At 44.7% G+C, this 130,330-nt stretch overlaps 1 protein-coding gene across 3 annotated transcripts; it reads right to left on the bottom strand.

Annotated features, from left to right (window-relative positions):
* Nucleotides 1-8,681: 8,681 nt before the first annotated feature.
* On the bottom strand, nucleotides 8,682-83,795 carry ZHX2 (zinc fingers and homeoboxes 2). Of its 3 annotated transcripts, none has more exons than XM_061995979.1 (4): nucleotides 83,735-83,795; nucleotides 52,416-52,487; nucleotides 15,140-17,831; nucleotides 8,682-9,942 (listed from the first exon to the last, which is right to left on the bottom strand). In XM_061995979.1, the coding sequence occupies exon 3, from the start codon at nucleotides 17,640-17,642 to the stop codon at nucleotides 15,144-15,146; it is 2,499 nt and encodes an 832-aa protein (XP_061851963.1). In that variant the 5' UTR covers nucleotides 17,643-17,831; nucleotides 52,416-52,487; nucleotides 83,735-83,795; the 3' UTR covers nucleotides 8,682-9,942; nucleotides 15,140-15,143. The 3 variants fall into 3 exon arrangements, with proteins under 3 accessions (XP_061851963.1, XP_061851964.1, XP_061851965.1); XM_061995980.1 differs by lacking the exon at nucleotides 83,735-83,795 and adding an exon at nucleotides 83,535-83,564; XM_061995981.1 differs by lacking the exon at nucleotides 83,735-83,795 and adding an exon at nucleotides 56,367-56,412.
* Nucleotides 83,796-130,330: the final 46,535 nt, after the last annotated feature.

Genomic DNA, 130,330 nt, shown 5'->3' with positions numbered 1-130,330 from the left:
AATGCTGGTGTTAGAAAGGGGGAAAAAAAGGAAAAATGATGCCTTTCAGATGTAGGGATAAGGCTTGGCTTGTGCTCCTGGCTCAAGGCTCCTCACCTGGGCTCTGTTGGCATCGTAGACGGTGGGTCCAACCTAGGTGCTCTCTGCCTGCTGTATGCCCAGCTGTCGTTGAAAGGTTTGGAGCTATGGGAAGTGCTTTGACTCTGTAAAATGGGGCTACCAATACTGAAACTCCTGACATCCTGTTTCTGTCACAGCTGCTCTACGTGTGTGCCTGTCGTAGTTTGTTGTGGGTTCCTCCCCACAGTTACAGCCTCTGTGAATATTGGGTCCCTCCCATGGGTCATGACCTCCTCTGGCCATAGTCACTGCCCCTGGCTTGGGGTCTTCAGCAAAATGAGTTTCTGGCCTTGATGCAGGGTCTTCAGCAAAATGAGTCTCCGCCCCGATATGAGGTCTTTAATAAATTGCAAACCAATCTCAGCTTCACCAGTCCTCTCTATAGAATGCAGGGGAGCCTCTGCTCCAGCACACCTCCTCCTCTCTTTCCTCACTGACCTTGGAGTCTGCATGGTTGCTCCTCTCTCTTTGCGCTCCTTGCACCACCACCAGCTGTAAAAGAAGAAAGGACAGAAGAAGAAAGAAACAGGAAGAAGCCTCCTCTTGCAGCTTCTTAAAAAGTGATTGTGGAGGCACCTGACTGGCTCAGCCCCAGCGGTGGGTCTGTCTCAGAGCTGGGGAGAGTTGTGAGCAACTTCTTACAGGAGCCATCTTTACAGCTGCTTCCCCCTTACCAGAAATAGCTTCATGTCAAACCATGACAGTGCCTCGCTCTGAGCATGTGCAGTGCCTCTACTTCCAAATGTGTCACAGGCAATAATAACAACTTCAGTCAATCCAATTTAGTGCTGATTTAAATCCATGGTTGCACAAAGCCTCCTTGCCTTTGCAGGGCTAGCTCCCCTGCTCAGCATCCTTCCCTCACCTGGAGGTAGCTTTGGGAGATAGCGTGGGTGGAATGTGGTCCTTCAGGGGAAGCAGCAGCTGATGGGGCTTGACAATTGAAACTATGGCCAACCCAGGGGAAGGTAAACCCATGGATCAAAAGTGCCTTGTGAGAACCTGGAGCAGAGTTGTAGGCAATAGACCATCAAAGAGCAGCTAAATAAGCTTGAATTTGTGTGAAACCCTGGTGTTGTGCTTTAACCCCAGCAGGCAACTAAGCATCACACAGTTGGGGTCAGCTGTCTTGGCTGTGTACCCTCCTGACTTCTTGTGGGGTGATGTGAGCAGAAAAGGCCTTGACACTGTGCAAGCCCTGCTCAGCAATAACCAAAACATCCCCGTGTTATCAACACTGTTCTTAGCACAAACCCAAAGCACAGCCATGGTACCAGTTACTGTGAAGAAAATGAAATGTAACCCAGACAAGCCAGCACCTTCACCTCTTATTCCATACCATTTATGTCATGCTCAGGTCCTCCACTATCCAATATATCCTCCTTACCCACTCCTCCCCCTTCCCATCCTTTGATAGACTATGGATCACCCCTGTGTAATGTCTGTAAAATGCCCATAACTATCCACAACAAGTCCTTCGAGTTCATGTAGTTCATGGCTTTGGGCTCCATCTGCCATGGCTCAGGACAGGAGAGGTGATGTGCTGTGGAGTTACTGGGTACCAAAGCCAGCTCAGTTTGGGTTACTGCTGCACTTGCACTGCTTCTTGTAAGGCTTGTCCCTCCATGGTTTTGGGTGGTTCCTGCTGTAGTAATTCCCATAACATGCAACTCAGATCATGAGTTACAACAATTTAAAGGTATTTCCACTACAATCTCCACCTCTGGTCCCTTTGGACCAGATGATTGGGTTTAACATTGCAATGACCTCCTCTCCTTGTCTCTGCTCTGGCTTGGAGACCTACAGACTGCAATCATTTAGGGGTGTATATGTTCCAAGTGGAGCCTTATCTATAAGCCACAGTCTCTTTGAGGGGGATAAACCTGCTGCAGCTGCTTTGAGGTGCACCTGCTCCAGCATGGCCTTACCCACAGCCCCTTTAAGTTAGAGTGAACCTTCTCCAACAAAGTCCTACCCATGGCTGCAGTCCCTCCAGGGTTGTACCTGCTCTGTCATGGCCACATGCTTTGAGGTACTCCAGCATGATCTCACTCACACACAGTGATGCTTCAAGGTGTACTTGCCGCAGCAGAGAGCTATACTTGCTGTGGCACAGGCATAATCATGGCCATAGATGCTTCAAGGCATACCTGCTGTGGTGTGGACATATCCATGGCCACAGATTTTTGGGGTGTCCTGCTCCTGGGTGGACACAGGTCCCAATCCCTTTGACTCAGGTTACTGCTGGTGTTCCAGCCTGTCCATACAGCAGCACAGAGCAGCAGTGATGCCCCAGCTGCCTGCCAGCCCAGGCACATCACTGTGGCTGTTATCAGAACATTTCCTGGTGTCAGATGAGCAGCGGTGCAGCACTACAGCAAGCTGCAAAAGCAACAGGCAGCCACTAATGAGCACTAGACTTGCTAAGGAGTAAGGCAAGTAAACCTCACGGCAAACACAGCAGCCTACCAATTATCAGTTAAACAGCAATAACAGCTATACATTTGCTCTGGCATGTTCTTGTCCAACCTGTGTCATTCCCTGGAACGCTTGGAGTGCCATGCTGGGGAGTGGGTGAGGGGCTGTGTGGTGCTCAGTTGCCAGGTTTCACCCAGCACCCTTGGAACAGGCGCTGGGGAAGATCCCTTTGTGTAGAGGTTTAAAGGTTGACTGATAAGATACAAGGCTGGTGTTCAATGCCTTGGAAGTACATCAATGTCTTGGGAGTACATCAAGGAAGGAGGCAAAGTCAAGCATTTCCACCTCATTCGAGAATTGCATCATCCTTCAGCAGTGTCAGCTGATGGCCCCAGTGCTGAGATGAGAGAGGCTGCTGGGGCTGTGGGATGACAAAAAAGCAAAACCTGTCAGATTCCAACATTCAGGTACAGATGTATGTTAAATACCACCTTGTGGCAAAATGCCTTTTGGTATTAGTGATTTCTTGTGAGCAGTTCTGAGGCCAAAGAGGATGAATGGCTGCCTTGCTCTCAAGCTGAGGAGATAAGGGTGCACTTAATACCAAAGAAGGATTTAATCACACACACATGCTAATGTGTTATAAAGCACCCTGGGGCATATCACGAGCTCCTGCTGTGAAGAGAGGAGAAATTTCCCCTCCATGGGAATGGAAGAGCAGCTGCTGCCGTGGCCAGAGAAAGCAGCTGGGGTGGGAGGGCACCCAGCATCTTTCATGGGGCGCCCAGGACATGGTTGCTGGAAGTGGGGGAAGGGAAAGGTGTTTAGAGAGAGACTAAAAGGTGGAGGAAGTTAAGGAAGGAAGGTGAAAACTTCGCCTAGAGAGCTGCACTGAGGTATGTTCTAGGGGGATGTGGCTCAGTCATTTCTGCCCATGTGTTTTTGCCTCTTAGAAATGGATAGGCTTTGGGTGAAAGAGTAAGAAACACAGATTGAACAGGAATGATTTGATACAAACATAAAATGAAGCTTTCTTGCTGGAAGTAAAGACAAGGCCAATCTGAACGCCAGCTCTTGCCTTTAGCACATTTTTCTGCAGTTTTGTGAATAACTACATAAGACTCATTTTCTCTGTCTATAAACTTGGGTTGATGGTGTTATTCCTGTAACTATCTCACAGATGTGGTGCAAAAACAGGGATTTTTTTTTTAATAGGTTAAGACTGCTGCATGCTAAATGTTACATGATATATTGCACTGGGATGATCTAGAGTTTTAAGAAAGAAAAAAAGAAAGGGAGTAAGGAGAGAATGAGTTTGTGTACTAAAGAAGCTTCATAGATGTCCCACTTACTGTGCCTGAGTCACAGCTTTACTTGCTGGCTGTGTGGTTCATAGAATCATAGAGTGGTAGGGGTTGGAAGGGACCTGTAAAGATCACCTAGTCCAACCCCCCTGCAGAAGCAGGTCGTCCTAGATCAGCTCACTCTCACAGTACACCGTAACATTATTAGAACTAGCAGTTTAGAGTGTTAGGTGTGAGGGTAATAAGGAATCAATGAAAACCCCCTGCTTTTACTTACTGCACCCTAGACGTGTGCTGAGTGATTAGCTCTGACAATTACCTGGTCACTCAGGTAGTGAGTGACCTAGAGCATGCAATAATCTGATTGGGGTGTGGTTCAACTGTGTGACACCCGAGAAACTCTGCCTTGGGTTTGCATGATGCTTTTTCCCTCTCCCCTTCTGTATCTCACACTCTCTTGCTCTCGATACATTCAGTTTTCCTGCTGTACTATGAATATGCTCAGAATTACACTCGAGTCATAACTGCTTTCTATTAGTTACTGATCAAATGAGTACAGAAGACCTCGGTTTCACTGATCCAAATAGTCTCTGGTCTCTCTTTTGCTCAGGGGATGATTTAAAAAAAAGCTCCTTTCCATCACTGTTCTGATCTTTCCTTGCTATCAGGATGCCAAATGGACTTCCTACAATGTTGTCTTATGTGCCTTCGTAATTAAATCTTTTACCCCTTCTGCAAGCTAATAAGATCTCAGGATGTGTCTTTTCACTGCCTAACAATATCTGAGGGCTACAACAAGATGAGGAAAGTTTCAATGATTAGATTTCTGCTAATGGCAAATATAATGCATAAGCATTACTTTGCTTGGTTGCCATTTTACCTGTGTAAATTTTATCATTGCCACATAATTACCACTGTGCTCATAATCACAAATATTTCTTGCATAACCCTGTGCCTCCCCCCGCAGCCTGTGATGGTCCATGTCGTGCTGGGACACCCCTTCTTCTGAGAGTGATCCCTGCAACTGCTGGGCTTCCCCTGCAGACACAACCCCCCTGCACTACTCACTCTCTGACCTTTGAACTGATGCATTCAATGAAATTCCCAAGGTTAACATAGGAGGTTTGATGTTAAAAATGGTGTCATTACGGTGATGTGGATGAAAAGTGAGGAGCTGCTTTTTTCTTTAAAAGTGAAAGCATAATTGTTTAGACTGCAAGGAGATTCATAAATGCTGAAGTTTGTGCTCCAAAACGCCCCAAGGTTAGTTTGGATGGGGCTTTGAGCAACCAGATCTAGTGAAAAATATCCCTGCCCATATCAGAGGGGTTGGATGAAATGATCTCTGAAGGTTCTTTCTGACCCAAACCATTATGTGATGCTGTTATTCTCTGCTGTCCGAGTGGTCCCTCACCATGATCACATTTAATAAGGCTTCTGTCTGACCTGACCTCAATTGCACCAGTATTACTACATGCTTGGAGTCCCAAGATCTCTGATAGCAGTGAGGAGCTAATGATAGCTCATGTCCCAGCTTCTTAGGGACCAGGCAGGAGAAGTAACGTGTATATAATGAAAACCCATCCTCTGGTCAGCATATGAGCAGACAAAATTAAGTAAGTAGAAGGCATCTAATTCAAGTTATTCCTGGTAATCTAGACAGGCTGGATGCCTGGGCCAAGGCCAATGCCATGAGTTTCAATAAGGCCAAGTGCTGGATCCTGCACTTGGGCCACAACAACCCCCAGCAGCACTGCAGGCTTGGGGAGGAGTGGCTGGAAAGCTGCCAGGCACAGAGGGACCTGGGAGTGTTGGCTGACAGCAGCTGAACATGAGCCAGCAGTGTGCCCAGGTGGCCAAGAAGGCCAATGGCATCCTGGCCTGTATCAGGAACAGTGTTGTCAGCAGGAGCAGGGAGGTGATCATTGCCCTGGACTCGGCTTTGGTGAGGCTGCGCCTTGAATACTGTGTCCAGTTTTGGGCCCCTCTCTACAAGAAGGACATTGAGGTGCTGGATATTCCTTATCTCATAAGGAATGGCTGAGGGATCTGGGGCTGTTTAGCTTGGAGAAAAGAAGGCTCAGGAGAGACCTCATCACTGTCTACAACTACCTGAAAGAAAGTTGTAACGAGGTGGGGGTCAGTCTGTTCTCCATAGTGACAAGCAATAGAACAAGAGGAAACGGCCTCAAGTTGCACCAGGGGAGGTTCAGGCTGGATATTCAGAGGAATTTCTTTACTGAAAGGGTTATCAGGCATTGGAAAGGGCTGCCCAGGGATGTGCTGGAGTCACGGTCCCTAGAGGTATTTGAGAGATGAGTGGATGTTGCACTTAGGGAAATGGTCTAGTGGTTGACGGGGCTGGGACAAAAGCTGGATTCGATCTTAAAGGTCTCTTTCAGATGAAATGGTTCTATAATGCATTTTTCAAGAAGCCACAAATGCAAAAAACCCAGATTTATTTTTTTTGGTGTTAACTAGATTCCTTCTGATTAGAACATTTCAATATGACAATGTGTTGTGAGAGCTGTTAATCAAAAAGGGGGCAGCCGGGACTGCTGGTTGCGGGGTTAATGGTACACGGAAGGCTGTGTGGAGCTGTCCCCTCACGTGGGGCTTCACAGGGTGCAGGCCCCACTCGCAGCCACGCTGTGCTCCGTGGGGCCCACACCGGGCTCCTGTGCCAGGGGCACAGTCGAGCAGGGAGAGATTTGGGGCCAGCAGCCTGTTTTCATCGGTGTGCAACCCAACCCCACGGCCAAGGCCATCCCTAATGGCTGCCGCCTACGAACAATGTCCTGATTGTGCCTCGCTGCTTGGGCTCTCCTAGAAACCCAGTCACTGCGTCGGTATTAATTAGAAACAAAGCCTGCTTGCAGTGCCTGGCTTGTGAACTTGTTCTGGCAGCCACATTGAGGCAATCTTTGTGGGGACCTGGGCTGCTTTAAGCTAAAGGGAAGGGACCACCAGATTGGCTTTCCCCAATAAAATGTGGTGTCTGAAGGTTTGGCACCACCCCACAACCTGCCTGCACCAACAAACCTGTGCTGCCAGGGGCCGTGCCAGCCTTTGGCAAGCCCCTTTGTTTGCTGCGGGAGAGCTTCAGCTTTATTATCTGTGTGATGACAGACTCCAGGGCTGCTGCTATTGTTTTCTTTGAATGGCAGAGATCTTAGAGCACCCCAGTCCTGGCCCCTAACCCCACCGTGTCTGAGGCTGTACAAACACAGGAAACCCAGGTTGGGTCTTGTTCTTCCTAAAGTCCCTGCTGAGCTCCCCAGGAGTGCTGCTGGTTAAGCAAAAGTAGGTCAGTGCTCCAGACACAGACGTATGCACAAATCAGACAGTGGAGATGCAAACTGGAATATTAAGTCACCAAGCAGCTGTTAAAAACTGTGCACAAGGACAATTAAAATATTAGCATCCTTTCATGTGAGCAAAGCAGACAGGAGTGGCAATTAGTTTCCGTTACAACTTAGGAGTCCTGAAGGAATCATTGAACAGTTTAAGGTGGAAGGGACCTTAAAGATGATCTAGTTCCACCTCCTTTCCACTAGTCCAGGTTGCTCAAAGTGCCATCCAGACTGGCCTTGAAGTCTTCCAGGGATGAGGCATCCATAGCCTCTCCAGGCAACCTCTTCCAGTGTCTCAGCACGCTCACACGGAGGTCTAACCTAAATATCCCCTCTTTCAGTTTGAAGCCATTATCCCTTATATCCTATCACTACAGGCCCTGGTAAAAACTTCCTCTTCATCTTTCCTGTAGGCCCCCTTTAGGGATGGGAAGGTGCTATAATGTCTTCCAGGAGTGTCCTCAGGGGCATTTTCTTTTTTGGCCACCTGATGCTCGCAACCATTGATGTGAGAACCTGCGCGGGGGTTACAGACCTGACTGTGTTATCCCCCTCCACACACAGGAGCATGATATGCAGTGTTGCCTGTGATAGGACACATGCGTACTCAACTGCTCGGCTGCCTGTGGCTGGGGAGGAGCCCAGCTTGCTTCCCCACCTCTTGCCCTTGGCCTGTGACATGCAAACACCAAAAGTGCTGTCCCTTCCAGTTGTTACTATTTGGCAGCAAACTGGACAACTTTAATGCAAGAAAAATCACTGAGTACTTGCTGCCACCCACTGCGAATCTCCCTCAACACTTCAATGTTGTGCTGATGATTAATAAAAGTAACCCTGTGTGAGTGAGTCACTGGGACTCATCCTTTTGTTCATTCACAGAATCACAGTGCTAGGGGTTGGAAGGGACCTATGAAGATCATCTAGTCCAATCCTTTGCTAAAGTAGGTTCAACTTGACCAGGTCACACAGGAACCTGTCCAAGTGGGTTTGAATATCTCCAGAGAACAACCTCCCTTGGCAGCCTGTGGCAGGGCTCTCTCACCGTCACACCAAAGCAGCTTTTCCTCATGTTCAAGTGGAACTTCCTGTGTACCAGCTTGTGTCCACTACCTCTTGTCCTGGCACTGGACACTACAGTAAAAAGACTGGCCTCAACCTCTCAATACATACCTTTTAAGGATTTATAAACACCACACTGTGATTACAACCAAAATAGATGCTCCCAAATCCCCGTCTCCCCCTGCTGCTCTCCACCTCCCCCATGTGAGAAGAAGCATTTAACACTGAGAAAATCAACAGTGCTAGTTCACTGAATTCACTTTAATCTGGTTAGTGTCTGCCAAGCTGGTAACTGCACAACCAGTCAAAGCTCTCAAGGTAGCTCTACAGACATGGACTTCTTGTACTCCAAGGAAAGCTGGGTTTTGAACTAAAGAACATTGAAAGAAAAAAAGAGATGAGAAAAAGGTTACCAAAATGTTTAGCCTTTGTTTTATTGAGTTACAACAAATGAGCAACAAGTTAGAAAAGTTGGATTGATTCAAACTCTCCAGCATTGTATTTGTGCAGCGTACTGAAAGGTGGGTGAGTGCTCTGAACTCAGCTCGTCAGAGAATGCACTGGACAACCCTGGCACCCGCTCGCCTCCGCACACATGCTCCCGCTCTGCCTCCTCACACGTGCACAGACCAACACCCCCACACAAATCCAAAATAGCAGTATTTGAAGGAAAAAAAAAGAGTAAACTCAGGAACCTAGGATTGATCTAAAAATTTAGTGGCAAAGGGTTAATCAGAGATTTCTGTTGTGCGCTACAACTCTAAAGCTGGAGGGCAGACTGTTGGTTACAGTGTCCATCGTTGTACCAGCCGAAGAAACACAAACAAGTTTGGATTATGAAGCATCTTAATTTCCTCACTCCAACCCATCTGAGGGTTGTACTGCGTGTTTAAACAAAAAGTGCTAAAAAAAAACCCAAAACAAAAAAGGCATTCTAGCCAAATCTTCAGAGACCCACAGCCGGGTCAGCTTGTGAAAAATGGAGTACAGGAGCTTTGTAGGAGCATGGAAAAGCAGAGATTTAAATACTTCAACCAGAAGCAGGTGGCCATAAAACAAAACAAAGAAGTCCAAATGACAAGAAAACAATCAAACCTCAACCATTCCAGAATGATTCTCCCCAACCCTCTAACGCGTTTAAGTTGGCTGAAATGTAAACCGGGGTGGGGATCTGGGCTCAGATGTTGATCTGCAGCAACAAGACTCCAAAGAATTGCAAATCTGTCTTAGAACATTTCAGAAAATAAAAAAACCAGTCTCCTCCATCTCCCCCTCAAAAGACACTTCCCTCCCCCAAACCACCTCCCAGTTTTGCAATGGCATTATATGCAAGAGCAACTCGCGCCTATTAAAAAGTTAACAAAATGTCCGTGTTGTACAAATCTGTTCCAGTAGGGCAAGAGGCTGGGCAGGAAAGTGGGTGGGAGAGAAGCTAAGGAGAAATCTATGTACAAGGACCCTTTTCTCTTTCTTTCTTTTCTTTTGTAATGCAGTAGCAGGACTTTGGCACTACAGATGATCCCACGATGATGCTCCATAAGAGTATTTCTCACTGTGCCTCTGCAAGCGCGGTTTGAGACTTGGAGCCGCAACATGCCTGCTCACCCCCAGCAGGAAAATAGAGTTTTCTTCTATTTCCAGACAGCATTTCCCCTTCAATGTCAGGACAGCGCAGCTGAGGTGTACCCCTGCAAAAATTGTAAGAGCAGGGTGTTATTTTTGAAGGCACTGGGAACAACTTCTTGAACTGCTGAATAACGAGGCATCCAGCTGCCATCCCTGCACACACGGTAGCTCTGCGTTAAACTGTGCCCTGAAGCCAATCCCTATCCCACGCTGGGGGAGGGGGCTGGAGTTTTGCTATGTGTAACACCCAGCTAATAACCCCCTACAGGTTTCTAACAGGGACATACAGCCCATCCTTGATGCTGCTGATTCCTCATGATGGGCACATGGGTTGGGGGCAGCTACTTTGCGACCACAGGATGGATGGTGCTAAAGGCAAGAAGACTTCAGGGCTTTCTTCTCTCGTAAAACCTCCCACTAAATACATTTTTTTGGCATGATTTTAGAAAATAATGATACAAAGTTCAAGACAATGGAAAGAATTGCAGGTGCCAGAGGAGACTCCACACCCTCTCTCGGCAGCCTCTGCCAGGGCTCCCTCACCCTGACAGGAAAGAAGTTTCTCCTCATGTTTAAATGGAACTTCCTGTGTTCCAGCTTGTGCCCATTACCCCTTGCCCTGTCACTGGACACTAAAGAAAAGAGACTGGCTCTCGACACTCACCCTTTAGGTATTTATAAGCATTGATAAGGTCCCTCTCAGTCTTCTCCTGGCTGAACAGCCCCAGGTCTTGCAGCCTTTCCTCCTAAGAGGATCTTGGTAGCCATCCACTGGACTCCCTCTCTAAGTTCTCTATCACTCTTAAACCAAGGATCCCAAAACTCCAACAGCCCCTTGTTCCTCCTAACTCACTCGAAAATTTTAATTGCTGCACTGGGCTTCACATCCCCCTCTGAAGCTCCTCATTGCGTTACACAGCTTGGGTCTCTGACACACCTCACCTGTTTCAGAGAAAATGGCAACTCCTCTGTATCCCAAGTTCTGCAAAACCCAACAGTCAGTCCCACATTGACTGCAGGATGGCACCTTGGAGCCCAGCAACAGGAGGTTGGGACATCCCTTTTTCTATAGTAGCTAGCAACAGGACAAGGGGTAATGGGATGAAACTGGAACACAAAAAAGTTCCACTTAAACATAAGAAAAAACTATTTCACTGTGAGGGTGATGGAGCCCTGGCACAGGCTGCCCAGAGGGGCTGTGGAGGCTCCTTCCTTGGAGGTCTTCAAGACCCACCTGGACATATTCCTATGTGACCTGATCTAGGTGAACCTGCTTCTACAGGGGGGTTGGACTAGATCATCTCTAAAGGTCCCTTCCAACCCCTACCATTCTATGATTCTATGAACACCACTAACAGACACTGCAGCTAGCTTTATGGGCAAAACCCGAAATCAACAGAGAACTTGGACAGAAAGGGAGGGAACCTCCCATGCTGTTCACTTTTACCAGTTTCAGATACTGAGGAATGCACTGGGCCACCAGAAACTGAGTGACCTCAGCTTCCACAGCAGTGCTGAAGGGGCTGGAGACATGAGGAGGACCCAGACCACTCTAACACTCAGGATGAAGCACACAGCACAAGCAAGCAGTGACTTCCTTTGGGCTCTTTTTTTGTCTCCTGGCATGCAGCTCTCAGATACAGTTTGTCTTTGGCACACCTCCACAGAGCAGTGGTCACAGCCATCGAGAGCCAAGGCATGCACCTCTGACATGTCCACCTACATCTTGCTCCCACTGTGAGCTCAGTGGGGAAAAAACCCTTTGCTGCTGAGAAAAAAAACCCAAGCTGTGGGCTGAGGAAATAGTGATCTTGGGAAAACCCCATAGGGAGATAAGGCTGTGAGGAAAACCAGGGGTGACTGCCAACCACTCTGGCACGCTCCAACCCCGTTCTCGTGTCTGAACTGCAATTTGCTGTATTTAATTTAAGACCAGTTTCTATGTGTCAGGCTGGTGCATATGGGGAAAACAACAGACCTACCTCTGACCTGTGCTGTTGCGTAGCAGGGACATCTCTGCTGATGGGAAGGGAGCTAAGGAACTCTCTTGACAGAGTAGTTGAGCCTCATTATAAGAGGGATGTGAGGCTTTGGTATGCAGCCTCGGGAGCATTTTCAGTGATGGCTTTAGTGCACTCTACAGCAACCGCTCAACAGCTGGAAGGCCCTGGTATCTGACAGAGACAGGCCTCCCAGCCTCCCATCCCTGACTACTCTGTGGAAGAAAACCAGCTTTACCAAGAGCTTCAGACTTGGTAAAAAGAGTCTTTCTTTAGTGCACGGATGGTATTTCAGAGCCTGGAGCGACCTCTCTGTTCTTGCCAAGGCCAGGCACCTGTGAAACTCCCACTAGCTGCAGCAGCAGAATCTGCCAAACAGGAATCAGCTTTGAAAACTTCAATTTTCTAGGGCATACAGTCTGGCCAGGCTGTAACACAAATACTCCCTAACAGTTTCAGAAAATCCTAAAGCTACACACTGGAGAAGAGAGTGACTAAGACAGCTTGAATGTGTGTGGCTGCACACATTCAGCCAACAAGAGGAGTATGGAGATGGATCACCAAAAATGGTTCACTTTAAATTACATGCATCAAACTGAGATAACAGCAATATCATGATTCCTGACACAGAGTTCAGCAGTGAAAGTTTCACATTACTATGGCTCTATGAGAGCTGAGAGAAGTCCCTTGTCAGCTTTTCAGTTCACCTCTTGCATGCAGCCAAGATCGGCACCGAGGAGTATGATGTTAGGAAAAAGTCAGACTTTTACATGACAGCAGGAAGAAACAACCTCTCTGTTAGGTCTTAGGCAGTCTTTGCTTTTGAGTCATACCCTGGATGTCACCTAAGACGAAGCCTTGTTAATTGAACACAAAGTTTTAGTTAAAAATTAAGATAGGCTTCACAAAAGGTAAGAGTGAAAGCTTATCCTGGAGGAAGCAGGAACCAGTAGCTGGGATTTTCCTACGGGTCCCATCAGCTTCCAGAATTTATGTCATAACACCTGTGATGATGTCTTCACGAGGGCACCTGAGAGCAGGCACTTGTGGTTTTGAGCTGAGACTTAAACAGAAAATAAAGGGAAGTGAAAAAGACTTCAGGCTTTTATCAAGTCCCCAGGCCAGTATACTGAGAAACAGGCATGGAGCAGAGGACAAAATGGCCCTCTGACCTTACTGCATGGTCTTTGCAGTGAAAGCCCTGCTCCAGTGTCTCTCTTCTCAGTAGCCAGCCCACTGGAAAGCTCCTCAACAAAAGGATGACTCAGCAAAAGTTTAACTACAGTCAAAGTTCTTATTGAAATTCCCCTCTGATAACACTCCAGCTTTATGGTCAGCACCTGTGCCAGGCACAAAGGCAGCAGGTTCACTCCAACATACCCCACACTGCTGGCAAGAACAAAGCGGCAGGCACCAAGCTATGCTGCAACAAGAGGGCTGCTGCAGAGCTTGGTTTCACGGTACAAAAGGTTTGTAAGAAATAGTGGTTGCCTCCCTCTCCTGTCCTCCTCCCCATTCCCTCTCCTAGCCCCTGGACTGCTCCCTTTCCTCAGTATGAACATTTATAACTGGAAGGGGGAAGTGATCTGCAATAACAACCCTGGAAAAGAAATAATAATCCCACAATGCATCATGTGTTTCATTTAAAAAGGCAGATCATATGCTGGCTCTCCTTTCTTACATGGCTGCATAACACTGGCACCCCAGAGAACCTCTGGATGATGTTCCCATGTCCCTCCTCTTTTAATCTCTATCTTTGCCACACCAGTAACACAACAGGCTCCTCACATCCCTCATGACCAACTTCTGCAAGCCTAACCCAGGACAGTGTCTGGCATTGCAGTCTGGAGCTTTAAGATACTTTGTGATACAGATGCTGCGATAACATTTATCAAAATTAGCCAACACAATTGATAGTTCAAAATAAAACCACTGCAGGGCTTCTCTCTTCAACTCAGAGAAAATCTCTCAGGAGACTTCTGGACAAGTACTGCACAAGGGGAAAGCAGGGAGGCTCTAGGCTGGCTAAAGCCAACTGCACCTCTGCTACAGAGAGCAGTTCAGGTTGAGTCCCACCATCTGCAATAGTAAAGTCTTCAGTGCAAGGGAAGTGCAGGGATTTCTCTCAGCCCTGGCTTTTTTGCTTTGTTTTTTTTTTTTCATCATTTTTTAACTTTTGTAAGAAATGCTTAAGTATATCATACTTACTAGACCAGAACTACTCTTTCTAAAGTTGGTGTTCTCATCATTGTGGTTGCTAATGCAGAGCACTGAGCCACCTTTGGGATGTTTCAGCTTAAGGAGTCTCCAGTTTGAGAGATAGACTTAGTTACACAGAGCATGAAACATTACAGGCTCCAGTGAACTCAATTCAACACACAAGTCAAGAAATGCTGACGGTGCTTGCTCCAGATTTATACCTGTGCAACTGTGATCAGAAACAGGCTTCAGGTCTCCAAGTAACACGTCCTTTCACATTGTGGAAGATCGTATAAACCCCCCCTAAAGAAAGGCCCTGCAGCTCGCTTTTAAATTCAAGATCGATCCTGTGAAGAAGAGCTGCTAAAACACCCACACAGCTTAGTCTGGGGCATTTCCTAAGCCTCTAGAGCTAGCAAGCAGAACAAAGCCAGACTGGAGACAGTTCTCACCTGCAAGAGGAAGAGAGCACATTTGCATGAACCACTTCAGTCCCTACAACATCTTTTTTTCTGCCTGCTGTTGCATAAAGAAGTATCTCTGTGCTAGGCCCTCCCCCCAGTGACCCTTTATTCTGAGGGAGGCAGGATGCTGAAAGGGAACGACCAGGGGTAACACAGGCACAGCCTCTCTTCACAGGATATCAACGATCTGTTAGCAAAAAGGATATTTGCAACTAGTTTAATTTACTGTTTCTTTGCATGGCTCAGCTGCTATTTTTACATCACACACTGCAGAGGTTACACAGGGTGTTTAAAGGCAGAAAGTTTAAGGTTTAATCACTTATTGCCAAAAAAGAGAGAAAAGAATAAAAATCTCTTACCCAGGACTTGACCCACAAGGAGACAACACACAAGGCAAATGGCACTAACCCCTCCCCTGACACAAAGTTGGTTTAATTTGCAAACACGATGGGTCTCGCCTTTGTTCGGGCATCCAGCAGGCACAAGGATCCCACAGGGACAGGCTCCAGGGATTTACAGTGAAGACAGGCTACAAGATGCTGGAAGCACACCCAGACAGAGGCAGGCTCAGAGAAACAGGGCACCATCAGCATTACCTGTCTATACGTGGGAATTGTCTCCAGCTATACTTTCAGAGTCAATGTCAGCCAGCTCTGCCTGGCCCTCGGGTGCCGTTTGGCTCCAGCTGTCTGTACAGTCCGATGCAGCGTCATCCTCGCCCACCGTCACCTCCACCCAGTTGACCTCGGCTGGCTCCTCGTTCTCCTCATTGCCACGGCCCTCGTGGCTGTTGCACTCCAACCTGTCTGGACCCTCCACTTGATTCCCCAACAAAGAGTCTTTCAGTGGTTCGCAGTCTCTTTTTGCTCTCACCACTGGTTTCCCCCCATTCTCTTCATTCAGTTTTTTGTGCTCCTGGTAATGCTGTCGAGACACCTCATTACCATTCTTTGGACTCTCGATGTGTTTTGATCCCTTTTTCTGGCTTTGCTCATTAGCATCAACAACATGCTGCTGCTGGTACTGGTCAATCCATTTCAGTGATCCTGTTCTTAGGGAAGACCGGTTTTCCTTGAACCAGCGAACTATTTCAGTTCTTGTGAGCCCGGTCTGAGATGCTAACTGGTCATACTCCTGAGGTGATGGCCACTGGGTCCTTGCAAATGTGCTTTTCAGTAAGTGAATCTGCTCTTGGGTTTTCTTAAATGTGGTGGAGGACCCAGATAAAGCACCAGGGAGCTGAGAGCTACTCAGCAGTTCTGCCTGGCTTATTGCACCGTTGGGAGTTCCTTGTTCTTTCATTTTTCTGTATGATCCCATCGAGTCCAAGACAGCTTGCTCCATGCTGTCCCTTATCTTTCTCCGCTCAGAGAACCACGAATCTATCTCCCTCCTACTCAGCTTAGTCTCCACTCGAAGCCTGTCCAGTTCTCCTTGGGTGGGAAAAGAGCACCTTAGGAAACTCTCCTCAAGGGCCCTAAGCTGCTCTTGGGTTTTCTCTTTGAACCTCTGGGGACCAAAATCTGTGTATGGGTGAAAAGAATGGCCGTGGCGACCAGCTGAAGGTGCTAGTTGTTCTTTGCCTAAAGTGTCACCAGGGATGTGCACAATGCCCCTCTGACTCCTGTACCTGTGGTCACTGAACCACTTCTTGATCTCGCTCCTGGAGAGACCCGTGGCCTCTATCAGCCGGTAGACCTCCGTGTCGTCGGGAAACTGGCTGGCCATGAAGCTGGCCTTCAGCTCTGCTATCTGCTCCTTCGTCTTCTTGCGCTCGCTGGCCACTGGCGCCAGTGGCACAGCACTCAGCTTGGTGGGAAGCTCGGGGACCTGAACCACGTGAGGACGCTTGGCCTCTGGGGCACTCGATAGGGTCTGTATCGTCCTCTTTTGCCCCTGGTTTGGGGCAACAGCGAGCGTAATTGGTGAGCAGGAAACAGTCGAACCATTTGACACTGGAGTTAAAACCAGACCGGTCTGGCCCAGTATCTGACAAGGCAAAGCTGTCTGGATGATGGGCTGGGGCATTTTTGTAGTTGTCAAAGGAGCTGGCAGGACGGTGATGGTTTGGGGAACTGCCTGGATAGTACCGTTGAACATCTTCTTTCTTGCCTCCTCGACTTCTTCAGGAGACCAACTTATCCCGTGCTTCAAGCGCTGCGTGGCAAACCAGATTCGGATTTGTTCTTCTGGATGTTTTGATGCTGCTGTCAACCAGGACAACTCTGCTTGTGTGGGGTAAGGAAATTTGTTAAAGGAGTTGATCATGGTTGCATTAGTGTCCAGTGCAGAGTTGTATTTGGTACTGTTCAGAGGGACCGGGACCTTGGGGACAAGGTTAATATTTGGTGGCAGCTGTACAGAGGGCATGACGTGGGCTAACACGTCGTGGAGAAGGTCTCCATTTATACAAGCAATAGCTTCGGTGGCTTCGGTTATGATGCGGGGGAGTGCGCTATCCACATGGTTTTCTGGAACTCCTTCTTCTGGCTTTTTGGGACCCTTTTTGGTTTCCCCTTTGGGCTTTCCCAGTTTCATCATTGGTGTTTTGCTTGCACTAATTCCCCCATGAAGCGAATCGTCACACTCGGCATTTTCCAGCCCGCCGCTTGCGACAGCGACATCGTTAGCAGCGGTCTCAATGGACTGCTCCAAAACAGTCTGATTATTGCGTTTGATTAATTTCAGTTTGAAGTTAGTCTCTCCTGGGTGGTATTTCGTGTTGTGGTCAGACAGAGAATCGTATTTTTTGGTTGTGAAGTTGCACTCGGCACAGACATACAGGGGGTTGAGAATGACATTTGGATGCTGAGTGTCAACGTGCTCTGTAAATTCATTTAAGTTTTGTGTTGAGTAAGGGCAGTACTTGCACTCATAACCACCCTGGGGTTTCTTAGATGAATTTTCAGCTGAGGGTTTTGCCTCAACCACTTCGCAGTCTTTGACTGAGCTGTCTGAAGGCCAATTCTTTTTAGAGTCCTGCTGTGGTGTGCCAGCCCTCTTCTCTTTAGGGGCCTCTACGCTCTCAGCGCCTTCCTGCTCCATGACTTCAGAAGTTCGCACCATACAGGGAGTCGTTGACTTTCTTTTGCTAGCCATGGCAACTGCTGGCAGTGGGCTGGTGTCCCAAATGGTGGCTTTTTTTTGACAGGGTGAGCAACCAACTCAATAGATCTCGCAAACAGCTCCAACCTTCCTTGATTATTTCGCTCTGTTTCATTTAATGAAGAATTTCCACCCCGTCTGTGACCATCAGCTTCACCAGTAGACCTGTCAGCTGCATGACATCTGTGAAACAAAGCACACATCTTCAGGCATTGACCTATAAACCACAGATTTAGCAGAAAGCTACAGTATATGCATTTACAAGGCCATTTTAGACAATGCTGAACACTCTTTCTCCCCCTTCCGTCAACTTAAAGAGTCAAAACCCCTCCCTCAGAGAATACATGCAGTGAGTAACTTGCAATGAAGTGTGATACAGGAAGAAAATGGCTTTGAAACAAGTAAGATAGACAAGGGATTTCAGTCTCCACCAGACTCAATGTGTTTAGCTGGAAAAGAAAGGAGACATTGCTATAAATACTGCACCTTTTTATAGAAGCTGCATTTTCTATTAATTATTATTTTGAAGCCTGCAGATTTGAAACTGAGTGCAATTTATATTAAACTTAATTACTTCCCACTGTCACTTACCTTGTAAAAATGTCTAGTAAATGATTGTGGTTACTAATGATGGGTGATTTCTAAATAAAGCTATAGAACCTGACTTGGTTGTAAAGGTAAAGGCAGGAAGAAGAGTTAATGCAAATCATCACTTTCAAAAGTCTGTGGCTTGATCAGAGGTCAGTTCAAAGAAACTGCAGATCTATGGAGGCCTATCAAGACTTTTCATAGAATCATAGAATGGTAGGGGTTGGAAGGGACTTTTAGAGATCACCTGGTCCAACCGCCCTGCAGAAGCAGGTTCACCTAGATCAGGTCGCATAGGAACGTGTCCAGGAGGGTCTTGAAGACCTCCAAGGAACAAAAGTTTCCTTAAAATGCCACTTTTCACTGAATATTGACAGAAGTAGCTAGCAAAGGTTACAGAAGCCCTTAGATACCTTTTAAACAGGGGCCCTACCTGTGACCCTGCCAATATTCTTATCAAGCACTTCACTTCCTATAGAAGTATTTAAAAAAAACCCATTTTAAAATATGATTCATATGTTGAAGCTGTTTTGGAAGTTCCCAAACTCAAGAATGCTGTAAAACATATTTTTATAAGGATCTGAGGTCAAATATCAGTCAACCACAAAGAAGATCTACACCAGCTGTTTTGGGATTTACTGTTGGAGGAGGGAAGGAGGGGAATTTAGTTGTTAAAACAGTTTCATTAATTGAAAATCCATCCTTGACTCTGACTCCACTCTTTCTGATCAGATGGGGTCTGGATTCATAGCATTTCCAGTCCTGACAGAAAACTCAACTTTTACAATCAAGGAGTCCTTGGGATGGGGTGGGGGAGGAACTGGGGTTCACCAACTGCAGGAGGATGGAAAGTGACTTGCAGAGTGGGTAAGACCTGCATTAATTTTTGTAGAAGTATATTAAATGGAGAACTTAAACTACAGAACTAATCAACGATGTGCCAGTCCATGGTAGGAGAGACTAGAAGATCTGTAAAGGTCTCTTCCAACTCAAATAATTCTGTGATTTTATGATCTCACGTCTAACCAAATGCAGGTTTTCTCATTGTGAAACCTGTAAATGATGACTTGCATCCAGCAGACCTGAAGATCAAACAAGATAAAATCCCACTACATTTACATTTGGACACATCCAACATCAGCAGACAGTTAATAACCACCTCAGTGCTGTCCCTGAACCCCTTCCTCTCGCTTGTGCACTGGCATAAGAGCCAGAAATAGTAAAAGCAGCCACTGACTTCTCAATTCTGTTTGCAGCTGATTAATACTTTGCACATCTCTAGAGCTTATTTCTGCTACTCTGCACTTCCCAGATCATAGCATCCCTGTATATAGAGAAACTCAAAATGGTATAGTACCAGAGGAAACAGCTCCAGCTGGGGAGAAGTACACAGATGGCAGCTCCATGTACTCAAAACCCAGCTTGAAGCAATTCTCCATGCATGAAGCCACCACTGTGCTACACCTCCCAGGGATGCTCCTGCACACTCACTGCCCTCCAGTGAGGCACTGGAGCATCTGCTTGGCTTTCAAGGGTGCATTTAGGCTCCAAGTGCTTCCCTGGGAAAAGAAGCATCTTTGTTCAGCTCCCTGAAACAGGACTGAGGCTGCCTGTGGGCTTACGGCTTTGCCTCAGTCAGGATGACAGAGCGCCATCTCCCTCTAACCTGGGATCACCAACACTGCCATTCTCATTCCACAAAGCATGAGCCCTCTGAGCTAACATCTCTTCTGTTTCCTTTTCTCCTTCTCCCTTTAAATAATAAGCAAGCAGATAAACAGTGGAAGAAACAATGTCTGGTTTTCTACAAATGTGCGCTGCCTGACCTTTAAACCGTACTACACTGAAGATTCTCTATTATTTCCACATATGCCTTCAAAATTCCCTTCTACTCTCCCTCACAACCATCCTCCCACAGAGTATTTTGGCTGTGATCTGTGTCTTGCTGTATCCCACAGCAGGCAGGATCAGAAACCAGAGACAACCACACCAGCAACTGTCCAAACCCTCACCTTCATGGCCACTCATTTTCAACAACGCTTGCAGAAGATTAATTACCTTTGAAGCTTCTTCCCTTGTACCCAATTTGAAACAGGCCAAAAGGTGAGAGGAGGGGCAGAATGGGCTCTGTAAGCCTGGCTGATGCTGGAAACAGGGTGAAGGTGATAAGGTCACCTCACTTTACCCTGCAGATCCCATCACACTTGTGACATTGACTTTCACAGATGAAGGAAGGGAGGTGCAAGGCAGTGCCCTGGGATAGAGCGGTGGAGATGAGGATGGAGCTACAGCTCCTGGGATGGTCCCCAGCAGCTCACTCCCCCCTCCTAGGCCACATAGCTGCACCTAATGGGCTGCTCCTTCTCTGATGTACGACCCTCTGCAAAATTCACATGGCAGTGTCAGCAAAAGGAAGAAAATTCAAAAAGACATCAAAGACAGAGCAAGGCTTATTTATATTTCACTGACTACTCCCCCCCCGCCCAAAGGAAGAAAGAGCAAGAGAACAAAAGGAATGAGATGGCAAAGAGTGAGCAGAGAATGAGAAGCATCTAGGTTACAACTCTGAATCAGTTAAAGGTTTCTTAAAAGTCAGACTAAATGTTTTGAATTCCCCAGTCTTTGGAAGCTCAATAAACTCTGCTGCATTGAGTTGCTGCGCTGAGCTCCCATCTCTCACGAGGACACAAGGATCAGCCCCAAGAAAGGACACTCTAATATGGAGGAAGGGCCAAGGTCCCTCCAAAACATATATAAATGGCTGGATAGAAGAAAAATTCTGCCTGCTACAGTTTTACTAGAAAATTGTATGGATTGTTGCTTCTCTTCCATCTCTTCCACAGAGTGGCTTTCTGCATGTTGGTTTACTAACTCTACGCTTCAAGCAGTTTTTCTGCCACATCAGAATCAACCACTGTTAGAAATCAATCCCAAGTCAAATGCTTATTTTTGGAGGGCAGGAACCTAACCAGGAACAAAACCTAAAGAGCTTCAGCCCAAGATGTGCAGGTTAGGGGGCTTCCAACCAACCAGAGACCATCTTTGTCCCTTCAACCTGCATCCTGGAAGAGGGGGAAGAAATGAGTCCCAGCATCTGCATGAGTGAGGAGAGTTTACAGGGACCAGAGTTACTAAGGAGGACAAACACCTCACAGCACATCTCCAGGAGCTGCAACACCTATGTTTGCAGGGACTGCCACATCTCATCTGAGGACGTTGGAGAGAGCACGATGAGCACCTCACAGCTTTCAAACACAAACTGCCTACCAGAACATCAAAGCCCCAGTACACAGCTTTAAACACCCATTGTTGCTCATGACAGAGCTGCTACAGCTCCTCTGATTAAGGAGTGAGACAGCTCTCACAAGCTGCTCCTGTGTGGAACTCAGGGGACAGGGAAAAACACAAATCTGATCCCACAAACCTCTGGGTTTCAGCTGCAGATGGCTAATGAATACCAAAAGTTGTGGAGGGAAGAGAAGATATCCCTCAGCAACGGCCCAGGCTTAGCAACCAGCACACTTTGATGGGAATGCAAGGTACACTTCATCACCTGACCCTTGTCCACAGCTAATGCATCCTTTCAAGGGACAAATTCACGTGTTGCTTGATGAAGGGGCCTGCACCAGTCAATCTCTACCCCTAAAGAGTGAGCCAGGCCAGCTTTGTGTTTCATTATGGATCAGACCCTGGATTTGGGCCGCTGCCATCGTGGGATGCCACAGTGCACGGGTGCTGCAGTCAGTCTCCCTGGACACAGGGTGTGAAGGCAGCCCTCAACCCTCCAGCTCACCTGCCACATCTGCTTGTCTTGCTGTACCACAGAGGGTTGAAAAAAACAAAACCATCTTTAAAAAAGGATTTCCTTGGTAAGTTAACAAATGCAAAATGCAGCAAAAGGCAACCAGGTGAAAAGCAAAAGTGCTCAGCTCTGAGCAGACAGCTGCTGTCATGAAGAAGGTCCAAAGCAAACCACAGAGAGCCCACGTGCAAGAACAAGAGCATTTCATGTACAAAGCCATCCGGGATGGGAGCGTATAGGTCAGAAGCAATGTGTTCTTTTCAACCTATCTCCCCAAAAGTGTGTCACAACTTAGTCTGGTTTTGTTTAATTTCTGAAATTGGTTTAATTTATTTAATTAAATAACCCAGTTACAGTCCTCTGATATTTCAAAGCCCTGTTAAAATCGCTCTGAATCATCTGACGTGAGAACTAATTTGGTGACTCTGTGCACAACTGAGGAAATGCCAGATTTCCTACCTGGTCACCTGGCCTCAGGCTGGGGAAACTGTGGGGAACCACACAGGAAAAATAAACCATGCTTTATAGGCCTGGCTGGCACCGGGAAATATTTTCCTGTGTAGCAATGCCATCTTTCAGCAGTAAAAGATAACTGTACAGTTCAAGCAAAGAGAAGGAATGAATCTTTAAAAAACCCTTCCTCTTGCTGAGCACTGAAGTCTTTTCACTCTCTCCCTTGCACACACAGCTGGTTTTATACACGCCAAACTCCCTGCCCACCCCCACCCTCCTGAAGGAAGCACAAATAACTGGGTCTAGGTTGAACTCCTTTTTTTACAGTGCTGTTCTCACATGGGCTCTTCTGAGGTGGTGGCAGAGTGGGAATTTTCCATGGCAGCTGGGCCACAGTCTGGTCACACACAGCATCGGCCAAAACCCTGCAGGCCGCAGCTGGGGCAGTGGTAGGGCAGTGGAGAGACAGGGTGAGATGATGTCTGTGTTCTCTCATACCCCAAAACATGAGTGATCTCAAAAAGGCTGTCCAAAGACAACCAAATTTGACATAAAATTAAAAAGCAGGGAAAACATTAACTTTGGCAGAAAGGGAAAAGTGTACCAGCAGTATCACCACTTCATGCTGCTGAGGGCTGGAAGAGAGGCTGAAAGTGGCTGAACTCCCCACTCAGTACAAATCAATCTTTGCTTTTCACAGATATGCCTTGTTTTGTTTTTTTTTTAACAAACAAAATCAGAAAGAAAAACACTTCAGTGACACTTGTGTGATTTGCCAGTAAAACCTTTCTTGTTTTCCATCTCACTGCATTGTTTGCTGTGCCCTGTGCCAGCTGAGTTCCCAGCACCTGGCCTCATCCAAAAATGAAAGGCAGAAATACCACCACCACGAGGATGTCATGAGTGTCAGGAGGTTGGGGCATCCCTTTTTTCTATTGTATCTAGCAACAGGACAAGGGGTAATGGGATGAAGCTGGAAAACCAACAGTTCCATTTAAACATAAGAAAAAACTGTTTTACTGTTGAGGTGAGGGAGCCCTGGCACAGGCTGCCCAGGGAGGGTGTGGAGTCTCCTTCCTTGGACATTTAAAAAAACCTGCTTGGACACGTTCCCGTGTGCCCTGATCTAGGTGACCCTGCTTCTGCAGGGGGCTGGACTAGATGATCTCTAAAGGTCCCTTCCAACCCCTACCATTCTATGATTCTATGATACCTGCAAGTGCAGAAATACAAGGGGTTTCATCTGCAAAGGCCAGTTGATGTTTAAGGAGAGTGGAAGCATTTTATGACTTCAGTGCTTAGGAGCACAGTCTCCACAAATAGCATCCTTTCTGCTACACAGGATAAGTAACAAAATTATGCCCATATAATTTAACTTGCCTCCCCCCTAAGAAACCCACCATCCCCCATGCCTGAACATGCCATTTAACATCAAAGGAATATAAGCTCCTCCTTACAGCAAGTCTGGGGATGCAGCAGGAGTGAAAGACTCACTAGTCTTTCAGTCCTCAGGGATTTTTTCAGGATACTATCCCACTTCATCACATAGTAAGTGGATCTCAGCAGATCTTGGTACAGATGCCACGAGGTGCCCTCAGATGCCAGCCAGGCCCTGCTGCTCACCACCCTGCAAACACCTCAGGTTGCTTTTAAAGCAGAGACACCACCTGCACCACTATTTTCCCTGAGCTGAAGAATTTGGCACACTGATGGACCCCAGTGGGTCTGTCCATTGCTGGTTAGCTTCAAGGGTGGTCCTCTCCCTCTCATAGCCTTCCAAGCTTGTAGGTCCTGAGTTCCCGCAGGACTCAAAAGCACATGTCCCTGTGAGCACCTCTGTGTTTAACACTTGACTCCAACCTGCATTGGCTGCCCCGAAGTCATGTCCGTAGAGTTTAGAGGAGAGCAGAAATTAATTGATATTACTTGACAGCATCATAACCCCTCCCCCTCAACCATCTACTCTTCATCCATGAAGGCTGCTGCAACACAAGCACGTGCAGCACAGAGCAGAGCTATCATCCTGCTCCATGTCAGAGACACTGAACTCACATTCATTAATGCTGCAGTAATATTATTCTCCTACAAACCCAAGAATGAGAGGCAAGACACACATTTCACAGTGCAAAAAGGTGATGCCTAGGGTGATGTTTTTCCTTTCTTACAACTGTTTTTAGCATGCAGCTGCTACAGTAATATCAAAAAGCATATCAGCTAGCACAGCAAAAAAAAAAAAGCCATTGCTCTCTGCTGTGATAAAATACTTAAAAACATCTCTTAATTATATGCAGGAGAATAAGCAGAATTAAACCATGGCAAATAATTCCCATGTGATGGATCAGGACTGTGATGACTTACAAAAGAAAATCACAGAAAGAGGCAGGTTTCACAAACTAGAACAGAGCTTTTAAAACACCATTTAAGTCAAGGCAGCCTAGAGCTCTGACACTCCTGCAGTTCTTTGGAAGTGGAATACAACACGATTAATGGGGAGCTATACAGATTGTTACAGCAGTAAGTTTTGCAGATGTGAAAAAATAAATTTGAAAGTGCCACACATTTTCAATTCACACATGTCAGTGTAGACATTTCTAATTTGAAAAAACAACCCCACGTAGATGGTTGTAGCACAGCGCTGACACTATGAACTTTTGTCTAAAGAGAAGTAGTGTTTCATAACTTACTTTCTTTTAAGGACCAAAAGCTTGCACCTTTCAAAGGCCATCAGCAAACCAAACTGCCTCCAGGACTCCTAACTTCCCCAGCAATGTGTCCTGTGAAATGGGATGTCAACACATCTGTGAATGGAGGCAGAGACAAAGGCAAAGCACACCCTGCCTCTGCCTTGCACCCCTGCTGCATGGTCACCCAGAGGCTCCAAAAAATAATAGAATCATAGAATGGTAGGGGTTGGAAGGGACCTTTAGAGATCATCTGGTCCAACTCCCCTGTAGAAGCAGGGCCACCTAGATCAGGTCACGTAGGAATGTGTCCAGGTGGGTCTTGATCCACACATAAAACAAAAATGAGGGTTTTTTGGTGGAGAGGGGCTGAGGGCAGGATGAAACAAGGTTTCAAAAGGCACCAGCAGTTGTAGAAAACCCCGGAGAATTGTGTGCCTGAGTCAGTCCACGTGAAAGCTGCCTCTGTGTTAACAGCTCAGCTGTGACATGACCACTACCTAGAGATAAAGAAACTTATTCTGGAAAAGAAACTCCAACAACAAACCACCTCTGTAGGCTTTACCAGAACAGGTTGTGTCAGGCAGTACCATGCCACAGGCATATTTCAGAGTACACCGCTCACAATCTATTCTTTTGAGCTAAAATGTTCTCATTCATGCTGCTGCAAAACCAAAGACATGGGAAAAATGGTGGGTTTGCTGTGCTGCATGTTATACGAACGCAGGAGGCCAACCCCTTCCCAGAAAAGGGGAAGCTGAACATTGTGTGCTGTCAGTTTTCTATTATAAGTACTCATCTGCAATTGCTGGCTTGTATGTTGGTTGTTTTTTCCCTCCCTTTTTAAATGCAGGCTTAAGTTCAGTTGCTAAAAAATTGATTTGGCCCGATTTAATATTTCTTGCCTTCTGGAAAAATGAGAGAATAATTTAGTCAGGATAAAAGTCAGCACCTTACAGACCAGTTCACACCTTGAAACAATCTTTATGCTGTATCAATGGTCACTTGTCCCACCCAAGAAAAAGCCATCATAATATCAGGGCAGGCAGGAGGTGGTCTCACTCCAGGAGGGCACACATTGGAACAAGCGAGGCACGCAACAGGCAGGAGGGAAAGCACCAGAGTGCCAAGGTGGGGACAAATCCAGGTTTCCTTGCTTCCTGGCCACTGCTTTTTCCTTCAAAAAAAACCCCCAATGGCTGGCAACCCACAGCTTGCCCATGACATGGGGCATATGGGCAACTGCAATTGGCACAGGAGGGCTGCAGCTCCCACTGGTTTCTGAAGTTGGCATGCTCTGGGAAAAGCTTTTTTCCTTGCGGTGTGGGTTTCTGCCAGAAGCACCTGCTTCAGTGTCATGCTGAATACGTGGCTTAGTGGTGCCCTCCACCGGAGTTGCAGATGTTCATGGACAGAAAGGGACCCAAAATCCCAGTGCTACTCAAGACCCAAAAAGCATTAGCGAGTGAACTCCTGGGACCTCACTCTCTCCTTTGGGAAAGAAAATTATGAACTGACCTCTTCCAAGCAAGAGATGTATGAACCACCCGTGCAAGATACAGCCTGGTGCTCCCAGCACCCGCAGTAGGGCTGAACCCTGTCCAACGCCCTCCATCAGTGGCTTCCAGGGGCAGCAAGCTCCAAATATTAGCCACGTTCCTTGGCAAAAATTACCTCCTTTCATCGGTGGTGTGTTTACTCCTAAGGTGGGTACTTGCACGTTCATAAGAGAGAAATAAAGAGCAACAGATTTCTTAAGAGAGAAATAGAAACACTATAAAAACATTCATTCTAATTAGTTTAATTACTTGTCTGTGCAGCTCACTGAATCCTCATCATCGGACTGGATTAAAGTCACAGGATTTCAGTAATTCCTCATATTGAGTTTTTAGCTGGCACCATGTGGTGGGAGGACAAGAAGCTCACAGACATAAAACAAAAATTATCTGTAGACACTATTTCAGCTACGTGGTGAAATCTGCATGTATTAATCTTTGAGCTTATGTAGGGGAAAAAAAAGTAGTTTCTTCTGTTTAGATGTTCAGCTTCATTTCTTTTCAGGTATGCTTTTAAAGAGTGCCTTTTTTTTTTTTTTGCCTGGGGAAGGATAAGGGTGTTTAAAAAAGTATTCTTTGCCTAAGTAATTTTTAGTAGTCATTTCCCACCTGCTACATTCAAGCATTTTAACAGCAACATCATCCATCATTCCATGGCAGTGCCACCTAGACAGGATACAGCTGTATACATTTCCTATATAACTATGTATTGTATATATTATTACATATTCTCTCTCTTCAGATTTATTATTATCATAGGGACACCATCAGTTAAATGCCTCTGAAGCAGAAAGAGATGGGCTATGACAGAATCAAGGCATTTGAATTTTTAACTCCATATGCTTACAAAACTGTACTGTGCAACAGTACAGAAGTTTATCTGCTTTAATACTCCTCACATCACTTGTCTCCCTTGGCAAACTTTTCTGCTCTGGGAACCACAGCACCCTCCCTTTGGTCAGCTGAGTGCCAATTTTTTTCAAGTAAAATTATCAAGGCACTCACAAATGCTTTGGCAGGTGAACTACAAAGGGGGAAATAAAAATCACATGCACATTCTGGGAGTCCCTCTTGCATGGCTGCAGGGTAGAAATAAGCTCTAAATATCTCAACAAAAACCTTACACTTCTCAAGAAGCATCCCCTAAAGCCTTGCATCTCTTGGCTCAGACAACACCCGGCACACAACACAGCAGGAAAGAGACAGACAAGTGCCCAGAGGGTATGGCGAGGGGAAGGAGCAAGGGCTGACACCAATTGGTGATAGCTTCTTAGAAGGGTTTAGATTTGAACCTAGATGAATTTTTAAGTCACCAGGGTGTCATGTCTGAGAGGCTATACATGCAGACTTACAGGATGCCTGGCTAACTTTATTTGTCCAAGATATGGGATGAGGCTGATGCAAAGGCTGTTCAACACAATAGCAGCACTGAAGGACTCTACAGAGCTTCCAAAAGAAGAAGGAGCTCAAGAACTAACACAAAACATTAGTAACCTGTGTGTCTCTGTAGCTGCACACCTCCCCCTTTGACTCATTCACAGTGTGTTAGAAAAATGCAGATGGTTTGTGATTTATAAAGCTGATGAGTCACTGTACCTCTTTCCTTTCCCCCTCCCAAGGGCTTCTCTGTGTATCATCATGTTCCCTGATAAGGAGTACAGATGAGAGGATAAAGCACCACAAGCAGACTAGAGTAACGTTTTAATTGTGCCCTCCAAACACTGCTGCTCTTGTCTCCTGCCCCAAGTTTCTTCTCCACTCATCTACACTCTGGTGAACTCAACAGCTATTACTACACATCATCCAGATTGACACTGCTTACACAGTGTGAACCTTTGCACCACCAGGAAAAGCTTCAGTACACAATAATTTCCCCTTTGAAAATATTAGGTCTGGCTTATAATTGTAACAACTAAAAATATTCACTTCCTGAATGGAAACTCTTGAGCTACAGTGTCAGGAGCTACCAAAGGAAGCCCAAAAGCTGGGTGTGGGGTACACAGCAGCATCTCAGAGCCCACCACACTGAAAAGCTGCACAGTAATGCAACGGAAACATTCACCTTGACATTTCCAGAAACAGGAATTTTAACACATCTCCTTCAAAACCAAACCACTTCTGGAAACTGCCAGAGGGATTTTCACAGGATCTGAACACCTAGTGTCCTCCAAACTCAGCCAGAGGATACCAAGCAAATCTGATGTCTGACGCACTTCAGGGCAGCTCCAATTTTAAGCCCATGAACAGTCAGCCATTGGCCTGACTCACACAGTTCAATACCCTGATGAACTGAGGAGGCAAATCTCAGGTGTGTCACGTCAAAATGCCAAGCTTCTGTCTGTGGGTGCAAACAGACCCCTATGCATACACTGCTGTCAGCTTGGCAGAGTCCTGCAGACACCCATGCAGCCTGTGCCCACAGCCAGATAGGGGTCTCCTGTTCGTCAGCTGCTCAGATGAACAACCTTAAAGTATAAGGAGATGATGCATGTATGTTTCCCAACCTGGATCTCCGTGCAGGAGACTGTGACACACATGAACTACTGTATTGCTGGGGGGATACATCTCCTTCCTTACGCAACACAGTTTCTTCCCAACCAAAGCTGGTGCCTGCTCTCCCAACCAAGACAGAGAAGGTGTAAAAGGTCAGCAGGCCACATCTCTACTGTCCCAGCATGCAAGAAAGGCATCTACTGTGGGTTAAGAGGAATGAAGTGCTCAGAAGAGTACTTGACTATGTGGGTTCTTTCCATTGGTGGGACCTCCTTGGCTACCTCTGGCCCTGATGATGAGTAGATTTAGTTCTGCTGAGGGGCTGTGCAAGCATCTTGGTGTAAACAACATTCACTCTCATCTTGTTGCATTTTACATTCAATTTTGTTGTGCTCTACTTGCTTAAAGGAAAGACTGTTTGAAAAGTGGCCTCGTATCAGACCATGAAAGATACTGTTCCACATTCAGAAGCTTTTTGTCTCTAAAAGCAATAGCATGACTTCCACCAACTGTGTAGAACAGGTATCTTTCCTTGATCCATTCCCCTCATGTAAGAGTCTGCCTTAGATAGTTAATGACCTGTGGTTATCAGAGGATCCCAGTGGCCCACTATTTGGAGGCTTTACAGCTGTTAAGACACCTATCCTTACTGCAGGTCTGTGAATTAAGGTACTACTATTATCCCCGCTGCTCAAATGGGCAATTAAAGACACGAACAGTGTGTCCAAGACTTCATTAAATGGCCAAGTCAATTTACAGCTTGCTGCCACCAAAAGGGATGGGGATAGTGACAGTGAAAAAATCATGTCTTACCCAAGGTCTTTGGCAGGGCTGGAAAGCACATCCAGGTTTTCCATGCTACAGGCTACTCCTCTATCCTCCAGTCAAATGTGGATTATACTCCTGGCTCCTGAGTCAAAAATATTTAACAGTCCCTACAAAGGGAGCCGGTACTCTTAGATTAGGTCCTAGCAAACAAGCACCAAAGACACAAAACCAACACAGCTCTCACCAGCAGGCTCATGGGAGGAAGTAAGAGTCTGAAGATCAAAGGTCTGAACTATCTGCCTTCCCTCAGAAATCACTCATCAAGCCAGGTGCATGTACACAATAGAGAAGCTATACAAGCTAGAAGTTATCTTTCTCTGCAGCAAAAAGCATCACTAGGAAAGTTGCATCAAATCTTCCCGGTCTTCCTCTGCTCGAACACCACAAGCTCCATAACTCCTTTTCTTTTTTTTCCTAAATTATGGAAAAAGCTTTTAGGGAGGGTTCCCATGTGAGGAAGATTTTCTCATGACAACTCCATTTTTTCCAAAGTCTGTGGGCACCATCAACATACTTGTCCTCTTCTCTCTCTCTGGCACTGGAGGCTCTGCCCTGCTAGAGTTCACTCACATCCCTTTCAGTAAAGGGGGTTATTTTTTCCTTCTGTTGGTAATATAAACTGAGCTTGCCTAGCATGCATCACATTATCTCCTCATCAGTTCTTCGTTCAGCTCTGAGATCAAATACTCAAGAAGTGACCCTCTAAAAGATGCTTAGCTGCTCTGTTTTCCATCATCCTAATCTACTGAGGCTGTTTTATTACACCTACTGTACTTCATCTCCTCCAATTCCCACTTAGATCACCTCTGTACATAATTTTACCCTCATTGGCTTCAAATTTGATCTCAGCACTTTGTTTTCAAAGCAGATTTAATTATCTCTCTTCTCTTAAGTAAGCACCCAGAGCTCATACCCATACAAAACACTTTGCTTTAGTATAATCCTGTAAACTGTGTGACAGAGGACCTACCACACATTCATAAGAAGAGGCAAAGAGGCAACAAATGGCAAGTCCAGAGAGATCCTTTGAAACATCTGCACGCTTTTCCTTCACTGCAGGTCACAAACCACTTTTCTCAGCTTACTGGGCATTTAAGGCATTTAATACAAGACCAAAAATCACTAACTATTGTATGTCATTGGAAACTAGAAGCCAACTGAAGCGTCACTGATGTTCCAGATTTCTACACCATCTGAAGCTTCAAATTAATAGTTGTTTAGAGATGAAGTTATTCACGAAGTTAACACTGTTCTAATTTCTTCTGTTGTCCAACAAATCCGTTTCCAATCAAATATTTATCTTCCTTAAGAAGAATCACAGATCATTTTGTTATTTTTTAAAGAGAAACACAGTTAGACAGCCTTTCAAAATTGTGCTTGCTTAGGGGGAAAAAAGGCTTGTCTTGCCACACAGTATGCTGACATTTCAGGTGGGTGCATACAGTTTATTAAGGGACCTTAAAGGCACCTAATTAGGCCAAAAAACAAATGCATTTTGCCCCTGGGGATCACGGGACCAAAAGAGCTTCCTCTTCCTTCCTGCAGAACCCACTGCTGCTGCTGTGATTTGTCACAGGGCAGAGCTGCTGCCCTCTGTGCACACTAACAGTCCTGCTGTTGGGAGAATTTGGCACGGCCACAAAGGACCTTTGTTCGTGCCAGAACTTGGACACACAATGCAATCCTTCCCCCTTGTCACATAGAGCTGGGTTAGAAACACTCCCTGATGACTACAACCCACAAACCCAAACACTGTCAACCCCTCCCCAACATGAGAATCTTCCTCCTGTGTCAAGTACTGCAGAACAAAGGAAATAGAGGAGCAGTCACCACTTTGAGAATTTAATTCCTGAAAACTAACCAGACTTGCAGCAAAGATGGGTCCTGGGCACTGCTGGAGATCTGCCTTCAGTCTCTTTGCAGGACTTTTGCCACCTGGATACTACAAAACCACCTGAATCTAACGCTCTTCAATTTCCAGGTACACTCTTGCCCTCAAGAGGGCAAAAACTTGGCAGACTAATCTGACCTAATAACATGTGATTCCTTTATGCCACATTTCCCTCTTTGTGTTTCATCGGCCAGCCTTTATGTGTGTGTATGTTTATATATGTATATATATTTTTATTTCAGTGCAGCAGCTCTGGGGAACTGCTCTGAATTCAACCAGTTACACCTTTCCCACAACTGGCTCTTGCAACAAGGATCCCAGGGTCAGGTATGAGCTGCCAATATCCAGGAGCTCCAGGAAAGGAGGTCAATGTGGGGGGGCAGGGGACAGAACAGATTTTCATTTCACCCAGGAAATATATAGAGGAGATGATTACTGGGTATTCACAAATTATTTAATATCCCAGCTCAAAGGAAGCAGTGCTTCTTTTGGAAATATGCATGGAAGAGAGTAGTAAATGAAGCTTGAAGTAAATGAAGTTCCATAAGTCCTGATTAAATAGTAATACTATTACTAATAATGACACACTCGTAAATACAACCAGACTAGCCCAGCCCATGCCTTTGCAGACTTTTGCTATGGAGTATGCCACAAAGAAGGATACATTCTGTTTTTTTCTGATTTAAAACACCAAGAGATGCAGAATAAACCAGTTCCTCTTCCTAAACTGAGTTTTATGTGGACCATCCAGAGCTTGGATGCTTTGGCATCTTCCTGGAACGCCCCATATGCTCCCAAACCCCAAAGGGACCATGTTTCACTCAGATTATTATTATGTTGAAGAATAAACTGACAAAGAAAAAAAAAACCCAAAACATGGGCAAAACCTCCCAATTAATTCATTTATTTCTTACCAGCAGAAGCATTTGCCACCAGAACACCTTAAAGCTGACAAAGTGCACTTGGCAATCTCCTCCTCCTGTCTCCTCCCACAAGTTCTAATCCGGGTGTACTCACTATTCCCTTGCACTGGAGTCATCGAAGGCATCAGCCTCTGTCTCCCTGGTGCCTGGATTTCCCCAGGGGTTACTTCGTAGCCTGTCCAGATGAACAAACTATAACAATGATGCTTGAGCAATACTTAAGAAATGCAGAAAAGGAGGAGAACTGCTCCTTAAAAGTTTCTCACTGAAGGGTATTTGTCTAATTTTTTTTTTCTTCTTAAAGAGCCTGCATTTCCCCTCCTGTTTCTGGGAGGTCAGCACCAGGTCTACAGCAGTGTGCCCAGGGCTTACGCTCGCTCCCACTTGCTCCAGCAAAGCTTCCTCCTTCCTACTCTCTCCTCTGCCCTGCAAAACAGGCTCCAACCAAGCAGTTATCAAAATCCAGCGTGACACTAATATTCAGCATTTGTTTGCCAAAACACGTGTTCTCCTTCCAAGGGAATGAAAAAAACAAAGATCCTTAATGATATAATTTCAAGACCCACTGATTTTGTGACCAGCTTGTGTTAATTTAGTTTGTGTCCTGGATTTATCATGATTGTGAAAATTTCTCTCTTGGAAAAGAAACAACCACCAAACACCCCACTATGAACTTGGTGTGATGTTGCAACTCTTCCCACAGCAGCCCACTAGCACTGAGCTTGCTCTGATGCACAGCCTGTGCTGCACAGGGAAGGAAGGCAGGGAAAGCGCCTGCTGAAAGGCTCCAGCTGTCCACTCCAGCCTGGCAACCCTGCCAGCCTGGGAAAACCAATATGCTGGGGAAGGCAGCACTTCTACAGCCTCACTGCTGAAACACCTTGTAGCTCCAACTGTTTGTTAACCAGCTGCTTGATCATTTGCAGGTTGGTTGGTTTGCTTGCTTTGTAAAGCACAGTCAACATATTTTGTTTCCTAAACAGCATGGAAAATTACCTCTGTAGTCCCAAAATTGTTCTCTGTGCCAAAAGCGGGTGGAATTAAGGCAGCTAGCCTATGATCTCAGACAGCCTCCACATGCAGCAATTGGACTTGATGATTTTAAAGGTCTTTTCCAACCTGAATGATTCCACAATTCAGTGCCACAGCAGGATGCTGGCTGGGGGATCCTTCCCTTTGGAGGACAGGCAGAGGCAGCTTGTGCAGCCCTCAGTGTTGTTCAGAGCAGCAAGCTGGGCTCAGCCCTGCTGCAGGATGCCCGGCTGGTGCAGAGGGGAGGGCAGGCTGCTCGCCATCTCTCCCGCTGCCTCCCACAGCTCTCCCTGGATGCCGCACCTGGTGTTCTGCTGGGATCAGCCTGCTGTTGCTGTGGCACCAGCTAAACATAGGCTGGGCTCTCCAGCTTGCCTCTGTAACCACAAGTTTTCCTCCAGAATACCACGCCTCCCAGGCTCTTTGATGAATACTTTAGAAATTCAGCACCCCGAGACATGTGGGAGCCAAGACCTCCAGGCACATCTCGTCTTTGGCTATTCTTCAACCTAGCCATGTAGCCAAACTGTTTGTATAACTACTCAGGATCCAAAACTGACATACAAGCCAGCTCCCAAGAATTTACTCTCCACACCCCCTCAGCAGCATTCACTCCTTGTCTTATTATCTGCAACACTCTACCTTAAGCATGATTACCCAGACTGGAGCAGTGAGGGGTTATCTCTCCTGAGGCTTTATGTGAAAGTTTAGTTGCACAAGAGTTTCTGAGGTTCAGGAAAAGACACTTTCTGTAGTAAGAGCTAATGTTACTATCCAAAGTTACCTGACTCCAAAATCCAAATAAGAAGTGGGGAAGGGGAGAGACAACAGTGCCATCGATAAGGTTGGAGATGGCAAACAAGTGAAACCACATCTCAGGGGAGCATTCATCAGCCATTACCTCTCTCAAACCCAGGCTGGGCTTCAGGCCTCTTTCCTGACAAAAGCACTGGCAGAACACGCATTCATGTGAACAGCTTCAGTTCCAGCAGATCAGCTGCCTTCTGACGGGGAAACATTTTCTAAAGTAATCCCTGTTTCAATACTTTATTGATGTTCAGGGAACTAGCATTGAAACAGGCTGCCCAGATGGGTTGTGGAGTCTCTCTCCTCTGGAGACATTCAAAACCCACCTGGATGAATTCCTGTGTGACCTACTCTAGTTGGTCCTGCTCTGGCAAGGGGGTTGGACTAGATGACTTTTTGAGGTCCCTTCCAACCCTTAAGATCCTGTGAAAGAGGAACCTTGAAAGAGGTTGAACACTTGAAAGAGGAACCCAAGAAAAAAACCCTGCATTATTGAATTACTTTTTCTCCCCAAAGTTCCTCTTCTCTTCAGGATTTATTTGTCTTGTGGAGGTGATTTGCTGCTTCTCCAACACCTTTTGCCTCTCCACCCCCACCAAAGAGTTCAGAGGGCAAAGGAAGCTCAGGTGGAAGAAAACAGACAAACTGCTGTGTGGCCTCTAGAAATGCTCATGAGAGGCAGTCCCTGTGGAGGAAGGCTGGGGGATGAATGAGACCCAATATGACCCAATGCACTCAATTTCCCTAATATCTCCTGTGGCCTCACAACAGTAAATTAAAAAGTAAAAACCAGAGGGGACAGAGGACAAATACAGAACTCTTAAAATCCTGTCCCACTCATGCAGGCCACAGGCCTCTGCTTTCCTTTTGAAAAAATTTCCAAAGCAAAGTTATCCTGTACATGGTGCTGCAAGAGGAGGAAAGACAGCCAGGGAGCGTGAAAAGGCTGCAGAGCCTGTAATGGAAAATCCTCACTCAGTCACTGTGCAGTCCTCTCGTAACACTTATTAAAATAAAGCAAATGTGATGAAACACAGCCCAATTGCACACAACACTGCTGAGAAATTGATTCCGGCTGCTGAAATCGACTCCCAACCCCCTCCTCTCCAAATCCTGGCAGTTCACATCAGTTAACTGCATCCAAACCACCCCACGGCAAGAAGGGACAGGAAAGACAAGACAGGACAGGTCAGTCCGCATTTGATTCATCTTCAAAGCAGGGCCAGTGTCTAAGACTTCACCAGTCTCTTGTCACTTGCCAAGGTTCAAATGTGGCATCTCTGGCTGTTCCCTAATGATGAAAGGTATCACTAAATGAAAGAGTTCAAGGTCGGTGTCTATGGGACGCAGTCTGAGCTGCATGAGCGAGGGAGAAAAGGAGCCTTCATATTAGGTCTAGGAAAGCAAGTTAAAAAGAGATCTCTCTGTTTTTTCCCTTCATAATTTGCTTTTAATTCTAGATCTTATTCTTTCAAAACCTAATTCAAACAAGGACAGATTTAACTCCTTTTGTGGAATAAATCAGCCTAACTGCTGAAGTCAGTGTTTTCAGACCAACACATAAAAGTGGAAGATCCAGCTGAGGAAATTCAGCACTGGCCGAGTCATCCTTTAAAAGGATGAAGAACAGCCATCCTGGCATGTTGAGTTTGCTCCTCTGAAGGGAAAACAATTTAGTGTTGGTATCATATGGCAGGAACTGAATAAGACCAAACCAACACAACCCTTTCCAGACTGACCTGAGGTATGTTTTCAGGGCTTCAAATACTGAACAACAGGACAGCCCCCATGTTTCATCAAGCTTGCAGTGAACTGATGTGAGAGACATCTTTCCCTGTTTGCCTCTTTTGACATGGTGGCTCAGCACTATGGTGGCTCACTCTATGTCTCCTATCTCGGAGACTGCAGCAGCAAACGAGGAAAACTGTAAGTTATCTAACTCAGTGAATGGGGGCTTTGCATGGGATCCACATCTCACGTTTCAGAAGAGCCAAAGCTCTGCTAGAGGCTTGCAAAAGCAGAAACACCATCACCACCCCCAAAACCCCACAGCAAAAGCCCATCAAAACCCTTCTGTGAGAGAAAGAGTGGGGAAAAAAGTGCAATAGTATTTCATTCAGATCTGAAGTAAGAAATCAAGGGGGTTAGTTAAAAATAAAAAGTCTTTCCTTCCTGGACAACCTCATTTCAAGATGTAGCTGCATTAACACCCACTGTATAGCAAGCTATACAGAACAGCCATTGCTGTTTCCTTAGGGTGTAAATAGCATCAGGAAAGAAATTTCTTTCTGTCTGGGCCTCTATTTGCTTCCAGTCCCCAGTGGCTCAAAAGAAGGGTTGTCTGAAGATGCTCAGTAGCAGGTCAATCTTGCCCAGCAGGTAGGAGAGCTGCAAATCAATTGCTTTAAAATAAAATAAAAAAAAAACAACAAAAAACCCTGAGGCTTGCTGGGAAGAAGTAAAATTGGGGAAGAGGGGGGAAAAACACACGTAAAGATGAAAAGCACCTGTAATCTCTTTAATGCAGCACTGAAATTCTTCTGAAGAGAAAGCATAGAAATGACAAGAAGAGAAAAAAAGGGAAAGAAGAAACAAACCCATTGACATGAGCTATACACATATATTTTTTTTAACAGGCATTAGGTCAGCTGGGTATTTCCCCTCTGCCCTGCTGAAGCCAGAGCTTTGACGATGTTACATGTATGATTTTAATACAGCAATTGTCCTGGTGGGACTGTAAGTTTATTTTTGTGTGAATGTGCACGCCTGTATAGATGATAGCACAGGCTTTTCCTGTAGGCAGGTCATGCAAAGAGCAGCTGTTGGGTTGCACCTCAAATGGCTTTCGGGTTGCTGACAAAGTGAAGAGGAAGAGAAAGGAGTAGGCAGCAGCAAAAGGCTACAAATCCTCAGAAAGATGGGAAGAGAAGAATAAATAAGAAACAGTTTTGGCCTCAGCCTCCTGAATTCAGCTCAAATGGCAGAAAGGCCAGACTTGCTCCCTCGGAATCCCACCTGGCAGAAGCATCTTCCTTCTACCAGCAGAGCCCTGGGCAGGGCCTCCAGGCTTTCCTCTCCTGTGCCAAATGCACAAGAGCTGCTACATCCCCTCACTCCTGCCCAATTTTCAGACCAACCTACAAGCATGTCCATCTCAGCACATTGGCCAAGACAACAACAATAAAACAAGTTTTTGCTATATTTTTGCTAGTGATTTGTACCTACACATAGTTGAAGACACTCCAGGCTTCCTCCTTCAAAACTACTACAAAAAAGGAAAGATCATGAATCCACATTCTGCTTTTCTTTCAAATTCCACAGGGCTTTTCCAACCTAATTCAATAACGACTGTGTAAACAGAATGGGGCCTGTAAGTGTTCCCAGTGAATTAGCAGCTCAACTAACACAGTGCAAGTTCAAGAAGCTGAAGTCAACATTTAAAACACAGATTAGGGACAGACTGATCAGGTTTGGAAGGTAGCTTTCAGAAAACCCTACCCTACAATCTTTGCAGTCTCTTAACTACTGGAGTTTTAGGATAGGTTACCATAATTAGACTAGATTAGACTTTCTCTTAAGGTGTAACAGATCCCTGGAGAAAAACACTTTTTGTGCCACATCTACATGTAATACACCTAACTACACATAATGCTTTTTGGTTGAATATATCCTAGAAACACAAAACAAGCCCAGAAAATCTTTTTCTACCCATTACACTACATGCAACAGTAGCATTACCCAAAATTGTCAGCATTGAAGGAAACCTGAAGACTAGAAGAACAGTTGGCAGACATCAAGAATGAAGCAGAAGACATCCATATCTCCATGGGGAGCGCCCACCACAGGCAGAACAGGTGTAGCAATGCTATGGATGGACAGTGCATGGATTCACTTTGCTCTTGGGCAGGTGAAGATGGGGTAAGGAAAAGGCATTTGAGCCCCAACATGAAGCTTAACATTCACAAGTTGCTGTAAGAACAACCAAGGGGTTAACAATTTCCAGTGGTTTTACAAGGGGCAAGATAGAAATGGGGATACATTTTCAAATGTAATTTTGCATTCCCTGAGGATTATATTCCAGGAAATTACTGTTATGTGAATATTGTTACTGCATGACATTTTGGTCCCATTATCTCAGACTCTTTTTGGCATGTGTGTCAGATGTGATTCACCATATGTTTAATGACATGCAACACACTGGTTCAAATATATCCTACTAGTGCAACAAGCCAAGAGAACCTTTATTTTCTTACGCTTCAAGTTACAGCTTAACTCAGTCACACAGTCCTCATCCAATTTTCAGATCTCCCATGTAGATGTATGGAACTTTATACAACAAAAGAAAACCTCCCAAGACAGATAAAAGTGCTTTTCATAAATTTGAAAGAGACAGGACGCAGTTTAACTGTTACTGCTAGAAACGTCCCAATCCCAATACCTTCTCCAGCACTTTTGAGCTACGCATGTCAAGTGGTTTCTCTGTATTATTATTAGGCAGGATTTTTATTGCATGAAGGTTTTCCCACATCAACAGTTTTTCCCCAATCGTGACTTCAGTGCTACAAAACCAAATGAGCCCCAATCCCTGACCCAAAGAGTTTACCCACTACTTCCCTGCTCAAATGGGAGTTAGGAGGATTATAAGCTGTAAATAGCTTTGAAGGTTAAAAAAAATAAAAGCAGCCCTAAATATTGCTGTCTCCATGACACAGACTCTTCAGAACTCTCCACTAACCATTTATACTATGATAAAAATAGTGATTTTGAGCAATAAACTAGTTGCTGTACAATCAATCATTCAGAAACAACAAGCAACACCAAGCATTGCTGTCTCTGACAATAGCCCCTTGCAGGCAAATCTGTTTTGAGGTTAAACCAAACAAATTTCAACTCATGCAGTCAGGCAAATTTTGTTTAATCCCTTCAGGCTGAGCTGAGCTTTGCTTCTACCCTTCACAGGGCAAAGAGTAAGTGGTGTCCAGTAGAACGATGTCAACCTTTGTGAAGGGAGGACCACTGTCCTGGACTTTGTGTAACACACGGTTCACCTCAGGTTAACTGTCGCTGTGCTGATGGTGCACAGAGCAAAGAGGCAGCCAGATCCTGCTGAACAGGGAGCAGCAGAAGAACACCACCCACCTCCAGTAACCCACCTGGGAAAGGACACAGAGGCTGGCGGTACGCATGGATCTAGCCGTGCTGCCAGTCATCCTTTTGACCAAGTAAGAAACAAACCCACCAAATTCACTCACAGGAATGTGAAGGCACCCTCCCACACACAGCCCCCAAGCTTCCAATTGCCTGGAATAAAATCCAGCCTTTGTAAAGCAGCCACAGACTAATTTTCAGATGTGCCCACTACCTAAATCTCAAAATGACTTTGTGGCACTCCCAGAGTTCAGTGTCCTGGAAAAGTATGTAAGTCTGATACAGTTCACACAGGTGTCTGACACACCACTGGCACTTGAACCCCAGCAAATACACCAGCTATGATGTTACCTGGGTCTGTGCTGCCATCCCAGCCAAGGCTCTGACCAGAGGAAAGGGCCAGGGAAAGCATCAGAACAAAGACTAAGGTCCTTGCATAATGCCCCAGCTAGTCTTGCTGAAGCGAACAAGACAGGACAGATGGCTCCTTTGCTCAGATAGATTAGGTAGTATCTAAAAAGGAAAGCATGACTAATTACATGAACTCTGAACACCACCGTTTCCCAAGAGCTGACACCAGAGACTGCCCCTCCATTCAGAGATCTCAAGGCTGAGTGCCGAGGAAGAAGAGAGGTACAGAGTGGTATTGGACAGTGAGAGCAAGATTAATCCTGCTAGACTCCTGAAAAGCAAAGTCAGTTGATTGATAGCAACTGATGAGGCTGTGCAAAAGAGGGTGGTTTCTCTCCTAAAACAGACCTGGTGGTGACACAAAATGTGACCACTCTGGAACACTCAACGTGCCCCAGGAGCATCTACCTGGGCAGATACTACGTTGGGACCAGGTGAGGCCACAGGCAGGTATCACAGAGGGCAGGAACTGAAGTGTTTTGAAATCATTATTTACTGACAAATTCTGGTGTTTGAAAGCAGCACGTTTTAAAAGAGGCTTTCAATAGCCAGCAGGCTGTTGGTATGGCATCGCACAGGCAGCTGTGGAAGAGGACATGACATTGAGCCCAGTACTCAGTTAGTCCTGCTAACTTACCCCAAAGCAGAGTAACTGACTGAGGTTTTTAGGAAGAGAAGCAACAGTTTCCATCCAGATCTATGATCAGCCAGAGACCTGACAGGCATGGCTGTGTACTTGCTGGGAGATAAGAAACATATTGCAGGAACTAGATGTTACAAGCAGGGACTGTGATTTGCAGTGGTAATTCACCAGCTAAAACCTCTAGCTGCTGTTCTGTTTTTTTTTGTGTTTGCCAAGTAGGCAGGCCCAGCCACTGCTGGGGGCACAGCAAGACCCCTCCTGCAGACCCAGTGCCTCTGGGAGAGGAGAGCTCAGATAGAGTACAGACGTACAGAGCTGAGCCTCCATGAGCCTGAAGCACACCAACATATTGGATTGCTCCCATGGTTCCATTGCCCGTGATCATTGCTGTGCTACACAGTACTCCTATTCCAGGGATGCTGCTTGGAGCTGCAGCCTAGAAAATACCTTTAAAAATGAGATATTTTTAAAATGCTTATTCATCTTGCAACTTGTGAATCCCTCAAAATACCTTTCTATTTGTTTTGCTATTCAAATGGTCTTTTGGAGTCACCTACTCTTATATCAAAACCATGAGCACTGTTTCCTTCTCTGCTCCCTCTACGGCAACTATTTGGAGGTCACCATCTCATAAAATCATAGAATGGTAGGGTTGGAAGGGACTTTTAGAGATCATCTAGTCCAATCCCCCTGCAGAAGCAGGTCAACCTAGATCAGGTCATAATCTCCCTCCTCTCCATTTATCACGTTCCTGGGCACACAACTGTGCATGGACTGGATACACAAGAAGTGTAGAGCAGTGCTGGGGCCATCTTGGGGGCTGAGCACAGAAAGTTTTTTTCACCTGGTTGGCCTCAGGCTTGAGGACACGTTGGTGCTGTTCTCTGCTGGGAAAAAGAAAAATGTGCACCACCATCCTGTCATGCCCCATGCCATCACTGTGGGCACACACCACATGCCAGGAGATAAGAACCTCACCCCCAGCCCTCTGATTCCTATGCTCCCTGGATATTCCTAGGATCCCTGAAGGTGATGTACTTTATGGGTAGGCTCCTGAAACTTTACACCGCTTTTAATACACAGGGTGTAACCCTGATTTCACCAACACCTCTCGCGGTCAGGCTAGTGCAAGCCTAATGTACGCAGTTAGGAGTTCATCCAAGTGACACAATTACTCAGCCAGACCTGACTGAAAGAGATGCTGAGATTCTCATGACATGCATGAAATGCACCCTTTGGGTTCTCACTGACAGCTAAGGAAGGTGCTTTTAGATCTTCTCTTATGAAAAGTAACAGACTAAAACCTATTGCTACAACAGGCTGTGCTACATGCTCCACTACCACTGCACAAGTTTGTTTCCTTTTGATAACATACACCAAAAGGAACATGCTCATAGTAAAGCAACATCTATTAAGGGTGTGCTCCCTTTCCCCTGCAGGCACAGAACTGCTGCTTCTCACCTACTCACAAGTGCTTCCAAGTGCCCTGGGAGTATTTTTAGAAGGGTTGACCCTGGCTCACTGAAGTCCTCTGAAATTTTGCTACGGAATCCAGCAGAAGGAAGATCAAAGAAAGCTGTTCCTTCTCTGCACTCCTCCAGTATCAGAGGGATGGCCTTCCCACGGCCACTGAAGTGGGCTCTTTTACTCAAAGAGAAAACCATTGGAGAGCAAGGTCACACCAAGATGGGGATCCACTGAATGCTTTACCACAAAACCAAAAAAAACCCCGAAGTAGAGCCTCTTAGCATTTATATAGTATATAATAATTAACTTATAGCTAGATATGGTTATATAAATACAAGTTATATATAAAGTATTTCCTACAGCGTTATAATAAGCACAAGACCATTCCCCATCCTACTGGGCCTCAAGTCTCCTGCTGTAGTGGATCCTGAGCATTGCACCTGCTCCTCACCCCTCCTACACAGACTCAGGGCAGCATTCTGAGAGCCAGGCACCTCAAGCACTGTGGGGTTTGAGTAATCCATAGCAAGCCTGACTGCATTTCAGAGCATAAGCAAACGCAGTTACAGTCTGGTTTGAGGTGTGCAAGCAGGAGACCGTGCCTGGAGAAGTGCAGACAGGAAACATGCCAGATTGTTTATACCTGAGTCATGACTAATGTTGACAGCGAAAACCGAGACAACTCAGAGACCACTACTGTGCTCAGAACCTACGTGATGCTCTAAACTAACAGCACCAACAGCAAGACTGGGACTAAGCACACATTATCCATGCAAATATCATGGCTGCAGCGTGTGAAATTATTTGTGACGCAAGACACATGATGCTCATCCCCCACTGACATTTGCTGGGTTGGGAGATAGCAGCATGTTCTCCAATACAACAGCACGCTCAGAGGTTCAAGTGCTCCTGCTTTCACGATACCAGCCTCCTGATTCCCAACAGATACCCTAGTGAGCAAGCACCCACTAAGAAGACAACACTATCAAAAACTACCAATGGCAGCAGAAGATAAAGGGACAACTGGAGATGAGAAGCTCCAGGAAATCTCATTGCATTTTTTGTCACTTCCAATCTATCTCCTTTCAGTTCACCTGACACTGTTTCATTCCTTGATGTTCTTGCTTACCAGGCAGGCATGGAAGCAACAGCATGTGTTTTAAATCAACTGGGACCAGTGAAGAAGCAAGCTAACAAAGCCTGGCTTAGCTTTAAGTGTAGGGAGTGAATGTTTGAGTGAGGGAAAGAGACCTCATGGTTGGTTATGTGAGGATTTGAGACAGATCACTGACTTGCAATACAAGGCATGTTCATGGATCCCGAACTACCACCTAAAACAAGAAAGGCCCTTGGGCTTCATTTTGGGGTGCCTGTGTTACTCCAATATCTTTGAGCTCTCTTTGCTCCCACACAGGGCTTTTTGCCAGCTTGGATCTACCCTTATTGAGAGGCTGAGCTGAGAACCTGGCAGGTAAACGCCTTTACACCAGTCTGCATTTGCAGTGGTGTAAATAAAATTTTATTTCCCCTTGTAAATCACATTTCTGGTTTTCCAGTATGACTCCAGTGAATGTCTACCCAAACAAAAATACAGTCTGTCATCTTCTACTTCCCCTCCCACCCCCTGCCCCACTACACTGTTTTCCCCTCTTCAGAAACTGTTTTCCAGAGCAAATCTGACCATCCAGACCTGCCACCCAACACAGCACTCAGGAGCAATACACATCAGGGATTCCCCGAATTGCTCACTGCCAGGTCTGCTCCACCACACAGAGTCCTGGCACAGCCATCCCTCCCCAACAGCCCACTGCTTGCCTCCGCACCCCCACCGCTCAGGCTGCCAGTGCTCCTGCCCTCCCTGTTCTCCCATCTGCTCTACTGTCCATGTTTTGGCTATCAGCCACATCTCTCTCGTAACCTGTGGGCATTTCTCTTATATCTCAGCACGCAGCCCAAGCAGAATTGCTATCCTTCAGCATTTTGTCCATATTCTTTCCAAAATTCAGGCTGCATGATGAAAATCACAACTCCTATTTCAGCTACTTAATCCCCCACCCTGTGGTATTCAAAAGCATCACTACTCAGACCCCTAACTCATGCTAGTCACCATTACCAAACTCTCCACACCTCCTCCAAGGGACCAGCTCCGCAGGCTCCCCTTGGTCAGGGTGCTCAGCTAAGCCTCTCAGCCACTCTGGTTTCCTGATCACGTTCCTTAACATCACAGCGCTCGCCTCCCCCGCTCCACCAGCAATGCCACCAGCCTCATCCATCTGCTTGTCAGCTTCCCCCACACCAGTCACTGCCTGGCCCTCCACGCTGCCCCTCAGCACGGCAGGACCTCCCGCCTCCGTCTGCAAAGCCTGTCCTGGTTGCTGTCTTGCAAGCCTCATGGAGCCCCATGTTTGGTACGAAACCTGTTAAGTTTGATTTCTGCACTACATTTCAGCTCCTTGTTGGGAGGAAAGGGAAAAGACCCCTTCCCAGACCTCTTGGAAACTGGAAGCTGACACAGATAGCTGGAAGCATGTGCTGCTCTGTGGTTGTCGCTATCCACTCTGAGACTCTACTCCCGTCACAGCTTCTACCATAGCCTAGGATTGCCTTTGGACTCCTCGAGGTTGCCATCAGCAAGCAGAGGGGTTTAAACAGGAGATCAAAAAGCTTAGCATACCAAGAAGTGTGGGATGCAATTCAGAAGGATGCTTTAAAGAACTGCCTAACACACCTATGCTCTTTGCAATATTACTGTAGCAATAATATTATCACTATCATTTTGAGTGTAACAGCACATTTTCAGCATAAATAGGAAGGGAAGCCTTAGCTGTCTTCCTGGCTTGCTAAGTGAGTTTAGACAAATATTTTGCACCTTGGTTTACATGCCTGGAGACTGGGTTTGCGTCTCTCTGTGTGCTGTTTAACCCTGGATGCCCACCTGTGAGCAACTCGAGGCAGAGACTAGCTATGCTGCTTTGGAAAGAGAACCTCATGTTGCATGACCATAGCACTGTAGCAAGTAAGAACATCCCCCAGTCTGGGACACTGTTGCAGCCCACCTACAGAAACAGGTATAAAAGATCTTTGGTGCAGGCTGGGACTTCTCTCACCTATTTTTCCAATCTCATTTACGTTTCAGGGTGACTGGGGAAAGATAGACAACTCTGAGGGTTACATGTGAGACCTGATTCAAACACCTGTCCTAAAGCAAGGTGAAACACCTCTGCAAACAGTGCAGTCTCTCAACTAATGCCAGAAGTGGTTAGACAGCTACAGTAACTGCTTAACGTACAGACAGCTGGGGTAAAACACATCCTGGTCTGTCTCTCCAGGTCTACCTTCTCCCATTTAGGGGTCAAACTGCTGAAGAGCAGCTCTGCAGAGAGAGACCTGGGAGTCCTGATTGATAATAAACTAACCATGAGCCAGCAATGTGGCCTCGTGGCCAAGAAGGCCAACAGTGTCCTGGGATGCATGAAGAAGAGTGTGGCCAGCAGGTCAAGGGAGGTTCTTCTCCCTCTCTACTCTGCCCTGGTGAGGCCTCATCTGGAGTCCTGTGTCCAGTTCTGGGCTCCTCAGCTCAAGAGGGACAGGGAAGTGCTGGAGAGAGTCCAGTGCAGGGCCAAGATGATCAGGGGACTGGAACATCTTTCATATGAGGAAAGGCTGCAGGAACTGGGGCTGTTTAGTCTGGAGAAGAGGAGATTGAGGGGGGATTTTACTAACATTTACAAATATCTAAAGGGTCGGTGTCAGGAGATTGGGACATCCCTTTTTTCTACAGTAGCTAGCAACAGGACAAGGGGTAATGGGATGAAGCTGGAACACAAAAAGTTCCACTTAAACATAAGAAAAAACTATTTCACCGTGAGAGTGAGGAAGCCCTGGCACAGGCTGCCCAGAGGGGTTGTGGAGTCTCCTTCCTTGGAGGTCTTGAAGGCCCACCTGGACATATTCCTCTGTGACCTGATCTAGGTGAACCTGCTTGAGCAGGGGGTGTTGGACTAGATTATCTCTAAAGGTCCCTTCCACCCCCTACCATTCTATGATTTATAAGCTGAGATAACAGCATCATCCAGCCTCTGGGAGGGCAAGAAGCTGAGTGCATCAAACCCAAGGACCTGGAAAGATACCATGGTGATATGTGATGGAGGTACACATAGTCTCAGACTCCTCTGCATAAATCAAAACACTCAACAGCCTTCCTGTCCCCTCAGGAAATAAAGGTGTTACCTTCCAAATAAGGTTTCAGTACAAGATTATGGAATGCAGTGTGAACAGAGACAATGTGTACAATACTTAAGTTAATCACAGAAAACAGGGGATGGGAGGGAATCCCATGAGAGCAACATATTTATTTCATTATTATATCACAGATGACATTAAGTATCCACCGAGCCCCTTAAGGCAGAATTTCTGCATAAAAAGCATCCCCATTTACCAAGCACGATAGAACCTGCAACTGTTCTATAAATAAAGGGTATTTACAAAGAGAGCTGTTAAATATTTATCTTTCTCTGGAGACTGAGTTCTCTCTTCATTTGTCTCTCTTACAGAATCATTCAGTATCAAGGAGCAGGGGAGCTCAACCTAAAAAAAGACTAGGAACCAGTCCAGAGCCTGATCTGGACACATCACCAGCCTCCTCTACAAGCTGGCACAGGAAAAGCATCCAACCTGACACACAGGGAACACGAAGCAAACAAATGGGAATGATCTCATCCGTCAGGCAAAGGTAGAAGAAGGAACACCAGTGACAAAGCAGCGATTAATAAATGCTACCATACCACTCTGTCCTTACAGAGCTGGCTTGGCACCGTACATTAAAGAAGGGACAACCTTCAGTTGTGAAGAATAACTGCAGATTTGTATTACATTTGTTTTGTGTCTTGGGAACAAGCACACGTTTCTCACAACTAATGAATTAGTGATGGGTCTTTTTTACCTTTCTTTTTTTTTTTTGGAAGCTGACAGTTCAGGGGAGGGTGGGAGGAGAAAAAAAACAACCAAGAAAACGTGTGTCTGAAATACACTTCACTGCTAACCCTTTGTAGCAGTAATTGTAATAGTTCTTACTCCAGCTTGCCAAAAGCCGAGTTTTAATTAAATATTAAAAAGCTATTTGTTAAAACAATGTTGCCATAGCAACGGGAGAAAGCTAAAATACCCTAGTGTTTCTGACTCACAGCATATTAATCAACCACCAGCCATTATATAATGAGCACCCCCCTGCAAGTGCCCGTGGGAGCCGTGGCACCAAACGTCTGAACCCACAGCCCCCAGATCGGGCAGCGCTTGCTGTCTGCCCCAGCTCTGGCAGGGCTGGGTAGTTATCCAGGCCCAGCCAAGGAATCACATGCCTTAATATTTTGGGGAAGCCATGCTGGAGTACTCAGAGCTGGTACATCCCTGTGGGAGCAGGAAGGGGGATGGCATGGGGCAAGGGGGATGTTCTGGTGAGGGGTTTGAGGATGGTGGCTCCCCACAAGCCTGCAGCAGCCAGGGTCTTGGTGACTCCTGCCCAGCAAGCCCTAATCACCCACCTCCAGCACTTGCCTTGCAAATGTGGTAGTCACACCAGATCTAATTCTGCAAATCATTGAAAAAAAACCCAAACCCAAATTACTGGAATTATTTCTTGCAGGAGATGCCTTCCTACCATCACGCTAACTGTGCAAGACTCTGAAGGAGTGGAGAGTAAACCTTGTAAGGGCAAACCAGCTCTACCATTCATCCAGAACAGCTTATTATACAGATCTGAAAAACAGGACAAAATAAACCTCCCAACAACCTACTCATCCATCACATCACATCCCTGGCCAAGCTCAAATTACCTTTTTACACTCTCTGTCCATGCACTATGAAGATGGCAAGCCCAGGCAGCCAGCAGCCAGCTGACCCACAGCTGCTGCCTGCACTTGCTGCCTGTCCCTTGGAGGCTTTTCCCTGGGGACACGGCTTGTGTTAGTGGCAGTGGGACTTCTCCCATTGCTCTCATCCATGCTGTGGCATCACCACATGGTCTTCAACAATGGGAATGGCTGCAGGAGGTAGTCAAGTGGTTGAGTTCCAGAGCAATGTTTGCTTAGGGGAAGAGGATGGGGAGGAAGAAGTGCAGCTGCATTGCTCACATGCAGTTGAGGACAATTTCTCCCCCTAATGACTCGATTTTGTGCTTTTTAACCCCCTTCCTCTCTTTTCCAATGGAAAATAAATACTTAACCACATAGTTATTAACTGAAAGGAATGTGTATGCCAGCTTTGGTTTCCTGCTGCTTTGTTTGGGTGTCACAGGCTGTGACTATGACAACCACAAACAGTTATTAGACTGATGTCATTGATGACATCATGCTTAACGGAAAAGAAAAGGAGGAAGAGGCACTATCAAAAATAAGAATAGACTAAACCTACTTTCACCTCCTATCTAGGGAGTATGGTCGTGACAGACAACCACATTGGAGTTGCTGGAGAGACAGGTAGTAGCAAACCTATCCTTACATAAGCCCAAGCAGCACTGGGCACTTGGGAAAACCTGCCCTCTTTCCTCCTCTTGGCTGTAGGACAAACTGCGAGTATGCAGTCACATGGAAGAAATCTCCTCATCCCTTCCCGGCTGTGAACCACCAGCACAATCCAAAGCCTAAGCCTGGATTCCAGATCTGAGACGAAGGGGGCAATGGAGGCTTTTGGCAAAGCCTCATCTCTCCTGACTAAGTTTCTCCAACTCTCCAACCAAATCTCTCTTTCCCGTCTCTATTCTTCAGCTATAGCAGTATTTTCCCCTCCTTTTGAAAAATGAAACATAGTCCAACATTTCTGGACAGTTGCCTGACTGATCACATGGGAAGCATGCATTGATTTTGAGAGGACTGCACTGTTTAGAGAGGTGGCTTTTCTGGTGACAAGTGATGGTTTTTGCTTTTGAGGGCTGCCCCAGCCCAATCTCTTGCCCCATATAAGAGCCGAGGAGGCAGCACCATTGCCGTTTTGCAAAGCCATTACCATATGTAGTACTGGCACTCCCAGGACATGCTGCTGTCAGAGCCTTTCTTTGCTTTGACAGCAAACGTTTACAAATTCACTGCTCATGCTCCAATTAACAACAAAAAACCCCCAACTCTGCAGCTGCCAAATCCATCTAAATTTTTCCTGGTACAGAACAGTCCAATGGAACAAATATGTCCTTTACAGTTACACTCTCAGGAGCCTTGACATAAACCAGTTAATTTTTCCAAGTTATTTTCCCCCAAGTTTTTCCAACACAGGAAAAGTGCTTCTCTGCCCTTTGTGCTTTGTCTCCACAGCCCAATACTGCATCCTGCCCTGGGCACCTCTGAGGCCCCACCTGATCTGCAGCCAATCCACCAACCTGTCCTCATACAGTGTCAGGGGGATCTTGCCCTTCGAAAGAAGTGGGTATAGCTTTTAAATAGCAGAACAGAGATGCTGCCTTATGAAGAGAAGGTGCTTGTGGCTCCCTGCCCTGTCTCTTCTCGCTCATCAATGTCCTCAGGCCCACTGGAACTAGCAGATGATCCCCAAACCAACACCATCCCTGACTGTTGATAACACAGCATGTCAGCATTCAGTCTGAGTTCCCTCTGTGTGGGCATGAGAGTCACCCCAAACTACTGCTGCATCCCATGCTGCCATCTCTTGCCGGGGACTGCACCTCTGGGAGCAGCCCCAGGAAAGTTTTACCTTTGGGTGCTGGAGTAAAACAAAAAAAGGGAAATGCCAAAGAAGTCTCCTTTCTCCTCTCTCCATCAAATCTCTCACTGAACACCTAATTCTGAAACATTTTTCAGGACAATAATGGAAGGGGGTGCAGAGAGTCAATATACAGGAATTGAGCTCTTCCAGCTCTGGTTTCTCCCTGAGCTTCTGAGAAGGACGCTGTCTCAGTTGGCATCACCCTACTGCAGCCATCTCACACTCCTCCGTTCCTCATTCAGGCTTCTATCAGAGCCAGAGTGGTAGGAGACAGCTAAACAGGAATTTACAGACTCCTTTCACTGATGAGCAGTGACTGTATCACACTGCAACATTCTCAGAGCTGTCTAAGAACATACAAGAGTTACCTGGGCAGCTTCCAAGCAGCCTGCTCTCATTCTCTCTCTCACACCCCTGACACAACTATGATGCATCAGGGGCACCTGCAGACTGCCTGCTGCCCTCATTATCACTGCTCTGCTTTGACTTAACAACACAGGCATCTACCTGGGCCTAGCAGTGCACTTCTGAAGAGCAGAAACAGGTCCCCTTGTTTATTCCTTTTGTGGAAGCAACTGCCACAGAGCTACATTAGTATACAGATTCATCAGGACTTCAGAAACACTTCCCAATTTTCAACACTGCCAACTTAACAGAAGAACAAGGAAAGTTTTTTTTTTAAAAGATGTGTGTATGGATATACTTTGAGACACACAATAGGTACACGTGGCATCTTTCTACTGAATTTTCTTCACCTAAATCAGTATGTACTCTTCCCATTGCTCCAGAGCCAACACAGTTGTAAAAAACAAGAGGCCAGAGCTCATCCTGTGCAATGCTTTGTTAACAACCAACAAAAAATACACCTCACAGCTTGATTACCAGATCTCCTGTGACAGTTTAAACACAAAGGAGTTACGAGAAAAAGGTTTGTGATTCAAAGGGAAAATATGAACTAGAGACCTTACTGAGCGAAGATCAATACAAAACACCGTCTCCATTTCCCATCCTTTTTCTCCCAATAACTACACTCATTGCCACTATCATTCACAAAAGGCTGAAGGTAGGATTCCTTATTCTTTTTTCTTTGCTTACCAGTTTTGAATGCTTGTTAGGCATTTATTAAGGAATTTTTATTCACGTCTTCAGCAAACACCAATCGACTCAGTTTCTCTCCTGTTAATAAAACATAGCCCTTTCTTTTTACAGGCCCAATTTCAACTTGGGTTGCACTAGCCCAAATAGATTTGTGTTGCTGCAACAGAGAACAGGCTGTAAGCCACGGAAACAAAAATGGAAACAAAACTCCTGATTTCCAAGTAACCATAGATTTCCATCATCATAGAACTGGGTAAAAATGGGACAGGAGTTGGGCTGATTTTAGAAACCTCAAAAAACCCCCTTATTCAGTTCCACTGTTAAGAAAATTTACTTACAGGAAAGCTGTGAAGCTCAGAGAAATGATATCCAAACTCCCAATTGCAGCTCTGTTATCCAGCCTTGCACCAGCCCAGAGGAACTACCCCAGGAGCCCCCTTGCTGAGGTCAGTGTAGTGCAGCCCCAAGCAGTGCACCTGGAAAGCTGCAAACCAGCCTCAGCTGCTGGGAAATCACATCCCAGACCCTTTAGCAATGCATAGGAAAGGGTCATAGTCCACCTGCTTCTTAAATATATACATAAATACACACACACACACACACACACACACATATATATAAATAAATAAATAAATAAATATAAAGCTCCTGTCTGAGCTGCTTTGGAGCAAAGAAGAGAGCCAAGCATGCAGGTGTCTCCTGTGGTATTACAGTTCCTCCTAAGCTATTTTATCTCATCAGGGAAGACTATACTGCGTAGTTTTCTGTTTAGATGGCAGGATTGGGGTGCTATGCACACACACACAAACAACCTGGCAGCCAATCCATGCTCTTCTCCCCTTGCAAAAGATGATAGCTTTCTTCCCAAGGAATGCTTCACCTCAACTCTCCAGCAAGATTTTGTCTTTCAATGGCTGGTAATGCTTGGAAACAACAAACAAGCTTCAGATGGTGATAATGGCCCATTCTACTGACCATATTCTCGGTTAAATGTATTCATGTGGTTCATATCTGCAGCGAGATAATTATTCAGCCTATGTGGTAATACAATGCTGACTTTATTTTGTGGGTTGCAGAGAGGTGCAAAAGGCATCCAGCTGGTTCCAAACGCCTGGATTTGCCTGCTGTACACATTTCTTACAGTGTCTTTTTACAAAAATAAATAAGTAAATAAATCTTCCTTCTGTTTGAGCAAGCTTGATTTTCTCATTTAAAGGAAAAAAAGAAGCTACTCACAGCACTGTATTTCTCACATCCTGGGAATCTCAGTACTTAGACCACTTTGAAGGTGAGCAGAACTTCTGGTACCTACAAAAGAGGGAAAAGCTATGTAAGTTAGGGGGAAAAAAAAGAAAGAGGAGAGTTTTTTCACCAGCACCCAGGAACGCTGACCAACAGGAACTGCAGCAACCCCCTTTTCCACTGACCACCACTGACAGAAGCAGAATTTGAAAGAATTGGTCCTCCAGCCTTGTTACAGTAACACAATGAACCTTGGGAGCCTCTTGGGGACAAAAAAAATCCACATTTCTTAGGCCAAGCAGACAGTGGAGAGCACTCACACATTGATGGCCTAAGATACTGCTGCTGCGGTTCAGACTGGAAATACCCACAAAACATCTGCTGCAGCAGACATGTACCAGAATAAGCTCTGTTCAGCTACTGGGAACTTGTATGAAATGCCATCAAAATTGCCCTTTTCCTCTTTAAAAGGACTCACCTGCTGTGTCCCAAAGCTAAACTTCACTTTCCTCACTCTAGCCCTCCACCCCATTAAAGAAATGGAAGAAGATTTATCTTCAACAGCTGCAATGGCAGAACTGGTATAAAAAATTTCCCTTTGGCAGCATCTGTTTACACACCTGAGAAACACCGTGCATGAAGGTCTGCAAAGGATAGGTAGAGAGAAAACAAATGCTCATGGGACTGTTCTAAGTAAAAGAAATACACACAGCAAAACACCTTGCTACTACAAGAAAAGAGGCAGAAGCTTATTGATTGCTTCAGCAGCACCAAGAGCACAACCTGCGTTTTCAGCTCAAGCTGAACTATTGAGTTTGAAACTTCAGGCTCTTGTTATCTGGCCTGAGGAAGGTCAGCCTGCAAACCCAAAAGGAATCACTCGGAGTCTTTTGCCCCTTCCCAGCAGGTTAGGAAGATATTTCTTTGGCTCTTTTCAAAGGAAGATATCACTCAATTTCCTGAAAGAGCATCATGGCTATTGAGGGATTTGGGAGGCCAGGAGCTGTTACACAACCAGAACCGTTTTTTAAGAGCTTAGAATAGAAAAAGCCGCATGTTTATTCATAGATAAAAGGGAAGCTGCTTCCCGCTTTGCTCTGTCTCAGAGTAAGGCAAAAAAAAAAATGCTGGTTTCACTGAATTGTAAAGGAGAGAAACATACGGGATAGCTACAGATTTTGTGCTATTTACACCTCCACCCCTTTTTGGGCTCAGCAGGCCGTCTCCTGCTGCCCTTCCTCCTTCTTTTGGGTCAAACCTTCCATTCTCCCATCACAGACTGCAAGCCTGGGGCCAAGTTGTTTCTGTATTTAATGGGTTCAGTCCAGCTGTACAGAAAGTACTGTCTGAAATCCTGCCTTCTCAGTGCTGTGTCCAACGTGCAAAAGTGTCCTACACTTGCCAACAGGACCCAAATCACCCCTATGAATAAAACATGTTCGAAGAACAACAAAATTGCCTATAGTGCAACAGAGCCCTGTCTTTCCCCTGATCTCTCACCTCTGCTCAGAAAGTAAATTAAAATAAATACATATGTATGGTGCTCTCACTTCTTAGGACTGTATAATAAGCCTCACAATTTTTGGTGCTTTTTCCTAAAGACCCAGCTGGTGAAGTTTCTGTGAGGATCCCTGCTTTCAGAAACATAAAGCAGGGAGAAATCTCCAGGGCTATTACATCCAGTCCCTTGCTGTTTTACTCATAGAGCACGATCCTCTTCAGAAAGCATGCAGAAAGTTTCTACCCCTTGTGACTACAAGAATATGATCTGAGTTTAACATAACAGCTCAGAAACAAGTTGGTAATACATTTATACACACAAACACACACACATATATATACACACATACATATTTCAGATCTTTTAAACCATTTGATGGTTCTGGGAGATCTGCTACTGCTTTTGAAAGCCTGGAGTTAGGCAATAGTGAAATGAAGGAGTCACAATCACATTTCATACACAAACATTTTCTAATGGTTATGTAAATACTAATGAAAAGAAAACTCCTGCCCAAGTTTGTTTATCCTGAGCATCCCTGTGTGGGCAGCTCTTGAGCAGCCTCCTGTGGGGGCACACTTATTCTAAGACAGCTCAACATAGGGGATGCAGCTCTCCTTGGCATGAATCACTTCCATGAAATGCATCATGACTCTGAGATCAGGTGAATTCATACCAGACCTCCCCACTCCATGGGAGGACATTCATGTAGGCATCGTGTCCTCACCTATATGAGCTGTGCCACATAAACACCTGCATAGTCATTGACAAGAGCTGGTGTGATCTGTATCTGCTGGCTCCCATGCAGTGTCCTGGTGACTACACATACAAAACAGGTGATGATGGTATCTGGCTCACAGGAATTGCCTCTGTGTGTGTGTATGCAGTCTGCACCACACAGAGGACAACCCCAGCCATCCTTCATTCTCCACACACCTAACAGCAGACTCAGCCACCAGCTGCTTCATTATTCTAGATGCTTCTCCCAAAAAAGCAACATCTCATGGCAAAACAAAACAAACATATTTTTAAAGTACTTTTTAAAGTATGTAACTTGATGAACATCAGCACTCTGCAGGGTTTCTGCAACCCAAACACTACAGCGCTAACCACTTCAAAATGGGATTAGTTCACTTTGTTTGTCATGAAATTTAATGCAAACCCCAGATTGCTGAGATATCTTCAGTGAGCTAAAATGTAAATCTCAAGCTGCTGTTAGGGTAGGGAAGAAAAATCGTGGTACTTTTTAGATGCTTGACAGAAAAGTTCCTTTGAGATTCTCTTAACCTACAGAAATGATCAATTTTGCAAAAGAACATTTTATAGAGAGAAATGGAGTTGGGGGCCCTGTACACACTGGGTTTCCCCAGCTGCACTAGAAATGAAGGAAAATAAAACCCAAACTCCTGCCGACTTCTTTTCCTTAAAGATGCCAGCTAGGTGGTTTAAACCCTGCAATCAGCCAAATACATCGCTGAAGAGCAGGTCGTGCCAATCCTCTGTAGCCCCACAAGGTTTTGGTGCCTCTTTCCTGACACTGACGGTGATCCATCCCCAGGGCCTGCTGGTCCCAAAGCCCAGAATTTGGTGGCATAGGCAATAGGTAAGGGCAGATTTTCTTCATCAAGCTAACCAGCCCCACGATGCTGTTCTTCTCTGCTCCTGGCTTGGAAAGGCAGGAGTGCGGAGAGGCTGGGGTGCATGCTGGGGTACTGACAGCTGCCTGCCGTGTCTCCGCTCCTCACCCCCCAGTGTTTGTATCATATGAGGCATCTATTAACTTTTTAGTCTAGCTTGCACCTAGATTTCCCTAAAAACTACCATGATCAAAATTACCACCTTAGCCATCTGAATTACTTCTAACACTAGACTAGAAATGCCTTCCATAGAATTAAATATGCACAGCTGCGTTGGAAATGGAGGGTTTGCAGTCTGTAGATTGCAGACTGTTATTACAGCATGATTAGCAGATACAAGCGTTCCTGAAAGTCGTCTGTCTCCACACGCTGAGACTCTCATTTATCTTGAAGGATCCTGAGTATCCCAACAGCTCCTGGCTGCTGGTCTGGTGCTTTTTAAATCTCCACCAAACCTGTCAGACTTCAGCTCAATGGAGCAACATTGTTCATGACCATCCTTCACTTCAACACCATTATATAAAGCTCAAAAATGTAATCCATCCCTAAGACAAATACATAAACCATAGTCCGGTTTCCATCAAATACCTAAATATGTGGTGAAAAAGCCAGTAAAAACTCGCACAGTGCTCTGAGGGGTGCAGATGGTGATGCTTTGAGAGGCCTAGGAGGTATTCCCCACATCTCTCTATCCCTGTGCTTCTACTCCTACCCTACTTGGTACTCAGCCACCTTTCTCCAGCCTTCTGAACAAAAGTGAATGGGAGATGCCTATATTTACCCCACAGCAGTGCTCCCTGAGAAAATTACCTGGGAAATACAGAATGGGAGGCTCCTTCCAAGGGTCTTCTCCACCTCAGCAGTGTTACAACAGCTTGCACAAGGTCTTACACTGCACCGTTTGCATGTACCTGTGAACAGAAGCTGTTCCAGGGAGCACCTCCAAGGCCACAGCACATAGCAGCTCTCCAGCCTTTGCTTCCCTCAGGAAAATGTCTATAGAGGAACAGACCAAATCCTCACTTTGCAATGACTTTCGGCAAATAAGTGAAGAGCAAATAATAGCAAAATAAGAGTAAATAAGAGCAAAAAACAAAGCTGTCTTCAAAAAACGGGACAAGTTTTGTAGCTTTAGGCTGACTTTCACTGTGCAGCAATGTCACAGAAACTACTCACCCTCTCTTTGAGCTTTAGAGCATTTCAGAATGCATGCTCTCTATCAAGATGAAACTAATCTTACATTCCATCAGAGAGAAACGTAAGAGTTCATGTTTCTCATTAATATTTACAAATATCTAAATGGTGGGTGTCAGGAGGTTGGGGCATCCCTTTTTTCTATTGTATCTAGCAACAGGACAAGGGGTAATGGGATGAAGCTGGAGCACAAAAAGTTCCATTTAAATATAAGGAAAAACTATTTCACTGTTTGGGTGAGGGAGCCCTGGCACAGGCTACCCAGGGAGGGTGTGGAGTTTCCTTCCTTGGAGGTCTTCAAGACCCGCCTGGTCATAGATGTTCCTGTGTGACTTGATCTAGGTGGACCTGCTTTGACAGGGATGTTGGACTAGATCTCTAAAGGTCCCTTCCAATCCCTACCATTCTGATTCTGTGATACTTCAAGGCTGTGGAGGGACGAGCCAGGCAGCCTGGGCAGCCACCGAGGCTGCCTTTGCCTGACTGCCATTCCTAGATGACTGCTCCGACTCATCAGGCTCAGGATGCTCAGGGCCAAGACGAGCTCATCCATAGTTTTATTTGAAGCCAGTAAGAAGACATGGTTTAGCTGCCAGCAGCAGGTGTGGTTGCATTGGCTGCAAGGTGAGGCTGGGACTGGTGAGGGTCCTGGCCTGGTTTCCCTGGCACTGGACAGACAGAGGGACAATAACTCTGACATTTTTCAGTATTTTTTTCTAAAAAAGAGTCAACAAACTATATGAACCCCCCCAGTCTCAGCACTGGGGATGATCCCCTGTGCCTCCGCTGAGGTTGTACACAGACTTTCTGCACCTCACTTCCCATCATTAAGTCTAGTTCATTGGGAAACAGCACACTAAACCAAAATGAAAGACAATCGGAAAGCACTGGTCCAAGTCGATGATATTTACTTTTCAACATATCCCCCAGCTGCAGATGTCACTGCAGAGAAAGGTATATCACTCGCTTTCCTATTTCCTTAACTGTTCCTAGCTTGCTTCAACAAATCAAAGTGTTTTCTTGAAGGGTGAGAAACCTCAGACTCTTATACTATTTTAAATTGGCATCAAGGGCTTTAAAGCAAGAATGTTTAACAACCAGAGAAAGATAGTGATGTCCTGTAGGGTTCTGGCCAACAGAAAGTTTATCATGAATTTATTTGGCTTTTAGTAAACTATTTCATGTTGTTCCTCTTCAACCTCGCATTTCAGACTGTCACCCTCTGGCTAGCTACCTACTTGCCCACAGTAATAAATATGTTGGAAAACAGTTGTCAGACTCTCCTTCTGCCAGAACCATGATTGATAACTGCTTTCCAACACAGTGGTTGCTACAGTAGCACAGTTGTAGGATGCTTTTTGCTGCCCAACATATGCACAGCAATAATGTTTATTTTATTTTTAAACCACCAAGCTGCAGACTGCTCATCTGTAAATTAATTTTCAACACCACAGGATGTCCAGTCATAGAATCACAGAATCATTTAAATTGGAAAGGACTTTTAAGATCAAGTAAAACCATTAACTTAGCACTGCAAAGTCCATCAATAAACCATGTCCCAAAGCACCACATCTACACATCTTTTAAACATTTCTAGGGATGGTGACTTCACCGCTTCCCTGGGCAGCCTGTTCCAATGCTTAATAACCCTTTTGGTGAAGAAATATTTTCTAATATCCAATGTAAACCTTTCCTGCTGCAACTTGAGTCCTGTCCCGTCGCTTGTTACTTGGGAAAATAGACTGACCGTCACCTCACTACAGACTCCTTTCAGGTAGTTGTAGAGACATAAGGTCTCCTCTCAGCCTCCTTTTCTCCAGCCTAAATACCTCCAGCTCCTTCAGCTGCTTCTTATCAGACTTGTGCTCCAGACCCTTGACCAGTGCCATTGCCCTCCTCTGGACACACTCCAGCAGCTCAACACCTTTGTTGAAGTGAAAGGCCCAAAACTGAACACAGAACTTGATGTGCGGCCCCACCAGTGCTGAGTACAGCACTTCTTTGGCCCTGCTGGCCACACCATTTCTGATATAAGCCCGGATGCCATTGGCCTTCTTGGCCATGTGGGCACACTGCTGCCTCATGTTCAACCAGCTGTCAATTAACACCCCAAGGTCCTTTTCCATCAGGGAGCTTTCCAGACATTCTTCTCCAAGCCTGTAGCGTTGCAGTCCCTGTATTCAGATCCACCTAAGTCTCATCATACAAGTTTTCTGAAGAGACGTGGTATACCTTGTACACAGTGGACGTAGCCAAGAATCACAGAGTCTTTCCTCTCCCCCTCAAATACCTAAGCACATAACAACAGCAGTAGAGGAAAAGACCAACAGAAAGCGAGAAAAGTGAAGGGAATACAATACAAAAACACGCTAAATCACATCAGTCCCCACAAGTCTAAACATATGCCAATTTGAAAAGGATGAGGGTCGTCATTCAAGACTGTAAGATGTATCACGCAGACAGGTAGGGAAAATGATGTGAGTAGCAGTCCATCAGCACGACTTCATGTGTGCACAAAGCTCTTCAACCTATGCTTCAGTCAGAAACATCACTAGCTATTTTCACCACTTAGATCTGCTGCCAGAGTGGCACAATTTGAAGCCTCCCAGTGCTGCTGTTAGGTTTGGCCTGGTCTCTCCAGTTTCAGCCTGATCTCCTCACCACATGACACAACGCAACAGCAGACACTCTTTTCTCCTGGCTCTTGATTCATTCCCTCTTTTGTTTCCCTCAACCCTCAAGCTGAAAAAAAAAAAAACCAACTCAGCCAACTTAAAAGGAAAACAAAAAAGAGAAAGACTGGTCAAGGCTAGCCTGTGAGTACATTTTCCTGTCTTAAAAATAAATACAAGAGGAAGGGGTTTCCCTTTTCTGGCTGTTTAGACCATTCCTACTTTTGGCTGTAAGCACCGACATGTTTGCATATTCCTGCCAAACTGCAGCAGTCAGTGCAAAACTGGTACAAGAAAAAAAATGAGCACAGAGTGTAAACATAATGCAAGAAATCACTTTGCTCCTTTCAAATAATTGTGTTCATCCTTCATTTGGTTGTGAGGACCCAATGTTAGGTGTTAGTCTTTCATTTTCAGTAAGTCCATCCACATGTCTATATATGGAAAATTAAGTGAGATGCACCTGGTCAGTAGCTCTTATGCTTGTGTCAGATGACCTGTCTTCAGCTACAAGTAAACAAGTAGCCATGAAGAGACTGTAGGAAAGGCTACTTGGACTTCCCTATGCTTTGCTATATGGTCCCGCTTGGTGCTGAGTTTCAGCTGCTCTCCTCACTGCAAACTCCTAGAGCAGTCTGAGGTAAGCATTGCCCAGGGCCTGTGTCTGCCTGCTGCACTTGCTCTTCAGCTACCCAGCCCCAGTGCCAGCACTTTGGTCCCTCCATGCACTCCAGCGCCCATGGCCCATAGAAATGCAGCTGAAAAGATCAAATCTGCATATACAGAACACTGTAAAAATGACCCCAAGCACTGAAAAACCGACCTCAAGCAGTGGAAAAGGCTTGTGTAAACTCCCACCAACCAGTTGCTTTTGTGGCCTTTTCTTCCTATCCTAGGGCTAGTCAGCACAGCCTGGACAGTGCTTAACTCCATCAGGAACTAGCCATTTTGGGCCCATCCTTCCCCTCTGGCTAGATTTTACCTTTTCGTTTTTCAGGTAGAGAACACAGAGGATAGAAGTAAACCTTCTCCTTACAGTCTGCCAGTCTTGTGGTCCTACAAATCTGTCCCGTCAATTTATCACCTTCACTGTGGTGAGGCCTATATTGAAGGCCCATCTGTCACACCTCCATGTCCACAGACCTAAAGAGCCTGGGATGTTTTTGGAAGTCAAAGCAATACAGGTTCAGACACGAATGTCTGATTCCTGTAGCTCTAACTGCTGTATTTAAATCAAAATAAGATCTGGCTCCTATTTATATTGGAATGTATCTGTAGCAGCAGATGCTTTTTACAAATTTCTACCTGATTCAGAATCCAGGGCATAATTGCACTCTGAGAGTGAATCCTGCTACTATTTGGATACATCTTTGCCAGTCACTCCAGCAGGAGCAGGTTTGAACCACAGAAGGTACAGTGCAATTCACAATCTGCTGTGTAGAGCTGGTCAGGAAAAATGCACTTACACTCTTTAAAAATCAGACATAAACAGATTTTATACCAAATTTATCCTATCCTTCCACAAAATTGGCAACATGATATTAATTTCTTCCATCTCATGATATATTTAATGAGCGGGAAAAAAGGTACATGTGCACACACCCCCTTCTCCAGTGCTCCTTGTTATTCTTCCAGAACAATTCTTCAAAGCTGCTGAGATCACTGTATGTTACCTCCTTTTTGAAGGATCAGATACATTGCATCAAAAAGCACGCAGGAAAAGTTCTAGGGCATGAAACCAATTTTTGCACACTTTTATCTGGGTCAGCTTTTTTATTGATTCTGCAAATACAATCTTTTTTTTTTTTTTAAGCTAAAGGGGTTTTTTTACTTTAAAAAGAAGAAAAAGAGAACATCAGAACTCAAGTCAAACATCCATCTGAGACAAGGATTAGTTTTGTTGGGTGACTCCAAATCAAAAAGGTAGATTTTTTTTTGTTAATAATAAAGTCAAACAGCGAAAGATCATCAGGATTGATTTATAAATTCAGTAAATGCCCTCCTTTCATACTGCTGTTGTTTTTGTTAAATACTATTTGATGGTTTTTGCTGTTAGGTGTACAAAAGTTAAGAGTACTGAAAAAATCTAAGAAAGTTAACCTGAGACGAACATGTTAAAAGCACTCACACACGTTTTACCATTGATTTATCCCTCTTCTCCAGCCCTCTGCTAAGTTTTTCTCTGTGGCTAAAAATGATTTGGCACAGCCTCCAGCTTTGCTTTATGTTGTTTCATCAACCTCAAGGTATGTCTTGAGTAACTCCAAAATAGAAATAATAAAAACTGGCCTGGGGTGACAAAAGGCTGGATCCTGTTTTAGGAAGACATGACGTTCTGCAGACATTTTGGTCTTGTATCAACCTCATCTAGACACACAGGTGGTAAATTGAGAAAGTACACTTCTAGGAGGACGCTTACCAACAGAAAATTTGCTTACAACTCCAGATGATAGATGGAAAAAACAAAATCCATAAAGTAGTTGAGAACTCTAACTAAGAGCTAAAACAAAGAGCTAATGAGCTAGCTCTCAAGAGCTTTCAGGATAGAGTCATTGTACTTCTGAGAGATCCTTTTTGCATATTTTGCTGATGGTGGCAATAACGACACACTGCACAGCAGCCTGAGTAGAAACGTGCTTCTGCTGGAAGGTGGGTGCCCACTTTGGCAAGACTTCATCTCCCAGGGACCTGGGCATGTGGCACGCAGGACCATTTGCAAATGTGCTTCCACATCAGAACTTGAGTGGAGTCTCACTAAGCTGAGCATTTCTCTCCTGGCTCTGGGATGACCACTTGGCAAGATCCAGAGGATCATCAGTATGAATCCCTCAGCCTTTTTGTATTCCATTTTCCCAGTCTGGAGAGCTGGGATAGAACAATGGGTAATAGTTTACACCACATGTAACACATACAACCCCCACCACACCCTAATGGCTTAATGATTTCTGATACCAATTGATTAAATCTCAACACTTTCTCGCCATGATTTTACCCAATTAAGCCTTGACTTCATTAGGGACACTATGCCAGATTGCTGGATGCTGCCTCCAGCATTGCACATCTATAAGAGAGCTGCCAGATGTCCCTTTGCCCAAGGGTGATCTTCCAGTACCCCACCATGCCACACCTCATCGAAGGCTGAAGTGAACTTCTCAATATACCTCTAATTGCAAGAATTATTGCTACATTACAACCCAGCTTCTGTCTTGCCCCTATATTAACTGGTTGCTTGAAGCTTTGCAACCTTTCCAAGCAACTGCCTTGAAAAATAAGACTGGGGAGGCTCATGTTAAATAGGGAAATGAAAATGCACTGCTACCTAACCTGAAAAACTAGGCCAGGCTTCTCTCAACTAAATCTCCAGGTATCTGTGCGGCTGTAACAGTATACGCACAGGCCCATTAAAGGCTGGCTTACAGCACTTGCTACACTTAAAAGCATTAGCAGTGAATTTTAAAATCAGACAGACACAATGATTTTTAAAAGAAACCTTCTCCAAATGCAGGGCTGCTTGCTAAACCCTCTCCCTGGCTTGCTCTCCCACCTCAAAACACACTGAGAGGTCACCTTGGGAAAGTCAGAGGTACAAAACTTGGTGCCAACAGAGGCAGCAACACCTTGGACGTGGGTACAAATCAGTGGCAGTTTCAGCACTGGAGTGGGGCTGCAAACCCAAACTTTTCATGGCTCCTGGCTACCAGCCACCATAGGTTAGGTTAGTGGTTGGACTAGATCTTAAAGGGTTTTTCCAACCAAAACAGTTCTGTGATTCTATACCGCTCCTTTGCTAGGGGCTGGGCTGCGGCAGTGGCCTTGCTGGGAGATGCGATACGGATGGCAGAGGGGAAAGTAGAGGGCTGAGCACGGACAACCAACCGATGGATGTCCCCACATCCAAGACTCTCTCCTTCATTTCACAGAACCATAGAATCATTTGCTTCCCTTGTGTTGCAAAAGCATTGTTAGTGGGGAGGAGCTGAGCTCTGCTCACCTTTCTCACTCTGATTAGTGACTGTAAAAAGCAGGACTGAGTAACCAGTAAGTACCTTCCCCTTCTCTCCCTCACATCAAGCAGAAATCATGGCTGCTTCCCTTCAGCTGCCTTCCCCACCTTCCTATCAATTATCAGAGCATCTCCTCATCATAACAAATTTAACATGGGAAATGTTTTCATCTTATTATGGATGAGGTAAAGCAAGACTGACAGTTTGGATTTATTTATCTTATTCAGTTTAAATTAAGGCTGCAGCTTCACAAGATTGCAAAGACTTGACTATGACCACCACATGCCACCAGTGCAAGGTGCTGCCTGGCTACAACCCCTGCCAGACAGTGCCCTGGCAGCAGATCACTCCTGCAGTCACCTATGACTGTCATTTCTGAGGGCTGTGGTGCTGCCATGCCACTCACCCCACACTCTCAGACATGTGTGTCAGACCACTTACTAACACCTCCTAATTTAAATATTTAGGTCACTTTGCAAAAAACCATAGATGGTTTTGTGCCTGTGCTCTTGCATGTGGACTTCAATAAACAGGCTTTGGCCACTTATCCTGTGGCAGGCTGTAATACATGGGGTAGTTTATCCTCTGACAGAGCTATCAGGCAAACGCATTAATGTACAAATATGCTGAACCTGAACAAACTCTATCAAACTGTATTCACAAATGACTAGAGGCAAATAAAGTCAGGGGTCACCAGAGAAAGTGACAGGTAATGCTTAGATTTATATAGAATCATAAAATCATAGAATAGCTTGGGTTGGAATAGACCTTTAAAGTCATCTAGTCCAATCCTCAATATATGTACAACCTCCCATGAAGGCAGCAGCGTCTTTGAGGTATCTTCTATAGAGCAAGTTAAGTAAACACCTTTAAATAAAGCTCAGCCATGCTCCAACCCAGGCAGGGTAGTTACAGCTCCATTTAGCCTGTCCTTTGTGTATCTTCAAAGCAGTCTGTGAAATCTATTGTAGCTTTGCCACTCGATTTCTTTCCTTTATGATAACTTATGAATAACTGGGAAGCAGCACAGCAACATCAACCGGAACATCCTCCACTGTCCAAAGGCAAACCGCACAGCTTGGATTTAATTTGCATTTATATGCTTGCATTTTCCAGATTAAATGTGTGGTCTAAGCAAAAACCTCAACCAAAATCTCCACTGCCTTCATCCAGACTTACTAACGAGCTCTCACATGTCTCACTCAAGCAACCAGGACCTCACTTGGGCCCTAAATCCCCTTTTATGTAGGGCACTTTGCCCTATAAGGAGTTCTGTAATGTTCTGTTCAGAGATGAAAAGTGCTCAGAAATTTTATTCTTGATGCAAGCTGTATTTAAAATGTTTTTCTACTGTCCTCAGTGTGGTTTCACTTCCTGCATGTGTGACAAAGCAGACATAGTCTGCAAGAAGTTATAAATCGTGACTGCACCAAATTACCCTAAATCTAGAGCATCTGCGGACCAAATTTGACCCCTGGAATCAAAACACTAAAATCTCCTCTGCTGCTAAAATGAAGGCTGAATTTGGTGCTGGAAGCTTAAGGTCACTCCTCAATTTGCAGCAGAATCTAATCTAATCTGTCAAGTTTCTTGTCTGCACCTCAAATAGCCTTGTCAAGTCTTAACAATCCTCAAGAAGCAGCCAAGGCAAGGGTTTACTGTCAGGGAATGTAAACAGATAGCAGTCAGTGCTGCTCATCTATCTCAGGTTGGTGCATATAATTTTAATTAACGCATTTATGTAAATACAGATGCAAAATACGTTCAGTATAGCATCTGGCAAATTACTATCAGAGCCCTAAGGCTACTGGCAAATTATCATCCTGAGTTTTCATGATGTGAAGCTACCAAATCCAGTCTTGGTCCAGACGTTATATATTATATTTGGCTTAAATAGGCAATAAAACACCATATTGGTACATACATAAGACGTTAAATAGTCCTCCATTTGAAAAAGAGCTCTTAGGAGGTAAACCAACATCATTAAAATCCTTCCTTTAGACAGCCTATGTCATGAAAGAAAAAAAAAATGCAACCTTTTTCATTTTTGCAACACCTATCAAAGGAACTCAAAGCGCCTCTGAAATGTTAATTAATCCATACTCTCCCCAAGAGAGATCTATTTTAAAGATGGTTATATGGAGTCTGCATTAATCTTTCATTTGCCAAAGGCTCACAGGAGGGAAAGCCACAGAGATCGAATCTGGACGGAGGAGCCTTGATTCCCTGCTTCTCCACATTCCCATCACAAGACCTCTCTCTCCAAACATCACAAGAACTTGCTCACACTAAAGAGGTGTGAACCTCTCTGGCCTAGATATCACTACCTCAAAGAAGTGTTAACTTCAAAACCTTGTTAAAACTGCAAAGGCAATTACATGTCTAGAAAAATCAGGGAAAACAGATCACAAGGAAAAAAAAAACAACCCAAATTTTAAAAATCAAAGGCATCTTTAAATGATGCTGAAATGATCTTATCTTTGGAAAATTAAAAGGTTTGACCAAGATGATGTCCACAACAGCATCAGCATCAACTTCTGCGGATTACTGCATCCCTCAAGGTGCACTTCCATCCTTAGCACCTTGTAAGTGGAGATCAATTCTCCTTCATTCAGAACCCTCCACTAAGACCAACACTTGAAAGCAGGCAATAGCTCCTAAGGCTTAAGTGCACACTTAACTTGATCAGCATCAATGATGTTTAAGCACATGCTTAACATTTCCCCTGCAAATTTCCCAGGTTATGAATTTCCCACTGTCACTGAATGAAGTGAAATCACATTTCCAATTTATCCACAATAGATGCAGAAGCTGACTGGAAAACAATTGCTATTACTGGAGATGAAAAACACGAGAGGGAAAGGCAGTAAAGTTTGGAGTCCCACAGCTACGTTCACAGTGTGACAAAACATGACAGATACATGACCAGCATTTTGTAAGCATATGGTCTTATACTGGCCTGTTCCTGTGCTCAAAATTAAAACCAAAAAAGGGACAGGAGCTAAAGGCATCAAGCCACATACTGGCCCATTTCACAGAATAACAGAATCACAGAATGGTAGGGGTTGGAAGTGACCTATAAGGATCATCTAGTCCAACACCCCTGCTAAAGCAGGTCCACCTAGATCTGGTCACACAGGAACGTGTCCAGGCAGGTTTTTTAAAACCTTCAGAGGAGACTCCACACTCTCCCTAGGCAGCTTGTGCCAGGGCTCCCTCACCTGAATGGGAGAGGAGTTTTTCCTTAAGTGGAACTTTTTGTGTTCCAGCTTTTGTCCATTACCCTTAGTCCTACCACTGGGCACTACACTGTTGCCCCATCTTCTTGACACACACTTTTCAAATACTGGTAGAGAACTAATGAGGTCCCCTGTCAGTCTCCTCTTCTCCAGGATGAACAGCCCCACATAATGCAGCCTTTCCTTCCTCATAAGAAAGATGTTCCAGTCCCCTGATCATCTTGGTGGCCCTGCACTGGACTCTCTCCAGAGGTTCTCTGTCCCTCTCGAGCTGGGGAGCCCAAAACTCGACACAGTACTCCAGATGAGGCCACAGCAGTGACTGCACATTCATTTAAATGCTTTACTTACTGACTTGCTTTTTTATCTTTAGCATTTTGCTTCCAAAAAACCCCTCAATAAACCAGTAAAAATAACAAGTGCTGCTTCTGAATGTTAGGATGTTGGTGTGAATTCCTACAGTAACAGTGAGTTCCTGCTTGCAAGGAGAACGTGGAAGAGAGGGAATAGGAAATGGAGATGTAATTATGAACATTACACTGAGGTCTCATCTCTCATGAACTGGAACAGGCTAAACATGATAGCTTCATTCCCTGGGAAGCCAGGCATCCCTGCTCTCCATAGCTATGAACTGGCATATAGGAGAGGAAACTTGCTGGAGAGCAGTAATATTTCAGACTCAGCTTCTGCATACCATGTTTGCATCTTGACCGGACCCTGCTCTAGAAAAATAATTTTCTCGATCCCCTTGTCAGGAAGAAAAAAATGACAAGTTTCAATGGGGTGTGGTGGGGCTAAAGACTGTTATAAAAGATGAGACATTTCCCATTCTTTTTTTGAGAGAAAACAAAGTCAAAATCACAGCTTTGTCACGGATTTGCTTCAAGTGAGAATCCACATTCCTCATGAGGCCAAGTTGGTGATCTTGATGCTTTCTTGTTGATAGTCACATCTCAATAGGCTTTGATCTGAGACTTAACTGGATAATTCCCATAGACTGAATGACTGTATTAGTTTTGCCAAAGGCAATAAGTAACTTTAAACATACAAACAGATAAATAAGAAAATTGCAGGTTTGACATGGCCTTTGGCGTCTGTGGGACTCAGCTGTCACATCTGTACGGATCTGTTTGGAAATTCCTGCACCCTATACTGTACTGAGAAGCTGAGCTGTTTAGGAAACAACTCGCAACCCAGGGATACTGGTACACCAGAGGAAAAGCAGAGGCAAAAAAGTATGGTCCCAGCCAGGCTACGGGAGAGGAAGTTTTAATTCTTCACCTGACCTTGTTGTAAACCTTTTTTATTCCTCAGTGCCTCTACACCTAATTCCTGTAACAAAGCATTTCTGAATCACAAACACTAGGACGGAAAATATACAAGCAGATACTTGCTGCTTGTATTTTAAGAGAGATGGAACTGTATAAGTGCTGATAAACTGCTCTCTGTTTCCCCAACGAGGCTGAGGATGACCTTGAAGTGTTTTTCTCAACCAAAGAAATGTGTGACTCTAAAAGGCTGAGGAGGAAGACAGGAGCAGTATTTCTACAAAGGACCTATAGTAGCAATGTAACAACATAAGCTCTTGAAGGGAGACAAGGACTAAGACTCAGCGTGGAAAGACAGTAGGTAGTGAAAACCCAACAGAGTTATCTGTCTTTCGAGACTTAGGTGGTGAAGCTCTGCTATGGAGAAGGAAGAGGGTTGCTCTGCCCAAGAAGTAAAGTTGTGCCTTGTTTCCTCTGTCTGCATATTTTTCCACTTTTTATTTTTGGATCTTGCAACATTATCCAGCATTAGATAGCACATAGCTAGAATATCAGCTGTCACATCTGCTCTAGAGCGTGGTGGAACACCAGAACCACCTCACAAAGGATGGTAAGAGAGGACGTGCAACATTTAAATGCATTTTTCACTTCTGTTTTACAGAGCAAGATCCAAAAACACGCCTTTAAAAATTTACAGGAACTAAGACCACAGCAACCAACGAATACTCATATAACCTTGTCAAAGCACTACTCAGCAGATAGGGCCATCACAGCAAAGCCCTGGGCTCCAAAGGCCCAGCATGAGGCTGTTGCAGGCCAGAGAAAGGGTGGCTTCCCCAGCGTAGGCATGCCATGCCTCAGGGCTGTGCCAGCATGGCCATGTCACTCAGGAATCACTTATCCACACCTTTTGGCCAGTACAGCTTTGCTGCTAGAAATCTGTTGTGTAGGCTGGCATGCCTTTCCATGTGGAGTTGCTTGGTGCACTGGAGGTGGAGACTGTCAGATGCTGTCAAGTAAGAGTTAAGCTGTTAATATCATGAAATAAACGGCTTTATAAAAAACCCAACAGGACAGTTTTCATTGATATGCAAACTCGAGATGAGTGCTGTTTTGGGCTCCGTCATGTCATGTTAGTGCAGAAGGACCCAGCTACAGGAGCATGGTAGTAATAAGGCAAACTTGCATTCCTTAAGCCAAGACAAGCACAATACATAATAGCATCAATAGCAAAAATGAGAAACTAACACATCTCAAAGGATGACTGAACTCTTCTAGAGTCATCAAGTTTAGCATGTCTTCCAAGACAACTTCATCCCAGACTGAACCATGAGCCATTTTATTTGGCTGGCTGACCTGTTCCTCTCTTTCTACCCATGAGCCATAAGGCTGGTTTTGCCCAAGATTTCTTCTTAGTTTTATACTTAGATAACGTCGTCCTGAGTCAGCATTTACTATGAACCAAAGCAGTTGCTGGCTGGTGTATCTACCAATCTAAACACACGTGAAAACTTAAGGTAACACTTCCAAAAGTGGGTACCTCTCCCTGAGGACAGAAGGCAAACACAGAAACAGTTAATGAACATGTTTTCTATCAAAACCGCTCAAACTACCGGTATCCCATTGATAACTTCGAAGCCAAGACATTACTTTGAAGGTTAGCCTTTAGAAATAACGATCCATAAACGTGATTTTTATCATGACAAGTCATGAGTGCACTGGCAGAAAAGGAAAAAGTATAATGAGTTGCAGCATCCTCAGAAGCATGGTCCAGTCCTCAGTCCAAAAGTGTTGAAATCACGCATCTGCCCTAGAGTGTGAACAGACATGCTTTTTCCTTGGAAACGTAACCCACAGCTGAGCAGCATGCAGAAGACACATCTGGAACTTCTCTGCTGCCAGTAGCTCTTCTAGTTTATGTTACAACAGCAAGAACCAAAAGTTGATGTTTCTACAGAGAACCCTTCCTAGTTATTTCGTAGGATACAGTAGGTTTCTACTTACTGAAAAAGTTAATTATTGCTGTTTTTTTTCACATACTTCATCATTGATGCCTTTTGCAAAGATAAGACTCAGCCTCCAACATTTTGAATTACACTGGTCTTCCCGCTTCCCAAGAACAAGAGATTTCACAACATCCTTCAACTGTGACTCAACACCAAACCCAGACAGAGGGAACAGGGTCTGTTTTGGGCAGACTCCTCCTAACTATGAAGGAAGCAGTGAGGAAAGGTCTCACAAAACTTAGGAGGAGCTTCATGTCCTTGCTGGGATGAACATGCAGGTTTCTCACAATGAAGAGAGCAGCTCTCTCTACATCTGGAGAGCTAATGGCACCTTTGGTAACTACAAAAAATAATGATCATCTGCTCTGCAGTCCCATCAAATCTGCCTCTGGAAAAGCTGCAGCAGCTAAGGGACAGGGACTCAATTCCTGTATCTGCCCATTTTCTAGCTTTCGGATGAACTGCTTCAATAAAGAGTGACAAGAGTCACTCAAGATCTGGATGCTATTCTTGTAACAGCAGAGTCCAGACATCTTCCCTAGAGATACTTACACTAGCTTTGAGGGTAAAAGAAAATGGCATTCAGCACGCTGTACGGATATTCCTGGAGATCAATGTGATGATGGTTCCCACCAGAACCTGCTGTAGCCATACAGGGCACAATATGACCACGTTCTACCACAAAGCTGTGGCTACCACCAGGCTATCTGAGTGGGCTCTTCAACTTGTCCTAGTAGTATGAAATTAAGCTGTTAAGATAAACCCTTAAACACTGTTTTGGTGAAGGACAGGACTTTGAAATTCTACCCTGGATCCACCTTTTCTCCATCAACTAAAATGGCTCCAGGAGAGAAATCAAGTATGCCTTTTAAATTGATATAATGTGGGATAAAATATTCACACTCTAGGAAATAATCACAAGAAAGTTGTAGCAGGGAATGGTTCTGATACAGATTTATTTTGCAGCCTGCCTCCACTCTGGAGCTACTCACAAGCCCAAAAGCTCAAGCAGTATTAAAGACTGGTCACTCCTGACACACTCTGCATGTTCTAAACACATAAGAGCATTTTTACTCCAAAGGCCAGCTGCATATGGAAAAGATGCGTTAAACTTTGTACAGACCAGTTATCATTCCTGGAGTTATATCTGTTCTCTTTAAAGCATATCTTCCTATTTTGCAAAAAAAATCCCAAACCCCTTCCACTTATATTTACACTAGTTTTTGCTCTGCAGATGGCTGTGGAAAAGAAATATAGATTTTAATCTGCCTGGTGCACCACCAGCCAAGCTGCAGCTGGGATTTAGTGGACGGACTCTTTATTGCTAGTAGATGTAAGCAACGGAAAGAACACTATTTTCTCTCCAAACTCTGGATGGAGGGGAAAAATAGCTTCCCTACTGCTTTTTGGTATCAGAGGGAGTTAAACCAACTGGCACCTTCCCAGGGAAAGCACTACTCAGTGCTGCTCTTTGCGATCATGTTAGGGATGGAATGAGAACGACTTGTAGCAATGGCTTCAGATGAGGCTGGGTGAGTGTCTTCCTGTTTCACACTAACCAGACTTTAATCAAAAGTAACATTACAGTTTTGGGCAAAACCACTTCCATCCTCTGCTGGCTTTCAATTGCTCAGTTCAGGCAAACTGTTAAACTTTTATGCCTCAGTTTCCCCATCTGTTAGATAAGAGCAATAAAACCTGCTCTGGAGGTGTAATTTACACTTTAGTGCTTGCAGAGCAGGAGGCAAAGGAAACACTACAGGAACTATAGATTATCAGTAAAGTAGGCAAGAGACTGCTAAGAAGGCAGAAGACCAGACACTAGACTAGATAAGCCTTGTTATGCATCTGACGTGTTACAGGAGACTGCTCACCAAGGGACCAACTGAGCCATCGATGCTCCAGCAAACTACCAGCCCACTGAAGCCCTACAGCTAGATGTGCAGTGCAAGCTCAGAAAACCAAAAACAAGAGAAATTGCCAGCTTCTTCATATTCATGAGTTCTTTAATAATGCCCAACAAAACTTGGAAGCATGTTCTTTGCTGTTGCTCCTGCCCTTCTGCACAGCGAGTAAGTCATAAATATTTCAAGGGAAGAGTCCAGAAAATTTGCAAGATTGGTGCTAGCCTTTTACAGCATTAATGAGCAGGTCATTAATAGTTAATGAAGCAGCTGCTGATGATCTCAGAGGTAAAGGCAAGAGGAGAACAGCAGTGTCTGCCCATTCACTACAATGTGATAATGCAAAGGAATGGCTTGACTCTTATCAAATCGTCCCCATCATGGCAAGACTTGGGAGCTGATCACAGGATCTCCAGCAGAACTGCACCTGACCCCCCTGCGCTGCTGCTGTCACCCAGCAGGGATGGAGACTGTTGCAAAGGATCTGAACCAACAGTCTTGATGCCCAGGGTACATCTGTGGAAGTGAAAGGGCTTCAGTGCTGTGACTTAAACCCAAGTGCCATGTCCCCAATACTTCACCAGATAGGACCATGTGCCTGTGCACAGACTGTAGCTGTACATACGTAAAAATGACAAAAAAAAGGGGGGCTTGGGCCTCTTAAAGGTCTCAGCTGCTTGTTCAAAGCTGCACCTTGAAAGCCAAATTCACAATACAGTTAGGCATCAAATGTCAAAGAACAGCTCCTGTGAGTTCAGCCTCAAACGCAGTAGAGAGGCCTCTGGTGAAAACGTATTTTTGCTGTACTTACTCTTTTATACCTGTGAACTGACATCACCTTGTCTGTCTGTTTGCAGCAAGGACACCATGTCACCTTTCAGTAACTTCACTTGCCAGTAGCTTTACCGAGGAAGGGCAACTCCAGCCCCGCAGCCCAGAAACGGAGATGGCAAGAAGAACTGAGTAAAAGTTTGGACATTGCCAGACTTCATTTCCTTGGTGTTATCTCTGCTGGAATAGCTGATTTTTAAGGGATTTGTGAGGTGGGTTTCCAGTTGCCTCCACATTTGTGCTTATGTGTTGTCTATCAGTCCCAGGACTACTTATTTTTCTTCATCTTGCTGGCTAATGACTGTCTCATCTGACAGATGTGAAAACCATGCAGACCGTAACTTCCTACCGGTCTTGTGAACACAGGGTGTGGAGGAGAGATCTCCATCCCTGGTGCCATGGTGTTGGTCTGACACACACAGGAATTCAATCTCATGAGTCAAATGCGCTGTAAAGTAGTTTGCTGGCCCCAGGAATAATCAGTCTCCTGGATTTCAGTTCACATCACATTTGGCTTGCCACAGATGAAGCCTTTTCTGCTCAACAACTGACAGTAGTCTGCACAAAAAGCAAGGACTAGTAGCAGAGATACTCCCTGAAGACCTCCAGGTGGATAGGGACAGGACAGATCATCTTCAACAGCAAGCTCATGAATTGAGCGGGGTTTGGATGCAATCTGAATCTCTCTCTTTTATGTAAGTATGCTTAGCATGGAGTGCAAAATTTTGCACTTCATCTGTTCAGGCTGTAACGCTCGGAGCTGGCAGTCAAGCTCGCATTCATTGGGAAGCAGAAAAGGAAAAGAAAAGCCTAATTTCAAGGTTAGTCTTAATTCTGTCCACCAAACAGACATTAAGTAGTGCAAGAGTCATAGGCAACTTCAGCATTTGTCCTTCCTTAAATAATTAACTACAATTTGCCTAATCTATTTGCAGGTACTTACTGAAAAGACAATAAACTTCTCTATCATCACCCTACTCTCAGGTGATCCGTAGGCCTCCAACACACACCTCCTGGGATCCTCATCTTCTAGTTTTTAACCAAAATTGATAGTTGGCTTTGCTTGCCTTCAAACAAGGCTCTGCCTGCCTACTTTCAATGCATATCAAAGATGACCTTAACAGATCCTTGCTGTATTAAGACCTCCAAAATAAGTTTATTATGCTCAATTTCAAATAATTATTTTATTCTGTAATTTGATTAAAAACTATCACTTGCCAAACATGCCTCGGAAAAAAGAAAAAAAAGCACTATTTGGACTTAATAAAAAGTGATTAGCAATGAATGAATGTAAAGTGCTTCCTTTTAAAGCCCATGGCAAGTAACATTCCCTTGTGCTTTAGGTGGGGAGCATCTTAAAGTTGTTACAAACCTTGATTTAAAGACCTTAATACTCCAAACTATTTAAATTATATTAAACATGAAAGTTCATGTATGAAAAGCCCTGCCAAACCCAGATATGCATTGGGCTGTTCCACACCCTCATACCAGCTATAATTTAAGAAAAGATATTTTAAAACCACAGACAAGTGGAAAAAAAGTTGACCAAAAAATCCTACCCAACTTCAAATGTTTCTTAATCATCTTCCTATTAGCTGCCCTTTTCATTTAAATAAAGAAGTAAAACAAAAGAAGTAAGATTCTTGATATTCTTCCCCTAGCTACACTGTAGATGCTTTAGCACAAAGTGTACTGAAATCCCAACTTTTTGAGTACTTAATCTTTACTCATTTTGAAACATAGCAAATGGGCCTTTCACATGCTACCCAAAAATTCATCAAGCTGCAACCCCAAGCAAGCCAAGCGGCCTCAGGGAAAAGTGAAGAGTGTTTCAAGATGAGTATCTGCAGGTTGTGAAAGACTGATCATAAAGGGTGGCAAATCAGTTTTTCTCTGCTCCTGTGCAGACCAACAATCATTAATTTGAGCAGAAGAAGGGTCTCCCAGCTGATCTGTGCCAGCTCTCTGGGAACTCTTCTGGAGGATGCTCCAGCAGTGCCTAGATGCACAAACAAAACCCAACATGACAGTGACCTTGTGACAACCAACACAAGCCTCCACTCTAAGATTGAGTAAAAAGGCCAGGACAAAAGTCAGAGGAACAAATAAACCCATCTACACAGGCGTGAACAAAATACAGATAGATTAAAAATAACAAAAGTATGTTAGATGACAACACGAGCCAGCCTGAGCAGTCCCGTGAGAGCTGCATCTACTCTGGGGTACTGCTTGTGCCAGTGGGAGGCATTTTACACAGTAGCTAACGGAAAAATATGATCAAATTCCAACTTTGGCTGCAGAAATTGATGCAGAGACAAGGCTCAGGTATAAATTCAGCCAGCCCCTCTTGCTGCCCGCTACCTCCTGTAAGCAAAGCAGACTGCAAACAGCGACAAATCCTTTGCCAAGCAGTATTGTCACACTGTTTACATCACTATCAGTTCTGGAATGCAGCAGTGCTGATGTTAAATACCCAATATCCTCCTTGCAAAGTAGCTTAAACACTTTTAGGGGGTGCTTCACACTTAATAGCACATTTCAAAGCAGGTCTCTCACTCCATCAAGCACTACAAAAGCCCTCTCCCTATGGATGGAAAGAAGTCTTCCCTTCCCTGTAAGCACCCTGCCTAAGCAGGCAGGGACAGAGCATGGACAGAGCCCTCTGGAGCGATGCCAGGGTGGGAACTGACAGGTGGGGGAAAAGGGGAAGGAAAAGGGTACCGCAAAGAAATGAAAAATGCAAAACATGCACTCAAAAACGTGCTTCCTCCTAAATTGGGTACAAGGTGATGACAAGGGTTTGTGGCTTTGTGGTTTTTTTATTTTATAAAAACCACCAAATTGATGTCCCCTAGAAATTCTGTGGGAGAGGTGCAGAGGGCTAAGCACAGAATTGGGGCCAGGTGGCAAGGGCTTTGCTGATGCCTGGACATCTCCCCCCTCCCCGCCCCTCCGGAACCTAGCACTGCAGGCCCTGATGCTGAAAGCAACCACTCTCAAGTGCTTTTCCCAAGGAGTGAGAGCAGAGCAAACAAAAAGGAGTTAAGATTTCAAGAGATTAACCTTAAATCCACTGACTGGGTGTTCTGATCTGCTGCTGGAGAAGAGATGGGGCTGAAGCTAAGATCACCCCTATGGACCAGCTCTTTTTGGCATAATAGTAACCTGTGACACTCCTCTCCTGGCTTGGACATGCACTCAGTGTTTACACGCTCTCCTGGACCATACCACAGAGGTTAAACATGTAAAAATAAGGTAAAACATGAAAATAAGGTACTTATGGATAAGGCTGAGATCCAGGATAACAGGACAGGGAAAAAGAATTTAAGGTACTTCAAGTACATGAAAGCAAAATACTTTAGAAAGCTAACATGGGGTTTTTTTCTGTATCTGATTCACTGTCGATTTTGAAACTTGTGTTCACCTTGAGCAACGTTTCCCAAACCTCCTCATCCCTTCCACATAACCACGAGGCACACAGATCAGATGCTGGCAGATACATAGAGGAGGGGTGTCCTCTAAAAATCATTTTAACAACAGCTAAATTGTGAGGATGCTCCAGCTCTAAAGAAATATGCCAAGTTAAAAGCAGTTAAGAAAACAGTTCCCTCCAAACACATCTTTCTTCCTTGTCACTCCAATTGCTTTAAAACACATGTGGAGCTTACTCCTTCCTTATGCTGGAGGATCACAGACAGATGGAGGGAACTAAAGCCTTCCTACGGCAGCAGTTTCCCTTGAATTTACTCATCACCATTTATACCTGGAAACATCCTACCTGCAGCAGTTTGGCAAAGTCCTGCAGGTCCTCAGCAGCCACCACCCCCTTCACTCAGCAGCCTGGCACAGCTGCAATGGGGACTCTGCTGCATTTGCTACTCTCCCATCCAGTATCTCCAGGTACTTTCCCTAGTTTGAACAACCCCTCCTCCCCTTCACCCCATCACAAGGTTTTTTCAGCATCTTATCACTACTGGCTTCTCAAAGAAAATTAAATCTAACCCTCAAAATGGTAACACACTGGAGCTGGCACCTTCCTGGCAAGATGATTGTACCTGAATACAGGTCAGGAAGACCTGTGCCTTAGGTTAATGTGCAGGTAAAAGGGCTTCCAGTCCATAGAAAAAAAACGTCTGCCCCGTCCTGAGAGAAGAGGAATGGATCTCAAAAATCTGCAACCACCAAGTCACTACTCCTCCCAGTACTGGGCATTACATGATGGCAATGAAAAGCAGCATCGTAACTGTGACAGGCTGCAAGAGATACCATGGGGATGCCGGATGGTGACAAGGAAATAAACGAGTAACCAAGGACTGTGTAATCACCTTTGGCCAGACAAAAAAAGTGTGTTGGTACAGTGGTCTAATAGGTGGGAAGGTGACAGTGGTGTGAACACTCAGGCAGGCAACCAAGTGCTTTTCCCAGGAAGGAGCTGAGCATTCAAACAACTTCCTCACCTTTCAATCACGTGTAAAGAAATAGCTCTGACCCAGCACCACTGTCCTCAGAACACTGGGAAGGGAAATCTCTTAGGAAAAATGCAGAAAAAATCACGTTGGGAAGAGGCTGTGATTCTCTAGCATAACCCCATCTTCCACGAATTTCAAGCACGAAGCCTGTAACAGCAGCGTGCTCCCAGCATATCATTTAAATAAATCAGCTTCTGGAGAGACAAAAGACAAGGAAAAACTCCCTGCGGTGCCTAACAGTTTGGGCTAAAGAGGATGCTGAAAAAAAAACCAACTCCACAACAAAACATATTTGCTTTAGAGGTGGGAGGCAGGAAGAGGGGCGTGGAAGGCATCTCCTCAAAAACACTTCAGGCCAGAACCATCAGGACTTTATTTTGTGTGTGAGAGTGAATCAGCAGCGCTCCGCCAGCCCGGCAGCAAAGCTCGGAGATGCCGGCGCTGTCTGCTTCGTACCGGCTTCCCCCGGCATGAGAGAGGACACAAAACCTCCCTGCATCGCTTCCCAGGGCTTCTGTCCCGGCACTCTTTGAAATCCAACAAAACTTACTACCTCCAACTGTTTGCCCTGGGATTTTCTTCTTGCAAATAAGATTTTTAAAGAGAACAAGTATTTTTTCCCACTTGTGCTATCTGAGTGAAGTGTCACGTAAAGCAACTGAAACTAATAACCATGAAATTAGATTTAGAAATATTATTTTTTAAGAAATTGTCCAAAGCTTAGAGACAGAGTAAAAGGGAACACAGGCACTGGAGGCAAGGGAAGGGGCACTGAGCTCTTGAGAAATACTGGTATTTCATTAAGCCTCTCTGAGGGTGCCTTCAGCAGCAGCTCAAGATATGATTTTTTTGGGTGCTATTTAAAAAGAAAACTCATAAACAAGAAGAATGTTTAAAAAGAAAGGAACTACATTTTCCCCTATACAGTCTCGCTTTCAGGGCTTCTTCCTCCATTCATCAGACTGGACAAGAGGTTAAATCAACCTTAACTTCAGGCTTCCTTAGTTATTGTCATTGACTCAAAACAAGCAAGATAAACCCCTCTTTCCATTCGTTTGCGTTGTTTTAAGCTTCAGCAAGTGAAACATGCAGTTTTAACACTCAGTAGAAAATTCTGAGAACAACAGACAATTACTGACAAAAGAGAAGCCAAAATTGACAGGTAATTTGAGGTTGCAAGTTGAGAAAAAAAAATAGTATTTAAGAGGGGAAATAAGGTCAGGACAAGAAGAATGGGGGAAAAAGAGGGAAGGAAAACTAAGATTTTAGGCACATGATGGGGCATGGAAACCAGTGTGAGACGTTCCTATGCCACCCCTCCCACTACTCACATGAAGTTGGTGACAACTGGGACCACACTGTAAATCACATCACTGAAATGCTGCAAGCTAAAAAAGAACTGGACTTCAGAAAAAGAAAAAAAAGAGTTTCACAGAGAGAAGTGTTGATGTGGAGACTCAGGAGCTGAACAAGCACATGACAGCAGACATTTCTGCATGGGAACTTCTCATGTCAGGTCTGTACCACCAAAGCTTACAACGCGATTGTATCAGCCCAGGGCAGGACATGTCACTGATGGAGCTGTGCTGGCAAAACCCATGAGCAGAAAGGCTGTTACACCAGTAAAGGGGCATTTTTTGCTAATGCCGCTTATTAAACTCATCACACAAGTTTGGGAGGATAAACTCAAAACCAGCAAATTCACTCAAGGAGTAAGGTCTTAGCGTGGATGTGGAATACTGACCTGATCAAGCTGCTTGTGCACTTCTAGGCTCTGGATACACTGTGTAATGAGGTATTAAGTAACCTGAAATATATACATGCTCACTTTCTACCAAGGCCTGCGGTGATGTGACAAAGGGTAATGTTGCTTTTGAACTAAAAGTGAGTAGGTTTAGATTGGACATAAGGAAGACATTTTTTACAATGAAGGTGATGAGAACATGTGCCAGTGAAGTTGTGGATGTTCCATCATTGTCAGTGTTCAAGGTCAGGTTGGATGGGGCCTTGAGCAACCTGATCTACTGCAAGATATCCCTGCCCATCACAGAGGATGTGGGTCCTTTAAAGATCCCTTTCAACCCAAACCCTTGTATGGTTCTATGATCCTATGTATGCTGGGGCTGCTCTTTGAGCTGGGGCCCTGCCAGGAGGGGCTGCAGTACAAAGGGCAGCACATGATGATGAAGACCTTCAGGGCTTGTGAACACTGTGGATGGCAACTGAGCCCAAAGATGAGCTTGGCCCATGGCCTTGCTTAACCTGTAGTCTGTGGGGGCAGTGGAGCTGGTAGGGATCTGCAAATTGCTCCCGAATGTCTGCAAATATTGAGAGGCAAGCAAGTGGTGGGCAGGCTTTGCCTTGCTAGATCAGACTCCTGCTGGAAAGCCTGTCCAGGGGCCACACCTGGAGAGGATACAACCTGCAGACATAGGTGGGGAGGCTTGTTGCTGGAGGGATAATAATGCTTTGCACGTGCCCTGCTTTCACCATCTGGCACATCCCCGTGAGCCAGGTCGGCACAAAAGAGGTTGTCAAAACTCCCTGAAAACCGCCGATCCCAGCTCTCGCGTGTGATTTCTAACCACACGGGTGTTATACATCATCATCCTACCCATTTGCTTCCCGACCTCTCCTCCCTTCTCTATCAACCCTTCAAGATGACAAATGCTCCCCTCTACCAAGAGCTGACACAAGCCTTCCCACTGGCAGCCCCGCTAGGGCCTGGGCCCTCTCATCTGCCAATTCAAGGGGATCCTGCACCTCAGCTACTAAACACCCCTAGGAAGACTTCTCCTCCTGGTTACCAATGTCAAAACCTCCTCTGTATGCCTGTGTCATTCTCCTCTGCTTGCCAACAAAAAACAGCCATCTGAGGCTTCTTCGGTGCTAAGTACACAAAATTTCACACATCTCCCTCGATTTGACCAGGTCTCCCAGATTTGCAATGCTGGCCATTTTACATGAACTTGGCTTATGGAGAATTCAGTTTTCACTTTAGAAACAGGTTTTGGGCCCTATGATTCCACAAAAAGCATGCCATGTGCATCATCTTATATCCAAACCCACAAGTGTTTCTTGAAAAAACACCAAGTGCACCTTTTTTTTTAAAGAAAACAATCAAAGTCAACCCTTCTGACTTGCAAAGGCGCAGTGGTTTTGGGGAGGGAGGGCTGGGCTGGTGATTTATGAACTGCTTCTGGATGGCAAGGTAGTCAAGCTCCCTTCATCTTCCATGGGCTCAATTCACTTCATTCACGTTTTTCTACACTTTTGCAAACCAAACTCTCAAATACTATCCCATATTAAAAGTACTTGAAACATCCTGGAAATCAACAGCTTTTTTTGCTTTTTCAGAAAAAAAAAAGGCAAATTTATTGCTACCCTGGGACTGAATCATACCATGACTTCAGACCTACCTAGTTTTGAAAGGTTGATAAAATAAACTAACACCATAAATATTAGTTTCAGCTGACATGACACACGTACACACATCTTGACAGAAGACCAGCAATTACTTTAATGGCTTTAAGTTAAAGCCTTTATAGATTATTTTAATGCCTACTTTTGTTTGTTACTTACTTTCAATAGGAAGGGATACCATCAATCAGATGTGTGTGTTACAATCTTGAGTTTGCAGTAACTTTTAGGGAGACACCTGCTGAGTTGTCCTCACACTTGAAAGCAAGTCAAAACTACAATTACACTCTTCACACAAAAAGCAAATGCAGCTTTACTGCAACCTTACAGCCACGCTAAAATCTCAGAGAGTTCACTTGTGATACTGTTTGTGCATAAACAAATTCTAATCATAATACTATTTTGATTTATTTTCAGTGCATGCTTACGTTCCTTAAGTGGACACATGGGAAAATAATTGAGATATGGGTCAAACCATCCCAACTAAAAGAAACTCCAACTAATATCACTGAGGATCATGCAAGTTAGAGCAAAGCTAAAAAGAATAAACCCCGAAGATGTCGCACATGCAAGTACAGTGATGTCATGCCTGGCATTAACATCTTCATCTTGTACGAGGATGAGCAGAACCTTTGGTGTTCTAATTCCCACATGCAGCAGTTTGAAACTGGTTTGAAAACGTAAAAAGAGGCGAGTAACTTTGTTATTTTTAATGCCACCCTTCTTTTTTTGACTTTTAATAAAAACACAATAAAACACCTCCCCTTAACAAAAAAAGAATCAAAACATGATGCTAGCAACTTGGTCCATCTCATACAACAGAATAGTGATTTTACAGGCACTGTCTAGAAATTGTTGATTGTAACTAGGGTAGAAAGAAAAACACCAAAACAACAAGTGGTACTTTGAAAGCAGTTGAAAGGAGTGCACTCCTTTCAAACACCAATACGCTGTGGGACAAAACTCTGGCAGGACAACTTTTGGGGTGGGCAGGCTGATAACTGAGCTATGCACATCTCTAAGTGCTTTCCAGTACTGGTACATCACAGGTACAAGAAGCAGAGGATGAACATGGGAGAGCTCTTGGCCGTTCATTTCTACTGAAGCCTGCAAGGGGATAAACACATACGGCCGCCTGAAGTAAAATAAGGACTGGCCAACAACTTTAAAAATGCACGGGCTTTTTAAATGCTTTTTAGCATTTATGTTCTCCCCAACTGCTGGCCAGTACCTCGTTTTCCCCAACCCAGAGATCAATTTGCAATTCTGTGTTTCAAAGAGCTGCTGAGCTCATACTGAAGACTCAGACTGAAGGCACATCTACATTAGAAAGGCTTTGCAGGGACACGAATACATTACACTGGCAAAGAACTTCTGTTACAGATATCCCTTAAACAACAAAATTGCTCCTAATAAAACCAAGGCAGCACACAGCAGTGTAACTTCACATGCTACTTCCCAGTAATGCTACATGACAGAGGCTTCTGGTAGAAGCCTCATCAGACCCCCACTAGTCACACCTGTGCCTTAACACTGGTACCAGCCCCAGCCAGGAGGGATAAGCCCTGCACAAAGTTTAATATGTAGGCTTTTTTATTGGTTTTTTTTTTTAAAGACAACTTATTTACCAGCTACTTGTGGATATTGTGTAGGTGAGATTGAAGCAGAGAGCAGCAATGATTTGCCATCATTTGCTGTAAAAGAATTACATTAAGGCATTTGACATTTTAGTTCTCAGCCTCAATTTTGAAAGGTGTGTTTGCTTTTTTTGTTGTTGGGATGACTCTCATTGCTCCACTAAAGAATGTGCTAAAATCCCTTCTTGGGTTGGGATCTTGACACCTGTGGGACACAAAAATCTTGTCAGCTCACAGGGTTTGAAAGATGCACCTGGCCTGAGAGGATGGGGAGCATCCACTGGAGAAGTGCCTAGGATCCCAAAGGGGCCGTGTCCCCCTGCCAGGCTGTCTCCTTCTAGACGGAATCCTGAGGGATTCCCAGGTGCAAAGTGAACTCAGGAAAATCAGGGTTCAGGAAAGAGCTGAGCAGTGGGATCCCCCAAAGTCAGACAGGCACGTCCCAACTCCACTTCCAAGTTTATTCCTATCAAAGAGAGAGAAAAACCTGTGTCTCATCCCAGAGCGGGAGAGAGAGAAGGGAAAAAAATAAAGAAGGGATATTTGTGTGACAGCTCTGGAAACCAGTTAGAACAAAAGAGAAAGTCACCCCTTCTAAAAGAAGAAAAAAAGTGAGTGCAACTTGCCAGAGGTTCCCCAGACCTCCCCATCCCGAGGGAAAATAAAACACCCCAAGAAGGCCGAGACTTTGGCAGAGGTTGAAGGAGGGATGGAGCGCGGTACCTAGCTTTGCCCTGCCGTGTCCCGCCTCGGTACCGCCCGGTGCTGGCAGCGGCGGGGCAGGGGAAGCGAGCTCCGACATGGCCACGGCCTCACAGGGGGCCTGACAACGGGGGCAGAGAAAGAAATAAAATAATCAAAAATTAAAGGAGAAGGGTGCGCTGCCAAGAGCGGGCGCGGAGCCACGCGTGGCGGCGGCGGCCGGGCCCCTCCTGCGCCCGCAGCACCCCCGGGGCGGCTGCACACCCCCCCCTCCCCGGAAGCCAGCGGCTCCTTTTTAAAGACCGCACCGACAAAATCGCCCTGCTCGCCTCTACGTAACGCCCTGTCGAAAGCGGACGCCATATTTTGTGTTGCTGATGTCGACATAGACAAACGTAGACATGTTTTTTCCATACTCCCCCCCTTCACCCCCCGAGCCTTCCTCCTCCTCCTCCTCCTCCTCCTGCCTTCTCCCTTCACCCAAACTTGCGATCGGGAGGTGGCGGGGCGCGGGGAGAAGGTGGGAGGGGGAAACAGGCTGCATGGCCAAAAATTAAAAATACATCCAAAATATTAAGAGCCCGCCCCGAACAACCTCCCGGCTCCCACCCCCCGGCGGTTCCCCCCCCCACCTCCACTCCCGGCCCCCGCCGGCGTCCCGGGAATCGGACAGTTTTTGCGGGAGGAAAAGTTGGGTGCGAGCGGTCGGGGCGGGAGCGGCGGGGAGTGCATGTGTGCGGGGCGGGGGGAGCCGGGGAGCGCCGCGACGTCGGATTGGGGGGGGGGGGGTGGGGAAGGGAAGGAGGGGAGGCCCGCCTGGGAAGTTTCCTACCTGCGGCCGGCGCGGCGGCACCGGCTGTCCCGGGCGGCGCGGCACCGGGCTCCGCGCGCCGCCCCGCGCCCCTTCGCGCGCCGCCGCGGCCCCCGCGGCCCGCGGGACCCCGCGCGCCCCCCGCCCCCGCCCCGCTGCGCGGCCCGCGGGGAACACGCGCACCGCCACGCGCGCACGCACGCACACGCCGCCCCGGCCCCGCCGCGGGAAAAAACGGGGAGAAAAAAAATGGGAAAAAAAGAAAAAAAAAAAAAGGGAAAAAAAAAAGGGAAAAAAAAAATAAGAGCCCTCGATCGGTGGGGATCTACGCCAAAACCCACATGATCTCTGACGTCAGCCTGCGTATTTGCATACGATACCACCACCGGCGCGGCCGCCGGGGTCCCTCGGCGCGGCGGAAAGTTGCGAGCGGGGCCGTGCCCCCCCCCATCCCCCCGCCCGGCTCCGGCCGCTCCTCCTCCGGCTCAACCCCGCGAATTTTCCACGCATCCCCCCGGCTCTCCTCCCCCTCATCCCCCGCCCCGAGCGGTGCGCGTGTGGGTTCCGCTGGGCGCTCCGCAGCCCGTGCGGAGACGCCGCCGGCCCGTGCCCGGGGCATCGCCGGGCGCGCCGCCGCTCCCCGCCGCGTCCCGCTCCACGGGCGGAACCACGCGGACCTCCCCGAGCCTCCGGGCGGAGCCGGGGCTCGCAGCGGGGGCGGCCCGCCCCGGCCCCGAGCGGTGCGAGCGGTGTCGGCGCCCGGGGGGAGGGTATGGATCGCTGCTATAGGGGCTAGGGGTGAGGACACTCGGACCGGGAGCGCGTGGGCTGGACCTCATCCTGTGGGGGTTGCAGAGGCTTAACCCTCTTGATAGGACGCGAGGTCGGGACTCCCAGCTGTAGGGCATCGCGGGAATGGGAACCCCTGCTATAAGGCCGGAGGGGTTAGATCCCCGTTAGAAGGACGACGGGTCTGGACTCCCATTACAATGATAGCGGTGAGGTGATGAGGGGTTGGATAAGGCTATGCCACTTCCCTGAGTCTGCCCCTCTGGAGCGGGTCAGAGTTACCTGGGGAGGTGGGAGACATTTCTTCATCCTCAGCTTGTGATAGAGGTTTTCCAAGCTGCTCGAATTTGGGTGGGCTTCAGGCGATGGTTGTTGGTTGCTTTGCAGAAGGTGTTGTGTATTTCCAAGGGATGCTGCTGCAATAATCTCTGCTCTTCTGCTGCATCGCAGGAATCCCTATTTAAAACTGTCGTTGAACTCTTGTTCCTCTTTGCCTTTCTTCCAAAGAGATGCAGACAGATAGGACCCAGGCTATTTTCTATTTACTTCAATGAATTAATTGAAAGAAATAATTTGCCGATTGTATCTTGCTACTGGATCACAGATGTTCCAACAAGTCCAGGCAAATAGGACTTACGACTAGCCTCATCTCACTGTAAGTTCAGGGATGTGCTCTCTACCTTGTGGTATCTTTGATTAGATCACATGAAAATAATATCTGAATTCCATAGTTAAAGCTCCAAAGACTCTGAATCTCCGCTTGCTTTGACTCTTGCCCTGCCCTGTGTCACCAGCGTGGTGGCAGGCAGAGCCAGTCCCAGGCTGCAGCCCATACCCTGCTGATCAGCTTTGCTGGGTGACATTTGGTTTCCCATCCCCATGTGGGGCTGGGGACTGCCTTGTGTTAGAGTGTCAGAAGAGGAACTCGAAGTTATTGCAACTGAATAATCATGGAAGAACGTAAATATGTCAAAGCAATGTCAAGAGATTTCTTTGCAGGGATACCCTTATCTGAGTAGGCGTGTTTTTGACTGCCTGATTGAATACAGTCTCTGCAAGTATTTGATAACAGCATGGATTCCTTCCTGGCTGACAGGAGCTTCAAGATTTCTGCTAAGTTTTCCTCTTCTCTTTTGATCAAAGCCTTTAAGAAGGGACAAACAGGAGTATCCTCCTTGCTGGGGGCACTGAAGATGACCATTAGAGATTCTGATGCTCATTGAACTCTGATTTTCCTCCTGAGAGTTTTCTTCCCCCCCCCACCCCCCCAGCCCCTTTATTTTTAATGGAAATTATTTTTTTCTTACAAATACTACTTAATATATTCTAACTCTTCATTAGTGGTTCAGCCCTGGAAATAATTCTGGATTTTGAATGCTTGGGAAAAAAAAAGCGATTTTAGGGGGCAAAGATATTTCCCCCCAGGATACACCTTTTTTTCCTGCTGTCTCCAGTTTCTTTTCTATGATTTGGGAAAAAAAAAAAGAGTAAAACCAAACTGTTTTAATAAGACTACTATGCTTATGAATATAAATATTCTTGAAAGGGCAGATCAATGGAAAAGCAAGTGGAAAATCATCTGCTTGCTCTTGTCCTAATTAACACTTACTTTAAGGCCGCCTTAGATTTGAGGGGTTTTTTTGCATTGCCAAATGCAAAAGGCTCTTGGATTGATTGGATGATACCGTGGCTAATGCTGCCTTTCAAGTGCAAAAAAGGACCCTCAAGGGGAGTCCAGGGTTTCAGACTTTAAGCCCAAGTTTGTACCAAAGACAGTTCTAACCTGAGGTCAGAGTTATCCCTGGCCCAAGTCAGGCCTCCGGTGAGGCTCATCTGTCTTCCCCATTCTTCTGCATGATGTCACGTATATTGGGAGCTGAAAGGTGAAAAATGGGGCATAACTCACTGTATTTGAAGTGAGGAAGAGGTGGGTTTAAAAAGTGTAGGAGTTGCTATTGCCACCCTAAATGAACAAATGAAGGACATCTTTCTGAGCACTGTGTATTCAAGGTTACCATTAAAGAGGGTGCACAGATCATGTTGGCAAGTCTAATGATGTGTGACTCTGCATTTTCCCACACTGAAGTGCAAAATACAGTGCATGGAGATCTGTTTTGTGAATGTTTTTCAACTTGGTCACCAAATTCCTCTGAATCTTGAGCAGTGAGACCAACAGGCTGTGTGGTATCAATACCCAGATGCTGTCTTTTGGGAAACTTGTGGTTAGTTAGTTAGCTCTGATCCTGTCAAATTCAATTGAAGTTAAGTGAAGGTTCAAAAGTTTACTGAGGGATGGGAGAAGTGTGTTTATGATTAGAGTTTATAATTACAAAAGCCTTGATTCTGTGGAAAATCATGCAAAAAACCCCGCATCAATGATGAATGCAATGTGAATACTCTTGCTAAGTCTCTGTAGCTCATAGAAACCAAACATTAAAATGATGCAGGGTAACATAACAAAATGGAAATTGCTTTTACAGAACATGCCAAAAGGAAATCTGCAATTTAAAATTTCTTTTGCATAAGGCCTCTCTTTTTAATTAATAACACAATGGAAGCCACGCTGATTGCAAAGCACAGTGAACATGCATGCACAATTTCTCAGGAAAGTGAGCGCAGAGCACTTGCTAGCTTTAAATCCCATGCCCTCTCTGTTTCCTCTGTACACTTTCTCCAGATTTAAAGTGGCATCTGCTCCATAAAGCCCTCAAAAGAAGTTGCAAGCTCACTTGTGAAATAATGCCTTGGTCAGAGATAATGAGCCGTGTACTGATATGTATGTATATATATTTTTCTGGTGAGGAGATGAGAGTCTGACATATGTATTGTCAGTTAATGGTTTCTTTCCGACAGTTTAATCCTGTGAAATTGCAGGCTGAGTCAGCATTACAGATCTAATTCCCTCTCTTGGAGGTGCAGCTCTGAGTTTCACTGAAGAAACTGTGTAAATATCCTCAAAAGGAATGTGCATCCTTTAAGAAACAAAACAGAGGCATGTAAATAAACAATTTTCTGTTGAGTATGTGTAGCTGTGTTACTCTTTTTATGCTGACCTAGTGCTGTAAGATCAAGAAGAGTTTTGCCTATGGGATGCAGCAGCAAACGAGTGGGCTATGAGCTTCTCTGGGATGAGATGAATCAGCCTTAGGCTGGCAGGACAAGCTGCTGTCTTAGAGCTGGTTTCAGGAACAACCAAACTCAGCTTCAGTTGCTAATATTACATCTTACTCCTAACTCCTTTTCCATACAATAATTCTTACGCTGCACAGATACAGCTTTCGCTTGGGGTTTTTAACGACAGCTCGATAGTGGAGTTAGGCTTTCTATACAGTCAGCAGTAGAAGTGAAAGGAAAAAGCAAACTAAAAAGAAGTCACTGGATAAGCACTGCTACATTTTTTCCTCCTCTCTTGTGGAGATCTGGATGGCTGGTGAGGGCAGGAAGAGGTGCTTGGCGGGTGGTCAGCACATGTGCAGAGCAGTGGCAGAGAAGCAAAGCTCTTCAGCCTAGTGTGAGATTTTTTTTTTTTTACCTCAGCAAAACAACTGCCCAAATCAAGCTTTCTCCTTTGCTAAAACATTTTGTCAATCCTATCAGTGTTCTCAGTCGCCGGGGTGTGCAAATGTAAGCTGAGGTAGTAAGCACCGATCAGATTCGCTGTCTGCAAAATGAGATGTTAATATAAATGCACAGAAGAGCAAAGCAATATCAAGGTCTGATCCAATTATAAGGGCTGACCTTATGATTTGTAGTGCCCTTAAGCCAGGGGATGCTGTCAGAAGGCGAGATGCCTCCCCTTCAGGATGCAGGGCTGATGGGGAAGATTAGTTGCTAAGCCTGGATGGAGAGAATCCCCTGAACACAACCTCCCTAAGCATTTGCACTCATCGCCTGAGCTTAAGATGGGTCCTGGCAAGAGGCACACAGGCATCTGTCTTTTTCTGTTTCAAAAACTCCAGGAGAGCTGATCACTTATCACGGGAACCATCTGGCTTATTCTTAGAGAGATCAACAGTTAGTCACTGAACGAATGAGGAACATGCTGCATTGAAGTCTGCTCTCCCCATTAAATATGAGGACTCAGCCCAAGGTCCCTGAAACACCACGTGCATTGCCTGCTGCAGGCAGAGAGAAGAGAGATATAATTCTGCCTTGAGGTTGGTGAGCTGCTGTGATGTGGAAGAGAGCTGCTGCAGCGAGCTGGGGGATGCTGACATCTCTGCAACGAGCTGTGGTGGCCGTGGGCATGGGGACTTGAAGCTTTGCTTCCTCAAGGTCACCTCTGCCAGGGATGGAGAAGCTCGAGGAGGGAGTAGGGCTGCAGCACGGCTATCTGGAAAGCTTGACACTGTCTTTTCTGCCTCTGTTGGTTGCTATTGATCTCAGTTCCCAAGTGCAGGGCCAATAGGTGGGACTGGGTTGTTGCTCTGCACAAGAGATGCTGAGGATGCAAGGCAAGGTTGCTACGTGCTACTGTGCGGGTCAATGCTGCCGGGCTGTGAGAATTAGGAGGCCAAGGGGCTTCTCTCACATTGTTGAGGGGCAACACTTCGCCATGTCCCTGAAAGGATGAATGTGCAAGCACTGTTATGTGACTCTGGACTCCTTGTGCTGTATTAGAAAGGGCTGTAGAAGTGATTAAGACAATTCCTTGCTAAAAGCTCTTGAAGCCAGGCCACTGCATCTCTCCTTTTGTCATACAGTTTGTGTTTTGATAAAGCCCATGACACCCTCTTCCTGCCCTCTGCCCTTCCACTCAGGCCCTTGCAAAGGGCTGGGCACTGGTGCCCAAGGGGGCTTCTCTCGCTCACCACCACTCTCAATGATGTCCAATGATAGGACAAGGGGCAATGGGTATAAGCTGGAACACAAGAGGTTCCAAAGAAACACAAGGAAGAGTATCTTCACTGTGAGGGTGAGGGAGCACTGGAACAGCCTGCCCAGATGGGTTGTGGAGTCTCCTTCTCTGAGGACATTCAAAACCTACCTGGATGAGTTCCTATGTGACCTACTCAAGGTGGTCCTGCTCTGACAGGGGGATTGGACTAGATGAGATGATCTTTCAAGGTCCCTTCTAACCCTTAAAATTCTATGACTCTGTGCTCTGGCCTCCTGCAGCTGTGCAGGATCCAGACTTTTTTGGACTCATCAACATCCCAAAAGCTGGGTGAACCCAGAGCAGCAGCTTGGTCATCCTCCCATCCAGATGGCCTGCAGGTTCCACGTGAATCCCGTAACCTTTGCTGAGAGTGGCAGTTTGGGGATTTTTCTTTTCTTTTTAATGTCTTTTTCTATTGCTCTTGCTAATTACTAAAGCAATTTTTAAAATTTAAATGAGGGCTTCCTCCCTCACAGCCCATCTGCTGTGAAATCACAGCGCACATCCTTTGTGACAGTTCAAGCATTGCCATGGCAACGTGCTGTGATGTGATCAACCCTGAGTTATGACCTCACTGTGGGACTGGGCAGGACAGACTGCTTTGGCAGGAGTAGGAAAAAGCAGCTTCAATGTTAATAAAAGTGGGATGTCTCCTTCAAACCATCCTGGAGCAGACGGGCTAAAGGCCTCCCTAGAGCTTTTTACAGGACCTCAGTGCTAGGACTGGGGGGTATCCACTTGAGAAATCACATATTTCTCTCCTTAGAGAAAGTTGCTTTCTTTGACAAGTCTTTTCTGCCAGTTTATGCTACTACTGCAATAGGAATCCTTGGAATATTTAGGACTTTTTCCTTTTCTTTTTTTTCCCCCTCTCCTCTTTGGTGTATCCATAGATTAAAAATGCTGGAGACCAAATTATCTTTCTCCTGTTTGGAGGCAGGTATTGGCTGGTGGCAATGCATACTTCACCTGTGCTCCCCACCCCCGTGGCTTTGTCCAGACCCTATCCAACAGATAGTAGGGCAAACAGTTAGTGATTTGACTTTCTGAGGCATTCATCTCTCACCTCCCTGCTGAGCTTGGCATGAAGGGTGACAATTATTGAAAGTCTTTGTGGACAACTGGAGTGGATTAGTGACCAAAGCCCACCCTGGAGGTGTCAGATCCAGTGTTACCCATTTTCAATTAACCAAAGACCTGCTTCAGAGCCCCTGGTTCAAAGTAGGGATTTTCTTTCTTTTGTGATTCCTGTGGGTTTTGGATCACATTTTAACCATCAAACTGAGCCTGCTCTTCCAGGAAGCTTTTTGCACATGCAACTAATTCACTGAGACAGCTTGTATATTTATCTGTACTTTAGTATGTATTTCAGAATGTTTCTTTATCTGTCCCTTACATCAGAATATAGCATCTTTAGACTGGTGGTGCAAACAGAATTGATGAGGATATTTGGCAATTCTAGAGGTGATACAATTTGCCACCTCTCTGGGGAGCTGAAAAGTTAACAAGCAGCCTAGTTTGACTATTTTATTTGTTGCTGAATAGACATGGTGCTGTTCATCAGGACTTCAATGATATGTGCCTGTTAAATGATATGTGCTAACGAAGATGAGAGGTGTTTTGGGAAGAGGAGGAGACAATCTGGGAAAAAAAATGATGCAGTTTCTCAAGTGTCACAGTGTGCACAGGAGAAGTGTTTGACTTTCATAGTATTAGACTTTCACGTTTAACATATCTGTATGATGGTATTGTAAGGTGTAGGGGACAACAGTGGGTCTACTATGTCTGGATGGTGATAGAAGAGCACATAGTCCCTAGCTGCTATAGATTCCTCTGTCCCTTATGCTGGAGCTGGTGCATTAGGCTGACAGTCCTTGCATATCTGTTCCTCCTCTGTCCCTTTCTAAATGTATATAATCTATAGACCCTCAGTATATTGTTGATCAGGCCATTAAACTTTGCCCTGGTAACTCTCTGCTTTACCTGTTGAATGAAAAAGCTGCCAAATGGCTGTCACAGCTTTGTCTTCAAGCCGTTTAAGCCAAGAGCTGACCTTGAAGACCTCCATAATTTTTTAGGTTCACAACTGAAGTGGAAGAAAAAGGCATCAAGTATAATGATTTTCTCCCTCCAAAACAGACTTTAAAAATACATTCTGGCTTAGCATTTTATGCCATCTTACAGCCTCCAGCAAGTTTTTACAGCTGAGCTACATTCCAACCCCAGAAAATTCAGTGCAGCCCCCAAACTACTGAAGTGCAGATAGCTTGACCATAATCTGGGAAGATTCAAGAGGAACAGGTCAAATGATACACTAAACACTTATTTTAACAGCAACATTTTTAACAGCAGGATAGAGGCATGTTTACCCAGGGCAGGTTTAATGTGAGAAGATTAAAGTCTTCTCTCTTGAAGGTGAATGTAATTACTTTACTGGTCTTTATCTGTGTGTATTCAAAAATAACAATGCTCTGTCCATACCAGGGTCTCAAGGTGCTTACAAGATTAACTTGATAAGCCTTAACCATCCCATATTGTCAGGCCCTCTGGTTATCCCAGTTTACCAATGGGAAACTGGGGCTTGGGGAAAAGGGAGAACTTAGGCTGTGGGCAAGCATTCATAAAAATCAGTACCAGCACTAGGGCTCTTCTGGTTTTCTGTTTTTCTTCAGGTTTTCTGACTTCATGCAAGGATCATGGCCAGATCCCCTGAGGCAAAGCCTTTGTCTCAGTTATGCTGCCTGTGATTCACTGGGTCACTGACAGCAGCAGTAAAGTTCAGTTTGACTCTTTGAGTTGTGGTAAGCATAATACTAACCTGGATCTCAGCAGTGACAGTAGGAGTTTGCCTGCTCTCACAGAAAAGTGATACCCATACCACTATCAGAAATATAAAAGCGTTATCACAGTGCTCATAGAAACAAATTGGAGTCTTTATCCTACCAGGGCTCAGCCAAGAGTTCATATCATCTTCTTAGTAAGAGATCTGCCCTTAGGTCCTCAGCACAAAGATTTTCCCTGCGTGCTGGGGTAGCTCCAGGATTTTATTTTGCTGCAAGGCCATACTAGTAATAACTCCTGTAAGTTTTGGATTTGCAATGCTAGTTGCTGAAGAACATGCTCAATTACAGGTTAGGTTATGTGTCTTTACTACAACTAAAAGGAAATGTGTGTTTTTTTCCAATCTTGAAAAATCCAGAAAGGCATCTCTCTCCATGCAAAATATTTTGTCACAGTAGCCACCTTAAATGTCACCCTGGATTGGTGACAGATTTATGGTGATGTTTTCCCACAGAGATGGTTAAACTCAAGTGTTGCCTGTAAAATACTGATTTTCCTACACTGGGAGGGTCTGAGGAGAAAAAATGATACGTTACGTAAAATTTGATTTATAAAACACATGTGCTTGTTGCTTCAACCTCTGGGTGCATTTTCATTACAAGACACAAATTAAATTCAACATTGTGATGCCAACAACTGTTTTTCATCCAAGACTGAGCAGATAGGGTAGGAGCTGGAAGTTGCAGTGCAGGGATGGGAATTCAGGGAGGATCTTGAAAAGGGCAGAGAGAGGACACAGAAAGAGGGTAACTGATGAAGACATATACTTTTATAAAGGCATGGATATGCACTTTACTGGCTATGAACTGGAAATTACCATCTGGAGTCAGAACTACTCTTTTCAATATTAAAAAAAATGAAGATAAAGGTTCCCACTTCCTCCAACCTGAGATTTATTTGCAGTGATGTTTAGAAGTCAGTAACAGAATGAAAAAAAAATGTAGATGTTATTAATGATTTCCTTAATGTCATAGTACCTATGCAGATCTTTTCAGGAAAGTGCTGGGATCTGCTGTCTGGAGGTGGAGGTGGGAGAAGGATTGCTCCATATCCAGGTCCTAGTCACGGCTTTTACTTGTGTCTTAACACTTTAATAAGATACATTTTAAAATAAATGCTATGCTAAGGATGGTGTGATGGATGCTGAATTTGATGGGTAGTGATACAAATGCAGATTAATATTAATCATATCTGTGTAATTTAATGAAGGATATAATGCCACCTGCTGTGTGGTGAAAACAAATTACTGCTTCTTTAGCTGTTTTTGACTAGTTGTGGAAAGAAAATGAGTTTGGACTAAACTAATTTCCCTTCAATGTCTTATATGTGTAATTAAAGATTCATGTGCTGCAACTAAGCATAAATATTGTGTAAAAACAGACACAGGAGAGGCTTATAATGTTAGTCCACCATTTCCTCAGCATCTTCTTGCTGAGTTCAGTAGTAGTTTCCTTTTCTTCATCGAGGGCCTGGAAGACACCCTTATGCACTTCCCTGCTTTGTTACAGGGAGAAAAGAAATCTCTGTGGAGGCAATAATGACCTTTTATCACTACAGCAGTGCCAGATGGAGACATATATTCATATGCTTAGCATAGGCAGAGAATTTAACCAGTCTGCTGTGTTGGTACATCTGCTTGGGGATGCTGCACTGGTGGCTCTGAAGCCTGGGACATCGCATGAACTGCATAGGCCTTTCTGAAGTGACAGAGTTGAACCCTCGGCAAGTTCCCTGATGACACCAAACTGGGAGGACTGGTCGTTTCCCCAGAAGGCTGTGCTGCCATTCAGCAGGATCTCGACTGGCTTGAAAGTTGGGCAGAGAGGAACCCCATGAGGTTCAACAAGGCCAAGTGCAGAGTCCTGCATCTGGGGAGGAGCAACTCCATGCACCAGTACAAGCTAAACTAAACATGAGCCAGCAATGTGCCCTCGTGGCCAAGAATGCCAATGGCATCCTGGGATGCATCAAGAAGAGTGTGGCCAGCAGGTTGAAGGAGGTTCTTCTCCCCCTCTACTCTGCCCTGGTGAGGCCTCATCTGGAGTCTTGTGTCTGGTTCTGGGCTTCCCAGCTCAATAGTGATAGAGAACTTCTGAAGAGAGTCCAATAGAGGGCTACCAAGACGATTAAGAGACTGGAACATCTCTCTTTTGAGGAAGGATTGTGAGACCTGGGGCCATTTAGCCTGGAAAAGAGTGAAGGAGGACTTTATCAATGCTTATAAATACCTAAATGATGGATGTCAGGAAGGTGAGATGAGTCTCTTTTCTGCATGCTCAGTGACAGGACAAGGGGTAATGGGCACAAGCTGGAACACACAAAGTTCCACTGAGACATGAGGAGAAACTCTTCTGTGCAGGTGAGGGAGTCCTGGCACAGGCTGCCCAGAGAAGTCGTGGAGTCTGTTTTTCTGGAAGTTTTCAAAACCTGCCTAAACACATTCCCGTGTGACCTGAATGAGGTGAACCTACTTTAGCAGTGAATTGGACTGGATGATCTCTAGAGGTCCCTTCCAGCCCCTACTGTTCTGTGATTCTGTGACTTGGTGGGGGCTTTGGCTAATGGGTTATTTTGCAGCTCAGGACACCTAACGTAGCCAGAGCTCCTGCTCTGGAGCATGCAATGTCTCCTTGCCATACCTAAAGGCTGAATGGCATTTATATCTGCTGGATGGCATTTATATATGGCAAACTGGCAAATGGTGGTAACAAAATAACTTTGTCCCCCAACAAAGTTAATTGCATGAGATTTAATGTTGCTAAGAGATTTGGACTGCATCCCTCAAACTTCAGGAGATTAGGCTGCAGAGCAGGAGGCACTGCAGAGGGACTGGCACCACGCCAATAAACAAAGCTTTATCAGGATGATATGTTAATATTTGTGTGTACTGTAAAATTAAAAAAAAGGAGGCAGGGTGGTGGACTGCCTCATCTGCTTCTCTGGCATAGTGATTTCCATTGAAGCTGATGGTAAAACACTAATGCTTCAGCAATAAAGACAAGTGATTTCAAAACAGCTTGATTGCAATGGAAAACAGATGCTTAATTCAGTCAGTCCACCTTCATAGTATGGTAGGGATTGGAAGGAACCTTTAGAGATCATCTAGTCCAACCCCCCTGCAGAAGCAGGATCACCTTGATGAGGTCACTCAGGAACACATCCAGGCAGGTTTTGAAAATGTCCAGAGAAGGAGCCTCCACACCCTCCCTGGGCAGCCTGTGCCAGGGCTCCCTCACCTGAACAGTAAAATAGTTTTTCCTTATGTTTAAATGGAACTTTTTGTGTTCCAGCTTCATCCCATTACCCCTTGTCCTCCACCATAGAAAAAAGGGATGCCCCAACCTCTTGAAACCCACCATTTAGATACTTGTAAATATTGAGATCCCCCTCAGTCTCCTCTTCTCCAGGATGAACAGCCCCAGTTCCCACAGCCTTTCTTCATAAGGAAGATGTTCCAGATGTTGGCAGGAAAAAGGCCAAGAGTGCAACAGTGGGTCCTGCAGACAGAGAAGGTGCTTCTGAATTTCAGCTAAACTTTGGGCAATTAAAACACTGAAGCTGGTATCAAAATGGATTTTTCTGAATTACTTGCTGGAGAGAAGTTAACTGGAGAAGATGATAATGATGTGTGCCAAGGTCAGAAGAAATGTTTTCTGAGCATGGATGTATGTGAGGGGTTTGAGGAGGGCCCCTGGCAGTGTTCCTGCCTGGTCCTGCTGTTAAGTTCTTACCTTGGAGATATGAGGAATGTGGATCTGAGTATGCTGGACTCTGGAAACACAAGCAGATGAGTGTAAAGGGTGTCACCACTCTGGCTATGACTGACTCAAATTCTAACAGAAACTTGAGTGGTATTTTCATGAGGACCACAGAACGTGTTGTCTGTCTGGTGACCACATCAGCGAAGTGTAGTGTGTGGTTTTCTCACCACATAAAACCTGCAGCACCTGAAAAGGGTGTGGGGGAAAGGGGGAAACCTTGAGGTTTCATGGGATGGAGGACAGCACAGTTTCTAGCCCCAGAGCTTAGCGATTTCAACTATGGTTATAACACAAGAGCCACAGCTCTCCTTTATTGCTGGTAATCAGATAGGAGAAACCTGGGTTTTCATGTCATCCAACCTAACACTTTTCATAAGCACTTTGCCTGAAATCTTGGTCCTGGAGGACCAGATTGGTCCAGGACCAGATTGGTCATAGAGTCCAGTGGGACAGGAGCTAATTCTCAGATAGAATGATGTACTAGCCCTATGCACTGGCTATACTCTGAACTTACACACCCAACAGTCACACCAAGATAAAACAGAGGTCATAGGAAATTCACATTTTCTGTATAAAGTGTGAGAGTATAATTAGTAGGATGATGCAGCTTATCCTTAGATCACTAAGGGGATGGGTAAGGCTGTGGAGCCTTGTGTAGCTCAGCCCAAATACAGATTCAAGTCCAGTCTGATTAAATATTGTCTGTTGTTTCCACAATGTGGTTCAAATGTGTTTGCCCTGATTTTAGTGGACAAAGTTTACACCTATGAGATGTTCCCTCTTTGTCACAGCATCTCCTAGCATTGGGATAAGGTAAAAGTGTGATATTTGTAGTGTTTCTATAACTGGGCTACAAACCTGCCAGATGCTATTAATATGCCCTAAAAAAATCCAGAAGAGAAGGACAAAGAGTGCATCAAGCATTTTTTGGCTTTGCTGCTGATCACTGGGTGAAGATAAATATTTGTGCAACAATAAGTCCCATTATCTGGCTTTGGGAATAGAGTGATGGTTCAGTCCAAGTGCTTTATCAGCTCCACATTGGAGGAGAACTATATAGAAAACTTATCTCAGGACTGTCTTGGCTTTTGCAGATCAAAATATGACTTTGATTAGTTATAAGTTTTATATTGCTTTAATAAGGCTTGTGTATCTGAACAGTCAGTTCTTTGCACAGTTCATTGCGTGTTCCTGTGTGACCTGATCCAGGTGGTCCTGCTTTAGCAGAGATGTTGGACTGGGTGATCTCTAGAGGTCCCTTCCAACTCCTACCATTCTGTGATTCTGTGAAAAACTCCTCCCACTTTACATTATTTTTTTTATTGTCCTGATCTGCATGTGTCTAATTCATTTCTGTATTTGAGACATGAGTATTTTTTTGAGATCCACCTTATCTTCTTGAATGCTGAGGAAATGTACCAGGTTGCAGAGAGCTGTAACCCAACAACAGAAACTAGGGACACTGAAGCTAAACTCAAATTCAACCTGGTGGAAACTTTATTATAGTATATTATAGCACTGAAGAAAAAGTCGGTTTAACTTTTAACATCACACCTCCCAACTCCATAGGAGTTCAAATGAGCTAATCCTCACAAATTTAAGTGATGTAAAGTGACTTTCACTCCAAAAGCCTTTTGTCCTGTCGATTTTCTCCATTCGGTTGTCTTTCCATGCTCAACTGTCAGCATCGGCAGAGAGGAAGGAAAATAGTAACAGCAGTTGCTGCCAGAGCAGAAAAATAAAGTGTGCAATGTTTTTTGTAGCGTCCAGAGAAGGAAAGACTATGAGCAGAGAAAAATGTGTGCTGAGTTTAATCTTGACATTTCTTCTAATAAACTCCAACACTGTATTTAAAAAAGGAGTCTCTAAATTGGCAAAACCAGGCCTTATATTAAAAGTATTGTCTCTGGTTTAATAAACACTGGTGGAAAGTGCTTTTGTTCATATTTTTCTGTCTCTCTGGTCTGTAAGGATTAATTCATCTGTTCAAGCACAAGGCTGGTAGCTGAGACCATTACAAAAGCTGACCTTACAAAAACAAAGCTCTTTGTTCCTCTCCTGTGTAACTATCTGGGAAGGTGCTCACTGGCCCCGTGGGACTCTTGCTCCATCACTAACAACCTCCTTCTGCTAGGGCTTCAGGAGCTGGAGGAACATGGGGGAACAGAGAAGCCAAACCTCCTTCTCCTCTGTCTGGTTTTAATGTCATGAAGGAGTTGTCGGAAGTTCTTAGTTTTGCATTTTGATCTCATTTCCCATTCAGCAGCTTGGTACAGATGTGGATTTTCCGAGCCATCTGATCTGTTTGGATAATAAAAGCCCGCTAAATCTTTTGGGGAAAAGCTGATATACAGTTGCCAACATTTTTGGAGATGTTTTCCAAGCACAGTTTTCCAACTGAACCCCAGAGGGTAGGCAGGCTGGGAGCTGCTGGAGAGCTGTGTGCTCGTATTCATCCATTTTTAATGTGCTTAAAAAAAAGAAAGAAAGAAAGGAAACAATGCCCTTTCCTAGTGACCAGCTTCTCTAAAATGACACAATTTTGGGCTTTTCGTACTAAAGAATTTCTTCCCATTAAAGTTTTTATATATATATTTTAATCTAGATTCCTGGTTTTCTGCCAAAATGTTAAAAGAGTAGCAATCTTTTCCCTACCCCTATAACAATGAGAGATCCTCACATGCTCTGTATCAGGAAAAGCATACTACAATCCCATATTGTGTTTTTTAGAAAGCACTTAGTTTCCTTTGAAATCTGGTTGCGGTGGTAAACATGCAGAAATAATGTCACGGATGCTAATCCATAAGCTCCCAACACCACTTCCCTCTCCTGTGTTTTATGGGCTTCTCCCAAGGAACAAAACTGATGGTATTGCATCTGCCACCTTGAAGAGCAGTCATGGAGCATGTTATATTCATCTTGTGTGACTTGAAGTGCTGAAAGGCTCTGACTTATTTTTTTGGTATGTCTGAATATGTTTACAATGTAGAAGACAATGAGTGTCAATAGTAGGTATGTTCACTCTGGACACCCTACTGCTGGAATGCTCTTGGATCTGGTTCTTGGGAAGCACATCACCCATGGGGAATACCCAGGGCCTGCTCTGCAGTGTACTGTGTGTTGCCTTGCAGACCTGTTGTGGGACTGGCATTTGCCCAAACAGATGTACTCTGTGCTGCATGCCCTCTTCCCACTCACTTCTACTGTTCTGAGTGCCTCTACACTTTCTTTGAGAAATATCCTTCTGAAATGTATCTTTTTCAAGTTTATTCTCTTCCTCATCTTCCTTCCTTTCTTATGATACCTTCTCCTACTGAAAGTGTAAATACAGTCTGCTGTCAGGTCTTTATAATTACTGTTCATGAGATTAAGAACTTGCTCTCAAGGCTCTGCATGTGGATCTATAAATCACGCTGACAAAGTGCATCCAAGACTCATCAATATAGATTTTTCAAAATTAGGATTGAAGACACCATTGCTTGCTTTATCAAGCAATGTGCAGTGAGACTCACTGGAGAACTCCCATTGGCCTCAGAAGGGGAATGCAAGCCTCATCTCAGCAGAGCAAATGGCACAAAAGCAGGCATCTGTTCTCCAAACTGCCTTTGTTTTGGTGTTTCGTGTGAGCTGGAGAGCCTCCTGTCAGATATTGTAGAAGGAAGATTTACTTTTTAAAATTCTAATATCATCAGAAGATTTTTCTCTTAGAATTGAAAAACAGGAAAGGAATTTTAAACAGCAGGCATGTCGGACACTGTTACAGGTAGCCCAAGTATAACTTACAGAGAGACTTTAATCAGAACAATAACATTGAGGATCGTGATGCTCCGGCCGTTTTATCTTACCTGAATTGTTCAGTTAACGGTTGGGCTAATTATTAGCTGTCAAGCTTGAGCTGATTGTACTGTGGGTTCTTGTGATATATCTTTGTTTACTTGAAGGCAAGAGGTATGGTTTTGATTTTAGAAAAATCTCAGAAAGCAATTTCATGCATTCACAGCTTACTCAGTGTTGTAATTTCAGTTGGTGCCTTCCATGCTGCTTACTCTTTCAAAGCCGATCTATTAATTTCTCTTATCTCCTTCACTGTAAACTCCCAGAGAACAGACTGTCTCCTTTATTGCATGTGTGTAAAGTACTCACTGCAATCTGGCTTTCCTTCTTGCTGGGACTCCAAGGTGCTGATACAATTAATGTGTGGATGGAAAGTTTGAATAAGCTCCTTGTAGCTGCTCTGAGTGTGTGTGAGGAAGTCTCCTAGGATTTTTCCTATAATAAAGTATTATTTTTCACATTAACAATTCCAAAATAGCTGAACTTTGACTTGGACTTTTCAGTGCATGTTTCCCAGCATATGTGTTCACTAGGTTGTTCTACCGCTGAGGGTAAAATTCTGTGCACAGTTCCCAGGGAGCAGTAGCCAAACCAGCTGTCTTTTGCTGCTTCATTTTGAAGAACAGATCTTGTATCTTTTTTGTTTGCACCTCTATAAACTTTCAGACCACACTACAGCTTGAGCATATCCCTCTAAGAAGCATCTACAATGCTTATTTTGAAGATTCATCTCACAAAAATATACTTCTAATTTTTCAAGAAAAAAACCTCTTACTAAAGGACAACCTCTTACTAGAGGACAACCACTCTTTTACAGGTATGTCACAGTAGTGGTGGTGTAGGGATAGAGCTGCTGGAGGTTAGTGGCTTTTCAGCTTACTTTGCAGCATAACAGTGAAGATCAAGTATTGGGACAGGACCTCAGAGAACTGGACTCTGCTATCTCTCTGTTTAGTTTGAAACTTGCGTTGCCTTCACCATAGTGAAGCATCTGATTTCAGTAGGTTTTGGTGCTTCATTAGAACATTATCAATACAGTCTTATAGTGCCTCTTGTAGTGCCTGGTGGTTGTGTGACTCTTGCAACTATTATCCTCTCAGAGCTACTTTCTGAACATATTCAAGAGGGGCAGAATAGCCTGGTGGAGGTGTGGAGATATTTGAAAGCGGTGGTTGCCCATACGAGTTGTTCTTGGCACTCATTTTATATTCCTGAACTGTCCCTAGAATCATCTGTAAGATCTTTGTAAAGGGTTCAGGTAATCTACAGAAGCCCCTCACTTTTAGCTGTTTCACACTGAAAGGCTGAGAAAAGCTGAGATGAGGAAGCCCATGGCAGTGCAAGCAAAGAGTAGGGCTGCATGAAGAAACTTCAATGTCAAGTAGTACAAAAAGTTTGAAAACCTTGGGTTAAGCTGTCACTAGGATATCATCGAATCATAGAATGGTAGGTGTTGGAAGGGACCTTTAGAGATCATCTAGTCCAACTTCCCTGCAGAAGCAGGTTCACCTAGATCAGGTCGCACAGGGACATGTCCAAGTAGGTCTTGAAGACCTCCAAGGAAGGAGACTCCACACCCTCCCTGGGCAGCCTGTGCCAGGGCTCCCTCACCTGAACAGTGAAATAGTTTTTCTTATATTTAAGTAGAACTTTTTGTGTTCCAGCTTCGTCCCATTACCCTTTGTCCTGTTGCTAGACACCATAGAAAAAAGGGATGTCCCAGCCTCCTGACACCCACCATTTAGATATTTGTAAATGTTTATAAGATCACCCCTCAATGTCCTCCTTTCTAGACTAAACAGCCCCAGTTCCCACAGCCTTTCCTCATTGAAAGATGTTCCAGTCCCCTGATCATCTTGGTGGCCCTGTGCTGGACTCTCTCTAGAAGTTTTCTATCCCTCTTGACCTGGGGAGCCCAGAACTGGACACAGGACTCCAGATGAGACAAGATATGGCCTAAATCACCAGATGTTAGGAAAAACAAGTGACATGTAACAAGGATTTCCTTTGAATTTGATTTGTCCTACAAGACTGTCAAAGCTGTGGATGATGGAGCACTGGAACAGGCTGCCCAAATGGGTTGTGGAGTCTCCTTCTCTGGAGACATTCCAAACCCACTTGGATGAGTTCCTGTGCTCTTGGTGGTCCTGCTCTGGCAGAGGGGTTGGACTGGATGATCTTTCAAGGTCCCTTCCAACCCTCAACATTCTGTGAGTCTGTGATCATGCAAACCCCATGTGGGGCAGAGAGGACATCTGAGTTACTACAGAGACGGATTTACTGTTCCTGGAGTCTGGAGTCAGGGCTCTTCAGACAGATTATCCCAGAGAATTTTTGATTCAGGCACCTGAAACCTCCCCATTCCTTTAATAGAGCCTGCTGCCTATATGGGAGCGGTGTGGGTAGTTTTCCCTGACCTCAGGTCCCATATTCTGTCAGGAGCTTCTTGGAGGTGAATGAATATGTAAAAGGATAGCCCTCTTTTACAGACGAATGTATGAAGACAGAAATCTTCAGGTTCAACACCACAATGCAAATGTTGCATCACTATGTACCCATGAGCCTTGTTTTTAGGTGACCTCCTGTTCTGTAAACTCATATCTCCCATTTGGGAATTCACAGCAGGTGTGGGACTTGCAGATGTCTGCCTGGGTGGTGGGAAATGCTCAGGTGTCATGTTGTGTTCTTGTGAGAAGCCTCTTTCCTTTGGTAGCTCCTAGCTGTGAGTGGGGAAGGGCTCAGGCCTGTCTCCTGAAGTGCAAGGTGCTTCTCTGGCATGTGAAGTCTCTGGTCTTTGTTTCTTCTGTCTGCCTCAACCCTATCCCTAAGGCAGCCCCTGGCCAGCAGGGCTGCAGGTCAGGCTCAGTGGTTGCCTTGATTTCCCCAGTGAAGCTTGATGGCTCCATGCCCTGCATCTACCTGCATGTGGCATTTCATCTGACAAAATGCCCCACGCAAATACAGAAGGTGGGGAAACTTATGGTCTGGAAGTCTTATATGGAGCTCCAACTTCATTTTGTGGCTGCTTAGGGGTTGAATGCTTCAGCCAAGCCAAAGGATGGGTGCCAGGAATGCCTGAACATTAGTTAGACTTTACCACTAAAAGAAGTAGATGAGAAGCTCTCAGTTCTTACAAATTTATACGCAAAATGACTTCCCCAGGTGAGGAAGAAAAACAGCCAGGCTCAGGGTTGCTTGCAGGTGCAGAATAGCCTCTTGTTTTCCCTCTTTTCAATGTTCTTTTTTTTTTCATTCCTTTAACTACTGTTAAGTGAAGGCCTGATCTTCCATCCTTCCAGGTGCCCTGTGGAGAGCTGCTCCGAGTTCAGTACTTGTGCCAGTTGAAACAAAAGGACTTCAGGCCAAGGATCTCAGCTTGAGACCCTCAAAGTTATTTAGGTTCCCAGTGCCCGATGTGAATGATGACTCCTTATCAGTGATGCTGTGCTTGGGAAGGAAAGCACATGAGGCAATTAAAACTTTGGATGAGGGGTGTCTAAGCACTTGATCATGATCTTTGGGGATCACATGGGAACCTATGATTTGGGGAAGAGGCCGTCAACTGTGAGTCCTAAAGCCGATTAGAATCATAGAATGGTAGGGTTGGAAGGGACCTTTAGAGATCATCTAGTCCAACTCCCCTGCAGAAGCAGGTCAACCTAGATCAGGTCGCATAGGAACATGTTCAGATGGGTCTTGAAGACCCTCAAGGAAGGAGACCCCACGGCCTCCCTGGGCAGCCTGTGCCAGGGCTCCCTCACCTCAACAGCAAAATAGATTTTCCTTGTATTTAAATGGAACTTTTTGTGTTCCAGCTTCATCCCATTACCCCTTGTCCTGTTGCTAGACACCATCGAAAAAAGGGATGTCCCAACCTCCTGACACCCACCATTTAGATATTTGTAAATGTTAATGAGATCTCCCCTCAGTCTCCTCTTTTCTAGACTAAACAGCCCCAGTTCCCACAGCCTTTCCTCATAAGGAAGATGCTTCAGTCCTCTGATCATCTTGGTGGCCCTGTGCTGGACTCTCTCCAGAAGTTCCCTGTCCCTCTTGAGCTGAGGAGCCCAGAACTGGACACAGGACTCCAGATGAGGCCTCACCAGGGCAGAGAGGGAGAAGAACCTCCATTGACCTGCTGGCCACACTCTTCTTGATGCATCCCAGGATGCCATTGGTCTTCTTGGCCACGAGGGCATATTGCTGGCTCATGGTTAGTTGATTATCAATCAGGACTCCCAGGTCTCTCTCTGCAGAGCTGCTCTCCAGCAGTTCGACCCCCAGCCTGTACTGGTGCATGGGGTTGTTCCTTCTTAGATGCAGGACTCTGCACTTGTCCTTATTGAACTTCATTTACAGCCTCTCCAGATCCCTCTTAACTGCAGCCTGCCCTCCAGCATATCAAACTCCCTGGCTTGGTATCTGTAGCCTTGCAGAGACTGCACTCAGTCCCGTCACTCAGGCCATTAGTGGAGACAAGAAGCAGTACTGCTCTAAGGGCTCGTCTGAGGGACACTACCAGTTTCTGGCTGCCAGATGGACTTTGCAGTGCTGGTCATATCTCCTTCACCCTGACGGCACAGGCAATTTTCCATCCACCTTATAGTCTTATCCAGTCCATATTGCACCAATCTGATGATAAGGACACTGTGGGAAACTGCATCAAAAGCCTTGCAAAACTTAAGGTGCACAATCTCCACTGTCCTCTCCTTGTCCGGAGTGCCAGTCACCTCACTACAGAAATCAGACTCAGGCACGGTGTAACTTAGACACAAGTTCAACCAGGTTTTCTTTGCACTCCCTCCACCCTCCAGGATGTGGTGTTAGTGGGGATGAAATTCACTGTCTCACTGCCTGGCCTGGAGCTGACATACCTTTAACATAAACTCATGCTGCTGCAAAAACGATTGAACCCAGTACCGAGCAATTGAGTCCCAGATATTCCCTCCAATTATCCAAACCACTTATACTCTGGGAGAAAGTACATATGATGGTATTCAAGACAGAATAATTATGTAGTGGAATCTTGCAGTATTTATGTGAAGGATTTTACACCAGACTTCCAAATGTTAGTAAAATCACTCCAAGTAAACAGCATGCAGGGTTGGCATGTCTGTCTCCCACTCTCATAATGCTCGCTCGTGTTTATGGGCAGACTCATATGGGGTTTTATTGCTAACGTCTTTCTCATTAATAGCCTGCTTGAGTTTTACGGTATATCTTTTGGGCACAAAATCAATTGAGAGTTTGCAGTTACATTTCCGGATAAAAGATGCTGTTTATATCATGTTGCTCTGCAAACCTTAGACAAAGGGATCTATGTGGGAGCATCAGGCATTCACGGTGCTGGACCAAAGATATTGTTGGGTTTTCTGCAGGATGCTTACAGCCAAGAGATCGGAGTTCACTGCCAGAGTTAGTGTCTTCCCTCAGCTGGGTGCAACAGCAAGACCAGAGCTGCAAAAGGATGGGAACTTCAAACAGGGTTTGCCCTGAGACACTGCAGGCTGGGAAATGCACCAGCTCCATGGGACTTCTGTATTCAGCGGAGGAAGGGCAGGAGCATTATGGACAGCGTCCTAGTCTTGCCTGCCCTTGCAGAGGTGGGACCTGCCTTAGAGCAGAGCTCTTGCTGCGAGCTCGCGAGGCCTCATATGGGCACACTTTGTGCAATGTTAGGCAACATGCCACATGAGTCACTTTGCAGAGCCTGGAAAAATGTAGCAACATATGGAGCTGAGTTTGGGGAAAGAATTGAAAACAAACCTCATAACTTGAGCGGTTTCCTCCCATGGCAGCTGTTCACATGTGCTCCTGATGCTTGATATGGGCCTCCCTGCTCACTGGGGAGATACCTGGAAGTCATCAGCAGAACACTTGCTCTCCAGAAGACTTTCACCACCTCTTTTTGCAGCTGCTTGGGTTGTGGAGTGAATTCTGTACTGACCTGAGAAAAGCAGTATTTGCTTCCCTGGACAAACTTCGTGAACTTCTCAGACAGCATCTCCACAGCCTCTGAGGACTACATCTAAACCCAGCAGATATTAAATAATCAAGAGTGTGGGTGTTGAACATGACTTGATGAAGGAATCATAGAATCATTTCATCTGGAAGAGAAGGACTTTATAACTAGGCTGGGAGAAACTGGAAACCATTTTTTAGTGGACACAGCATAGGCATGTCCCCATCTGATTAATGCACCGTAGCACCAATGCAGCCCAGACTGGCATCACAGCTCCCACCAAGAGAATCAGCTCTTTCACCAACAACCCCAAACTCTTGCAAGCTGAGTAGAAACTAAGTGGGTGGCAGTCCTTGCTCCAGTTAGGATGCTGTGAGGATAAAGCTCAGGAGAAATGGGTTATGTCTGCTGTTAGAGACTTCATATGTGACACTGGCTAGTTGGTCTCTTTGGACCTCAGCTCTTTAGCCATAAGAAGGGAGAGGAATAGTGTTCTCTGCCTTTGCTGTTTGCATTTTGACTTTTGCAACAAGTATGTCACCATATCCAAGGAGATCCAAGTCCTACTCTGGGGCCAGAAGCTGCAAGCATGTTAAACCATCTTGGAATAAAACAACTTCAGTGGAGAAAGGTAAACACAGTAGAATAAACTCACCTGAAAGCAGGAACTTGACAAGAGTTTGGTGGACTAAAGCCACAGCATTGCCACCATTAAAGATATATCTGTTTAGGGCTGTTAAGCAAACCCTGTTGGGGCATCTCCTTCAGCCAAGCTGCCACCCAAGCTGTGGATATGGACATCTGGCTCACTCGTCAGCATGGAGCTTTGACAATCACAGAGACAATCCTTATGCTGTAGGAAAATCATGGCTAAGCACTTCTTTTCTTGACTGGCTTTTGCATCCCATGTCAGGGCATTGTCACTGCACTGAGTACTGCATCCTCACTAATTGAGAGGTCCAGCATGTGGTTTACACCCTGTCTTAAGAGCTAGTTTGAGGTGTGAGTGTCCTTGAGAATGAGTGGCTAATTTCTCCCTTACTGGCTCTTGCTCTTGGTATGTCCTTTCCCTTTCTTCTCTGTGGGAAGTTACTTATATAAGGCCGGCTCAGCACCTTCTCAGGATGTGGACACCAAAATGCAGAGCTGAGACACATGGTAACCTTGCTGGGGAAAAGAGACAGGGAGAGTTTTTTCTATCTCAGCACTCAGTGGGCAGAGCAAGGGGGCAGAGGTGTTTCCCAGGGTCTGCTGTTGCCTGGAGCCCTCCTGTGGAGCAGTTGCTTTGCACATGCAGGGGCAGGATTAGCTTCCATCTAGGACAGGGCTCTCTGGCCTCTCTTGAGCTTCAGAGTGGCTTTTATTGAAGGGCAGGGAATTTTGTTCAGATTGGTTCCCCAAAAGTGGTGTAGCAGCTCTAGTTTTACTGGGCCAGATCAGGACTCCTCATTGACTCTCACAGTTGTGTTGAATCTCAGTTCCTCTACAAGGCCCTGGGTGGAAGGACAGACCCTGCCCTTTACAGATAGGCGTAAGAATTCTTCCCCTAAAGACAATGTGACTACTCTGAGATGACCCTTTTATGGTCAACTGAAAATTGCCTAAAGGGTTGTATGATTAATATTTCAGACAGAGATGGATAAAGTACAGTTCCAGAACATATGGTTTCTCTCTACTTCCTGTTAAAGGAGTTGAAGGTAATGAGCAGAGATCAACATCTGTATTGGAAGAATCTGCTGTTAGGTGAACTGCATCCACCATTGTGCCTAAAAGTTTGCTGAAATCTGAGCAAACTTTACTCCAAGTCTCACTCTGAACAAGAATCCTTCATGTGAAGGGCCATGCTACAAAGAATTAGTTATTTTGTTGACTACTGCTATATCTGTGATTATTCTTACTCACTACGGGCCCTGCTCCAGCAAAACTTGAGTGTTTGTTTAATGCCTAAATGGGCAGAGGATAATTATGTACTTAAAGTTGTTTAGTAAATGCTCAGATGGAGTGAGGGATGCGCAAGAATTAGCTGTGAACTTAGTTGAGGTAAAAAGAATCAGAGAATCACAGAATGGTAGGGGCTAGAAAGGACCTCTAAAGATCATCCGGCCCAATCCCACTGCTAAAGTAGGTCTATCAATCAGAGGGCACAGGAACATGTCCAGTTGGATTTGGAAACATTTGGAGAAGGAGACTCCACACCCTCCCTGGGCAGCCTGTGCTAGGGCTCCCTCACCTGAGCAGCAAAGAAATTTCTCCTCATGTTCATGTGGAACTTCCTGTATTTCAGCTTATGCCCATTACCTCTTGTCATGTTGCTGGGCACTACAGAGAAAAGAGTCACCCCATCTTCTTGATACCTGCCCTTTAAGTATTTATAAATGTTGATGAGATCTCCTCTCTCAGTCTTCTCTTCTCCAGGTTAAACAGCCTTAGGTATTGCAGCCTTTTCTCATAAAATAGATGTCCCAGTCCCCTGATCATCTTTGTAGCCCTTCACTGGACTCCCTCTAGAAGTTCCCTATCATTCTTGAACAGGAGAGCCCAGAACTGGACACAGTACTCCAGATGTGGCCTTTTTAGGGCAGATTAGAGGGGAAGGAGAACCTCCCTCAACCTACAGGCAACACACTTCTTAATGCACCCTTGGATGTCATTGGACCTCTTGACCACGAGGGCACGCTGCTGATTTATGTTCAATTTGCTGCTCACTGGAACTCCCAGGTATCTCTCTGCAGAGCTGCTCTCCAGCAGGTCAGTCCCTAGCCTGTACTGGTGCATGGGGTTGTTCCTTCCCAGATGCAGGACTCTGCACTTGTCCTTGTTGAACCTCATGAGGTTCCTCTCTGCCCAACTCTCAAGCCGGTCGAGATCCCGCTGAATGGCAGCACAGCCTTCTGGGGAATCAGCCAGTCCTCCCAGTTTGGTGTCATCAGCCAACTTGCTGAGGGTACACTCTGTCCCCTCATCCAGGTCATTGATGAAGATGTTGAACAAGACTGGCCCCAGAACTGATCCCTGTGGAACTCCACTGGCCACAGGCCTCCAATTCGATTCTGTGCCATTGATCACCACCCTCTAGGCTCTGTCATTCAGCCAGCTCTCGATCCACCTCACTGTCCACTCTCCAAGCCACACTGCCTGAGCTTTCTGATGAGGATGTTATGGGCCAAGCTGGAACCTGGCCAGGGATTCTCTCACTCATTTCCTTATTCCAGAGCACTTCACTGAGCTAAATGGGAAAAATATGGCCAAGACTATTCTTTCCATAGTCTAAATTTTAATCTAAAAATATCTGTACTCCAAGCACTTTTTCCTGTAACGCAGATAGACTGTGCCTTCTGCCATCTGGGACATGTACAGACCTGGTAACTCTGATCATCGTCACATTTTCCTTTGATTGTCAATATAAATCTCAATCACTTTCTGCATCTGAAATCTGAATTTGTGCAGTAAGATGTTTCGCCTTGGCTTTTTGGGATAGGATAATGGTGTCTCTTCTAGTGTCCAGCTTATTTTCAAACAGTTAGAGCGATTCCCTTCACATTTTGCAGGGATGAATCTCCATGTTGGGACTGTGGATTGCCAGCAGTGAGGTGGTCCTGCTTCTTCCCCACCTCTCCAGCACAGTTGTCTGTTTCGTACTGCACATGCCATAGCTTCAGGAGAGGAAAATCCTTCTGACTCAGCAGAGACCTGACCCACCACAACTGCAGAGATTTTTTTCCCATGGATGGACAAACATCTCACATGCAATAGGGGGAACTTGTCTGACAAAACAGAGAGATTTGGGTTAATTCTTGTGGACACAAACCCGGCTTCCTCGGAGCTGTTCCTTGGCCTCAGGTGTCAATACTCTGCTGATGTGAAACAAGCAGTTACTGCACCAGAGGTCTTCAATCTGCAAGTGCAAATGTGACATAAATGGGCCTAATGTGCACAGGGCTTGTAATGGGTGACAGCTTAAGAGCTGCACTTGGAAAATATGGTCCTCTGTGCTCTATTTTCTTTACTTGGTTTTCATTTACTTTCTCATACACACGGGGAAGATTAAGAGCAAAGCACTTACTCTCCAGGATCTGTGCATTGCTGATCCTTTTTACACTAAAAAGAAAGCAGGGACTATCACAGAGCTCTGCCATGGATTAGCTGATATGCTGCAGGAACAGTGAGGAGATTCCTGGTTTTCTGCAATGCTTCAAGTTGGATCAGATTATTTTTATCGTCATCCAAAGTGCACATGTAAAACAACCAGGGCAGTCTGTGAGTAGTTGTGAATGGTGCTCTGTATATACTTTGTACCTTCCTTTCTATTGACTTTTGAGTATCAATGAAGAGAAAACTGAATCAGAAGGGCCAGATACTGTGTAAGGTTTTCTGAACACTGAAAATTGGTTTTGCTCTCTGCTCAGAGCCTTGCAGGAGGCACATGAGAATGCTCTGCTTTCTATGCATCTGGAGACATTTCACATGAGGAAGAGCTAAGAGTGAAGCTATTTCTGTGAGTGTGTTTCTGTGAGGGCTTTGCAGGTGTGAATAAGGCAAGAACAGTGTTTAATTGTTCTTGTACTCTTGTCACATACTCAAAGTTACTTTTCCCTTTCAAAGACATGATTTAAAGTTGTCAGTAGAAGGATGGTATTGCTTTTATTTCTGTGTGGGCTAGTTTAGGGAAGCTGTTGATACACAGAGCTGTTACCATATTTCCCAGTACAGAGGGAAAGCTGGATCTGTTGGGGGAGGTTTTTCTTTGATGAGGTACTACTGACTGTGCTCCTGTCCCCCTGGGCCTCAGCCAACTGTTGAACTGGGCAGAGAATCAGTCTGGAGGAACAGTTTGTCTGTGCAGGCACTGAAGCAAGGAGTCATAGGGAAGTAGATGTCACGAAGTTCTGGAGGTCTCTAGACCAAGCTCCTTCTCAAAGCAAGATAGATTTAGTCCTGGTCAGCTGTGACTTTGTCTGAGTCTTGAAAAACCCTCTAAGGACAGAGGCACTTCTCTGAGCAATATTCTCCCATGCTGTGAAACACAGTCCAATCTGATCCTCCCTTGTAACTACCCATCAGGTAGCTGCTGACATCTGTTAGATCATCCCTTAGACTCTATTTGATGAAACTGAACAAGTTCATCTCTTTCAGCATCTCCTCCTAGGTCTTGTTCCCTGATGTCTCTTCAACTGAGAGGCCAAACACCAGACCCAGCAATCCAATACCAATAGAAGACTATAATGATTTCACTCAATTTGGAGCCTTGCTGCTCCAAATATAACTAAAAATGCAGCTTGCCCTTTTTTCCCTTGAGAATACATTGCTGGCTCATAGTCAGGTGGTGTTCACTATAAGCCCTGGATCATTTTCAGCAGGATCCCATTGCTGCCCAGTTAATGATGGAATTGGTCACTGCATAGAAATTGCCACTTAACTAAACTCTGACAAGTGGTTGTGCATGTGCTGCTGGAACTCTGAGGGAGACTCTCATGGCAGGGAGCAAGTTAAGCTACTCCTCTAGGAAGGATCAAATTAATTCCTCTTTCTCTATAGCAACATGACTAAAAGCAGTAACTTGCTATGTATTGAGAAACATTTTGCTTGAAACCATACACTAGTAAAATTTGTGGACTATAATCCGATATGAAACTGAAAGCAAAAGTGTTATTTGATTTTGGATTTTTAGGGAACTGTGTTTGGCTTAATTTGGTGTGATAAGTCTGCATCTTCCTGGTTTAGAAATTTACAGAGAATCTGTCCATGTTTGTTCTGCTTAGTACAATTAATGTTATTCATTACATATAAACAATGGTTAACTTGCTATTTTCCTCAGTAATTATCTCTCATCCCTTAAGATTATATAAATGCATACATTTGTAGTATTTAAAGGCCCATGCCAAACATGCATAAGTAAACAGAGCATCGTGTGAACTGCTTTCAGGATACTCTCAATGACCAAAGGACAGTTCCTCTTAAGACACCTCCCAGTTGTGGAAACATCAAAAGTGAGTCTTGGACTTCTATTTATTTCACTTCTTTCCAGATTTCAATTCAACATGGAAATGCCTATTTTAATGAGCTAGTGATGGGATGTCATTACTTGTTCCACTGCCAACCTTCCATTCAGTAATTAGCCACTACACTCATAACATTTTTGTTTGATCCTATCAAGCTTTTATTCTTTTTGATTGGACAGAGTGTTCATTGGCAGAGGCTGTGAGGAGGCATGTAATTCTATTTATGCTCATCCCTTAATCTATGTCTGCAGCTTAAGGGATCTAACAATTTCTTCTCTCTTTCACCCATGATTGTAATTTAGTTTAGTAAATTCTCAAGCTAGATTTTGTGAAAAATTTGAAGACTTTCACTCCTGAAATGAGCTGCTGTACGTTTTACGGGTAAGAAAACATTCTGCTGAATGAAAAGTATTCACAGCCTTTTTTTTTAGGATTAAAGGTATTAAATTTTAAACCAGCCATGCAAAAATTACTTTTTTTTGTTTGTTTCACATAGGAAATACAAAATCCCCAGGAAAAAACCTGTAATTTAAGAAAGTGTGCTCCTTGAACCATTTCTCATCTGATCAGATGAAGATGTGTACAACATTAATGTCTGTATCTAAGCTCATCATCTAGAGTCTCTTTATACTCAATAAATAGCAATAGACATGTCCATGATGTGATTCATGGCATCACAAAGAACCTGTCTCAAGTAGGTGGTGTGAACTGCTATGGTCACTCTAAGTGACTGTAAAGTGATACCATTTGTCCACACCTATGCATCAAGTGCCATTTGAGATGCTGTAGTGCATTTGACCTGCCTGCATGGGGCTGGCAGATGTGGTGTAGGACCTAAAGGAGACCTATCTCCCTCTAGAACTGTAGCTGGAGACAGGCATCTTGGCTGTCACTAGGTGACTGTGTGAGATGACTGAATCAGGACAGCTGACAAAAACACAGTCCATGATACTGTGCATGGAGGAAATAGACAATTCATGGGTGCAGTGACATGTGACCCAGCCCTGTGTAGATCTACTGCATCCCTTCAAGCATATCAAACAATATTAGACAGTTGTATTTGCAGTCCCGGAGCTTGCTGCAAGGGTTTATACTACTAGTGCACATATGGACAGCTAATTTGCTGCCTATGAATCTGGAGCTGAATTCCACCCCAAAAGTTAGGTATCTCTAATATTCAATCTTTGTTCCAAATGGTTAGTATTCAGAGATAGGCATGAATGAGATCCTCTCATCTATCTTGCTTCAGAAAGTGTCTGTTTGGTGGTAGTGCTCACTACAACATAGTGTTGCTGACATATCTTTTTCCCAGGAAAGATGTCTGCAGTCATTCTTGTGTGCTGATTCACTGAAAAACCCTGAATTACCACAGTTGAGATTATTTGTCTGTTCTAATGTGATGATTTGGAATTAAACAAAGAATGAACCAAAATGCTCCTTTAGGATCCTTTGGAGGCTGATACTTGCAAAGGTATTCATGAGCAGTCGGCTTCATCCTCGTGAAGTTGTCTCAGTGAAGACAAAGGGACTCTAGTGTAAGTAGTCCCCTATGAGAAGGAGGGTTGGATGAATGACCCAGAAGTTCCTTCCAGCCTCAGCTGTCCTGTGATTTTGGGATCATATGATTATATAGAACTTAAGTAGGATCAGTATGTCTGGAGTTTAAAATTAGGTACCTGTATAAGTATTTTCTGCATCAGAATCCCAGAATTGTAGGGATTGGAAGAGACCTCTAGAGATTATCTAGCCCAACTCCCTGCTAAAGCAGGTTCACCCCAATCAGGTCACACAGGAACACGTCCAGACAGGTTTGAAAATCTCCAGAGATTCCACATCCTCCCTGGGCAGCCTGTGCCAGGACTCCCTTACAGGAAAGAAGCTTCTCCTCATGTTCCAGTGGAACTTCCTATGTTCCAGCTTGTGCCTATTACTCTTTGTCCTGTCACTGGCCACTACAGAAAAAGGGTGGCCCCCTTCTCTTGACATCTGCCCTTTAGGTATTTTAAGCTTTTATAAGATTTGCCCTCAGTCTTCTCCAGGCTAAATAATCCCAGGTCTCACAGCCTTTCCTCCTAAGAAAGATGTTCCAGTTCTCTTATCATCAGGATTCATCCAAGCCCAAGTGGAACATTAGGCTTTTGTGAACTAATGTACAGAAATATGACATATATATGGCTGTAATTTGTCACTTTTCTTGGCACAGAGCACACCAAAAAGACTGATATCATGTGCATTTGACTCACAGCAGCTGGCACAGGGTCTAATGCTGCTCTGGATGACCCTTCAAAGTGAGGTATGGGTTAAGGGAGAGACACTGTAGTGACTCCAATGAAACAGGCACCCAAGAGATGGGTGTCACAGAACAAGTTAGTAAATTAACTCCTACTCTCCAGACAAACCCTCTTAACTGACAGATGCTGGCATTAGTATGCCAATGAACAACTACTTCTTAAATGAAAGGGAGTGGAGAATAAAACTAATGTAATCAGTATATTTATTCAATTTCATCAGAATAATTTTTTCATGCTGACTTTTATAACATTAAATATAAAGCCTCATACACTAGCCAAAACCCGTTTAAGAGAGTCATGACACTCTGTAGTTGATGTGGGATGCTGCAAAAGCTGCAATGGTGCTTGGTTTGGATGGAACACCCCTGTAAGAACAGTGAAACAATCTGCCTGAGGAGCTTGTGTGGCTTCCTTCTTTGGGGAATTTTCACAAATAGGTCAGAGAAAGATGAGCTGGGAGGCTTTTTAGGCAGGACTGCTTCTACTACAGTGTTGTGTCTTGGGGGTTCCCAAAGCCTCTCTGGGAGAGTCACTCTATGCAGCTTGAAAAAGTGTTTTTTGAGCTGCAATATTTCTTTTAATTGGGATATTCGGTAGTGGTAGAGCTCCCAGACTGACAACCCTGTGAAGGCAAATAAGATTGATTTCCAAGTCCTATCACAATCTCAGTGTTTAATGAATAACAATTGACTTAAACATCAAGTTTTCTTTCATTTTCCTGCCATTGGACTTGAAGTTTTACAGTAGCACGCTGTTTTCTTAGTTTTTCTCAATAGTCACTTGTACTAACACCTCGATATACTCCTCTAATTCTCCCTTCTTACACCACTTTCTCCTTCACGTTACACTTCTGTGATTATAACCCCACAGTCGAGATTTTTTTGAGGGGTTTTAAAATGAAAGACATCCAGGGGATCTGTGAATGAGAGTACAAATGTGAGCAGACTCATTGATTTCAGCAGAACTGTTGAACATTAGGCACCCTGGAGGTGTCATGTGCTGAGTCTGCAAACGTTTTGACCTCATGGTCTGAGCTTTGCCTATGGAGTCTTCTGCCTCTGGGGACACACCAGATACATGGGGAACTGTCATGGGAATCTGCATGCATGTGCTGGGCAGCAGCAGGGGGCTCTTGTGAAGAAACGGGGGAAGAAATGCCCTTCTCAGGCAGAGGTGCTTACTTCTAAGTAATATACAAAATCAGCTATTTCTGAACTGTGAAAGACTCAGGTGACAAGAGGCAGTGACTTTTTCCTGCGAGCTGCATGCCCTTTCCTTGGCACTTCTGCTTTCTCTTTTACCTTGTCATGCTGGTGATGTTTTTTCAAGTTCTATCCTTCGCATTTCTGTTTCTTTTGATCTCCCTGTTTGTCCCCTTAAAATATGCATGTTCACAGAAGAACAGCAAGTAAACTCCTTTTGCCTTTTGTGCTTCTCTTCTGGGCAAAGGCTGCATGTGGCCATTGTTTCAGCTATCTGTTAACATAAAAGAGCCTAATGTTTTTCTTACAACTAGAAAATCAGGGAATTGTTTTCACAGACTTTTTAATCTAACTCACTATACCAAGGCTAAAAGAATCAATATTAGTTCTTCTATTGAAATATAAAACAATATATAAAAAACCCCTTATTATTTATTATTTTCATTTGTAAACTCTTCACTGGATTACAGTTATTATGGAAGTTAATATACCTAGTCTGGTGTATAAATTTTAAAGCTTATTTAAATAGCATAATAAAAAATAATAAGACTGAAAGTACTTTGGGATTTGCAACAAAAGCTCTCCAACACACTCAATTTAAGAAGTGGTCACGAGTCTTGTACTTATTGTAGGTGTTTATAGCTCTTAGTGAATTTCTGTGGAGGGAAGGATGGTTTTTCCTGCTTTGCTGACACTACAAAATGTAAAACTTCCTCAGGGTTTTGTAGAAATTTCACTCTAGGTTTTTAATCATTCCCAAGTTGTACTGGATGTAACACTGAATATTTTGTTTTATTTCATTATTCCTTGGGCTCTGATTGACATTGCTGGAATCTCCAAAGATGAAATTACAGAGTAGAGAGAAATATGCACAGTGATAAAGGGTTGATGGATTTTGCTCTGACTCATTTAAACCATTTTTCTTTACTCTAAAAATCTTAGACTGATTAAAAATGGTGATCTAGCTAATTCTCCTCAGGAATTGAAATCAGCAAGTTGCTCTGATTTATGCCTGTGAAAGAGCTTCCTTGGGTACTTGTAAAGCACAAGAGAAAAGTCCCATCATCAGGGATCAGACAAAAGCAGATTGCAATAGTGAGGGAATTTGTCATCATGTAGCTTCAGAGGCATTCTGGAATCTCCCCAAGTACATGAATTTTGATCTAGCAAAATTCTGGGACAGGGAAAATATTCTTGAACTTATCCAGAGAGAAAACCACTGTCCCTCCAGTCTAATCAGAGAAATCAGTGACTGCAGAAGAAGGATCCAACGGTCAGTGATAGCAGTGAGCTTTTCACTATGTCAGGACTGCTTCCTCCTCTGTTAATATTGATTGTTTGACAGTCATTGTCACATTCAACCAGGACATCCTGCCTCACTTTGTCACCTTCGACCCTAGCCTCAGTTCAAGCATGGATTTGCCCTTATAGTTCATTTATTTAGGACACACAGTGAGTAACAAGCCATCCTGTCAGTAAAGCATGCTGTATAGCAATCTGACTGCAGTGGCACTCATTCTGGTTTGCCTACTGTACACTGCATGGTTACATTTTCACCATAATCTTCTTAGTTACCCGTGTTTTGTTATGGGTCTATGACAACTTCTTTAATTGGTTTAAGCTTCTTGCCTGTGATTTTCAGACCTTTCCCAGTTATGTGTTGTATATGTCACCCAAAACGGGTCAATCTATGTCCTGCTGACACATGTACCCCGTAGTCATTAGAAGACAGCTAGAGCATAGCTCTCCTGTCTTTGCATTTCATCAATAGAGAAACTGAGTCTTAGATTTGTCTCTTCTACTGCCACCTAAGTGAGTCACTTTAGTCTGGAAGGAGTTTATACCAACATTTTAGTCAATGGAGAAATAATCACTGACTTGTATAAGGTCAGTGTATAAATGGAGGACTGACCCTCAGAATGCTTTGGTGGATATGCATTTGATTTTTTTTTTCCACTGTTTCCTGATCAGGCTAGTATGACTGATTTTCTAGCTCTTGGCTTACCATATGGTGGTTTCTGCCTTGCACTGCCTCCTGACTAGTCCAGATCCCTGTATCAATGACAAGCTGCAGTGTGAGATGCTGGGACAGGATCTTGGGGTCCTGCCTCTGTGAGCTTTGCACTCTGGCTCCGTTTCACACACCAGGGAGCTGAATAATGTCAGATGATTTGTGTGAGCTACAAAATGGGTGTCAGCTTACACATGGCCAGTGGTTAAGTTCTCATATGTCCCTGAAAGGAAAGAGCTATTAAGTAAATGAAAGGGAGAACTTTAATCAGATGGCTATGCACTGTTGACAAATTGCTCGGTTCTGCTTGTTGACAAAGTGCTGGTTCTACTTCTGCCTTTGTAATTTTATGCTTGATATATATTTGTCTTTCAGAATGAATTGTACCTCTTTGTTTCCCATTTTTGTTTCAATTGGAGCTCTGAGGGACTATCACAGTGTGCTCATGAAGCTCGAGAAGGAGAAGTCCAGGGCTACAGAGAGAGCTGCAGTAGAGACCTGCAGAAGCGGATGCCAAGGTAGGAGCTGCTCCATCTACTGGAGCTACCAAGGGAGAACTACTGCTCCCCTGCCTAGTTGAAGAGCTGGCAGACTTTAGTGTTTCTATGGACATCACATGGCAAGATGGCCTGTTTGGTGTGATTTTTAATTGCTGAAGTGGAGTGCATAAAAATAACCCTTCTCTGGAATGGGAGGATCCACACTGCATCAGAAACCTTGTTCTCCCAGGCAAAGTACCTGCCAAGAGCGTTTCCTCATTGACACACTTTGCTGAGGTTGGGAACCGACAAACATTTACAGATATGTTTAGTGTGAGCCTGCAAAAGACTCATTTTATTCAGGCTGCTGTTTAGTTTTTTAGTCCCAGACTTGACACTGTAACAACTGCTACCTATAGTAACGTGTAATTGATCTTACCCATAAGCCCAATTAGAGTTTAATGTTGTGACTATCACCTTGCTGACTTGTCCATTTGTAGTGTCACACACGAAAAGGATTTTGAAAGACAGCAACAGCCTTAGCTGGAATGACATGAGAGCTGCATTTGCAGCAGTACAGCTGACATAGCAGTAGTGACACAGCCAAAATTAAATCAGCGATCCGGGAATACTTGGCAGCACAAGCCCAGATTGGAAGTACCTAATGTGCCTAGTGACATCACAGGTACTTTTCTTCTTGTTCTGAACCACTCCAGAATAATGCTGGAGTCTTACTTCATAAAACGTGATGTTCTTCAAAGCATTCTCCTGTGATTCATTTGTTTTGGGTGTGGTACATCCCTGTGTACTTACACACTCATTAATCTTCTCTCAGTGGAGAATTTCCATCTTCCTTGTAATTTGGAGACGGAAAAAACCCATTCTGTGTATGTCTCCTAGTAGGACAACCCCTTACTGATTGAATAAAGAGAGGATTGAGACCACAGAGATTTAGCACTGTGTCTATTCATGTTGGTGAGTTCATTGACTTCATGCAATGGATTTAATCTTCTTCCCTCTCTGGTTTTTGAAATGGTATCTCTAGTAATTATACTTTCAGGATTCTGGTAAAAGTGAATTTTGGAAGTGTGTCCTTCTGAGATAGGTCAGAATTTCATCACATAAAGGGACAATTGGACCAGTGTCTCCTGATTCAGGGATAATCCAGACACTCTGCTTTGAGACATTTCTTAGGGTTCTGGTTCAAACCTTCACTGAAGATCACCAATACTAACTATTTGCAAAAGTTGCTATCTCCTTCTGCCACTGTTGGATGTGATCAATTTTTTGATGTCTATCTCTGTGAAAGCTGAGTGTTACTTTCTCACATGTTGGTTGATCTTGGGATCTTCTAATGGAGCGAGGCACTGGGAGTGACCTACCATTTGGAATTACGTGCTCCACTATGGGATTTAGCCTGATCATAGTGACCACAACAGTATTTTCTCTGTATGCTATGAATGAAGCTCTGAGCAATGTTGATGTGGTTTTGACTATTTGAAAATCCTTTCCTAGAATTTATAAGCACATTTGATGGCAAATAATCTGAGTGGAGACTAGGTCTTATGTTTCAAGGAAACTCTGATTCTCCATTCCCAACAGGAAAGGAAAAAATACAATTTCCAAGTAAGTGAAATTCCAGGAAAGCAGATAAACGAGACAAAATGTTTGGTCTTAATTTCAATCTCTTGTAACTTTTGTGGCTTAATTTTGTTTCAAAAGTCCATTTCAGGAGAAAGAAAATCAAAGCTACATTCCAAAAGGACACTTCACAATGTGAGGTTCCATTTCTTTCTAGGGCAAATGGTATTCAAATGAACAGATTTTTGAACATGCAGAAATTGTGACAGAACTAGATCTTTTTCTGCCCCCCCAAATACTTTAATGAAATCTTGCCAACCAGCTGCTACTGTAAGTGGGCCTTTGGGCTGAACAGCTAGGCAGATCTTCTGAAACGCACTTCCCAAATGCACCTGGAGAGTCTAAGCCTGAAGTCAAGCCAAGCAAACAGTAGCAGAGTTACATCAGTCCAGAATGAGACGGAAAACATCCACTGTATAAAAGGGAGTTCAGCTGCCGTGAAGGCTGGATCCTCATTTTCAATTCCCTCTTGTAGCTCCCTGAACAAACTTATATCGTTTCAGTTGAGTAGGGATTCTACAGCAACTTCATTTCTATTGAAGGCTGGAGACAGAAAAGTTAAATAAGAAAATGAATACTTCTCTGTCTGTATACCTTCTCACATGAATTTTAGTGTCAGGTACCTCAGAAGCCAACACGAGCCTGGAAGACAGGAAAAGGAGGATTTAAATCACCTGGATGAACATGATCAGGACACTGTTGGATACAGTGTCTCAGGTAGGCTGAAACTGTGAGATGGAAGTGTGCAATTTGACTGCTTCTCTATACTTCCAGCATTATCATAGACTTAGGAGCATATAAAATCCAAGACTATAGGTCCTTAAACCCCCTGAGTTTCTTATTTTAGTGTCAGACTTTTCCTAATTTTCTTTGTGTCTGTGCATGTGTGTATATGTGACTGTGAACTACATATAGAATGAGAGCAGCAGCAAGGCCAGATTTTAGCTTGGTCAATTTAGGAAATTATTATTTCTTTGTTAGCACCTGAAAATAAATGAGATTCTTGAAAGGAAACTGTACAGAAAAGGAGATTATGGTGCAACGAAGGATCTGACAGTTTGGTGAGGAGAAAGTGTGGGGAGGAAAATGGGTTATGGAAATTGAAATATGTGGTTACTGAAGCTGGTGTGGGTGGCTAGAAATAATTTTGCATGTGAAGTGTATGTACATCCCTTTTCTGAAAAGCATGTGAAAGAAGTGAATTTTTATTTTAAGGATAAAGGCTTCTCTTAGAAATGTTATTTGAGATCTGTAGATGAAGAGGAACTCAGAGTTATTTACTGAAGAACAGATTTTTGGAAAAAGACAAGTGAAATGCACTCCTCATGACTGTTCATCCTTGTATTACTCCACAGCTTTTGTCTCTTGCACTAACATTTTCCTTGTGTTTGTTGGACAAAAATGTGAGCAGCTAAAGTCTGTTGGAATATTCCTTTGGAAAAAATGCATGAAAAGAAATAATTTCATTACCAAAATAAAAACTGATGTGGATAATTCCTGGTTTTATTGAAATGAACAAACAAAACGAGCCATGTAAAATCTAATTATTTCTGTTTAGTTCGTGATAACTAAAAGCTCAAATGTTTTTGCATGTGAATTAGGTTGAGAGTCAAAGATTTCCCTTTTTTCAAAGGATGAAACCTAAAATTTTTTGTGCAAACTAAAATAATCTTTCACTGGATTATTTGTGAGAGTGCAAACATTTGGCTGTCCTAATAATGCAAATTCTTATGCGTGTCTTGCAACAATAGGTGGATGTGGTCATGCAAACAGGTAACCTAGCTACAGCTGAGAGTTCAGAGTTTATCTGAGAAATAATTGCAAATGAGACAAATTCCTTTCCTAAAAGTTTTGTGTCAGATGCCATAAAGACCATAAAGCGCGGTGCAAAAATGCTCAACTGTGTCTTTCACACTTTGGACATGTTGAGATGTCTTTTAAATTGCAATGTGTGGTAGGAGAGGAGAGTTTTACGTGCAGAGCTCTCAGATATGCAGTTCAAGTCTGCCTAGGCCAGATAATATTAATCTCATGTGAGGAAATAGAGATTTCTTGCCCATTTAGAGATCATCCATCATTTTCAGAATTAAATATCCAAGTGGTTCTCATGTGAAAGTTAAGGAAGGTAGGGAGAGTCAGTATAGTAATATGTGATTGAGGGGTAAGGAAAGGTGATGAGGCTCATTGCTTAATTACAAGAAGTGTAATTGCCTGGTAGGGAAAGGTCTGTGGCCTACAAAGCACAGAGACAGATTGCCCAGCCTAGGGAGTGCAAAGTCATTCCTCCTCTATTCATGAAGAGTTCAGGTACCTTGCAGTTAAAGGAGTCAGAGACACAGAACAGGCAGAGCTTACTAATGTTAAGATCAAGACTGTATGAGCATGGGGATGGCATTTTTGAGATTCAAGACATTCTGGAAAGAGGGCTAGCTGAGTGTGCCCCATGCAGAGCTGGAGTTGCTGAGCCCTTAAAGCACTGCTGTGGATTTCTCTGTGTGCACTGCAGTACATCCAGAGGATGAAGCAGGACCAGACATGGGCACCCCAGCACCATGTGCATTAAAGAGGCAGAACTTGAGGGGCTGAGGGGCAGGGAGAGCCAGGCTGCCTCAACTTGGGGAGATGCACCTAACTTACCAGGTGCCAGGTGAACGTCTGCTCAGGCTAAGGGCTATGTCCAAGGTCAGTATCACCCACACATACCTGAGGTGGTGCCTGTGAACATCTTCTCAAGATTAAAAATGTTATTTCTGTGACTGTAGTCTGGTTGTATCTCAGCACACACATAGCTGCAAGGTTGTAGCTTCTGTTTCAGATTTTTTACACCTCACTTGCATTTATAACAACTGATTAAGCAGAACAGACATTTAATGCATCTGGCCAGACTGAGACAATTGTTCTTAACCTTGTCCTCACTGCAACTGTCCTGTGTGAAGGTGCAAGGGCCACCTTTCCCCTTAGGAAATTTCCAGCACTTTGGGACTATCCTTTACCTGTGCTGCTCTGGGAACACAGGCAGGTGTCTTGCTCCAGGTGTGGATGTGGACAGTGAAGTGCTTTCCCAGATTTTGCTGCCTTGAGCTCACCTGCTTGATAGTCTGAGCTCTGCATTGTCCCTTACAGCCAGGCTAATGCCCAAGAAACGTTGATAGCACACAGTTTCCTTGCTGTCACTTAATAAATGCTGTTGTGAGGCAGGGAATCTGCATGCTGCCTCCATAAACCAGTGTGCTACATGTTGCACTTCAGGAAAGGGCAATACTGAGATGAGGCCAAATCAAAAGCTTTCTCATTATCATAACCACAGTGAAGAGTTTTTTGTTACTTCTTGATGCATATTTTTCTGACATTAGTTTAACAGATGTGATAAAATTCCATTTGTCTGAGTTTGAAAAATGCCCATAGATACTGCACATAATGGGCTGTAAACAGGTAGGCCGTGGTGGTCTCTGTATTACAGAGCTGGGGAAGGCTCTGGAAAGAACTAGCTGCCCATTTGATAGCTTTTTAATCCCTATCATAGCTAGCTGGCTGTTAATGGAAAAGATTTTGAAATCAGGAAAAAAAGTGTGTTACATTTCATCATATATAGCTATGAAGGGTCTTGAACAGAGCTTAAATCTCTTAAGTGTAAAGGGCAGCATTGCTCCACATTCTGGCCACAACTAAAGTATCTGAACAAATACATTAGTAATGAACAGCTGTTAGTAAAAGGAAGGAGAATCAGGGCTGCTGTCATTTAAGAGCTGCATCATTCTTGAGAGTTAAACCACCCAACAACTTCTCATCTGGAGGTTTACAGTCCACATCAGGGTGATGTGGAAATGGATTTTGCAATGCACAGAAGATGGATTTCTACGACTAGCTGCTGAAAGGACTAGAAATGTGCATCCATAACTGGGTTAGGTAAGGTCCCTCTGAGAACTGTGGAAGCCTCTTGCAAGATGTCAGGGATTTGTCTGGTTGTGGCTGCCTAAATTATACAGTTCAACCAGCTGTTAAACAACTGGTCCCACAACAAATCAACAATCAACTTGTTGCTTTGAAAAAACTCCAGCATAGGATTCTGTTTTCTTTCCTACAGATGCATTGCAAAGGGATGGCTTTTCTGACCATTATGTTCTCCTGACACTCCCCTACTTTTGGGAAGGTAGAGAGCATTGCAAGCTCCCTCACTTTCCTGAGCACTGCTTGGTATTCCTTTGACAGTATATCCCTGTCCTTCAGCTTGCCGGGGGCAGGATGCCTTATGGCAGGGAGAGACTCGGATTGAGTGAACAAGAGATGGGAAAGACATGTCTCCTAGAGAGGAGACTGAGACCAGACATGATCACTCTTTACAACTACCTGAAAGAGAGTTGTAGTGAGGCGAGAGTCAATCTCTCTCTCCAGTAATGATGACAGGACATGAGGAAGTGGGCTCAAGTTGTGCCAGGGGAGGTTTAGATTAGACATTAGAAGAATTTTTTCACCAATAAAGTTATTAAGCATTGGTACGGGCTGCCCAGGGAGGTGATGGAGTCACCATCCCTAGAGATATTCAAAAGATGTATAGATGAGGGGCTGAGGGATATGGTTTAGTTTAGTGATGGACTTGTCAGTGTTAGGTTAGTGATTTCATTCAATGATCTTACAAGTCTTTCCAACTGTAATATGTCTATGATTTCTATGATTCTAAGACCTTAGAGGCTGGATGTGGAGGACTGAGGCCTCCTACTTCCCGTAACTTTGCTTTAACCACCAAATGACAGCAACTCAAAACAAAAGCTAGGGAGAATGAGGAATGCCCAGCTTTTAACCCTTTTCTCCTTGCACATAGAAAATAAAATGATGGTGAATCCAAACTACATCTTAATCATGAGCACCAGTGAGGAAGGTTTTATACAAAATTATCTCTAGGGAGCTACACAGTGGCTACTACAACAGTAGTTGTAGTTGTTTTGCAGTTTTGATGAATATTTTTGCCTATACGGAGTCATAGAACCATTTAGATTGGAAAAGACCTGTAAGTTCCTGAGTCCAACCATAAACCCAGTACTGCCAAGCCCACCACTAAGCCATGTCTCTAAGCATCATGTCTACACATGCTTTAAACATCTTCAGTGACAGTGACTCAACTGGTTCCCTGGACAGCCTGTTCCAATGCTTGACAGTACTTTCAGTGCAGAAATTTTTCCTGATATCCAAGCTAAACCTGCCCTGATGTAAATTGAAGCCATATTCTCTGTTCTCACTGCTTGTTACTTGGGAGAAGAGACTGATTCTCACCTCACCAAAACCTCCTTTTAGGTAGTTGTGGAGTGTAGTAGTTGCCCCCTTTTGAGGGGCTCAAAACTGAACAGCTATGCAGCTGACTATTTCACATTGTCCCATGAAGCTGAGTTGAGAACCTGTGCTTGGGTTTGTGAATTATTAATTAACTCTGAAATTAACTGAAATGTGTATCACTTGAATAGTGGGATGGTTGAGCACCTGACTGACAGGTACATTTCACCATCACATCAGTACTTCTAAACATTCTTTTGAGTTCCGTTTGCAATGGCTCAGCCTGTAATATATGTGGGTGCAGACAGTGGCTGTCATGTTTGTAGGTACCAGCTGCCACAAAAGATGACTTTTCCATGTCTGCAGATATCAAACAAGCAGTTTGGAGTCACAGATGGTATCCTAAATTACACTAAGGTGTTGTGTGCTTTGTTATTCCAAAGGTGTCAAAAAAGACTTCCGTTTTGTATTTTCTGTTTGGTCAACTTTGGGTGTATTTGAAATTTGTTGCTCTTGCTCCATGATAAAAAGAGGAAAGGATATGGGAAGAAGCAAGAAGTCCGAGTGAGTCAGGAACTATTGAAGCACCTATTACCCACTGACTCTCAAAACTGTCCATATTTGCCTCATGTCACTGCAGACTTCTGAGTTGCATAAAGGAGTGGGAAAGCTATGTCACCCACAGAGAGAGACTGGAGATGATAAATCTTGAGCCCTCTGGATGTTCTTCTCTCTATCTACAGGCAATGTGTCCACCCACTGCTCCATTGACTGCTCTTCAAGGACTAGCTTTCTGCTCTTCAGGGTCTGGTGGATCCCAGCACTTCTAAAAGGACAGTATCTTCTGTAAGGCTTTCTTACCCTTTTCCTCTTCAATTAAAGAGCTCTGTGTCATTATTCTATTTGTCATATAGCAAGTAACTAGGAATTTTTGTATCCTTGCAAAGAACAGGAATCTCTGCTGGCCCATGCAAGGGAAAGGCAGGCTCTCATACAAGCTGCCCTGACTGTCATGCAGAGCACTGGTTAATAACCACAAACTGTATGTGGCTTTGGTTTGTACAATGTTAAATAAATGGATACATTCTGTGGTTACCTTTGGATGGAGTGTTAATAGGGACAGTGTGACAACTGTTGTGCTTCATCCTGGAGGTAGCTTCATGGTATCATTCTTGTAAAATTGGGGTTGCATGATGCAGATTGTTTTGCTACTGTAGAGGCATTATGCAAACTTAAATCTTATTTATTTATTTATTTATGCTATGTAGCAAAACATGCCATTTATCTCACACATAAGTGAAGGCTTTGGAAAAACTGCTCATGTAACGATAACCTGGCCATTCTGTTCTTTCCTTCCCTGTTCTGTTTCTCATGTGGCTTCCCTGTAGTGCTGAAAATGGACTGATGCTGAGCATCACTAGTTTTCTCTTCTTGTTTTTCCTAGAGCTTTGGAGAATTATACCAGTACCTGACCCTTCTTTTCGCTAATCCTTCCCATAGATTTAATCCCAGGACTTTTTTAATATCTTCCTAACTTATCCTATAAGGGACATGATTTAGTGGTGGACTTGGCAGTGTCAGGTTAACGATTGGACTCGATGATGTTAAAGGTCTTTTCCAACCAAAATGACTCTATGATTCTATAATCACCAGGATATTCAATATACTATATATTCACACGGGAATATATATGTATTTTAATTTTACAGGCATAGACAAGGGACATGACTCCCACAGACAATGCAGCAGCAGTAGTAGGGGCAGGTAAGAAGTCCTGAGTTGTCAAATTTTTTACACTGTGCTTAATCCTTCAAATCAAAAACCTACCCCCTTTAATCTAGACAAGAACACATCTTATAAGCAGGTGGCCATGAACCTCATCTCTGGGTTGGAAACAAGCTGTGCCTATTCATTGTGAGCTACAGTTTTATTATTAACTTGGGGCTGATATTACTGGCATTCAACAAGACCACATGGCAATACTGGGTGCCAGGTCTTCTCCTGATTTGCTTTTCTGACAGATATTCTAACTTCACTCAATTAACAGGTATTATAATATCACTGCAACAAACATCTTTTTGCTGGCACTTAGCAGTGGAGCACATGCCAGAGATTCATGTGAATCATAAGGAAATGGTTCCCACTACTGAGTACATTAAGTTAAAGGAGAAAGCTATTTCCATAGTAACCACATATGGTAGGTCAGATGGTGACGTTCCAGATTTACCACCAGTGGTTTTGATCCTGAATTATTTATATAGTGAATTTAGCTTCTCTGGTCCGCTTGGCATGTTGCCTGTGAATCTCCATGTTAATATGTGAGAGAAGAGGGAAGTTTTATATGTAATGCCAGAAAAGCTTAGACTTGATGTTTTTGTTCATGGGTGAAACAGTGCGATTCTCACCTCAAGTGTCAATGCAAATAATAGTGGAAACACTTGGGATCACTAATCTGCTTTTTACTAGGGATTCTGCGGAACACACTAATTTCAACATGTTATAGCTGGAGCTGGTGGCAACTGCAAACATTTTTCCACTATTAGACCTGCTTTTCTCACTTCTAACTACTTGAAGCTTAAAAAGATTCAGCTGAAATTCATCAGTTCTGTTTCCTTGGAGTTCAATTTTTGGAGGAAAATTTCAGCCAATTGTAGATTGAATTTGGGGGTGAGGAATTGGTTTGTTCACATCCAAGTTTTCTTAAAATTGTTTTGCTCAGAAACCTGACTACTTGTATCACTGGGAGAAGGCACCTAAAATTACATAGTAAAGTCATCTTAATATCATGATTTCTCTTCCTTTGTTCCTGATAGCCAAGCATGGTGAAAGTAGAATTTTAAAATTAATATAATAATCTGCTGGCTTTTCTTAACCTCTGAGCTCATTAGTGCTCTGTGGAGCCCAGCCTTTCAGGTTTTGCTAATAGCAGACCTAGAGGAATGAGGGACACAGTATTTTATAACCTTGTGGACACCCCTTGTAGATCCTAGTGTAAAACAGTCATTGAAAACCCTCTGTTATTGGTGATTATTCCTGGAACCTGCTGTTAGAATAAGACCCAGTTCTGTATGGAAGAGTTTCCTTCTAATGGGTGGATACTGTTGAATTCACTTTCCCAGCATAGCTAAGGCATCTCTACAGATCCCCTCTATGGCTTTTTATTTTTTGCTGCCGAGGAGGTGGTGTGTCAGACAATAAGGGATAGCTGTGAGCATATCCTCTATAGGGCAAGCAGCAGGAGCTACTGAATGCTTTCTTTGCTTCAGTCTTTGCTGCTAAGGCCTTCCCTCAGTAAGCCCAGTCCCTGGAAGATAGAGTGAAGGCCCAGAGAAAAGGAGGACCTTCCCTTGGTTGAAGAGGATTAGGGATATACTAGGGAAGCTGGACACCCACAAATCCATGGAACCTGATGGGATGCACCTACAAATATTGAGGGAGCTGGCTAGAGTTATTACTAAGCTGCTCTCCATCATTTTTGAATAACCATGCAGTGCAAGTGAGATCCCTGAGGATTGCAGAAAGGCCAATGTCGCTCCAGATAGAGTGTACCCTCAGCAAGTTGGCTGATGACACCAAGCTGGGAGGACTGGCTGATTCCCCAGAAGGCTGTGCTGCCATTCAGCAGGATCTCGACCGGCTTGAGAGTTGGGCAGAGAGGAACCTCATGAGGTTCAACAAGGACAAGTGCAGAGTCCTGCACCTGAGGAGGAACAACTCCATGCGCCAGTACAGGTTGGGGATTGACCTGCTGGGAGAGCAACTCTCTGGAGAGGGACCTGGGAGTTCTGGTGGAGAGCAAACTAAACACAAGCCAGCAATGTGCCCTCATGGCCAAGAAGGCCAATGACATCCTGGGATGCATCAAGAAGAGTGTGACCAGGAGATTGAGGGAAGTTATCCTCCTCCCACTCTACTCTGTACTAAAAGAGCCATATCTGGAGTCCTGTGTCCAGTCATGGGCTCTCCTGTTCAAGGGTGACAGAGAACTTTGGGAGACAGTCCAATGGAGGGCTACCAAGATGGTTAAGGGATTGGAACATCTCTCTTATGAGAAAAGGCTGTGAGACCTGAGACTGTTTAGCATGGAGAAGAGTGAGAGGGGACTTTATCAATATTTATAATCACCCTCAAGAGAGTGAGTTTTTTTTGTGTACTGTTCAGGTGAGGGAGCCCTGGCACAGGCTGCCCAGGGAGGGTGTGGAGTCTCCTTCTGTGGAGGTTTCAAAACCCACCTGGACACATTCCTGTGCAACCTGATTGAGGTGGATCTGCTTTAGTAGCATGGTTCAACTGGATGATCTCTGGAGGTCCCTTCTAAACCTGATCATTCTGTGATTCTGTGGCTCATTGCACAGCTCTGGCACGCCAGTCATCTCCTTTGCCCAGAAGGTTTTTGTGAAGGGCACTTCCAGTCAGACTGGCTGCTCTCTCATACATAGGGAAGGGAGCAGAATTCATCCCCTGAAAGGAGCAGAGGCTTCTGAGCCTTTCTGGATCACCTTTGTAGTCAAAAATAGTGCAATGACCACAGAGATCCCAGAGACAGGTAGCAGTAGGGATTGAGGGACTGAGCAGTTTCTGCCAGACAGTAAAGCCTCGGACTGAGAAAGTCCTGTCAGGGAAGATACCCTTCAGCAAGGGTACAAAGTTGTCCTGATCAGCCAGGTATCTATGGTGTGAACCTGATGTACGTTGATTGTGGGCAGGAGACAAATGAGAAGATGACCACTATGGAATGGTGTAGACACTTGGTTGTGTAGAATTACCACAGGAATGTATGGCAGCCAAGAAACAAGAGTCAGACATCACACAGTTGTGTGTGTCTCTCTAACAGACTCATAATAGTGTTCGAAACCAATAACATGTGTGGTTACCAATGAAGTCCATGTGATGCCTGCACCCCTTGCCATGGAGCTGGAGGGGACACAGACCCATAGCAAGATTTTAGCCAGCAGAGTTAGCTTAAAATCCAGATTCTTGGAATGGGGAAACTGTTTGAGGTGCACCAATATCTCTATCTGGTAAAGTGATTGGCAGCATATTTGCTTATGCAAAGATACGGCAATCATTCTCCTAACACTTGGTTTCTTTGTTTTGTTCTCTTCCTTTCTGTGATTTCTCCTGTCTTCATGATCTACTGTTGCTTTGTCATACCTTGAGTCAAGGCAGAGAGAGGTGAGAAAGGGCAATTGAGGTTGCTGTGTATTACTGGACTTGGCTTAAACCCAATTGAATGCTCAACTATGCCTTCATACTCTCTCACTGCAAAACACCTTTCCTTCTCCCTTGAGTCCTGTGTGCAGGAAAATATGTCTGGACAAGGGGATTATTGGGGTGGATGAAGGAAAGTGACCCTTTTAGTCAGCTCTGGGCTCTTCACATGCTATGGTATATATTTGTAATATTAAAGGCAATTATGCAGGTAAGGAAGCACTTGGAACTGAGGTTTGTCTAGGCCCTTTGTTGTTGGGTTTTCACATTTGACACTGTTTTGAACTCTCAAATATAATGGCTCAGGGAGCTGGCTGTCAGATCAGTGTGATATTTAGAGTCATTGTATGATTTTAAGGACTGGAGTCCACTTGCTAGAGTCTGGTGCATTAAATGCACTGGAATTAGGTTCTCAGCTGTTCAGCAATGTCGCATGGCTCTTTTCCAAATCC

The sequence above is a fragment of the Colius striatus genome, chromosome 4 (assembly GCF_028858725.1).
Source record: "Colius striatus isolate bColStr4 chromosome 4, bColStr4.1.hap1, whole genome shotgun sequence".
NCBI lineage: Eukaryota > Metazoa > Chordata > Aves > Coliiformes > Coliidae > Colius > Colius striatus.
This window is presented reverse-complemented; position numbering and strand designations above follow the sequence as displayed.

Coding starts and splice junctions, on each gene's coding strand:
- ZHX2 (XM_061995979.1), bottom strand. CDS start 17,642: ATGGCTAGCAAAAGAAAGTCAACGACTCCCTGTATGGTGCGAACTTCT.